This window comes from Aquila chrysaetos, chromosome 5 (genome assembly GCF_900496995.4).
Source record: "Aquila chrysaetos chrysaetos chromosome 5, bAquChr1.4, whole genome shotgun sequence".
Classification (NCBI taxonomy): Eukaryota; Metazoa; Chordata; class Aves; order Accipitriformes; family Accipitridae; genus Aquila; species Aquila chrysaetos.
Genome location: NC_044008.1, coordinates 19,747,404 through 19,891,582, shown reverse-complemented (window position 1 = coordinate 19,891,582; position 144,179 = coordinate 19,747,404). Strand labels below are relative to the sequence as shown.

At 37.4% G+C, this 144,179-nt stretch overlaps 1 long non-coding RNA gene across 1 annotated transcript; it reads right to left on the bottom strand.

Annotated features, from left to right (window-relative positions):
* Nucleotides 1–25,578: 25,578 nt before the first annotated feature.
* LOC115342038 lies at nt 25,579–107,132 on the bottom strand. The gene is made up of 3 exons (XR_003923611.1): nt 107,065–107,132; nt 28,024–28,132; nt 25,579–25,729 (listed from the first exon to the last, which is right to left on the bottom strand). It is a non-coding gene; the product is annotated as an uncharacterized LOC115342038 (long non-coding RNA).
* Nucleotides 107,133–144,179: the final 37,047 nt, after the last annotated feature.

Genomic DNA, 144,179 nt, shown 5'->3' with positions numbered 1-144,179 from the left:
AAAAAAAAATCATAGAAATTATGGCCATATACTGAATGTTTAATATGTTAAGAATTCCTTAAATTTCAAGGATGGGTAAATGCCGAACAAGAGTCCCATATGATAAGACAGTCTAAATTAATTTACATTTCTCAGCTTTACTTTACTTAACTGATATTATTCAGGATAATATCAGTATACCCCAAATTATTCCAAAACATCCTGTGAAACTGAATGAATTCCTTTCACTGAAGGATGAAGCCAAGCTATTTTGACTATACGCAGTTGAACTGGAGCTAGTTCAGTCATCCATATGGAAATCATAGTGAAAAGTATCTATATCATTAAACACTGGAATCATCCCAATTATAGCCATCCAGTTATTTTTTTTTAAAATAAGCTACCCACAAAAAAAACCAAACCCAAACACAGATACAAACAAACAAAAAAATCAAAACAGCAATGGGAAGTTCCTGTTACAGTAACTAGTGTATGAGAGAAGCCGAGCTTTCCTCTACTTTTAACAGAAAGAGATAGGGGAATAGTTTCTCTATCTCCATTTTAATCTCCTTCCACATCTCCCAGCTCATCCCACTCTATATCACCTACCCTCTACTTATTGTGTACATCTGTTTCTATATTTTTCATATGAAGAAAAGTCTGACATTTTTTCAAAAGCTTTGTTTCTAATGCCTGGAAAGACATCACTTCCAAGAATAACTTATAAATGACAAATATTAAATGTTTGGCTGCATAATAACATCTCCAAAATACCACTTTGTGGAAGGTCATCTTGTACGATTGATCTCAGTGATTTGGTACAGTTGTCAGTATGGAGGAATTCTGAAGATATGAAAAACCACCAGGAGCTGGCAAGAATTTCAGTCACCTTTATTATTTCTTCTTCTGTTCATTCATTATTGATGCATGAAGAATAACAGTCCCAAGTAAAAAGGGACATGAGCTATTGCCTCCAAAGAAAACCCTTCTTAAATTCATCCAGTTCTCCTGAATACTCTCTTTGTGCCAGTTTTTATAACAGCCTAAGGGAACTCTTCAGCATTTGCTTCAGCCAACCGAGCCATATTTTGCTTTAATATTTATATTATTTATTTTTCTACAGCAGTACACAGTGTGTCATACTTCAAAGATAACTAGCATACAGAAACAGTCTCCTGAAGATGAAAGCTAGGATAAAAGTAGTCCAAAATCACCTCTTTCCATAAATATACACAATATACTATTTCCAATATCATATAGATTTTCAGTCTTAATTATTTTCTTATTTCTCCCTCAGTTCACCCCTGATCCCATCCTTAATATCCAACCTCCCTGACAGCTGGTCTCCTAATGGTGGAGCTGTTGTGAGCAGATATAAAGTGGTTTCCCTGGAAACAGAAACTATGATATAGTATGTAAAAGATTTTAAAACATTTCTGTTCCCACTTACTTCCAGCCAGCAGTTTTCATATCTTTTCACAAAAATGGAAGAGCTGCCACTTTTTTCTGATTAATAGTAGCACTCTTAAAAATGTTAAAGTACAGCTATTCCTTCTCCCACCCCACCCAACAAGCTGTTTATCACTTCTATTGTTATATGAAGCATAATTTAGTTTATATCAACACACTTTACAAGTATACAAAAGATGTGCTAGCACGTGTTCAGGGTGCACATTTTCTTAATTTTCAGTTAGACTGCTGCTATAGACCAAAGCATCTACTTAGACTTGAACAATAAAACTGCACTAAAAGGAACTTCTAGAGATTGTAATTTACGACCTCCATTAGTATTATTTCACTCACTCTTTAATTCCAGCTAATTACAAACACATCTGTTAAGGCTTTGTAAAAGTTTCATGAAGGAAATTCAGAAGTACGTATTGTTTCACCCTGAACTCACTGCTCAGGAACCAGTAATTACCATGCACATATAACAGAGGCTTTCTCTCTTTTCTCTGTATAGTCACCTGATAGTCTTCCTGAGACAGAAACACTGAATTTCTGGAAGACTCTTGAAACAATTGCTAGCTTAGTTTGTGTAATTATAAACTGAAAATCAGGCTTACTAATTGGAACAAAGTGGTTATTGGATTTGCATATTGATGTACAGTAGGATAAACATAGAAAAATGTTCCAGCTTTCCAAGTAACCCATAATACCCATTTAAAAATAAAGAACATCAGGATCAGAAAAAGGCATCTGACCATATTCATGTCCAGGTAGGTCCTTTAAATCTTTTTCGTCAAAGTAATTTTCTAATCAGACTTCCAAACTGTTCACTGGCACCTACCAATGGGGAGGCACTGCTTTGTCAAACACTGTTTCAGTGTGTATGTATATAATGTAATTTAAATTGGCATACCTAGGCACAAATAATTTTTTTCCTTTGTATATGCTACCATTGCATGCATCACTGGTTATGCAAAACAGTAGCTGAACAAATAATTGTATTCTGAAAATTACACATTCTGCCTTGCATATGCTGACATTATGTTTTGAAAAGTTGGTCTTTAATGTTTGGGTTAAAATAAATTTCTTTCTCTTTAACTGAGCATTTCACTTTTAGATCCTTTCTTCTTTTTCATTTTAGTTAAAGTCTTCCTTTTATCTTTTTTCAATTAAAATCTTTTTTTTTTTTTTTGCATCAGTGACTTTTAATTGATTGGGAGGAGCTAAAGAATGCTTTTTTCCCCTTTTTTTTTCTAGCAGAGCCCAATTTACATTTCTCTTGGTTCATATTACTTTGAATTCATCAAAGATAAAGAAGGAACTCCCAATTTAGCAGCACAGACAGGCTTCTGAAACAGTCATCCTAGAGAAAGTCTTTAATATAAGAATTGTGTTTACTGTACACAGTCTTTTTTTCACTTGATTATTCTAAAGCACTTCCCAAGCAGTCATTCATTATTATATGCAAAGTACAAGTTGATTAGTAGTATTTTCTATATGTAAAGATGAAGAATGTCAGGTCAGAGAAACTAAGTAACATCCGTAACAGAATGTCAGCATCAGAGCTGAGAATCATATGACATGAGTAACAACAAAAGACCTGCTTCTCCAGTCACTCACTGAAGCCCACATTTTTATGTTCATTAATCCCCTTTTCTAACTTTGGTTGTTGGGGTTTTTTTAATAACCAAGACCTGTATATCACATATGTTAGAGTTCTGACTGGATCTTTCTCCAAATTATTAATATGGGCAAGGCAAATTGGCACTGACACATATCTGTATTTCTTTCCAATGTTTGCAGACTCCAAATAGAATCCATTTTTATTAAACGGAATTGTTTTCTAGTCTTTCAAAATTCTTTCTTACTTTTTTGAGCAACCCATTTTATTCACCACTCTTTCTTACAGTACACAGTGTACTTAAGAAACACATCGTGTGTGTGTTTCTAAAGAGAGAGGGCCCAACAGTATTTTTCAATTTCTGGCATTTGCCATCCTAGTGCCTACTGATCAATCCAAGGCATCAATTTCACTTTTTTATTTTGTTTCATTTATTTATCTCTCTAACTATTTATTTATTTAGGGTAAAAAAAAGTGTTAATAGCTTTCCAAAGGCAACTTTCTTCAAACAGTATAGCAAGTCACTTAAGCATCATAATGGCAAGACATTGTCTTGTTTCTCATTACTGAAGGAAAAACTGTGCTTAGTTGTACTGTATCAATTTTCAATCTTGTTCTCAGAAGCATTAGAACTTCCTTACAGAGGCAATATGGATAGTCTGTACACTGAATGGATAGTCAGATCACTCCTATATGTGTGTGATTAATGCTTCTTTACCAGTTGCTACCTGTCAAGCAGTACCTCCAGATCATCTAAAATATTTCTAGAAATGAATAACAAATGCAGAAAGTTCTAAGTCTACTGTGACATCATTTCTGGACAGAAAAAGAAGAAATATCTGAAAAACTAAGGATGCACTGCTAGAGTACTTCTAAGTGTCAACTTACATGCCCGATGTGCTTAAAATACTGTTGCTGAATGAAATCACCAAATGTATCCTGTTTTCAAAACAGGTAAGACTCTTTAAATTTTAGAATGTGCTGTACATAAGCCTACTGCCAAATGCAAATTGTCTATCTTTTGATAAAAAGGTGATGTAAATGGTAGATTTTTTTTTCCAAATGCAGAATTAATTAACTTTTAATTAAAAAGCATCATCAAATAATAGAAATTATTTGTTCTCACAATCACATTTCTTTGACTTCAAGAAAGAATAGCTTTACATAAAATAGCTAGTGTATTTCTGTTATTTCTTCTCTACTTATCAGTGTGTTGGCAGTGCATCTATCCATGCATGACTGCTAAAATAAAGGACACAAATAAGGTCATAGAGATTGGTTTTGGTATGCTTCACCAGAACTCTTGGGCATCCTTTGAAGGATTCTTAAATCATATATTAAAAGTCAATCAGTAACTGATGTGCAGGCTGTAGGTCCCATATAGTCAAACAGATAACAGTCCCTCTCAAAACTAATGAGGAAAATGGTTGTGAAATAAAACCTGAGTGTACTACTGTTGTCCATTTTAGATTGGTTTTGAAATAGAATCCCTTTTGATACGACATACTTAGTGTTGTTAGCTTGTATGAATTGAACTGGTTTTCGATGCTTTAAATCTGTTGCTTTTCTGGGAATTAGATTTTTGAGCTGACATTTGCTTCATCATAGCAAAGACAAAGGATAAGCAAGCAAAAGATCACATTCCAGACCCAGGTGAGAAAACTAACTTTTTTTCTGCAATCTACTATGGTAACTCAAATATCACTTTGCAGTGAAAGTTGGAGCCATCACCTAGACTAAAACCTCCAGAGAAATCTGGTACAGGGAAGCTTTTGGTTTGATTTGGTTTCATTTAGTTTGGTTTGGTTTGTTGTTTTTATGTTAAGTTGCCAATATTTAAAGCAAGACATATAATGGACAGACAAGTAGAGGTGATGTCTGAACTCAGAGAGACAGCAATGATTAGTGAATACTACCTTCCCAGTAATCAGAAGAATTGCCAAGTCTCTACATTAAAAAAAGAGATGAAGTTATGGTAAGACTGCATATACTTTCTTGTCATGGAAACTGGCACCAAAGCTGAGTCAGGGAACCTATAAAGTGAAGAATCAAAACAAAGAAGGAAGGCTAAGGAGGAATATTTGAGTTCTCATTACAAAACAAGAAGCAGGGCAAAAGAATCAAATGAAAAAAATTGGTCTGAAGAAAAGAAGGAATAGGAATTGAAAAGAGATGGAGGGATGGGAGAGGAAACAGAAGGGAATTCCAAAAGAACTTATGTTAAACAGAAAGTATTACAGAAACTAAATTACATTCAACTGTACCAAAAACTAGCACCATCTGCCTTGGAGGAAGACAGGCGTTAGTAAATGACACTGAGGTGGAAAGAACATTAGTTAACTGAAACTAATACCTATGCTTTTTGTCTAATGCCACCCCTAATATAGAAATTAATATCGTCTCCTCCCTATGGAAGGGAAGTGTTTCTGCTTCAGATTCTTTGACAAATGGTAATAACTAAAAGATTTCATTAGAAAGGACTTTGGCTACAATGTTAAAATATAAATATTTCAAAAGCCAATCTCCATTTTTGCTATATTCATTCAAAGATGGAACCATATATTTCTGATATGACAAAAAAAAAAAGAATATGAACAGTAACTGGATTAGTACAGAGTGTTTAGTACCTAAACTATTCTCTCTGCGTATTATCAGAATATAAATTCTCCTTTATAACAGCTTTCAGTGCTGTAAATTCTCATATACGCTCACTTTCTACCTTTGCTTTCAGTTTATTAAATCTTCAAAGGTTGTCTACCGTATTTTTCAGCAACAGCAGGAATTCTTGAAAGTGTGCCATTTTTCAGGGACACGTCCTAGTGTGATGAAGAGAAAAAAAAATCAAGTTACAGATTTCAAACTCATTTGTGTTTTGGACCATGGAAGCTATTATTTGGCATCATAAGTTCTGTATTGATCAATGATTATAGGATGACAAATTACTCTGAGAACACAGTAATTCAGCTTTCATTTGTTTAAACACTCTAGTGGGTATGCCTATAGTGTTTTGCTCAAGGCAATTGGGGCAGTGGAATGGGGAAAAGGGAGACAGACACATAAGGAGAAGAAAATTATTACCTTGTGTAATAATTTAAGCCAAATTGCTGAGATCCTTATTGAAGTTTCAAAAGAAGGTTGGCCAGGAAAGATCCCTAGGCAATAAATTATGGGAAGATAATGCTAATTTCAGCACACAGTAAGTGACAAATATAGTCAAACTCATATTACTATCTATGATCAAACTACATGTCATAAAAAATTAAATTGGCAGCATAAAACTGGAAAGAGAATTAGAGTGATCAGAATTAAATACATGTCAGTAGCAGAACACTTCAGCATGTGTTTTGTGGGCAAATGCATATGTCCAGCATATAATCCCAAAATGGATGTCCATTACGGTAATGAAAACTGTCAACAGAAACATAGAAGAAACACAGGCTAGATGAGAACTGGATTCCTACAAGCCAGAAGGAAATCACTATTGGGAAAGAAATTGAGGCAGAGGGAGATTGTGTCAGATAAAGAGCAATGCTGATGAAGGACTTGGAGCACCTTGAACTGACATTTAATCAGGTTCATATTTTTTTTCTCCTTTCTATGCTGTAACTTCAAGAAATTCAATCAGCCTGCTCTGGCTTGGAAAAGAAATCTTAAGTACAAGCACAGATTTCTTGTAGTTAACTCCAATTTGTTGTGAGTTTCTCCTTCTCTTCTTAGCATACATATATTTCCGTCATCACATCTTAAGCATTAGCATGTACTTAAGTCAGTGTGCTTTGGCTTTAATACAGCAACAAAATCATCAAAGTTCCTAAGTGAAGAAATAGCTTGAAATAAAGCTAAGCAGCTTTCACCTGTGTAAACATAGGCACCTAGTGCTCTTTTAGGCTCTGTTGAATATCTTGCCAGGGCTGCAGCTGCACCTTCAGAAGGGCACAGGTCTCCCATGAAGATTGTTTTGCATATGCCAGCAGATGTCACATGACAGTCTAGATGATTTTGAAATGGCACATCTATGTTCGGACAAGTTAATCCCTTCCTATCTGATTTATAAGTCTAGAAAATCCGGAATAGACAAAACAGTTGTGAAAATCATAATTTGTGTGTGTGTGTGTGATTTATAAAGAGCATAAATATTTTTTTGATAATCAATTGTTTTGTTGAGCACTGCTGAAATCACTAATATCAGCACAAAATAGTAAAGAGCTGATGAGGTGGAGTAACTTGTCCTGTTCTTGGTTTTGTTACGATGCTGAACATGCAGGAGTAAAACCCTTTAACTTCAAACAATCTGCTTTCCCACTTGCTATTGAAAGATGAAAAATGATTCAGTGTTCAGCAAAGATTTATTGAGACACTAACCCCAAAGTCAAATCAACTGTGGAAAGAATTCATACATACATAATGGGGTTAAGATTCTCAGTGCCATGGCCTTACAAATATATTTTATTGCTTATGTTAGGAAACAGTCCCTATAGGGCTCTTGTGCATATTAGAGAAAAAGAGAAGTTAAGAATCTGCTTAAGTGACAGAGAAATAAAGAAAGTGGAAAGCAGAGGGAAGGAGAGAAGGAAAGGTGAGGTCACATAATATTACTCTTTTTTCTCAGAGGAAATTAGCTAGCTCTTGCATAGTAAGGCAAGGATACTTACTGCATGAGAGGAATGAGGATGACTTGAAGGAGAGAAAGTCTTGAAATAAAAGCTAGGATTAAAAACATAAGGATTCAGTGCAGGAAATGAAGTGGGTCATGCATATTCTAGTACATATTCCCCAGAGGGACAGAGAAAGCAGTATTAGTGATGTGACCATGTGGATGAACTCTGAAGTAAGAGAATGGGACAAAGAACCAAGGGTACAGAAGAAAAAAAGCCAGAAGATTCAGTCATCCTCTGTGACAGGTGGTAGAACTGTTTGATTTGTCTACAGTTTACTTTATGGCACTACTCCATGCTGATGGGAGCAGGAGGTCACTTCATTCCTGGAAAACAGCTGTGAATGGTCATCTTTGGAGAAACTTCAGAAGCAACCAGGAAGAGGAGCAAGGAGGGATACTGCAGCATAGGTGCAGAGACTAAAGCATTTTGGTTCTATTGATTAATTGGTTTTAAAAAAGGCAGGCAAAGAGACAAGTTTAACTGTAAAGTCCTAGACAAATTGAGGTCCCATCATACCATATCGTAAGAGGAAAGGGAAAAGAGGTCAAGAACAACGCTGAAAGGGCTGAGCAGAGACATAATTAATGCAGTTAGATTAGAAGTCCACTGAGATTGCTGACAGACCAGCATTTGATTTTGAAGGCAGATGAAGGAAAAAGCAGTGCCAGCTTGGCACTGCAGTGCTTCTGCACTGATTAAGTACTTAGTGAAGGGTTAAGTACTTAAAGCTCCCTGAGAAATTCAGTCTGGGTTAAGCGCACTCAGCATGCGGCTGAGTGAACCTTACGCAGAAAAAAAACAGTTATTGAGGCTATGATCATTCACTGGCAGGTTGTAATCTGCAAACTTGTTAATATATTGCACAAAATATGAGATTTGTGAATGAATTGTACAAATAAGTGGGTTTATTTATTAACATTTGTTCCTTGTATCTTTCTGTGTTCATAATCTGCAATTTGACATTCAAATAAAGATGATTATTTCTCTAGAAAGATATGAAGACTAATAACGAACATTTGGGGCCAGGGAATATTTTATTTTGTTTTCAAAGCACTATTCAGTAGCCAAAAATACAGCTACAGAAAGCATTTTTGCGTCATCAATTCTGAATCCTTTACAGACTATCTATAGCCATGTCAAGGCTCTGACTTTTTATTAAAACATTCTTTGTTTTCTTTTTCCTTCTGTGTGAAGTGTACTATTTTTTCATTGTCATGTGTCCATTGAATACATGTATCTCATTACAGCCACACTCCCACACTAGAATACATAAAATGCCTTTGTTAAACAATGTCCATCTCTTTAGCATCAAAACCAAATAATGCCATATTTGTTTCATATTCACCAACTCTCTTTAAATGTAATATCCTTGCCATAATGGCCCTTGTGCTTTGATTACCATTCACTGGCAGAAGAACTTAGTAATTAGCCTTGAGGTCAAATCTCTCAATTTGACTGATTAATCAGATTTTGAAAAAAAATCAAAGATGACCATGGCCAGAAAAAAATGTTGTTATTATAATGCAGTTATAGATGCTTCTATACCTTGGTCAGTACGTATACCTCTATTGGGTTTACTTGGCAAGGTTTTTGGTGGGGTGGGGGTGACCTCTGTGAGAAGAGGCTGGGGCTGCCTCTGTGACAGACACAGCCAGTTCCAGCCAGCTCCAAAATGGACCCACCTCTGGACAAAGATGAGCCCATCAGCCAAGCTGGAGGTGCCTCTCTGAAAACATATTTAAGAAAGGGTAAAAAACTGCACAATATAAGCTGTGAGAGAGAAGTGAGAATATGTGAGAGAAACAGCCCTGCAGACCCCCAGGTCAGTGAAGAAGGAGGGGGAGGAGGTGCTCCAGGAGCCGGAGCAGAGATTCCCCTGCAGCCCGTGGGGAAGACCATGGTGAGGCAGGCTGTCCCCCTGCAGCTCATGGAGGTCCACGGGGGAGCAGATCTCCACCTGCAGCCCGGGGAGGACCCCACGCCGGAGCAGGGGGATATGCCCTGAAGGAAACTGCAGCCAGTGGACAGTCTATGCAGGAACAAGTTTTCTGGCAGGACCTGTGGCCCCGTGGAGAGAGGAGCCCCCACAGGAACAGGTTTCCTGGCGGGAACTGCAGCACGTGGGGGACCACTCTGGAACAGTCCAGTCCTGAGGGACTGTACCCCCCATGGAAAGGACCCATGCTGGAGCAGCTGTTGAAGAACTGCAGCCAGTTGGAATGACCCACACTGGAGATGTTTGTGAAGGGCTATATCCTGTGGGAGGGAACCCGTGCTGGAGCAGGGGAAAAGTGTGAGGAGGGAGTAGCAGAGACAAAGTGTTACAAACTGACAACAACCCCCATTGCCCATCCCCCTGCACCATTTAGAGGGAGGAGGTAGAGGAGTCAGGAGTAAAGCTGAGCCCGGGAAGAAGGGAGGGGTGGAGGGAAGGTGTTTTTAATTTTGCCTTTGTTTCTCACCATCCTGCTCTATTTTTAATGCGCAATAAATTAAACTAATTTCCCCAAGTTGAGCCTGTTTTGCCTGTGATGGTAATTGGTAAACAACCTCCCTGTCTTTATCTTAACCCACAAGGTCTTTAATCTTATTTTCACCCCCTGTCCTGTTGAGAAGGGGAGTGAGAGAGCGCCTTGGTGGGCATCTGGCAGCCAGCCAAAGATAACTAACCACACTAGCTCTTTATGCTTTAATATAAAAAAAAGCCAATTAAGAGTAAATTGATTATTAACAACAATCAGGGTCATTTCTTGGTGGCAAATCAATCAGAAAAATGCTAATTACATATGCCCTAGTAGGCTTGTATTAATTTATTAGTAATTAAAATGAAGTACAAATCAAACATTGGTCCTAATAGTAGCCAAAAGGCATAACTGCCTTTTTGTTGACTGACAAGACAATGCTATTTAGTTCACTGCATTCACTACTTATAAATTATTTCAGATGCCCAGAGCCCTAATGACACACTAGAAACAGTCTTAACTGAAAATATGTAAGAATATTTTATTTTAGAGACACACAAGGCAAATTTTGTGTTATTCTGTCTTACCTATAAACTGAATAATGCAGATACATATTTTTTAATGATTGTCTATTATGTTTAATGTGTAAGAGCACAGACATTCAGCAGAGACACTAAGACTGAGACACTCCATCTTGGAAACCTTAAAAAAGTAGCATGAAACAATTAATTCTACATGCAATGATGGAGCATAAGTTCATATGTAGATCCATATCAGTATTAAAACTTACTTGTCTAGATTCTTGAGCCAGCAAATAAAATGCCTGTAAAGAAGCTTGTCTCAAAGTCTTCCTCTTGCATGAGCCCAGGCACCTTCATTAAAAGGAGATATGTGTAGTTATGTAGAGTCTGGTAATTAATCTGAACTAACATGGAGTCAATTTGGGGTTTGGGTTATCAACAACTGGTTGACAGAAGTCTTTCCCAAACCTTTCTTAGTCTAGCTTCCAGGAAAGTCTTCCAGCATACAGATGTTGACTCCCCAAACACATTTAGGCAGAAGAGGATTAAAATCTGAGGCTCCCAGCTCTTGAGAAAATGTTCTACACAGTGGGTAGACAATTATATAGAATATAGGTGAGTTTATCCTTTGCAATCTGAGCAAACCAGGGTTGATCAGAAAATGACAAGCACATGGAGCCTCAGGCACAGGGAAATCTGTTCACTGAATCCCAAATACAAAATCACAGATTGCCTTGTGAAAGATATAGGAACCTAGAGGAACAAATTCAGGCTTTTCAATATGATTTCCTCTCTTTCTACGAATAGATATAGTGAAAACTTGCATAGCTTACCCCTTATGTGTTACTTAATAAGATGTCAGGACAATACAAAAGAGTCAGAACTAATTTCAGACATCTGATTTAATTTTTCACCATTAATACAGAACTGATAATATTTTCTTCAGTTTTGTGGAATCTCATTTTAGAAGTCCCATATATGTGGCTTCTGATACACTTTATCGTGAGAAAATTTCTCAGTCAGATAGAGTTTGTTCTTGGAAAGTATTCTGTGATCTCAATAAGGTTTATTTGGCTTGGTTCCATCATACTACTCTTTTTTTAGACAATTATTCTGATGCTTTGGTGTGAGTACCTTTTAGTTATTAATATTCTATTATTTTAATTACTTTGACTTCTTTTATTTTTCAGTCCATCCTTCTAGTTCCTCCATCTTATTAGGTTTGCTATTTAAACTCTCTTCAGTTCGTGAATATCTGTCTAGAAGTTCAGGTATGTCTGTATACGGAAAATTCAGTATTATCTTCCTATTCATTACCAATTCATCGTCATGTCTCATCTTGAAGCCCCACTGGAATCCTGCCTTCAATTTTCCATCACCTTAATCTCAGGCTTGACTTAGCATTGCTAGCTCCCTTATTTCTCCCCTCTTCTCAACACAGAATTTACAAATCTCTTTTCCAGAGGTTTATCACTTTGCCTTATTCCACTCATATGATTAATTTTATATTTTAACTATTGTTTTCATAAACCTACTATTTATTCTTTCTTCCAGATCAGTAGTAAAGCCATGGTATTGCTCTTTAATAAAATAACTGACTTTCTAGACAAAAGAAATGCACTAGATCCACTTTATCTAGGATTCAGTGAAGTGGTTGATATGGTTCACTCAGATGACACAGTTCAACAGCAAGGAATGGAGTTTAATAAAAAGAATTGTAGAACAGATAAAGAACCACCTAAACTAAAAACAGGAAGTACTTCTTAAGGGAGACCTATTATTCTGTAGTGAGATTACTAATGTAGTTCTCTGAGGTCTGTTCTTGGGACTGATTTTATTTAATATTTTCGTTAGCACTCTTGGAAGAAAAAGTAGGCAAGAGATACTGAGATTTGCAGATAACCACACTTAAACACATCATCAGCACAGAGAAACACTGGAATACCATAAAGGGAGAACTGGATGATCTTCAGAGCAGAAATAATAGAAAATCTATGGAATTTAATAGTTGAAAGTGCAAAGTGATGCAGTGAGGGACTCAATGAGATATTCTTGGTTTGTTATAAAAAAGGGGATTCATCGACTGAAAATAGTAGATGAAGGGAAGGCAGTGGATATAGTTTTCTGGATTTTAGTAGGGCTTTTGATACTGTCCCTCACAGCACCCTTCTGGACAAGTTGTCCACCTGTGGGATGAGAGGGTTCATGGTGTGCTCAGTGAAGAACTGGCTGGACGGCAGGGCTCAAAGGCTTGTAGTGAATGGGGCTACATCTGGCTCATGACTGCTCACCAGCAGTGTTCCTCAGGGTTCAATTCTAGGGCCAGTTCTATTCAATATATTTATCAATGATCTGGATGCAGGAGTTGAATGCACCATTAGCAAGTTTGCTCTTCTCCCTGGGATCCAGTGATAGGATGCATGGGAATGGCTCAAAGCTACATCAGGGAAGGTTTAGACTGGACATTAGGAAACATTTCTTTACTGAGAGGGTGGTCAAACACTGGAACAGGCTTCCTAGAGAGTAGTTTGATGCCCCAAGGCAGTTGGACTAGACGATCGCTATAGGTCCCTTCCAACTGAACTATTCCTATTCTATTCTATTCTATTAAAGGAGAGAGAGAGAGATGTGTCCATGAGCCACCATTGTGACGTTGCTGGCTAGAAAACTAGTATGGCTGTGGATGTATAAATTATGGTAGAAATGGGGAGGCATTTTTGCAAATGTACTTGTGAAGCTTTTGGAAGCATTCATATAACCCACCTTTAACTAACAAATATTGACACTTCCTATAAATGAGTCATCAAGAAACTTTCTGTAGTTGATGGAGAACAATACACATTCCCTGAGAATACTTTATCTCACCTAATGAGTGCCAATTGAATTTAATATTGAAAAAATTAGTTAACATGGGGTTTTATTTATGGAGAAATAGTGGATTAAAATACAATCAAAGAAATTTGGGCATAAACAGATTCATTAAAAAAAAAGACTTTTTTTGAAAATTCTGTAAGATGGAAGAGGTTAAAGGGGCCATATTTTATGTGTATGTAGGTTAGCCATTTTGGCATTTCTAAAGAAACTATAGATACTGTACATTAGGCAGTTCACCAGAATAGCATTGTTAGTGTATAATATCAGAACTGAGGATCATTTGTTACTTTATATGTGAAAATTATTAACATAGAAGGCTTCTAGGGAAGTCATAAACAACATATACCTATATTCTGGGTATATATGTACCTGAAGGGTGGGTGTAAAGATGGAGCCAGGCTCTTTTCAGTGGTGTCCAGTGACAGGACAAGAGGCAATGGGGACAAACTGAAACACTGGAGGGACCATCTGAATATCAAGAAACACTTTTTTACTGTGAGGGTGACCGAGCACTGGAACAGGTTTCCTAGGGAGGTTGTGGAGTCTCCATCCTTGGGGGTATTCAGAAATCATCTGAACATGGTCCTGGGCAAGTGGCTCTAGGTGGCTTTGCTTGAGCAGGGGGTTGGACAAGATGAGGTCCCTTCCAAACTCAACCAGTCTGTGATTCTGTGATTCTTAAGTTTGGCTTAAGACTGTCAAGATACAGATTGGATGGGTGGAATGCAAGATGGGTAGGGGATTGGCCAACGGTTTGCACTCAGTGGTGATCAATGGTTTTTACTCAGACTGGCATCACAAGTGATGTCTCCCAGGGATCAATACCAGTCCCCATACTGTTCAACATCTTCATAAATGATCTGGATGATGGGATTGAAAACACTCTCACCGCATTTGCTGATGACAGCAAACTGGGTGATGAGGTGGACACATCAGATGGATGAGCTACTTTACAGAGAGACCTGGACAGGCTGGAAGAGTGGGCTAGCAAGAACAGTATGAAGTTTAACAAAGACAAGTGTAAAGTTCTGCACCTGGTATAAAATAACCAAATAGCCCAGAACAGGCTAGGATCTGTGTGGCTGGGAACAGCCTTGCTGAAAGAAACCTGGGGGTCCTGGTGGACAACAGGCTGGACAGGAGTCAGTAGCATGCCACTGCAGTAATAAAGGCAAATCAAACCTTGGGTCACATCTGCAGGGGCATTACTAGCAGAGATAGAGAGACATGATCATCCCACTCTACTCAGTGCTTGTCAGGCCTCACCCAGTGTACTTGCGTTAATGCATAACGAAGTTTGGCAGAAAATAAACCCCCTTGCATTCCAGCTTACCCTCAGATGTCAGAGGGCCTGGGGGTGCTAGGTTTAATTTCTGAGTGATGTCCAATTCAACGCTGTAAGTCCGGTCACATACAATATGTTGAACTATTATGATGATGGATGCACTTAATAGCGTACTACACTCTTGGCTTAACTGCGTTCAGGATTAACTGCATGAGGATTACCAAATTTAAGGAGTTTGGTTGCATTAACAAACTATCACAGCTAGATCAATGAGCAGCAGTTTATTAAAGCAACAGTACAGGTTCTTTTGGATTGCCAGTGATAAATACACGGTCTGCAAAGCATGTGCAGTTAATAATACAGTTGACTAAAAGAGCTCTAAAGAATTCTAAGTTTCCTGGGGAAGCACTCGGTACAGCCGAGTGTCCAAATCTCACCCAATAAGCATCCCTATGGGATGGAAGAGAGGTTCAGCCCATCGACTGATCCCAAAAGTCAGCCATGTCCTCCCAACTTTTCTATGATCTCCCTAACATTCCTCCTCTCTTAAGGCCTTTTATATTTTCTTGTTTTTCAGGTGGAGCTTGAGTGACTCTAGTCATACATACCTTTACTTTGACGGGTATAAAGTTCTCTTGCTTTGTTTTTAAAGGTATATGTTGGAGAAAATTCAGAGCGCATGCCCAGTGAGGGGTGGTCACACCTTGGAGGCGGGTAGTTCTTGGGATGGAGGTGTGTTTTGGTGTTACAATGAGATTATAAAGAGCAAAGTTCACGCAGAGAACATGTTTTAGCGTGTCACTACTCCAGAACTGGGCACTTATGATAGAAATCAGAAGTAAGACAATAGCATTGACAGAACCCCCATTATTTCACCTCCTTGCTTCAGTGGATTCAATGCAGGGACCTTCCATTCTTGTTCCAATAGTTCCAGTTCTCTATCCCTGCAGTGATATCACAGAACCTGGCCATGGTGTCTCCACTCCGCTCCACCCTCTGTGTTGTTTCTCAGAGTCAGCATACCAAGCTCCCCTGGTGTTGCTAACATCTAAGGTTGCAGGTTATGTTGCTTAGGGAATTATTACGGAACCGATTTCATGTATATCCACTGCATTCCACCCTGGAAGTTTACCTTCCCTTAAGAGGGGGACATATCAATAAGTCATCTCCAGCAATCATTCCACAGCACTGTGTCCAGTTCTGGTCCCCACAATTCAAAAAAGATGCAGACAGACTGGAACGGGTCCAAAGGAGGGCCATGAAGATGATCAAAGGGCTGGAGAACCTGCCCCATGAGGAATGACTCAAGGAGTTAGGTCTTTCCTCCCTGGAGAGGAGAAGGCCTGGGTAGACCTTCTCACAGTATTCTAGGACTTAAAGGGTGGCTATAAAGAGGATGGAGGCTCTCTCTTCACAAGGAGCCACATGGAGAAGATAAGGGTCAATGGATACAAGTTGCAGCAGGAGAGGTTTCATCTCGATATAAAAAAGACATTTTTCACAGTGAGAGCAATCATTCACTGGAACAATCTCCCCAGGGACATGGTAAAGTCCCCATCGCTGGAGGCCTTCAAGATGTCATTGGACAGGGTGCTAGATAATCTCATCTAGGCTCCCTTTCCCATGACAGGTTGGACCAGATGATTTTTTGAGGTCCCTTCCAACCTGGGCTATGCTATGACTCTATCATTCTTAATTTATTATGCATGAATAACAATTGAATTTTATTAATCACTGGATACTTATACATCAGTTTTCTTGTGTAAAGAGTGGATATAAATTTATTGAAATCAATGAAGATACTCAATCAATTCCAGCTCTGTACTGTAAACCAGACATTTAGGCTTGCTTCTGTTTGATACACATTCACAGTCTAAAATTGAGATGTCTAGATTAATCTAGTCTTTAAGAAGTCAGTGCTGCAAGGGCAACATCTCCAGTGTTTGATTCACCATACTACCTGTAGACAGCTTTCATAGAGTGAGAAGGGTTGCCCTCTTTGAGGTGTCTCTTCTTGTCTCTATTTGAATTGCTTCAGAGTTAGTTAGCCTAGATGATGAAAAACTAAATGTATGACATTTAGAAAGCAAAAGGGTGTTTGAATCTTGACGCTTATTTGGAACACTGAAGAGTTATGACTGACTTTGCTGAGGGAAATGGACAATACCTACAAAACAGGCTTTAGAATGGAAAGCCTTGGCCACTGAAGGATGCAAGAATCAAGTGTATTACCACATCAGTATTAAGGGATTATTTCCATTGAGTGCATCTTTACTCTTTGTAATTAAAATATCTAAATTTTACTTTATACAGTCCCCTGCTTCATCCCTTTGTCTCTCTGTATCTCACTTTCCTAGCCTATCCATTCATTGTGTCCCGGGCTGACTCTAGCAGTTATTTACAGTCAGAAAAAAATCAATTTCTCAATTTAGTCACATCCACCTCACAAGTTGTCTCCTGTCATCCATGTGTTTAAACCAGGAAGTCTGCTCACACAACAGAAATATTTCTTACTTTCTGTCTGATTCAGTCTAAACAGTATCTCCACTAAAGTAACAAATTAATACATACTCAATTTGGAGAGTGTATCAGCTCCAGTGTTGCTGTTTTAGTCTACCAGCTGCTTTACACAGTTAACTTCTTACAAAGTCACCAAATTATGTATTTAAGTCATGAAATGATATATTTTTGTATCACTCTTGTTAGTTTATATGAGACACTTCATATTATTATTATTATTATGTATATATATTATATCATATTATTATTCAATAATATTTGGCATCATCTTCTTTTGTGTGATATGTCTATTCATTCATTTAACCTGTGTAAACCATTGTAATCTTGGTCAAATAAAGGTAGAAGGAAAAAACCAACAACTCTGTCACTTCAAAGGCCTTGTTACCCTCTTATAGCTACAGAGCAAAACCAATGCAGAAGCTAGATGAATGATAACTCATGCAAAAGGAAAATACAACTCATCACTAATGTTTAATGTTTACTATGATCAAAGGTTATATGTAATGGATACCAGATGTCTCTTTCTTGGCATTTCTTCAAAGCATTAAAATATAACCCCATAACAGAATTTATTTAAAAAACCACCACTACTACTACTACTACTACTACTACCCACACTATGAAACCATACTGATGAATCTTAATGGGCAGAAATGTAAACTGCAACTAATAACACCATTAAAAATGGCTCCAACTTCTTTAACTTCTTATCCTGATAATTTGAATATTAGAAATGTCTTCTTATCATGAATAAATACTAAACTTGTATGAAATTAAAGGTTTACTTCCTCTTTGTCAACAGAAAGGGGCCAAAAGTCTGGGGGGAAAGAGCCAATAGATGAAATTGTCTCCTTTCTTGACCACGGTACTGTAGAGAAGGTCTCGCATGCAAAAAATGTTCACTGTTTCCTTGATAAGTGTGTGTAGGTTAAGGTGGCTTTGACTTAATAATGGGAAACAGTTATGTCACTTGGCTTTGCCTCTCAATAAAGCCACAGGGAAAGATGAGATTTAGCAGTGACTTGGGTCAACCATCTTTTCTGCATATTGTTACTCTACAGTATCGTATACCTCTGGAATAACATGAAGAAGCAGACACCATTTTCAAGGAGAGAAAATTCTGAAGTTCTGTCATCAGTAAAGAAGAGAGTTCAGAGGAGAGAATATAACATAAAAGATCATCATACTGCAGTACAGAGCAGACACTGTCCTAGTGTGATCTTTTCTGCAAATTTTTTTACACTTTTTTACACAAACAGGCAACTAAATTATTAAGTGGCCAACAAGTTATATATTTTAAAATAATGTAAGAGTTCTAGTACGGTCATTTTCTTTCTCAAGAGGAAAAAGTTGCCATTAGCAGATGTTTTAATCACTGTGCCATTTTGAAAATATTACTGGGTTTCATTTACTTTTTTTTTTTTACTAAGCTATTCTTAGTTCAGTGCAGAGCAGGGAGAAATGGAAAAAAGAGGTGCACTTAAAAAAAAAGAGATGAAGCAAACTTTCTAAACAAATAGGTAATAACTATTGGTATGCAAAATTTCTAAGAGGCTAGAAATGGTTACTTTTAAAATCTGTACAAACTTTCAGTTTACACAGATTTAATATCTTTTAATAATTTTTTTAAGACCTTAATTTTTCATTGAGAAGGAATATATGTGGAAGATTTAAATATTCTTAATCATTAATAAAATATCTTGAAGAGATGTCAATAAGAATTTCCACTTTCCACATTCTTTATACTTCTAAATCTCACAGGCTGAGAATTTGATTCTTATTTTATAGACTGAGGAAGAGTTACATGAGTTTTACTTCTAGTTTTATATGACGAGTGAGATCTAGCAGTGATTTGCTTTCTTTAGTCTCTTTTAACAATTTAAATCCACTATCTCAGATATGTTATTCTACACAGTTATTCATAAAGTTTGTTAAATGATGGTATCCTACAAAGTGACAGAACTTCTTATAAGATAAGGGTTTGTCCTGGTTTCAGCTGGGATAGAGTTAATTTTCTTCCTAGTAGCTGGTATAGTGTGATGCTTTGGGTTCAGTATGAGAAGAATGTTGATAACACACTCATGTTTTCAGTTGTTGCTAAGTAGTGTTTAATCTAAAGTCAAGGATTTTTCAGCTTCTTGTGCCCAGTGCCCAGCTGGCAAGAAGGCTGGAGGGGCACAAGAAGTTGGGAGGGGACACAGCCAGGGCAGCTGACCCAAACTGGGCAAAGGGATATTCCATACCATGTGACGTCATGTCCAGTGTATAAACTGGGGGGAGTTGGCCTGGGGAGGATCGCTGCTTGGGAACTAACTGGGCATCAGTTGGCAAGTGGTGAGCAATTGCATTGTGCATCACTTGTTTTGCATATTCAAATTATTATTATTATTATTATTATTATTATTATTATTCCTTTCTGTCCTATTAAACGGTCTTTATCTGAACCCACGAGTTTTACTTTTTTCCCTGATTCTCTCCCCCATCCCACTGGGTGGGAGTGGGGAGTGAGTGAGTGGCTGAGTGGTGCTTAGTTGCTGGCTGGGGTTAAACCATAACAGGAATTTATCTGGTGAGAGAAGAGTGGTGGAAGTGTGATGGAACAACATACAACCACGGAAGTAGTTACCCTTTCTATAGGGTAAAGGCTATACTTTTTCAATAGATCACATTTTTTGTCATTGCACTGTCTCTCAAAATGTCTCCAACTTTTAAAAAAGAAAAAAAGAATCAACTGTAATAGCACATTGTGATGGGTTGACCCTGGCTGGATGCCAGGTGCCCACCAAAGCTGTTCCATCACTCCCCCTCCTCAGCTGGACAGGGGAGAGAAAATATAACAAAGAGCTTGTGGGTCGACATAAGGACAGGAGAGATCACTCACCAATTATCGTCACAGGCAAAACAGACTCAGCTTGGGGAAAATTAACTCAATTTATTACTAATCAACCAGAGTAGGGTAATGAGAAATAAAACCACATCTCAGAACACCTTCCCTCCACGCCTCCCTTCTTCCCAGGCACAACTTCACTCCCGGATTCTCTACCTACCCCCTGGTCAGAGGCACAGGGGGACGGGGAGTGGGGTTTACGGTCAGTTCATCACACGTTATTTTCTGCCACTTCATCTTCCTCAGGGGGAGGACTCATCACACTCTTCCCCTGCTCCAGCGTGGGGTCCCTCCCATGGGAGACAGTCCTCCACGAACTTCTCCAACGTGGGTCCTTCCCACGGGCTGCAGTTCTTCACAAACTGCTCCAGCATGGGTCCCTTCCACAGCGTGCAGTCCTTCAGGAGCACACTGCTCCAGCGTGGGTCCCCCACGGGGTCACAAGTCCTGCCAGAAAACCTGCTCTGTGGGCTCCTCTCTCCACAGATCCGCAGGTCCTGCCAGGAGCCTGCTCCAGCACGGGCTTCCCACGGGGTCACAGCCTCCTTCAGGCACCCACCTGCTCCGGCGTGGAGTCCTCCACAGGCTGCAGGTGGATATCTGCTCCACCGTGGACCTCCATGGACTGCAGGGGGACAGCCTGCCTCACCATGGTCTTCCCCATGGGCTGCAGGGGAATCTCTGCTCCGGTTCCTGGAGCACCTCCTCCCCCTCTTTCTTCACTGACCTTGGTGTCTGCAGGGTTGTTTCTCTTACATGTTCTCACTCCTCTCTCCAGCTGCCGTTTTCCGTCTGTCCCAACTTTTTTTCCCTTCTTAAAAATGTTCTCCCAGAGGCGTTACCACTATCGCTGACTGGCTCGGCCTTGGCCGGTGGCGGGTCCGTCTTAGAGCCGGCTGGTATTGGCTCTCTCTCTCGAACACAGGGGAAGCTTCCAGCAGCTTCTTACAGAAGCCACCCCTGTAACCCCCCCCGCTACCAAAACCTTGCCACACAAAACCAATACACACATGGAAAAATGTGCCATGTTAACACTCTAAAATATAAGTCACTTTTTGAGATTAGTTTTAAGTCCTAGGGAATACTTTCCTATTTGGAGGGAGAAATTACCTTGTATTTTTTCACAGTTTAAGATTGTCTGTCTAAACATTTTATATTGCTTTCTCTGTAATTATTTTTAAAGTGTTCTCCCTCCATAGTTTAACACAACCAAACTTGCAGGTGGCATAGGGATATAAACCAACTGAAAATGTATTTTGACTTTGAACGTTAACCTTCTTAAGACAAACCCTTCCAGGAAAAGCTCTGATTCCCTTCAGCTAAATTTTATGAGGGAATTTTTATTAATGTCTCATCAATTTCCCTCCATTATATTTATAACTATTTACTTCAAGTAGGGTACAATAACTTCCACTTATAGAATATGTTACGAAAACACTTTAGGCAAAGATTATGACTCTTTGTTCTCCTTTCTCTTCTGGAATATGATAAAAGGTAATTTTTGCAGGCTTGTGAGAAGCATTTCCACATTCCTTGTATTAACTGCTCATGAGCCTGAATCGTAACTGTGTGGTAAATTAGCTTTCATCTTTCTATATTGGTCAACACTCCTGATTTGAAGAATACCAGCTTTGTGAAGTATTTGTATCTTCTTCAAAGAAAACTGTCAGTTTTTTTCTCTCAAGTCCAGACCTAATTACAGACCCCTTAGTAGGGAGAAACTACGAATCATATTGACTAAAGGCAAACACAATTCCAATAGAAAAATGTTTTCAGATTCTACTTATTTATGTCAGTGATAGCCACCACCTGCCAGACTGACTTCCACCTTGTTTATATTGATCCTTAGCCAATTTTCTCATTAGAAAACAAAGCGGTTACAGAATTTCAGTCTTGATGGATTTAAGATAAAAAGCCACATTTTACTACATGGAAAACAAGTGAAAATTCTATAGCAGTTAGAAAAATTTACCTTCTGAGTATATAACAAATATCTTTGAAATTATTTCCTTCTTGCAGAAAAAGTCCTTTTCTACCTGTTATAAAAATTAGGGTTTCTACCCTTTTTTTAAGAAAGAAAGATAAAAAGTGAGGTGAAACAAAAGAGAAAAATATTTTTTATCCTGTTACTTACTGTTAGTGTTCTATCAATCCAATAATCTAGAAGAAAATTAAGACATTCTTTCTGATAATTCCTAAAGTTAATTTTTTTTTTTTCCAAATGAAAACAATAATGAGGGGAGTGAAAGAGAGAGAAAGTCAGAAAAGTCAGGAAATGCTTATCAACATAGCATGGAATGACGATTTGAAGTTTATTTGAAGGATATTTATCCATAAAAATAGTTGACAGACAAAAAGAAATGTTGACTCAAAATGGAAAGTGAAAAACTCTAAGAGGGCCTTAAAACCAAAATATATAGAGACACTTGAATTTTCTCCCTCTTTTTTTTCCAAACAAATACTATCTTGATCAGTAGGTTATCTGTTTCTATTATTTATGATAATATGGTTATCTTTGGTCTTTCAGAGATTTTTTTTTTTGGTGAAAACATTTCTACACTAAAAAATAAATAAATCTCAGCTCTACATATTAATGCTAATGCCAGCAAAATTAAACAGAGGCCTATAATTTTTGCAATAATGACACAGTTATATATATGTAAGTATATAGTCTGCTGCTGGTATATGACAATATAAAATGACAAGTATTATTATTGTATTTTGTTTGAGTTCTTAATGTCTTGAAATTTTCAATGAGGCAATGCATCTTTTTGTGTTCATTCACATAAACTTGTTTTCCTGGAAGAAAGTGTAAGAAAAAGAATTACAGCTTCTGGCAGCCATAAGTGCTTGAGATTTGGAATGTACTTGTACTCCAGCTTTCCTAATTTTTCCCAATAAAACTATGACCTTAAATGTTATCTATTTGGGATTTTGTCTTAAAACCCATATCAGATTTCTCAGAAGCTTAGGAACTCAAGAGCCTGAGCCAGCCTGTCTTGACCTGATATAGTCGTTCTTGTATCTTTTTCTGAGGCAATGGTATTGTTGATCGTGTTCAGAGGTTTAGACAGTAGAAAACTTATTTTGTCAGGCATATCAGCTAAACACAAACACTTACAACCATAGAATTGAACTTTTTCTTTTCAGTGATAACATTAGGTTGGAAATAAGAAAGATGCTGTTTGTTCCTTGACCCAATAATCTTACACTAGCAAGCACACTTGATGAGAATCAACAGCTATTGAACTCCTTTTTTCTCCTTTAGATATTGCTCATTACTGTAGATGGAAGAATTTGTTAAGCACTGATAATGTTTATCACTAGCAAGTCTTTCATTCAGTCTGCTTGAGAAGTTAAAGCTAGCAGTGAGTTAGAATGTCATTAATGAGGCTAGCAGAAACACCAAAGCATCATCTTAGAGTCAAGTAAAGGTACTTAAAATTCCAATCTAACAACAATGATCATCTCATAACAGCCAGATTCATGCCATGTAACTGTAGGTAACTAAAAGCTAACTGTCTAATTTAAGATCACCATCTAAGCTCTGCTTTTACTCACAGATAACATCTTTGAAAGATCTACTGTGGTGACTTATCCTTGACTGGCTGCCAGATGACCACCAAGCTCCTTTCTCACTCCCCACCTCAACAGAATGGTGGAGAAAAAAGGGTGAAAAAAGCTCATGGGTTGAGATAAAAACAGGGTGATTACTTACCAGTTACCACCACAGGCAAAACAAGCTCAACTTGAGGAAGAGTAATTTAATTTTTTGTCAATTAAAAATAGACTAGGATGATGAGAAACAAAGACAAAACTAAAAACACCTCCTCTCCACCTCCCCCTTCTTCCCAGGTTCAACTACACTCACAAGTCTCCTACCTCTTCCCACCACAGGTAGTGCAGGGGTATGTATGAGGAATGGGGGCTCCAGCCAGTTCATAACACTTCCCCTCTGCCACTCCTTCCTCTTCACACTTTTCCCCTGCTCTGGCATGGGTCCCCTCCCATGAGATACAGCCCTTCACAAACTTCTCCAACATCGGTCCTTCCAATGGGCTGCAGTTCTTCAAGAACTGCTCCAGCATGGGTCCTCTCCGTGGGGTGCAGTCCTTCAGGAACAGACTGCTCCAGCATGGTTCCCCCACAGGCCGCAGTTCCTGCCAGGAACCTGCTCCAGTGTGGGCGCTCCGTGGGGTGCAGCTTCCTTCAGGGAATCTCCATCTGCTCCGGCGTGGGGTCCTTCACAGCCTGCAGGTGGATATCTGCTCCACCGTAGTCCTCCATGGGCTTCAGGGGCACAATCTGCTTCACCGTGGTCTTCTCCACAGGCTGCAGAGGAACCTCAGCTCCAGCACCTGGAGCAGCTCCCTCCCTCCTTCCTCACTGACCTTGGAGTCCGCGGCGTTGTTTCTCTCACATTTTTCTCACTCCCCTATCTCACAGCTGCTGCGCAGCATTTTTTTACCCTTTCTTAAATATATTTTCACAGATGCACCACCAGCTCAGCTGATGGGCTCAGCTGTGCCCTTCAGTGGGTCTGTTTGAACTGGCTGGAACTGTCTGTGTCCAGAATAGGGCAGCCCTGGTGTCTTTTCACAGAGGCCACCCCTGCAGCTTCCTTGCTACCAAAACCTTGCCACATAAACCCAATACATCTAGACATGTCTAGAGAGAGATTTATGCCATTCCAGCATAAGTCTCAGTGACATTTTTAAGAAGTGTCTCAGGACTGAGTTGAACAAAGAGGAGTAGTTAACCAGAGCAGTTTACCTCAGCGTGATCTGGTGTTAAATGACAGCACCTTGTTTCTGAATTAATCTCAGGAGTGTTTGAGCCTCATGAAACTGATAGCTCCATGGATAATTCGAACACCACAATAAAAAGTAATCTTGAAGTGACTGGGTTTTGGCTAAACATGATTAGGGAACACTTGCATTTTTTCATAGTTTTCCAGCAAATCAAGTTTTTCACTTAGTTCTGCTTTACCTTACTTATTGTTCCTAAATCCAAAATACAAAGTAAAACTCAAGAAGATTTGATTCCCACATGTATAGGATTATAATTAAAAAATGCTTTCAGAAGCCTCTATAAAGCAAACTCACCAACTTCATAGTTTCATCGAGTTATGGTTTAAAGAAAGTTTTAGAATGTGTTTCGTCTTCAGAAAATCTACAAAGTGACTGATGGTGTTTCAGCACTTTGGTAAGCAGCATATCAGTCACAATGAAAGACTACTATCACAAATAGTACATTGTCAAATTAGGGAATTACAGCCCTAGTGGAGTTATACAGAAACTTTCACACATACCTGATCAAAAAAGACCTTTCTCTACTTTTTTCCCCAGTTACTTTTAAATTGCAAGTTTTTTAGCAATTGATGGGTGAGTCTTTATAAATGTTCTCCTGGCCTTTGTTCAGAAGTTCAAACCAGTCTGGGAGTTAGGAGAGACATTTGATGAAACCTTAAGACCTTGAAAATAAAAGGAGTATTTTCTCAAAGTTTTATAAAAGGTGCTAGGCTCTGTCAAGTATTACAATTATTATAAGGTTTTAAAGATAGGCATAGAGGTTATATTATATTTTGCTTAAAAAAAAATATGCAGCTAGAAAAACAGAAGATTCAAGCCATCACCTTACATAATAGCAAGTTCAAGATTTTTAGGGGAATGCTGCCTTTTGGAGGAGCTTCTGCTGAAACTTATCAAATGCTGAGAGAATGAGAAGAATTTATTCAACCATAAGGAAACTGGTCATTAAAAAGGACCTGGAGATTAGGTTCAAAATGTTATTTACTGCCAAATGCACTGTTAAACTCACTGAATGATATTTATGAGCACCACTGTATTCCTGGTTTTACAGTATTTTTGTATGTTGTAAAATTTGAGAATAAAAACTTCAGTTTACATATGAAAAGTATTCCCTGAGTAAATGTCATACAGAGATCAAAGTGTATTCTAAAAATACAGTAGGACCTATGTTTCTTATCATTCTCCTGGTAATACTGGCATATTATGTTCTTATCATCACAGTTATATTGGTCTTGGAATTTTTGACTAATTCTACTGTTACGATTTTGTTATCCTTTTCTGTTAACATAACTGCATTTTCATTTGGGGAAAAAAAAAAATCAGAACACATTTTGTGATAAGCCACTGGGGCCACAAGGCATCTTGTAACTTGTAAATCAGAATGTGGTGGTGATGGTATTATATGAAATCAATTATAATATGTTTAAAAAAAAAAACACCAAAAAACAAAAACCCTGCTGAAATGTCCCTTTATGACATCTGTCCATGTTCATAAAATGTTCTACAGTTTAATGCTCTTCGTGTAGCTGTTTCAGTGCTTATTCACTGCTACTTTTCAAGGGCCATGTCAGAGAGACCTTGACAGGTAATTTTGCATAGAAATACCCAGAGACTTCACGTGACGTCAAATGATGTATAGGAGGAAATGTTTCAAAATGACTAACCTCCTTTTACTACTTTTTTTTTTTTCAATAAGACAATCTATTCTTTAATCCTGACAGACTTTTGTAATTCACCCTTTCCTTAACTTAAGACAAAAAGGCGACACTGACAGCCCTGATGATTCAGCATCATATCTTCTAACAACGTCTTTTATGCATCTCGTTTCACAGACTGAATGTTGCTTCATCATTTCTCTGCTTTTTCTACTAGTATATAGCAGTTTTACAGCAAAGACATGAATACTAATAGCTGAAACGTCAGTCTTGTTAACCTTGATAAAATTCTCATTGACTTCAGTGTGGTAAAATTCCTCTCATAGCTGGCTTGCTTAGAAACATTTTGAGACACAGATTGACCTTTTTCCTCCTTCTTTTCCTACAAAAACTTGAGCATTATTTCTTTAATCTTTTAGTTCATATCTTCAAAATTTTCCAGTAAATTTTGTAATCAAATAGTCCATTGACAGAGACAGAGACTTGGATGAAATAGGAACCGATTGATTGATTATTCTTTATAAACATATAACGATTAAGAGTATTTTTGTTCACACCCAGTGAAAGACAAAGCATTCTAATACTCCTTTCTTTGTAACTGAACCTTTAAAGAGTAGATTTTAATAAACATAAACATACATAAACATAAACCTAAAGCAGGTTCCAAAAGTAAAATCCCTCTTTCACTATCAAAATAATTAAACTGAAAAGTATGGTTATTTCTCCTGCTCTAATGAAAAATAGCAAATGCAGTCATAGTGGGTTAAATTTATGATGTGTAAACTGAGCTCTTATTTTCAGCAAACAAAAAATATTGGTGATACATATGTTATCTTACACTCAGCGTTACTTCAGATGGAAAGAAACTGGTGTAGAAGAAGATCACGAAGGGAAAAAAATGCAATAAAACATACGATTGTCTTCCATGAAAATAAATGAGATCACTACTTCAAACCATACTGATGGGTTATAAGCTGATGATTTAGACAAAAACTAAGAACAAAAAACTATTCATAGAGAATTCATAGATACTGTCAATATGTTTTTTGATGTTGACACCACATAAAAATGTTTTGCTACAGAACCTGACAATCACACAAGAGGAATAAGTCTAATGTATTGTATTCAGGAGTCTAAAACCACCTTTCACTATGACCTTGAAACTCTACAACAGAAGATGACCAAAAAAAGCTGTGTGTTACTTGGAAATATTTGTTTCAACAGTCAAAAGCAGTTGTAGTACAAAACATGATCTAGATGAACATGTAACATTTCATCAGCTCTTATTGTCCTCTACTCACTCAGCTTCCTCTTGTTTCAGATTGGATTTCTGTGCCTTCTGGAGTGGTACAATTTCTGTATATATTTGTTCAGGAAACATCAGTTCTTCAGGAGGGCCTTCTTAATTTCCTGAAAGAGAACATAATTAATAAGAACATCTTTACTACATACAATGAAATACAGATAGTTGACACAAAATAATGCATCATGTTTGAGAAGTATTAAATCCTTATTCCACTAATGTAGAAAGAATAAGATTATATAACAGAAATCAACTTTTGTTAACAGATTGTAAAGTTACAATTCTGAAAGTCTCCGTACTGAACTTTAATCCTTAACTATTTGGAGGCATCTAGAGTTATCTCTGGTTTTTCTTTATAATAATTTTTTTTATTACATACATTGTTTCTGTGTTTCAGAATGGCTTGATGTTGCACTACTTTGATTTTTGAGATAATGATTACATTTTTTACCTATGAAACACATTAACAATTTACCTTTCTATCTTGCTTTACACACACTTAATAACTTGCTTGTATGTGGCCAGGGAAAGAGCAATGCTTTTGTTTAAGCTCTTCCTGCTATCTACAGTGAGCCACAGATGTGCTAAACAAGGCCATATTGCTTTATCAGTCTCCTTTTGTTGCTTGTAAATACGTAGCTGAAAATAAAGTATGCTTCTTCATACTCTGATATGTTGACTGGGAACTAGCCCTCCACATGCTCTGATAACATGAAACAGCTTGAATATTTCTTAGTCAACAGAATTTCTCAAAACACTTCAAAAATAAATCATCAAACAGTATTTTGGGCTCCATTAAGGGGAAAAAAAAAAGAAAAAATTTTCTTTCAATATGTGAAGTGATACTCACAGGTTATTTCCAAAATTGACTCTATTTTCCTTTTTAAGCAATCCAGTTCATTTTAAAAGCCAGCTACACAGTGATGGAAATAGAGGAAAATTGCAGCCATTAAGCGCAGACAGGAAATGTGTGCGCCAGCTTTAGCTCAACATGAAAATTAAATCCAAACTGCTACAAACTAGGTCTGGGTTTTAATGTTAATTGTTCACATGCCCTCAATACAAATTATTCACACTAATGTACTGCATTAGCCAAGCCTGTCACTTCTACAATTATTTGTTGTTGTTGTTGTTGTTTTGTAAATGCCATCTCATTTTGTGTCCATTGTGGGAATTTAGGTAAGCTGCTTTAGTTGTAAGAAAGTTCTGAGCATAACATTTAAGGCTGCTGCAGCAGTTTCATGGATCATTAACAATTTGCTAATATTGTTTTAGCTTGCAAATTAGTGCAGCTTAGTGACTAAGGAAAGGTTCCATAGCTGTCATCAATCAGACTAAAATTCTTCATGCATGAGATGAAAAACGATTTTTAGCCTTTGAGACTCAGACAGCAATTACTGTAACAAAAAAAAAAAAAAAAAAAAAAAAAAAGTGGGGGGTGAGGGGAGGATTGTGAAGGGGAGAAAGAAAGCTGTATATAATGCTGTTAGCAATTCTATTAAATTTATTTCTTGTTGCACTAGAAAAGAACCAACACATGCTGTGTAACCATGCCTTAGCTTCCTGCTGTATTAATGAAATGACAAACTTTAGAGGGAAAAAAGAGAACCTTTCCTAGGAAATGACAAGAGATTAGTGAATAAAGAAAGAGAAAAGAAAAAAAAAAAGAAAACCAAAACAAACCCAAATCCCAAATGTGGGAGTTTAGAAATATATTTCCTTCAGCCATCCACCCACTCCTTTCGTATTTGCTCTTGAACATTTGAGTGACTGAGTTTTACTCACACGGATGCTCACAGAAGCCAAATCCTTAGCTTCCATGCTCTAGTACTCACACAGACAGCAAATTTTAAACACCATGTACACACATCTTCATGGAAGAGGAAAATGTCAGTCTTCTCAGATTCTCTTGGCAGAGACCTACAGCAGTAGAGTTAAGAAGCCAACAAACAGTTCCTGGGGATCACTCAATAACTAAGTTGTTATCACTGAATTTCTTCAGAGCAAATAGCAGTTTGAGTCCATGCAGTGTGAATGTACAGCTCACAATGGGGTTTCTTTGCCTGCCTCTCCAGCAGAGCAGAGGGCAAGGACAGATGCATTATAAAGAGTGGCAAGGCAGAAACTCTAGTGAGTTTTGCTACTCCCTTGTAGCATAAGCTAGTACATGATCAGTGTCTCCAGCTTCACTTACACCAGCAAAAAAAGTAGATTTCTCATCAGGTTGTTTTTCATTTTGTTTTTAACCAAGCCCTCTCACTCCAAAATATTTTTCTCTCATCCATCATCTTTAAATTCATTCATACTCTTTTTTCCCATTGCCTTCTCTGCACACCTCCTTGCAGCCTTTCCCAGTTTCGCACTTTCACAAAACTTCCCATCAAATCTTCCCCTTTCCCGTTGCTCTACTCTGTCCCTTCTGGTATCTGTCTTGATCTCATCTACCTTATTGTAGCTCTACAGTCCTATCTTTCAAATATTTCTCTTCTTTATGGAAGCTCATAAAGTCTATCCATCTACATACAAACTGCATTAAAAAAAAAGAGAAAGTACAATACAAAGTGACAACAATATCATTGTGATAATACCTTTTGTCTTCTTCAAACTAAATACTTCTCTTTGTATCAGGGATTGTACAGGTTGTTTCTCATTTGTCAATCAGAAATGTGGACAGAAAAGGGCATGTGTCTGTACAGCAGCCACTGAAGTTCTCACCTGTGTTTAGCTTAAAACCCTGATGCCTCTGGTAGAGAGGTGGGGCATTAATCTGAGAACAGCCATCATTGTAGTGCCATCATATTTTGTAAAGTTCTGTCAAGGCCACTGGAAAGAAAGGCCTAAATTTTCAAATTCATCAAAATGCTTTTCAGGATAAGAGTCTATGCTCTTTATGTTTAGGGAGAGATGGAACTTAAATGTCAGACATATCCATAAGACTCCATAAACAATCCATAACTCAGTATTAGTAATCAAGATCATGCATAAACACGGGAAACATATTGAGACAGAACACTATTTTATCAGTGTACCACAAGCTAGAATCTTAAGATGATCAATATTTTCTAAAAAAAAGAGACCAGTGTAACCAAAAATAAGGAAGTTTTAAAATAACCTTCTTTAATGTTTCTTTTTGGGCCTATGTTTACAAGACATTGACTCATTCCACTTTTTCCTGCCTTCTAAAATATTTTAATTCTGTCTGTTTTACAAGTGTCTCAGATGGGTTATCCTTCTGAGGAACAGAAATCATATCATGTAATTTATGTGATGAACCAAAACTCAAAACAATTCTTTTTTCTTGGACAACTGCAAAATTGTTACAGTCAATAAACACAGTAAGAAGCCAGAGACAAAGAAATGGACAAACAGGTTTTGTGAACAAGAAATAAAAGTTTTGATAAGTTATTTGATAGAAATTATTTGCTTAGCTTTCTTTTAAGATATTAGTTAATTTAATAAGGAAGTAATTAGATTTATCAGAAAATTTTGATTAACCATTATTATAACAAGACTTTTAGTCAGTGTCATTTTTTTAAAAGATGCTTTTTAAAGTGGTAAAAAAAATTACCAGGTCTGTTTTCAAATTCAGCTTAACTTAATGTGAAAGGAATGATCTTATAATTAAGTAGTGCCATCAAAGTGCATAGTTATCTGTATTACATCTATGTCAAATAATGCTGGTTAGTACACGGAGTTACAATCTTATGCTTAAGTTTTATGCTAAAGACTACTCCCAGCTGACTTGATGGTACACAAAATAATCATGGCTATCATGTCACAACTGGCAGATGTGAAACTGGATAGGTCTCCATCTTTGTACCAAAAGTTTGCAATACCAAGAATTTTAGTGAGCTTGTTAATTAAAATAAGGGTCATAATTTCAAGTATTTTTTTAAGTTTCTCTAAAACTGTTGAATTTTGAATTTGGGAACAATAAAAAAAAATACTGGCACTTACTGAGCCGGTGAGAAGCAATATATAAAATAATGTTTCAATAAAGATTTAAACTGCTTTTTAAATATAGTTATATGCAAAAGAGCCTGTGAAATCAGGTGATTGCATCTTAACATTTCACCTTGATTGCAATAAAAAATTTCAATATAAACAAGAATCTTAATATGCCAAGAAGTTTAGTTAATCACATTCTACATTTCAGAAAGTCTTAAACTGTACATAGATAACATATATTTTCTTGGTATGTTAAGTGTTAATCATACTTCTGGTAGTGTAAGCCCTATATATATTTCTAATTATGACATTTATAATCAAATTATCCAACAGAACAGTTATTACAGTTAGATTTATTTTAGACCCCTACTGTATCTGAACAACATAATGCAATCCATCAATCAAAAAAGTAATAATTTATTGCTGTTTCTTCCCATTTATAAGGACATTTTTTATCAGCTTGACAAAATGAGTTATGAGTCCTTTTTTTCAGACTTCACTTTCCTTTAAAAGTTAATTTAGTAACATCAGATACCTAAAATTAAAAATAAAAAATAATAATAATTTAAAAAAAAAGGACAGAGAGAAAGAAAGCACCTCTTTTTAAAAATTTCCAAAACAGTGCCTTTTACTTGTTGTATTTACTAATATAATAAGTCTGGTGTTCTGTTTTACCTAACAAGAACATGGTGTACGTTCTAGTAAAATAATTTATTTTGTAGTTAACTTATCTATTATGGGGTGCAAATCTTTGCTCTCAATAAATAAATAACCAATATTTATGCATTTAGTGCAAGAAAAAAAATAATATTAAGTTCTTTACACATATTACAGATTTCCCAGTTAACATTTCAGAAAATTATTAGTGAAACATTTCATTCAACAAGTGGTGGTGAAAACATCTAAAATGGTAATCAGTAGAGGTCTTTTAATTTTATCTCTGGGTTGTACAATTTGTCTTTCCCTATTGCCAGACACAGAGTATTTATTTATTCCTTTTTACGTGTTTATTTAGTTAAAAAGATTCCATTCCCATCTAAATTATTACACAACTCTAAACTTCCAGCGTAGCAGCCATGGTGAGCACTGATGAATTAAAAAATAAAAAACCCCCTCCACTTATGGTAAGTTAACTTTTCTCCATGCCACACAGAATGGAAACAGAATAGAAAACAATGTTTCTAATACATTATCTCCTTATGGGTAAGCAATTAAGGATGACTCTCATGGAGCAGGCTAAATAAACTGTCTAATATTTATATGGTACAGACGCTTCATAAATAATCTTTAAGTATTATTCTGGTGCATTTAGGTCTTCTAAAGAAGTATAATGATAAAATTAATTAAAGAAGATAACATTATTGGCTTTCTTGAAAATACTATTGCAAAGACAGAGTTTTCTATGAGGAATTTGTGCTGTTTATAAACCAACTCTTATTTGAATTTTTCACTATTAATGGAAAAATCTGCCTGTTCTCAGGGCTGCATGAATTAGGCATAAACATTAGTAGCCTGACTGTACCAGTCAAAATGGTGACCTAATCAGTATCTTAAGGCAAGGAAATCCTTGCCATCACACCCATCCAAAACTCTTCTGGCTTTTTAACTGTGCTAGAACTGAATTCTTTCTACTTTCAGCTGGCAAATACCAAAAAGCAAACACCAAGTATTGTATTATACTAATAAAAAATATTTCATTAAATTACTCAAATCGTCCAAAACTCACTATGCTCCCTGAAGCTCTGTAGCAACAATATTCACTAGATCATAATTTACTTTAAAATAATTCACGAAACACAATACACTCACCAAAAGAATACTACCAACTGTAAGGAGTGTAGACAATGTCTTTGCTGGATGTACTACTCTTTTTCCAAAAAGCTGGAATAATTTGTAGTTAATTCCTCATTATTCTTTTCTATATGGAAACTATATTGCCTATTGACTAGGAATTTTACTATTTTTAGCATTGGATAAACTCAGTCTGTATATTGACAAAGGACATATAAATCTCATTAAAGACTGTAAACAAGTAAAAATGGTGACCAAAGCAAAATAAACTGTCAAATGCAACTGTCATATGTTTAAAGTTTCTTTTTCCACAAAACCTTCACGCATATTTTGACAGCAAACATAGTCAGTAAAATACTATTCTAAAAATTCAATATAAAAGTATCATCATTAGTTAATAAATAATCCTACACTTAATGTCACATGTCTTATAGTACCCAACAACACATTGTAAATGTACATTGCTCAAACTATGTTTACAACACTATTGTGGGCAGAATTACAACAGAGCATTAACACCTTCCAGCACTCAAAATTTGTTAATGTTCTTAACAGCACGCCATAACAACAACAACAAAAAAATTCTGTAAAACAACCACCAATTAAAAATATTATTTTATTTAATCATTGTTAATTGTTTATTATAAATGTTTTTGTAAAAGTAACTGACAGAGAATCTAGTCTCCATCTCTAATCAATATCTTAACTGGACTAAAACTCTCTTCAGAACGTGTTTTCAAAAATTGATAAACTACATGTCTAAAAGCAGACTAAGAGATGAAGAACAAGTTCATTCATTGCTTCCTGGGCAGGAAGAAGGAGGATGCAAATTAGTATCATTAAAAATCTCTTTCTACAGTCATTCTGAAACTGGAAGGAAATCACACTTTCCAGATACTTGCTCTGTGTCTCCACCTATAAAGAAATTTTGAGGGATACAGAGGCGTTCTGTGGAATGATAAAAAGCCTCAAAGAACTAAAAGTTAGTCGTTTAACATAGTAAAAAATTCAGGAGTACTTTTTTCCTCATAAGAGGACTAAACATGGATGATGGTTTAGAAAAACAGTCTTATGAAGACCATTAGTGACCTAGAAAAGAGATCAGTTACTGACAAATATGGCGTGTATATATATATATATATATGTGTGTGTGTGTCATACACAAGTGTGTGTGTGTATGTGTGTATAGATATATATATATCAGTGTATGTGATATATATTTATATCAGTTGTCAAGTTTGAGACTACTGTGAGACGAGTGTTTAGAAGACTGAAAAATCAGGCAAGTTAAAACTAAAATTCATTAACACTTTGTACTAATGTTTAATTAACAAAAAAAATATATTACATGCATGCACTTACACTACAGAGCTGAAGTTGCATAGCTAGTGCTGATAGGTACAGTCCTTGGAGGTACTTGGTCGCTAAAGTTGTGGTGAGCAAGCTTCAAAACTCTTTGGTGAGAGAAGCTGGAACTGACGTGGGCTTGCCTTCTTTATTTTCTGTCTAGCTTCTTCGTGCTTGATGGTTTTTTTCTTATTTCAGCCCTTCCCAAAATGGGACTTCATCTGCTACCAGCACCACTTCTTTTGTTTTTAGTTTTGCCTACCATTCTTCTGTATTCAGCTGGATGCCCTGTCTACTTGCAGAAACTTTTATCATTTGTGTGTCTTCTGGGGCAAACTGCTACTTTGGAGCTCACATACTTATGTACACATTGTGACGGGAATGCCATCACGTTCTTAACAAGTACTTGTATACTGCTGTTGGTCACACTACATTCATACCATTTTGGTGTGTTCATATTTGTAAGCAAATTAATATTTATATATTTTGTAAGTAAAGCAATATTAACTATATCCAGATTTATACAATTATAATTAATAGGTGTCACAGGCCTCTGCTTTGACAACAAAAGGAGAGACAAATGAACATGTATTTTATACAATGTTATTCTTTCTTTTCCATATAAGTAAACCAAAAGACTTTTCTGTTTCACTGTGGGAGCAATCAAATACAGTATATATCAAAACTTGCACATTTATTTGAGTCAGCTTTTATCTCTAATCTTAATAAACTTACCATTCATGGCCATTGCTTGGATAACTTCATGCAAATTCTCCATGAGACATTCCCAGGATATTGAAACTTTCTCAAAATAATACCACAGAAGAATGAGGATACAGCCCAAAAGTCACAGAAGTCAGAGGAAGCACAGATGAAACAAGCAAACAAACCAGAGCTGAAAATATTACTGGTTGCTTTAATACACTGGCTGAAATGCTGTGATGCCTCCAAATGCCAAGACGCTGGGAAGTTTGTGTGTGATCTGGATTCCATAGAACCACATCAAGTTTAATCAAAGAAGACTATCAGGCAGGTCTAGGTGAATATTCCCACTCTTCAGGTTCAATCTTAAAGGTTAGATTCACTTCATCTACCTGTTCTCTGTAAATAAGTTTAATTTGCTTCATTTCCAGCCTACATTTCTGTAAAAATTCTGAAGTCAAGAAAGCCAAGTTTAACTTTTGGATGAACATTTAGGCCACTGAATATCTATGCTATGCTAAAGGCTCTTTGTAACCCCTAATTATTTCAGCTAATTTGATTGCTACTATACATTATGTTATTTTTGTTTTCTAAACTCTTAACCTGACACACACCTTCAGATTTTGCGAATCTGCGTGTGAGGTGATTTTGCCTACCTAGGGCTAGGTACAAGGTGGTTCTCACATCTAATAAACATATTTTATAATAAAAAATAAAACTATTTTAAACATCATGTTCTTCACTGAAAAAACCCAACCAACCCTCCCCCAAAAAAAAAGATATTTTAAAACCTTCAAAAATAATGAGACAGAAACAAAAGGAGGCATCAAAAATAAGGAATAGGCTAAGAGATCTTTGGTAATTTTGTGTGGGGAAAGGCAAAATTTCAAGTCCCCAACCTGATAGACGACAGTTTGGCAAATATGACAGTCTCATTTAATCTCTCCTTTGGAGCTGTTCTTTACATAAATAAAGGAATACACCCTGGATTAGCCAAGTTTTTCATACCCTACATGAGGAAAATGTTATTTAACTCTGGGATCAGTCTTACATTGGCCAAATAAATATTTAGTTGTACATACACATAAACTGCCAGCAGGATGAAATACTGAGAAAAGAGATTCATGATGAATTAGGGCACAAAGCTGGAATGGAAAACAGAACCTGTGAGGAAGGTACCCTGTGGTCACCAGATAGGTTTGCAGCCAGGACTCTCCTGCATAATTCTTTTCTTATGTTCTTTAGTTTCAACTAAAACTTTGCTATAAGTGTCTTAAATAATTTGCTAAAGAAAATCCTGTCTACACCATTTACTAAGAGCTCTTAATGTCTTTTATTCTGACGGAGAAAAAATGGTTTGTTGTCAATTTTCTGATGACCTGTATATAAGAATGGGAATAAACACAATATGTTACAGAATAAAAACACTGATTTAAACCTAACTCTGGCTCCCAAGCTTCTCCTATATTTGCTGTCTCAGAGGGAAATATCTGTGAAATCAGATATGTATTCCCTTAAGCTAGGCAAGCATGATATATATGAAGCACTATTGATTTTGCTTCCAAATGAACACAATAGAAAAGGTGGAATATATTAAGACATGATGTAACAAAGATCTCCCAGGATTGGAGGTGTACTTGGGAAAATTTGCCAGCTATTTTGACATATAGGAACTTTCAGTATGCAATGTAGGTCATTTCTGTGTCAGTCCCAGGAACAAAAAAAGAAAAGAAAAGGAGAACATAATTTCATACCCAGTTTTAAATTAAATTCAGTGTTCTACAAAGTCATTGATCCAGCAAATGAGCTTTCTGCTGACAGGGAACGACAAGCCTATGCTGCTCTGCATGGAAAGGCGAGCCAGGAACTGGAAATCACACCAGGCAGGCAGGGCAGCAGCTCTACCACCAAGGGACACCATTACAGAGTATGCATGCAAGAAGAGAAGAGGATTGGTGGCAGTGACCAGGGTCAGCCAACAGCCTTGTGATTGCCAGCCACATCCTTAGTGACAATGCCAGACCAGGAAACCAAGTCAGTGATGCCAGGTCAGGGACAGCAAGGTGCAATACCGGGGAGAGGCACAGCTGCAACAAAACTCACACAAGGACCTAGGGCAAGGACTTGAAGTTAAATACAGCTTCCACACAAAGGGGACAGAGATCCCAGAAGAGGCTCCCACAGCTCATTCTCACAGTTTATGTGTTTTCACTGCCGTTTCATCCCAGGTTACACAGCTGAGCCAAATCAGAGCTGATTTTGAACACAGATAGCCAAATCCATAGGCATTGGGGGAAGAGGCTGCAGAGCCTGTTAGTTCCCTCAGCATCTTGATACCTGCATCAGTCAATTTTTTTTCCCAGTCAACAGGAGTTTAAATGCTGTGAGAGTTTAAATCCTCAGCCTTTGGAGAGGACAGGACATTTGACAGAAGTGTAGTATTGCCTCAAGATTTCCAACAGTTTTTCCTTTGATTTGGCTAAGGTCAGTACTGTACAACCATTTCAGTTTTGGCAGGTACTCAGGTTGGAAGACATAAAAAAATACAGAAATAACAAAACAAATCTACCAATTAGCCTTACACACACACACACAAAAAAAAAAAAGGTAGGGTTTTTTAATACAGTTTTGAAGAATCCCACTTTAACTTGCTTTGCAAATATGAAGAGTTAGGAAATAGAAATGTAAGAGTTCCATTTATGTAATTGATTTGCCATCTTTTAGCCAGAAGAAAGCACTCTTCCAACTGTTTCAGTAGCACTTTCAAGATACTGTAATGCATTTAAACTGTTTCAATGAAATTTGATTATAATTGCTTGTTTAACAGTTCTACCAAATTGTGAACCCTTTATCTCAAAGCTTATAAACAAAATTCATGAAAAAAATTAATACAGATTCTTCACTGTGTTTTTTACACTGAAGAATCTTTTACTTTAGAGATGGGTAGATGTTAAAGTGTGTTATAGGAAACCTCTTTATTGCCATATTCCTTCACCACTTTAAATAAGAATCTTCATTAAGCTGAAGTTTAGGAAGGAATGATTTGTAAGGTTTGGGAGCTGGGAAGTGGCCACAAAATTTCTACAGCACATAGAAAAATGTTTCCTGAAATGTCTACTGGTTCATGTGGAGTATGACTAATGTAAGGTGTCAGACTCCTTTTCATCTGAGAGGGATTTTTTCTTTCTGCTAGGTTGACTTGGACACTATGATGTTTTGTTCCCTCCTTATCACAGAACACAGATCTTGTTTGTCATCTGGACTGTAAATTTCATTGATCATACTACATAGCTTTCTACCCTAAGGTTATTGAGTTTCAGCACTAGCATCATGCATCTCAAATCTGCATATTGTAAACTTTATTTGCAGTATGTATTTTATCGATCAGCCAAGAGGTGATGCTCTAGTGTTTCTTCCCCTCCACAGTAATCCACAGACAAGTTTATTGAAGTCTTTCAAAAACAGAAGGGATTAAATACAGCCAAAGCATTTAAAAATAATAAATCCTTAAAAATTAAAGTCTGCAACACTGTTTCAGAGCATTGCTTCAATTACTGTGAAACTGTGATTTCTGGTTGTGGTTAATGATGTGGAAAGAGTATGTGATGAGGTCTAATGTCAGACCACTACCAGGTGCTACGAATTATGGAAGGAAGAGTTACCTACTTTGAGTCATTTATTGTTAAATAATACCCAGCCTGCTTCCACTGTATTCCTAACAGCCTCATTTTTACTTACGACACCTAACAGGATAAGGAATAAAGCCATTGAAGTCAATACATTTGAGTTAACACTACTCAAAGTAAATGAAAAGAAACACTTTTTTTTTTCCACTTAAAAAAAACCCCAACATGGTAAACATAGGTCAAAGTATAATGAAATTGGTTTAGAGAGCCACATTTGTTCCATTCCAGGACTAGCTCCACTTCAGGGGTATGAAAACTATTTTGGTAGAAATTCAGGTCCATATTACATTTCTACAGAGTAAATCAGAATCATACTGTTATATTCATGACCAAAAGACAAAACCGTCTCTGATATTCTACTCCTGTAATCACATCTGTAAAAGCAGATTAGGGACATTTTGCTTTTGCAAATTAAATGCAAATGAGCTAGCTGCAGAAGGAACAATGCATTAGAGAATCAGACCTATTGTCCACAGAAGGGATCTTCAGTAACTGCCCAACATTACAGAATTCCATCAAGGAAGGAAGAAGTGGTTTACAAATTACTAGGGACATTTTCCTCCATTTAAAACTACCTAAATCACATCATTTATGATAAAACTTCTTATATATAGAAGTAATCTTCATTCTTTGGCAGGTTGCTGACCATTTAGGAGATCATTAGAAGTAGTCATAGTAATTTGGCTATTTAAGTTGAATCTGTCTCTGCTAAGTTAAATACCCCCATTAACATAATCAATTTAGAGTAACTCCCTTGAATTTCAAAATTATGTAACCTTATCCTTAGTTTTATGTTCAGTGATGTAGCTACAAGCTTGAAGACTATATAAGAATTTCAGATACTGTATTTGTGAGCTTCTCATGTTCCCAGTTTCTGGGAACACGAGATGCTTTGCCAGAGCTACTCTAACACCTTTTCCGGTAGAAACCAAAGATGTTGTAATCACAGCTAAACTGCTTCTGATATATCTCCTTTTCTTATCTGAACTAGTTCCTAGTTTTCACTAATCTACTTGTTTTATGGTGAAAGATTCACCATGCCTGCAGGTTTGGGATTGATGATGTGGGTGGGATCAGGACTGAGATTTGTATTAGTCACCACCAAAGAAAATGACACTTGGCAGCCTCCAGTGTTGTCTCCTGCCCTTGGCCCAGGACCCCTTTACATCCCCCCGGGGCTGTCAGTCCCTGCCCCAGCAATGCTGCAGCAGGGCCACAGGACCAATCCTGGCCAGCCTCGGCCTGTCTCCAGCCCCATGGAGATGCCCAATGTCCCCAGCTGACCCCTGGCCTGCTCTGTGCCCTGGCTGGGGGAAGGCAGAGCAGGGACTCCCAGCCAGAGCCTGTCCCACTGTCTTTGGCTTTTGGTGGTGAGACTGGCCCTGGCCGCGAAGCCCTGCCTTGACTCCCCATGGGGAGTCCCTTGGCTCCCGGCACCTGGCCCAGGAGAGTCTCCAACCCTCACAGTGCCCTCACACAAGACAGAAAGCTTTAACTTTTAATGTTCTGACCAGAGGGGACCGATATTTGAGTTCCTTATGCATATTGTTTGGTGACTAAAGGTACATCATAGCCTTTATATTATGATGTAAACAACTGCTTGTAATATATACCTTTCTCATGTACAATATTTTGTCACTGCTTTCAACATGGAGTTAAACAAATCCCTTTAGATTTTCAGGATCTCACTGAGGTTTCTTTGGCTGGGCTGTGCCTAACAAGTGTTAGGCACCTCCTCAAGCAGGTCTTTCAAGGGATGTTAGGCTGGCACCAAAAAATGCCAAAACAGTTGGTTGGTTATATTTTATTTTATCACCTCATAGACATGTGGCACCATTCATGGGTTAGCCATCTTGCATCCTGAATTAGGTCAGAACTGGAATTAGTCAGATTATTGAAAGTCAGTATTCATATGATTCAACGGTGCTGGTTTTATTCATTTTCTTTTTTTTAGACAAAGTAATCTATTTGAAATACCTATTTTAGGATTACTGGCTCAGTCACACATGCACACACATACAAATGAAGACAGGAGCAATAAATTCCACCAGGCATGTCACAGTATAGATAGTATCCTATTCTCAGTTATTACCTCAGACTTTTCTGATCAAAGATATGTCGGCGGAAGTCATACCTTTTGGGTTAGCTTTCTTACGATCACAGGTAGGAGGCAGAGTCCTACAGCATGACTTTGATATGAGTGCTCTACAAAGACACAGAAGAAACCAATTTTATCTTTAAGATTCAGAATTTCCTTAGGGAAATTGCCAATATGAGGTATTTTTTCCCTCTATACACTCTCTCACTGGTTGCCTAGGTAGTTCAAACCTGACTCTGTCCCAGTTCTGGACAACACACCACAGGGATCCCTGAACCTGAGCATAAACCTCATTTGGGTCAGAGGAAGTATGCAGCCTGAATTTGAGATTCTGAGTTTGAGATTCTGAGTCCTGGTGGCTAGGGGTAAAATCATAGTAGTCTTTTTCCTTAAAGATAAGGGCTTTCATACTGAGACTGCATTTTCACCTAGGCACTCTTCTGATGAGAAGTCTGCTTTAATTAGCTGCAACAGAGTCTAATTCCTAACAGTTTAAGAGAAACAAAAAAAACCCCAAAATAAATCTTGCTGAAAAGGATACAATATCAGCACATGAATTCTTACCTTAATGCAATGGTTCGCTTTAATCCCATCTTAATAAAAACTGATACAGCTTCCTTATTTATAAAACTGTAAGAAAATATAAGTGGGAAAGACATTCAAATTCATGGACTGAAACTTTTAAAGCTGATTAGTCATTTCATACCAACACCTATTAATTTCAAAGAAAAATGTTTCCTAATTGATTAGACTGTTTTGAAATTGTTAGTCAACATGCCTAGAACCCTGTGGTGTTGTTATGACAGCCACTTTAAAGCCAAGGAAAGATTTATTTGCTATATGCTTGAAAAGGTCAGAGAGAAAAGTACTTACACAAGGACAATGCACACAGTTTTATATAAACACAACAAGGTAGTAAGTTCAAATATTTGCCCAAATAGAAATAACTCTTGCCTGTCATTTTTAAAATGACCTTCCGATTAAAAGAGCATACCAAAGTATTTGCGATGAATTTGAAGAGGCAGTAATTCAGTTTTTCACATAGACCAGTGAGACTGGGCATGTTTCACTCAGATTGGTTTGTTAAATATTTTATAGATCAGTTTTCTGCTTCTATTGAATTGAAGTGTAATCAAGACGTAATATTTTCTTTACTGTCAAGGAACATGTCAAGAAGCTTTTTATATTTGATTATTTATTTCTAGGGTAGATAATTTATTCATCAGCATTACTTGGTTACTGTACCTGTCTTCAAGAGCAATTTTAGTTGATGTAATCTGACAGAATTGTTATGATGAATCAACAAACCTGGCAATCTGAATAGAATAATCCTTAATGTTGGCTAGTAGAATGTATCAATTGCTTCTTGTCTTTCATAGAACAAAACAAAACCAAACCAAACCAAAAAAATCCTCATACAAAAAAACCCAACCTGTCACTGATTTAATTGCTGATAGTAATACACGAAGTTGTTTATTACAAAAGATATTTTCAGCATATTATGATTATACTGGGTCTGGCTGGAATGGAGTTAACTTTCTTCATAGCTTTGGATTTGTGACTAAACCAGTGGTGATAACACACCAACATTTTGGCTATTGCTGAACAGTGCTTGAGACGATGACAAGGCTTTCTCTTTTTCTCACTCTGCTCATCCTCCCCTTCAACAAGTAGGCTGGGGGTGGTCAAGAATTTGGGAGGGGATACAGCTGGGACAGCTAACCTGAACTGACCAAAGGGATGATCCATACCATATGACATCCTGCTCAGCAATAAAGACTGCAGGGGAGGGTGTCTTCCAGGGTAGCTGTTGCTCAGAGATTGGCTGGGCATCCATCTGCCATTGGAGGTGGTGAGCAATTACCTTTGCATCTTCTTTTTTCTCCTTTCATTCCTTCACTTGTTAAACTGTCCTTATCTTGGTTCATGAGCTTTCTTGCTTTTGCTCTTCCTACTCTCTTCCCCAGTCCTGATGAGGGTGGGGGTGGGAGTGAGGGAGCAGCTGTGTGGGTGCTTTGTTGCTGGCCAGAATCAACCCACCACAATGATATATATACATACAGGTATTAAATACCTAAGCTAATGTTGTAAATCATATTTTGATTATTCTGTACTTTGGTTACACAACCACATACAAACCTGTCTTAATAAATTGTTTCAGCCAGGTATATCTGCAAGGCCTGTTGAGCTGGTGATTTTGATATATGCCTGCTCACTGATTAACAAGACACAAGAAGATGATCTATCTACCATTGTATCTATCCAGCTCTGCCTTTAGGAGTATCCAGGTATTCACACGTCAGGTGAGTCTAGGTCAACTGGCATCTCAGCTGAGCAAACTCACATCCATAGACCATCCCAAAGCCACCCTATCATACATACCTCTTTGATATTAAGGTAGTACTAGAGTCCATAAATCATTCAAAACAGTATCTAGATTACTTTGGCTTCTAGTATGTTCTAAACCACAATCCACAGAGCTGCCAACTGCAACCCTTCACAAACTATGTGCTAGACCCTGAAAATCACTAGGATGTCTCACAAATGACAAAAATGGGCTGCTAAAAATTACATTTGGTACATTGACCTTTTTATTCTGAATATATCATGTCCACAGTTTCATGCTCTGCCCTCATGGGACACACAAATCTAATTTAAAAAGTAAAAACTAAAATCTTTACAAAAAAAAAAAAAAAGGACAGTAAGTGAAATTTTAAACTGGAAATTAAACAGAACAAAACTTCAAATAAAATCACAAAATTGATGCCACTGTGCTTATACATGACTTAGTCCAAAAAACATTCAAATTAAATTCCCACATAAACTGATGTTTAGCAAAGACTAGAAAAACTGAAAAAAAGAACTTGGATATTAGATAGAGTTTTTAGGGCATTCTTTTAAGGAATTTAAAATCATTCCTTTTAAGGAATATCTATAGTTTCACATTTTTGTACATTTCTAGTTTTAAATATTTGAATACAATATATCTCAAAACGGTAAGGTTTAGAAACCATTTGACTGTTAAGGATGTCAGATTTTTAAATCTCTCTGAAGAAAATAATACATGGTTTTTGCACGAGCATAATTCTCCTGTGCCTCTCCTTATATGCTTGTAACATTTGTGCAAAATTAATGAAGAGTGGTGATATAAAACAACCTCTCGTATACTGCTTATATTTTTTCCAATTGTACCAGCACACTAATTTGCAAGTCAAGAGATATCCTTATATAAAGTTTCACACAATCATTTTCAGTGTCCATAGCTCTCCAATTATGATGAAGAATTTGCTTATTTCTAATTGGTTTTCATGCATATGACAGCCTACTTTGTATTTATGGCCAGTTACCTCTGAAGACCATGCATTTTTGTTCAGAAAACGTGGCTGCAGAAGTATCAAACATATTCTTTAATAGGATTTGAACATATTTCTCTTCTAAAAGAAATCAAAGTTATTCTTCTGGTTACACTTCTGATTATGATTTACCTTCAATCATATAAGTTATATAGGTGATTATATAAAACTAATATTTTATTCTGTGTAAAACATTTTTTAAATCTTGATCTTTGAATTTGTTCACTTAATCTTTTCTAGACTGACTTACTCCTCCTGTAACATAAAACTGTGGCCTCTCTCTAGATCATGATTCAACTGAGCTGGAGAAGAGCCATCTCCAAAATGGATGCCAGCATAAATTGTCATATTGGGGTATGCTGCCCTCATTTAACCTTCCAGCTTCCGTCCAGGTACTATGAAACTATGCAACAGGACCAGTGAAAACTCAGATATAGTTACCTCAGCTTGACTCACAGCCATTTCAGCTCACCGTTACTACATGAAAGGAGCACAGTGGGGCAGCGTTCCTCTGGCAAACAAACTGCACTTCCAGAGACTGATACATGATTCTTAACTGAAAACTGTAATGCAAACTTTTGCAAAATGCCTGTGTGGACATATCATGGTAGATCGTAACCTTTAAGTGTTTACTGTAAGCCTGTAACTGTATTTCTTTTACATGCCAAGAGACATAGGTGGAATCATGTTTCCAACAACAAAGGTAATTTTTGCATTTTTGTTATTTCGTCACAATTTCTCCAATTCATGATTTCTCCAATCTTTCTAGAATTCACTACTTGTACACGTGCTTTAAGGTGCGCATTACCTTTTCCTCTGACCAAGAGAAAAAAAAAATAAAGAAGAAAAGAAAAAACTTCTGCAAGGGCTACAGTTCAACAGTGCCCTATGTTATGTTTTGTAATTGAAACAGCACAGGTCAAGACTGCATCTGGCTGAGAAAATCAGCTTCTCCAACTGAGCTATGGTCCCCCTTTTTTCAGACAAAGGTTAAAGAACAAGAGAGTTTTCTCCTTTCCCTAAACAGGGCACTGGGGAAAGGGGCCATAGGGGAGAACCATTTCCTGGTTTTCTGCAGGGGATGTCCTCACTATAAGTCTTATTGCAGTTTACTCAAGCACCCAACTCTTTGGTGGATAATTACTTTTTCTATCAGGAAAATTTGAACCTTTATCTGTTGTGGGGAAGGCAAACACAATCTTCCTCTTCAGGCGAGGGAAGATTTTTCTGTCAGTGCCCCAAATTATATTGATAATGTCCACATCCCCCAAAATATTCTGAGTTAAGGGGAAGATGATACTTGGAATAAGGGAGTTGTTGGGAGTCTCTGCTACATGCAGATGTGTTCATGGTTTCTCAGAGAAGTTGTTAGTTTGCCCACCATTTCAAAGAATCTCTCTTTCTCCAAACACTTATAAGGGATCCTTATAGGAATTGTTTTGCTTTTCCCTGTCAGTTCACATTAAATCCATCCATCTTTTGTGAAGGTCTCATTTTATTTTTGAGAAGCAAACAGAAATTAATTCCATTTTCACCCTATGTTGAGAACAGACCTATACATACATTTCATTAAGTTTGAAAACAACAATCAGAAGTGAATCATCCATTTGTATCTCAGAGAACTTTTGAACAGGATCTCAGCAGTTGGAAGTATATTACCTGTCTATCTGTTACCTTCCTGCACAGGGAAGGAACAGCAATGTTTGTAGCAATTATTGTGAGTCAGGCACAGTCAGTACAGACTGTAAAAACCTTATCTGACTTTTTGCTCTCATAGAAGTAGGTAAAATATGATCAGCCAGCTGTCCCAAACAAAAGAATAGTTTTGGTGTGCTCAAGAAAATAAAAAAATTAAATGATGCAAACAGTATTTTGATCATTAACAAGGCAAATGTGTCCAGATGTGTCTGGAACAGATTGAGTGCCAAAAATGGCAACAGCAAATAAGAAAATGAAAGTACAATTTGAATGGGCTAATCACTACTGAGGTTTTCTCTATCCAACCCTGTAAGTCACAAAAATTAAGAGTGTTGGGAGTACTCAGAGTACCTGAAAGACTCTGAGGGTGGGAGGGAGACAACATGACCCTGTACCAGGAGCCAAGACCATCTCTGCAACCTCTAGAGAAAGCAGGGAACAGAAGAGAGCCCAGGGGACCCCATGACCCTACCCAGGACTATTCACAGCACACTGACTCATCCTGCTTCTCTCAGGGACCATGGCATCTCTCCCACAAAATAGGCAAGTCATGTAATTTGTAAAATTGCATAAATCTGTGATTAAAGTGGTTTAGTATCCAAATGCCTTTAAACTTCAAATTGTCTTTAGGTCTTAATCTGCGACAATGTGCCTAGCTATTGCTGTCATGAAGCAATATGTTTTCCAGTAAAACATCTGCTTTTCAGTTAGAAATGTGAAAGTTTGCATAATTAAACCACTTGCTTAATAAGTTAATAAAATCACTTCATATGATGTTAAAAAAAGCCTGGCAAACTGTCCCACTAAATACTTCACTAATGAAAATGTGTAAGTCTTTAGTTTTAAAGAAGTATTCACATTCACACACAAATCAAGGCCTGGATTACAGTGAAGGGAACAAATAATGTTCCAGAATGTACAGAATAAACAATTCCTTAATTTGACTTAGTGAAGCATCTTGTTAATTCAGTTGAGTATACCTTTAAATTTTCATGTGTTGGTATATTTGCCCTAGGGACACAGCATGACTTTTTCATTATTTCATTCTCTACTTTTGTTCATATGTATACGAGACCTATCACTGATGACCCAACAAAGTGGCTGTAGATGGCATCTAGTCATCTGAAATACGTTTGAGCCAGATATAGAGAAGGTTTAAATCAGTGTAGCTCTTGCAGCCGGCTGCCTGATGGGATTGTGCATCCACATAGGATCTGCCTTCTGTTATCTGATGGGTGCATTTTCATTGAAAGCTACCGAATCTGTTTCAGATGAGTACACATTTCACACAAACATATCATTACTATGGATGAAAGTAGTAGTTAATAAAACTGCATTGTCACTGAGGGCATCTTCCAAACAGATGACCCATATTGGATAATGAATAATAATAATAACCACACAAATCAAAACAAAATCAGGGATCTATTGTACATCAGGATTTTGCATTTCCAAAGGGGGTGTGTGGGAGGAAATAGAGCTTTTTTAGTTCTGATATCTGGTTTCTTATGTGAATCCCATTTTCTCTCTTCCACCTTTGTATATAGAAAGAAGCAATATATAAAAGATTTTTTTTTTTCTTTCCAAGTTTCTTACTTTTCAGTCATTTCAAGACCATTACAGCTAGACCTTTGGTTTTAGTTAACCAACTAAGTATAACTAATTACAAAGTTTTTATTCTCCCTTTAATGTGTTAGGTGAATTCAAGAGAGAGGTCTCTAATTATTTTTAAGATGAGGGGTAGGGAAAAAGGTCTCATTTTATACATGCATACTTGAAGAAAAATTAAATAGACTGTGGTATAAGTTAAGGCTAGATTAGAAAAAAGAACAATTTATTTGTCATGTTAGTTCATCATTATTTAATTAGGTACTGATGAACCAATCCCTAAGGGTTTGAAATCCTCATTTAAGTCTTCTAAGTGAAATTTTGTCCATAAAAAAAAGTTTCATGAAACCTTAAATAAGGGATCTTAGAATTCCAGGTGAAAAAAAGAATGGGTTCATAAATATTTAAGAACAGTAGAGGTCAAAAAATGTGTTCTGAAGTAGAAGATGTAATTTTGGTACCTTTTATATTCTGCAATAAACAAATACAGTTATGATTTCTTTTTCTTCATGTTAAGTGGAGGAAATATTTAGTCAAGTAGAAATCTTAAGAATCAAAGCTTTGCAATGGAAAACATTAAAATTTGGTTTGAACTAATAAAGCCTTTGTAGTAAAATACAGTAATACTTCTTGTGTTTATCTTAAGCTGATTTTTTAATGAGATACGTATCAGTGTTTGGAATGTGATACAATTATACAAGTCAAGTGAAGGCAACCTCTAGAGTTGATGTGAAAGATCAAGGAGAAAGCAAGGAAAAATGATGAAATTAGTATGATGTATATTTATATACCAGTGAATGAGGAAGAGGAAGAAACGTCTGAAGCCATGAATTTAAGAATGTGCCTTTTAAAGCAAGTATAGTTTAAAATATGGTTTGGTTATGGACTAGATTCTATGATGGCACATTCATCACACAACTGAACTGATTATTCACACACAATTAGATTTAGTTAGGATAGGGACTCTTATGGACACTTTAATCATTTGCTTCATGAATTGAAAAGGGGCATGCATTTGATTTACTGTCATCTGAGTGGGTGATAAAGATCAGCTAGCTGATAAATGTTGCAAATGAATTTGCTGATCGAAGCTATCCTTTCATTTGTTTTGCACAATAATTAAAGATTAATTAAATCAGACATGCTTCTAATGAAAGACTCTTACCTGCAGTTCCCTTCATCCAACTGGAAAATACAAAACAGACCAAGATGAAAATTCTTCGAAGAATGAGGGCTTAGATAAACAAAAAAAGGGAATGTTTGTATTGTTCTGCAACTATTGATGCAAGCAATGTACAACATTTACACTCTGCCTATTTAGAACAATAATTACTTTTGGACCTAACATTGGTAACATTCAAAAATGAGCATGCAATCAATATAAAACTTGTAAAGGGTTTTTGTTTTGTTTTGTTTTACTTTGTTTTTTTTTAAGGGGAAATGAATTATATGTTTTACAGAGGTAAGCATAGACTTTAAACTGAACAACTTCTAAATCTACTAATGGTGCAGAATGAGAACTCTTCTGATTAGTGAATAGAAAGTAGTTGTTTATTAAAGGCAGTCTTTTGCAATCTTATATTTTTTCTGGTTCAAGTGCTTCACAGCAGTCAAGAAGTCATGTTTGTTTGTCATGATCAATGCCCTAAATTAATCCTCAAAAAAAAAAATATTCTTAGTAATGATTAACCAGGTTTGCTCAAATGTATGACTCTGTACTTAGGAACTTTCAGTTAACATGAGATCTTTTTGTGCGTGTGTGTGTGTGTATGTGTTGGATGCTGCTGGCTGTAGCACCTCTAATATGCTCATGTGTTTTTGTGTATTGCTGTGCCAGAAGCTATCTGCTATACTCCATGGTAGCTTCACCATCACAATACATGGTGTCAGAGTTCAATTTCTTAACTCACGATTTAAACTCTTATGTTGTAAAGTACAAAATTAACAAAAACAAAAGTAGAGAAAACAAAAAATTTGAAAGGCCATATCAGTTTTTCAGGATGATTTAGTGGAAAATGGATTGGCACACCAAGAAGATTACTCATTTAAAAACACTTATTTCAGGGACTTTTCAGGAAGATGCAGTAAAAAATCAACCTGAAATTCAGTGATGTGGAAAGTAAAAGAGACATGTGAGCTAAAATATGGAAAACTGAATAGTTATCTACAGTGTATTTTAGACACCTATTTTCAGTTGGGTTGAATTGCCTCTATAGGTGATGGTCAGTGTGAGAGAAAACATAGTTAATTTGAAGCCTAACCTTTAGATGGTTAAAACTGTCATATGACTTCAGTCCTAGTGGTTTTGCTGAAAACAGAAAATGATGAGAGAGAGGGAATATTTCTTTATAAAATTAATATAGATAGAAGCCAAATTTTTATGTAGCACTGAAATGTACTCTCATAAGAAGATGGAAGGGACTATGTAAACTTTCCTTCTTATTTTATGCTGCATTTAATTTTTAAAAGCACCTGGTGGTTGACAAGGTACCTAGCTAAAACTCTTAGCTGCCAGTAACTATAGATTTTGTTCATTAATTATATCCTCCTCTTTAAGCAATAAGAAAGCTACTGTATTAAATAAATAGTTACACAGGTTACAAGCAATACAAGCTATACAACAGTTCTGATTGATTTTAATAATTAGAACACTAATCTCACAATAAGTCTGTTTATTCATGAATTATGATAATAATGAGTCTCCACAATAGTTTTTAATTACATCTGAATTAAAAGTAATCACATGCTTTCCCAGGGTACCTCTCTAGTTTTATATTTCTTGGGCCATTTTATGTTTCCACAAGCCACCAGAGAATTGACAGAATTTAGGATGAACATCTTCTAAACATAAGCAGTACAAATGGACAGAGCTGTCTTTGCAAAGATGCTAGGATATAGAGTATACTGGTCAGGGAAGCTGTCAAATTTTAAAATCATATCTGGCATTCTCCCAGAACAGCCTGTTGTAGTTTAAGCCCAGCCGGCAACAAAGCACTATGAAGCCGCTTGCTCATTCCTCCCTCCGGCCCCGGTGGGATGAGGAGGAAGAAAATAGAAAGAAAAGCTCGTGGGTCAAGACAAGGACAGGGAGGGATCACTCAGTTATGGTCATAGGCAAAAGACTGACTCAACTTGGGGGGGGAGGAACAACACAAAAATGACTTTAATTTACAACAAATCAAAACAAGGATAATGAGAAGTAAACCCAAATCTTAAAACACCTTCCCCCCAGCCCTCCCTCCTTCTCGGCTCAACTCCACTCCCGGTTCTCTCTACCTCCTCCCTCCAGTGGCGCAGGGGGACAGGGAATGGGGGTTGGGGACAGTTCCTCACACCTTGTCTCTGCCGCTCCTTCCTCCTCAGGGGGAGGACTCCTCACTCCTCCCCTGCTCCAGCGCGGGGTCCCTCCCGTGGGAGACAGTCCTTCACGAACTTCTCCAACGTGAGTCCTTTCCGCGGGCCGATCTTCAGTCACAGACCCCAGCGTGGGCTTTCCCACGGAGTCGCGGCCATCTTGGGGGGCATCCATCCGCCTGCTCCGGCGTGGGCTCCTCTCTCCCTGGGCTGCAGGTGGGCATCTGCTCCCCCGCTCCCCTCCGTGGGCTGGGGGGGACAGCCTGCCGCCTCACCGCGGGCTGCGGGGGCATCAGCCTCCTCCCCCACTCCTCCTGCCCTCCTTCCTCACTGACCTGGTGTCTGCAGAGGGGTTCCTCTCCCATCCCAATCCCCTCTCTGCTGCAGGTTCCCCCTCTTAACTCTGTTCTCCCAGAGGCGATACCGCCGTCGCTGACGGGCTCGGCCTGGGCCAGAGGTGGGTCCCACTCGGAGCCGGGGAAGCTTCGAGCAGCTTCTCACAGGAGCCGGCCCTGCGGCCTCTCCCCACTACCAAAACCCCGCCACACTAACCCAAAACAGAGCCATACTGGCATATATCAGGGTTTGGACCAGAGCTGCACTTCATGCTACAGATAGAATGTGGAGCAATGCAAGTTGCTGGTAGCTTTTTTTAACCTTCCGTATCCTGAAAACTTTAGTCATGCTATGGTTGTGTGCCATGCTGCTATATTTGTCGATATAAAGGCAGCCACATCTGGCCTGTTATGTGATGGTTTTGGCTGAAAATGTGACATTGAATAGAAAGACGAGAGGAAGAAAGAAAATGTAAAGGCTCTTAGGAAAAACATTTCTAACCATCACTAAAATGTCATCTCTCTTAAAGATGAACAAAAATTGTAACTGCACACAGCATGTTTTGCCTAACATAATACATCAGGTCATATCTTTTGCAGCCATAAATCTGAATACTTTCAGAAATGCCAGTGGAACTATGGTAGTGATAAATTTCACAAGATGAGAATCTACCTTAAGACAAAATCAGGACTGGAACTCAATGGGTTTTCATCTCCAGATCTATGCTTAGTTTGTTCTTCCAGACCTGCAATTTCTAATAGCTTGATAAGTAAGCCTTCTAGCATATTACTAACGAAGACTGATCTTGAAACTTAACTTGAAAAAGAAATATGTATAGAGTGAGACATTGCCCCTCTGCCCACCAGAAAAACTATAACCTGAATTTGTGTTAGTGGAAAATATACCTCATGGCTCCCATATTCTGTCAGTTGATTTTGTATTGTTCTGATATTAGGATACCCTTGGTACTGAAGTTCATGTTTCAAGTATTTGCCTTTGATGTCTCTGATGTCTCTGGGACATTGATTGACTCATTTGGTGACAGAAACCCTTTCACATGCTTACTAACTCTTTGGATATAAAACATTGCTTTCACTTTTGTGTTGAATAGTTGGGTTTAAGGATGGTTTTTTCCTCTTCCATATGCCTGCTTTTCTCTTTGGCATGTCTGCTTAAAACTTCTGAAGTGAAATGTTCCACAGACTAGAGTGGGTACAACTTGAAAATTACAACTTGCCTTCAAATAATTTCAAAACTCACAATTTATTGGAATTAAGACCTCATACTGATTTTAATATTTATAAAGATATAAAGTCTCAATACTGGATATCAAAGTAACATTTAGTCAGAGAATTTCAAAGTTAAGCCATGAAAGAAAAAACATTGATTTGAAATTAGAGTTCTTTTGTAAATTTTGTTCTGAGAGATTTGTTTAGAAGCTTTGAAAATATCCTTCAATTTTTAATCAAAGTTGGGATGTGAGAGAAGAACGGTGCAACTCATAAATTCTGTCAGTTTTACTGACACCTCAAGAGATTATGGCTGTTTACCTGCCTCCAACAATTGTCACATCTTTGTGTCATAGTAAAATGATAAATCAAAGACATCAGAAGTCTCTCAAAGAGCTTTATATTTTTGCAATGTGAAATGTTTATGTTTTCCAAATATGAAGGTCACTGTGCTTGTACTTCACCCATTTTTTTTTTTTAGGTTTGGCAGATCAGTTCTAGTTATATTTAAAAGCCTGGTAGTTCTCCTAAAACTGTGAACAATAATGCCTGTGTTACTTTCCATGGCAGTAAGACTTACTGCCCTGGCCTTACTCTCTCATTATGTCTTAGTCTGATATGGACTTCCTAAAAGTTACATTAGCTGACTATGAGAAAACAAGACATTGCAGTCGCAGTGCCCAAATGGAATTAATTCACAGAATCTACTTAATTCATCTTTAACCAATCAATATTTAATATACACAAGATTTTTTTTCTCCTCACAGGCTAAGTCACTCATTCTACAAGTTTTGTGTTTACAATATTTCCCTACTTTGAGTTAGAAAAGTCTGAAGACACATCTTGTTCATCAAAATTTAGCTTATTAGAACATCTCGCACAGTACTGAAGTTGTCACTTATAGAATGGCTTAACAGAAAGATGACCTTTTAAGTCCGCGTCTTCTTCTTAACAGGTTTCTATTACCCAATGAACTGAAGTCAAAAGAGGAAAAAAATGGACTGTTTAAAATTATATTTAGGAAGTCAGATAATTTGAATTTGTCAAAATATGACATTTAATTATTTGTGCATGTGAACTTTTTACATGAGCCAATTATTGTTTCATGATCCTTTCTAGCCTCTTTCACACTTTCTCCAGCAGAAAAAATATAATCTTGAGAACACTGAAAAGCTTTAACCTAAACAGATGCCCAGAGGCCAGTGGTTATCTTAACATGAGGGAAACAAGGATATTTTGTAAGTGAAGAAAGCACAAGGACAGAAAGACCAAAACTCCTCTTGTAATTATGTGACTGTCTTTCCTAATATTGTGGTTACTTTGTAGTTCAATGTCAAAATCTGACATACTGTTATCACATATTTATGCAGCGTATTAAAGGAAGAATAAGAGATCAGCATAACATTTCAGTTATTATACTGATACAGCAGAGCCTATAAATATGATTTTTGCTGTTCCTTGTGAAAAGTCTTGGACTCTGCCGTGAGCTGCGAGCGCAGGTCTCGGGGCCGGCCCCTGGGCTCACCGTGGCCGGCGCTGGGCTGGGCTGGTTCCAGCTCCTGCCTCGGGGCCAAGTGCCTGTTGCCTCCCCTGCCTGAGCCTGAGCTCTGCCAGTGCCTCCCTGGGAAGGGGCCGCCAAACCCAGGGGGTCGCTGCTCAACACATGAGATCACCTGGTGGAGGAGCTGGTCCTGGGGACACTGTGGGGCCATGCTCACCTCTCAACTGGGAACAGCCAGAAGGCAGCAGCCCAGGATGGCACATTAAAATGAACCCAAGCTGATTCCAGGACAGAAGGGCTCCAAATCATACTGTTCCTGGCAAAGAACTCAGGATGATGGTGATTTATCATAAAATCCTCCTCTGTTCTTTGAGGAAGCTGGCACCATCACCTTCAAACCTCAAGAGACATTGGAATGGTAAGCACAGCACCAAGTGAACAGGGATACATATGAAGGGGTTTTATGAGATAATAATTTCAACTGTACTAGGCTTTTCTATATCAAATAATTTGAACTGTTAGACTCTTAAAACATTAATTGGATTAACACTAAATTTTTAGCTCCATCTATACTTCTGTTTCCTTTTCCCAGAACAAGTTCTGGAGTGTAGCATGGCTGGTGGTGCTTTCTGAATACCTGGCAGAACCTCTCTGCTTGTAGAGTAAAAGAGTTCTTATGATGCATTAGGAATGACATGAAACATCAGTAGCTAGAGATATTTTTGGAGTCCTAAAGATGAAACATTCCCAGTAGGGTTTCAGCATCAAGAATAAACCAGTACTAGTTTACTGGTAATCCCAACACCTCAGTAGAAAATATCAAGGGAAGCTACTCAAACAAACAGGGAAAAAAACCCAAAGAAACAAACAAACTCAACCTGCCTCTTTTCATGTTTTGGAATAGGTCCTACCTGGAGGGTAAAGTCTTTTCTATCCATGGTTGTAACAGATAGAGTAACCTTGGCTTTCTCGTCTTTGACTTAGGTTAACCAAGCAATATGACCATAATCATTTTGTCATACAAGCTGATCTACTGCCATAAGTGTCTTTAACTCTTCTTTATACCAATAAAGTAAGAAAGAAGTCAGCCATTGCAAAAGAGCATGTTTCTGAAAGGACAAAGGTAAATAATACAGTGTAAAAGCTTATTAGAGAAAGAGGAGGAGAGAACAAAAAGATATTTTTAAAAAATATACTTTTCTCACTGAAGATTGACATTTTTCCAGGAAAAAAAAAAGAAAAAGAGCCCCCCAAAATTTTGACATAGTAATTATGATAGACACAGTAACACAGCTGAAAGATTGATACAGCTTTGCTGATTCATAAAGCATGTTCATGACCTGTTAACATCAATTTTTGCTCAATTTTTCAATTAAAAATGATGAAATTAATTCAAGTCATTTTATATTGAGTACTTTGTCCTACATTTTCATCTGTTAAGGACTATGTTCATGGTGAAATTTATCCCATTCAAACCACTGATTTAGGAATTGCACTTTTACACAAGTTAGTGTCATCAAGCACATTTATTTATTTAGATACTTTAGGAGCAGTTGAAAAATAATTTTTATTGCCCTTCCATGATACTAAACTGTGAGCATTAGCTACTCATCAGATATTAATACTTGGTAGTCGTTACTCACATAAAATGTGAATACAGAAATGTTAATAAAGACAAAAGGACAACTAATTTTGGCTTCAGAAGGCATTGGATCAAGTACATGGAAAGGATTTTCTCTAGTGACTAGGAGTGAAGTATTCTTCTTCCTATTATGTTACAATAAAAATTAATCCAAAATAAGCCAGAAACCCGTTAATGGGATCAACAGTAGAGGAGCAGATATAAGGAAAAAGAAAAAGATATAATACCCAAAAGGAAATCATATGCACTATTCAGAAATAAAGTAAAACATTCATAGAGAACATCAAAGAAATACGGGCATCAAAACTTATTAATAAAACCCAAACGTTTGATAATAAATAATAATATAATTAAGATTACAGTTAGTCCCATTTTTTGTAAGGATTTTTTTAAATAGATAAGAAAGTCGGTTATTGTTCCACACAGGATATGTTATTTCCAACATACATTTTCAGCTGTACTAAAGGATTGTGAAAATTTTTCCTAGTTTTTTCTTACCACTTTTAAATGTTTATTACCAGTTTTTATTTTTTTTATTTTTAAAAATAAAATTAATTATCCTAATGAAGTGAAAAATTAATTGAATTTGCTTAATTGAGGTCTATTTCCACTAGGAGGGGAAATTAAATACATACAAACCAAATAAGCAAAACAAAACTTGTTTTGCTGAAGAGCATAGGGATCAAACAGAAAACAATGTCTGCTGAAAGACTCAAAGCTTTGACCTAGCCATACTATTTTTTTCCTGAACTACTCTACTAGTACTTGTACAGGATATTTGCAAAACTCCCATATACTTCCCTTAAATCAGAGCTATGCTTATTAAAAGGAGGTTGAAAAAGCAAACTTTGATTATATAAATGTATAGCACTCAGGACAACAGACATAAAAATTCCACTGCTATGTAAAAGTGCTTATATTGACTGAGTTTTAATGAATGAGAAGAAATAGTTGGGAAGTGAAATCACACTGAAATATGTGAAATCACACTGAAAAATATGTCCTTAACACCCCAAGACAGAAACTTATTTTTCTGAAGCAAGAAATTTCTGTTAGAAACAGTAGACAGACAATCAGATGCTTGATGTCTTCAAATCTTTTGTACTGGTAACATGTACAGAGCTTTATTTAGCTCTACATGATAGATAATGATTTGAAAAATTATGAAAATTTAGATATCAGAAATGCTCATAAGTTGTTATTCTCACCTTTCTTCTTCAACTAACCTCAAATCTCCAATACCTTTTCTATGAACTTGGCAGAGATATTTATATTAAAAAAAAAGTGCACTTAAAGGCAGATTCAGAGTTAGAGAAAGCTGAGGAGGATATTCTGCAAAAATAAAAAGGATATTGTGCAAAATGTAGGATATTGTTAAAGAAATGTTAATGATGTCAAGTATCACCAATATATGATCAAATTTTTATGTCCCTGAACACAATCACACATGCTGCAAACTTGCTGTAGAAAAGTAGTTCTTGTGAGGACATCACAATGTAGCTAGTATGTTTCTAAAAGGATAGAGCAAAGCACTTTCATCTTGACACTGTAGGCTACCTTGAGAACAGGTTACAAGGCAAGCACTATCAATGGTATGAATCAATAGAAAGAAAAATCAATAGGGAACAAGAGACATTGCCCTTGCATTATAAGCCTCCATTTCTTGTGTCCTGAATACACATTAATTGATCCAGCACTACCTATTTATGAACACCAATTTTCACCATCTGTAGAAAAAACATTATCCTTGCTTTCTGAGGTTTAAAAACCACAGAACTGTAGTTCATAGCATAAGGAACTGCAGTGTGTGCTGGCTCGTAGCAGAAAAATGCAACTCACTTTTGAAAATATCAGTATTGTGCTATTGTATCTTGCAGCTATTCTGAATTAGAAGTCTCATTGTATGAAATAAGGCTCACAGGTGACCCAGAAGAATAAGTAGATAGATATCTTTTGCCATAAGACTACATAATGTATTACCCATGCTATTATTCTACATGATAAAAATTTTGATTGGAATCCTTTGCAATGCTGTTTACATTGAAAGATCTTTAATAAAATTAGAAATATAATCCAATTCTAACTACAGAATTAAAAAACATAACAAAAGAAATAATAAACAAAACAAAACTGTGTCTAGAGTACATTGTGAAGCAGTGAACAGCTGCCAATGCCATGAGACCTGGAATTTGCACTGACAGTGATACCAGGATGATTGGTCATCTACAAGGTGTTTTCTCACAGTCCAGGGAAGCCCATCACCCCACTCCCAACCCTGTCCTCCTGAGAGTAGGAGATTTGACTCATGTGGCATGTTTATAACAATGTATTTGGTTTATTATCCTGCTCCAGCTATGATGATCAATCACAGGGTTGCCCCACAGGTATCCCCAGACAACCCTGCTCACACATTATGTACCTTATTACTCTTTTTCATGTTTCTTGCCCCTCCTTTTTGTCATCCTTCTAACACCCTTTTGTCATCTCAGTGTTGTCCCTGCCCTAATAAGCAACTTGCCTTAATTACTTTTTGCCCATTCAGTCCCAGTTTTGCTAAACCCATATTGAAATCCAGTCTTTCTACATTACTTAGGTAATCCTGGCTCTATATAATACAACTGATGTTGTTACCTAGGTACTCTTGGCCTTACAAGATTGTACTCCCCAAAAGACCCCCAATGCTCCCATCCAAGTATCTCTGCAGTTTTGCAATCTCGCACATCACTCCTACTCAGTCATCAGTGAAATCCAGCCATGCCTCACTGAGCTACCTGTAAGGGTCATCAGCTTCACATTCTGTTATTTAAGTTCAGAAATTTCTCATATCATATCCAGTAGTTTTCCTCTTCATTTAGCTTAACTTCAAGCCAAAATCTAGTCATTGGCCAGTCATTTGCTTGCAACAGCATCCTTTAAATAATTCACATGTAAAATACCCTAGTCTAGAAAAATAAATGCTGTGTGAAAGTTGTGGCTTTGAAAATAGATTTGGGGAAACAGGAAAATATTTACATTATTTCTAAAAAATAATGTACTTACGTGTTTACCTTGTCTGAATACCTAGTCTGAGAAAAAGAGTAATTGCTAAAGAAAATAGTAAAGAAAGACAGGCAGTGGACTGAATGAAGAGCATCTGATTAAATACAGTGATGATGAAGGACCAGCCCCTCAGTTTTCATATGCTGTTTGGTCAAAAATAGGAAATTCATATAAGACTGGTGTTTAAGAAGAAAAAAAAATAAAACAAGGAAAAAAAAAAAAAAGGTTGCCAATTACTCTAGGGTGACCCAGACTAAGAGCTAGGAGTTTCAGCAAGCAAGAGACCAAGTTGTTTGCCATAGTATGGTGACTAAAACCCAAAGTCTATTACAGGAAAAGAATGTATGGAAGATCATGAGGTTGTCTCTCAACATGGTTTGTTGAATTTTCATGAATGTTATTATAACTAAAATGAAACGCAAGGAAATGTGTCATTTCAGACACTTCCTGTTACTACATTATTCCAAGGAATCCCTAATACTGCATGCACCTTCTGAGAGGGTAACCGAAACTACCTTACAGACATTAAGAGTCTAAATCTTAAATCTTGCATAAGTTGCACCTAACTCATGATCTGAAGGTAGAACACCCTCTTTGATTTTTCTCAGTAATTCACTGAGTAATTCACAGCATAGATCACACAATCACACACCAACTTACATTACACCAAGTTAATTCTAGAAGTTGGAATTTTCAAGAATTCTTTACTATCTTCAGCTGAACTGGAATAGCCTTTACTGAGCAATGCATATTTTTAGCTACATTCATGCCTTTGGACACATAATCTTGGTCCTGAATACTCTGGCATTTTGTCAACATCTTGTGATTCTTCTGGACTAAATCAGCCATAAATCACCAGTTAGGGTTGTCTGATGGCCCTTTAATCATCACCAGAGCACCTAAACAAAACTGCATTGGATTTCATCCACATTTAGGATGTGGATGCTATGGACGGCATTAAGAAATTACCCCAAATGTTCTTGGTGGATAACAGATCGATGATGCATAAACATGATGGCAATAAAAAGACCTCATAACCTGTAAAACAATAGCTTAGAAAGTGAGACAATAAAATAATAAGATTTTCTTGTATAAGAAACTTGAAAGTTTGAACCGAAAACTCATTTACATAGACAAGTGTATTGGGTTTATGCTGTAAGGTTTTGGTAGAGGGGGAGGGGGTCGGTGGGCTGTAGGGGTGGCCTCAGCAAGAAGACAGAAGTCTGACATAAGCTGCCCTCATGTCAGACAGAGCCAGTGCTGGTTGGCTCTAAAACAGACCCACTGCTGGACAAAGTTGAGCCCATCAGTGAAAATGATGGAGCCTCTGTGATAACATGTTTAAGAAAGGGTAAAAAAATGCTGTGCAGCAACTGGGAGAGAGAAGAGTGAGAAAAACGTGAGTAAAAAAAAACACATGCAGACACCAAGATCGGAGAAGAAGGAGGGAGAGGAGCTGTTCCAGGTGCCAGAGCAGAGATTCCCCTGCCGCCCGTGGAGAAGACACGGTGAAGCAGGTTGTGCCCCTGCAGCCCATGGAGGACTACGGTGGAGCAGATATTCACCTGCAGGCTGTGAAGGACCCCACGCCGGAGCAGATGGAGATTCCCTGAAGGAAGCTGCACCCCACAGAGCGCCCACACTGGAGCAGGTTCCTGGCAGGAACTGTGGCCTGTGGGGGAACCATGCTGGAGCAGTTCTTGAAGAACTGCAGCCCATTGGAAGGACCGATGTTGGAGAAGTTTGTGAAGGGCTGTATCTCATGGGAGGGGACCCATGCCAGAGCAGGGGAAAAGTGTGAAGAGGAAGGAGTGGCAGAGGGGAAGTGTTATGAACTGGCTGGAGCCCCCATTCCTCATACATACCCCTGCACTACCTGTGGTGGGAAGAGGTAGGAGACTTGTGAGTGTAGTTGAACCTGGGAAGAAGGGGGAGGTGGAGAGGAGGTGTTTTTAGTTTTGTCTTTGTTTCTCATCATCCTAGTCTATTTTTAATTGACAAAAAATTAAATTTGTCGCGGCAACCCCATGCAGCGCTACAGGCTTGGGGAAGAGTGGCTGGAAAGCTGCCCGGCAGAGAAAGGCCTGGGTGTGCTGGTTCACAGCCGGCTGAATATGAGCCAGCAGTGTGCCCATGTGGCCAAGAAGGCCAACGGCATCCTGGATTGTATCAGAAATAGTGTGGCCAGCAGGAGCAGGGAGGTGATTGTTCCCCTGTACTCGGCACTGGTGAGGCCGCACCTCGAGTACTGGGTTCAGTTTTGGGCCCCTCACTACAAGAAAGACATTGAGGTGCTGGAGCGTGTCCAGAGAAGGGCAACAAAGCTGGTGAAGGGTCTAGAGCACAAGTCCTCTGAGGAGCTGCTGAGGGAAGTGGGGTTGTTTAGCCGGAGAAAAGGAGGCTGAGGGGAGACCTTACTACTCTCTACAACTACCTGAAGGGGGGTTGTAGTGAGGTGGGTGCTGGTCTCTTCTATCAAGTAACTAGTGATAGAATGAGAGGAAATGGCCTCAAGTTGTGGCAAGGGAGATTTAGGTTAGATATTAGGAAAAATTTTTTGTACTGAGAGGGTTGTCAGACATTGGAATAGGCTGCCCAGGGAAGTGGTTGAGTCACCATCCCTGGAGGTATTCAAAAAGTGAGTAGGTGGGGTACTTCAGGACATGGTTTAGTGGGCATGGTTGATGGTTGGACTCGATGATCTTGAAGGTCTTTTCCAACCTAAATGATTCTATGATTCTATGATTCTATGATTACTCTTCTCAAGTTGAGCTTGTTTTGCCTGTGGTGGTAAGTAATCACCCTGTTTTTATCTCAACCCATGAGCTTTTTTCACCCTTTTTTCTCCACCATTCTGTTGAGGTAGGGAGTGAGAAAGGAGCTTGGTGGTCATCTGGCAGCCAATGTTAACAGACCACAAAGAGTTAAATATCACCTCCCAGTGATGTCACTTTATCCATCATGAAGAAGCAGGATTCTATGGGGAACTAACATAAGGTCAAAATACAAATCTTAGGGAAGAATAAACACTCTTCAGATGAGGAACTGATATGGTCTTTCATCATTGCTATGTTAAGTCCTGCATTTTTCAAAGAAGGTTTACTAATGTAAGATATTAAAATGGCTTAGTTGTGGCCTAAATTTTTTATTTTATCATATGCAGGATCTGATTTTCTGAAACGCTTAGTATCACTGGGTTCGTACAACAGAAGGACCATCTTTTAGCACATCTCTAAATCTACATTTTAAATGACAGTATTCACTGCATAAAGCAAAACTTGGGCACCACAGAGAGAATGACTTAACATATCTTCCCCAGGTTCATGTCTCATTACATATGAATCTTCAGAGTTACTCTGATGGTAATATATATTATTCTGCCTTAATGACATGATTCACTTGACATCATTCAGCAGCTCTCGAGTAGTATGAAACATGAATAAGAAGCATGTAGCACGTTCACTCCAGGAAATATTTTATGCCCTGCACAACTACAGATGTTCTTGTCTAATCTTACAACATAATTTAGCCAGTTACTACTGCTGTTCTCAGAAATTTTTCTGTTGTGTTTAAGATGACTCTATGCATGGAAGCTCAGAGATTTTTCAAACAATAGCTTGCTTTTAGTCAAACTATCATCATGGCTCTTGTGATAATTTTAAGGACAGAAATTTTTGTGCCTTCATAAAAGTACCAGTAACCTAAATTAAAGAATAAAGAGCATAATGAAAAACATAAGACAAAGTTGAAAGGAAAGCAACAAGCCCATTTGTGGTTTCTCAAAATATTAAATGCAATTAAAGAAAATGTTGAAGACAAATACAAATCCAAGCAAATAACTTAACCATTGGCATTAGACACTTTCTAAGGGATAGTTCATAACAACAAAAAAATACTGAAATACTGGTATACAGTGAATATTAAAAAAAAAAGTTAAAGATAATATCTTCAATGTCATGAAAATTCTTTTTTTAAAATGTCTTCGTCACTTGATTTTCAGGGAAAGTTATCCTTGAAAATTAGGTTTCACCTAGTATCACAAGTATCACCAAGACTTATTTACTTTTAGAAATAAGACTCAAGTCCTTTAACATTTTGCTACTGAGCAGCGTCACATGGAAATGACTAAGAAAACTCCATGCTTAACAGTCTGAAGTATATGGAGTTTTTTTAACAAACATTTAAAAAAGCCCCCTCTCTCTAACTGCTGCTTAACATACTTATCCATATATGCACAAACTAACCTCCTAGCTCCTATTAATATAAACCTGTCTGAAAACTAGTTCATTGGTTACCCTTAGACAGTGGGTTTTTTTCCAAAGGGGAGTTTGTTTTGTGTGTTTTTACCTCTTCTATCACTCCCTTAGCTTTAGGTGGGGGTGATATGGGAGGACCATACATCCCATGTCGGAGATATGTAGGTCCTCCCTTCATTGGAGGACCTGCATAGTTCTCATTAAATAAAATAGTCCTCTTGCCGCTCTTACATATGCCTGTAACTGGCCAGCAGATCCATGTTTTGTGATCAGGAGTATGAAAGGGAAATGTGAAAGCACCTTCACATAATCTATTTTTGACCTGCACTATTATTAGAGAGAACAATATCAGTCATACATTTACGATTTTCTTTTCATTTAGAGAAGTAGATATAATCTGGGAGTGGGGGAAACACCTAGAACTGACTGATGTGTTTCTGAGATCATTAACAGATGAGACTGACAGCTAAAAGGAAGAAAATCCAGGAACTGCTCTTGATTGTTAATGAAAGTAATAGCACATTTTCCAGTCAAAAGAAAATCTGATCCTAAAACTGAATATGACATGAGACTATTGTAGCATGTGCCTAAAATTAAATGGATTGGACAAAGACATGATCTTGGTTAAATTACATAAATAATCAATTTTTAGAATATACATGTAAAAATTGTTAAAATATATTAATTTTATTCCTAAACTTTAATTTTATATACTGCTTTAATTCTTTAAATAATTGAAAATAACAATCAGGAAGTCTAAAAGCTGCTATGTAACTGTAGCTCTAAATATTTGCACACCCTTAAAGCAAAGGAATCACAATATAACTCAGTATCATATTATAATTCAGGCTGGAAGGGAGCTCAGGATAACTCTAGTCTAGAGTTCTTTCTGTTAAGAGCAGGGTCAGCTCTAATGTCAGACCTCAGCTCAGAGCTTTATCCAGCTGGGTCTTGAAAGCCTCCAAGGATAGGTAGAGATTGGAGCAGCCTGTTACAGTGCCCGATTGTCCACACAGGGAAGAATTCTTCTCCTTATATCCAGTCTGTATCTCTCTTCTATCAGTCTAGGTTAATTTTTTCTTGTTCTGCCACTATGCATCACTGTGAAGAGGCTACCTCTGATTTCTCAATATCCTCCCCATAGGCTTTTGGGGGCAGATGGTCAGGTCTCCTGAAGCTGTCTCTTCTCCAGGCTGGACAAGCTCAGCTCACTCACCCTCCCCTCATAGAGCAAGTGCTCCAGTAGCACATTATGATGGCCCTCCACCAAAGTTGCTCCAGTTTATCAATGTCTGCCTAGTATTGGGAGCGCCCCCCCCCCCCCCCAAAATTGCTCATATTATATTACTCATACTATACTCACTATGCCTGTGAGCAGGGAAATATATGACTTTTCATGACTGTCTCACAATGTATCTTGCTAGAATCACAAGAGTAGTCCAAACAGCAGAGCTAGAACAATCTCTGTTTATTATATCACTTATTATACGTACTTTTGCTGCTTGATATACAAAACTTTCTACAGAATGGGCCTTAGCTACCTCAGAAGAGATCCACTTTGTGTATTAAATATCAATAATGGTTATGTCTTCTGTTCTTGAATTCAAAATTTTATGAAACTTAGTGATGTCATCTTTGACTTAAAATATGCAAAGTTCAGTTCAGGATCATTGACCTTGAATACTTCCAAAGCAGTTTTGAGTAAACTCATGGATAGTGCTCACTTTTACATCTAAATCATAGAATCAGAGAACCATTTTGGTTGGAAAAGACCTTTAAGATAACCCAAGTCCACCACTAAACCATGTCCCTAAGCACCACATCTACATATCTTTTAAATACCTCCAGGGATGGTGACTCAACCACTTCCCTGGGCAGCCTATTCCAATGTCTGACAACCCTCTCAGTAAAAAAAATTTTTCCTAATATCTAACCTAAATCTCCCTTGCCACAACTTGAGGCCATTTCCTCTCATTCTATCACTAGTTACTTGATAGAAGAGACCAGCACCCACCTCACTACAACCCCCCTTCAGGTAGTTGTAGAGAGTAGTAAGGTCTCCCCTCAGCCTCCTTTTCTCCGGCTAAACAACCCCACTTCCCTCAGCAGCTCCTCAGAGGACTTGTGCTCTAGACCCTTCACCAGCTTTGTTGCCCTTCTCTGGACACGCTCCAGCACCTCAATGTCTTTCTTGTAGTGAGGGGCCCAAAACTGAACCCAGTACTCGAGGTGCGGCCTCACCAGTGCTGAGTACAGGGGGACAATCACCTCCCTGCTCCTGCTGGCCACACTATTTCTGATACAGGCCAGGATGCCATTGGCCTTCTTGGTCACCTGGGCACACTGCTGGCTCATATTCACACTGTTGGCTGTTGACCAACAGCCCCCAGACCCTTTTCCGACGGGCATCTTTCCAGTCACTCTTCCCCCAGCCTGTAACGTTGCACGGGGTTGTTGTGACCCAAGTGCAGGACCCAGCACTTGGCCTTGCTGAACCTCATACAGCTGGCCTCAGCCCATTGATCCAGCCTGTCCTGATCCCTCTGTAGAGCCTTCCTACCCTCGAGCAGATCAACGGTCCCGCCCAGCTTGGTGTCATCTGCAAACTTACTAAGGGTGCGCTTGATCCCCTCGCCCAGATCACTGATAAAGACATTAAATAGAACTGGCCTCAATACTGAGCCCTGGGGAACACCACTTGTGACCAGCTGCCAACTAGATTTAAATCCATTCACCACAACTCTTTGGGCCCAGCCATCCAGGCAGTTTTTTACCCAGCAAGGAGTACACCCATCCAAGCCGAGAGCAGCCAGTTTCTCCAGGAGAATACTGTGGGAAATGGTCTCAAAGGCTCTACTAAAGTCTAGGTAGGCAACATCCACAGCCTTTCCTTTATCCACTAAGTGGGTCACCTTGTCCTAGAAGGAGATCAGGCTAGTCAAGCAGGACCTGCCTTTCAAAAACCCATGCTGGCTGCGCCTGATCACCTGGTTGTCCTGTACGTGCTGCGAGATGGCACTTGAGATGATCTGCTCCATAACCTTCCCTGGCACTGAGGACAGACTGGCAGGCCTGTAGTTCCCTGGATCATCCTTCCGGTCCTTCTTGTAGATAGGCATCACATTTGCTAACCTCCAGTCAACTGGGCCCTCCTTGGTTGGCCAGGACTGCTGACAAATGATGGAAAGTGGCTCAGTGAAGACTTCTGCCAGCTCCCTCAGTACCCTTGGGTGGAACCCATCTAGGACCTCGGTGACACCTCCATGCTGGATGAACCAATGTCCTCGTTACTGTTCAGTTCCACTTGCAGAGCCTCATACCTATTATGCAAGGGCACCTGGGAAGCTGGGGCAGTCACAGAGGAGACACACCTGCTGCGCCAGGCAGGAACTTGTGGCCATTGCCCCCTATCCCTTAAGTCCCTGTGTTGAGCCAGGTGGAGAGAGGATAAGGAATCCTCCATATCATGTGTCCTGTATGACTGTTGGGCCTGTCCCAGGGAAGGTAGCGTGCAATTCCAGTACCCTGGATTCCTGATACTCCTCAACCTACTCACCTCCTCCCAGAGCTCTGTCACTAAGTGGAGGAGTTCCTCTACCTGGTCACACCTCCCACAGGCGTGCTCATTACTGCCGTCAGATACTGGTGTAAGAGCAGGGCACGCCATGCAGCCTGACACCTGGGTGGCAGCACATTCCCACTGGAGCTCTGTCTGGGCAGCTCTGTCAGCCATGGTGGGTGCACAGGTTAGAGAGGCCATGGCTTCCTTCTGCCACCTGGATACCATTGCTCCCTGGTTGAGCTAGCAGGGCTTCAGTGCCCTTCCTGCATGCCTTTCTGTGTGACCTGCCACGCAAACTGCTGCATCGTGCTCTTGCTGACGTGCCACGTGCTGCTTGCCTGCCCTGTTGGCAGCACTCCTTGTCGCTGGTGCTCCCCCAGGGCTTCTTGTATACATGGGGGGCACTTGGCTGCCATTGCTCCTGGCCCCACTCAGGTCTCGTCAGCCACTGTCGTGCGAGCTGCGGGCTCCTGCTAGCTCTCTCGGCTCCCCCTGAGGTCTCCCCTCAAGCAGGGAAATATTGTTATTTCAGTGAAATCACCCAAATAATTCACACTCCTCTATAACATAAGGAGCTTATTGTACAATTAAAAAAATATAGTTTCTTTTCAGTTAACAGGTAAGTCAGTGAGTGTGCACAGAATTTTGTGACAGAAACTTCATGTAACTCTTACTATATGTAAAGTGTGGCCTTCAAAGTGATTGAAATGTAATGTAGTGACAGAATACACCGAATAGTTTATTTTAAGGTTATCATTAAATTAGAAGACGTGTTCAAACTCTTGTCCTTAAGGGACTCACTCAACTTTGTACCTAGTTTTCCCCACTTATTCAGCTGAATACTGGAACTGTGGAATAATCAAGGAATGCTTCAGTCATATTTGTATATGTGTTATATGCCCCACCCCAGAAGTGTTCAAGGCCAGGTTGGATGGAACTTTGAGCAACCTGGTCTAGTGGAAGGTGTCCCTGCCCATGGCAGGGGAGTTGGAACTAGGTGATCTTTAAGGTCCCTTCCAACCCAATCCATTCTATAATTCTACATTTTTATGTGTTTTTATATATTGATACATATAAATAAAAAGAGGAAGAAACCAGATGATATTCTAAGAATAGTTATCTAGCTTGAAATTCAAAAGATAAATCATAAATATTTTATTTTCATCTGTATTACTGTGTTTGACTTCTGAATAGAATTCTTATTCTCAGCATATGGTGTAACCTTCTCTGTTATTTTCATGTTAATTGATTTCCAAGCTTAAATGCCCAACAGAACTATTTTGCACTGAATGTTTTACTGTGCTTAATATTTCTGCTATGTCCTGTTCAAAGAACCATTTGATTTAACAGCCCAGTTTTACAGTGTTGAACAATAGTGTTAAGAAATGTAAAATATAGAATTTTAGGATATACTCATCAGGAAAATTACAGTTTTCCTGAGGTATCCAGAACTGGTCTGTCACTTTGGCCAAGCAGTGGAAACATCTAGAAAGGATATATAAAACAGTCATGTTTTTTCCCCACTAAAATTAACTGAAGAGGGGGGCATGAGGTCAGAACACAATGTTTCTGTATCATAAGAATATTTTAAAAAATCATAGAAAAGCATTTCTAAAGGGCTCAGAGAGAATAAAACACAGACTATTAACACTAGAAGTTTTTCCACGTATAAACAAGTCTTAAGTGAGACTGTGCAGCAGAAAGGGCGATAAAAAAGCTCAGCAAAGACAGAGCTGAATAACATAAGAAAGAGTTCGCTGTAAAAGTGCGCCACATTTTCAAATAATATAAACTAACATAGTACCAATGATTTTGATGTGCCAGTATTTGTTGATTTATTCTATCTGAGAAAGCAATCCAGAAAGAGAATTGCTGTATAAGCAGTGTTGCATTTTCTTTTTACTTAGAGGAACAGGTAGATTGTCATTTATTGCCAGCCAGGGAACAAGTAGAACATGCAGACTTGAAAAAACCAAATGTATTTCTCCTCTTAGTCCTTTAAAACAAACAAAATCCCCCACCTCTCTTAGTGTAGAACACTATAAAAGTATATTATGATGTGTGACCAGTAAAAGAAGTTAAGAATTAATTTTATGGGAAAAAACCTGTCTGCTTGATTAAACCATGGCTTTATGTTAGTAACCCATCAGCAGCATTGCAAATTGTCAGGTTCTGACTCTTCTGTTCCCACACTTGCTTATTCCCCAGGAAAGATTACCACCCCTGTTCAATTCTATTTCTGTGTCACCTTACTATAACCTACATTTCCTGAAATGATCCACTGAAATAAATGAAAAGATGTAGTGTGTTTTACTCTTAAAATGGCTTGTCTCACTCTTCTGGTTTAGAACAAGGCCACACAGCTGAATCAGCACACCTGAGGGTGTCATAAAATCTTGCAAAGGATGGGGAGCAAAATATCTTAAATCAGATCCTCCTCCAGTGGAACAGTTACGGAGAATGGAAGCCACAAACAGAAAGAAATTGGACCATGTCACAAATTCCATGTCTTTTACAGCTGTAAGAAAGCAATCAAATTCCTCTGCACGTATCACCTTCCTAGCTGAGTCAGCCCATATATCTTGGAGGTAGAAAGCAATATAAGGAAGCAGAATCTTCACTGCTTTTGATATGAATTGTTTCATAGGATCACCAATCTTGAGTATAACCTGGGGTCTCAGTTTTTAGAGTGATCATACAGCTCCTGTTCAGGCTTTATTCCCAGATCACAGAAATATATTTCTGACGCAATGTAGCAGTAAAGTTTTCCTATTTAGAAGCAGCCATAGATTTTCAAAATCATACCAAACCCACTGGAAAGATTGTGTGGAATTGCACATACTGTATAGGTTTGTCAGCGTCCCTGTCATGTACCTAATGGCAGCAGTCAGACTTTTTTGAAAGACTGAACTACTACTACTCAATGTTAGTGGAAGGAGAAATTGTGTAATCTATGCATTTAATCAGTAATACAGCTGACATATCTCTATGTATATAATGTGCTTCAGGCAATACTTAAGTATCTTCTTCAGTCACTTCCTACAATAGAGTTATCACAGTGAAAATATATTACCTGTGGCGTATAAAAATCTTTGGACATTGCACTCATTCTTTCAAGATAAAGAGGGAGGATAGCTCTTAACAGCTTAAAACAGCTTGCCAAAATATCACCTAAAGCAGTGGGATTCAAATCTAATTATACAATTGACAGGCTTTAGAAACAAATGGAAATTGTCCCAAGCATGTTGACAAGTACAAGATAAGAAAGGAGAGCTGTCCTTAAATGGTTAGTAGCCAGACTCATGAATTTCTTTCAGAAGAGTAGATATCAGCTTGGAAAATGCTCACACCATATTTTTAAGCCATTTAGACAACCCCGAAAATGAATTTTTGAAACTAAAATAAGACACAGTTTCATAAAATGCATGTCATGACTTTTTCAAATGATCATGTGTTAAAGCAAATCTTACAGACATACAGTTCTGCATTATGCCCTGAGCTTGCATTTGAGAACCACTGGCACCACTGTCAGAGGACTTTAATATTCATCTGGTACATAAACAGCAAAACTGCAACTGAGGCTTTTCAGAGGAGAAAAGTTCTATCAGCCAATAGTTTAGCTAGCTTACCATGCTATTTAGTGATTCTTAGAAGGCCTTATAGTTCATCTGCTGTAAAGAAAAATCTGAGTCACTTAAAAAAAATTGATCTCAGCGTTCATTCATCAGTCATCACAGAATTACAGACTGGTTGAGGTTGGAAGAGACCTCTGGAAGTCATCTGGTCCAACCCTCCTCCTCAAGCAGGGCCACTCAGAGCCACTTGCCAAGGGTGGAGACTCCACAACCTCCCTTGGAAATCTGTGCAAGCACTCAGTCACCTTCACAGTGAAAAAGTGTTACCCGATTTTCAGCTGGACCCTCCTGTGTTTCAGCTTGTGCTCATTGCTTCTTGTCCTGTCACTGGGCACCACTGAAAAGAGTCTAGTTCCATCTTCTTTGCACTCACCCCTCATTTACATACATTGATGAGATCCATCCTGAGCCTTCTCTTCTCCAGGCTAAACAGTCTCAGCTCTCTCAGCCTTTCCTCATAGGAGAGATGCTCCAGTCCCTTCATCATCCTAGTGGCCCTTTGCTGCACTCTCTCCAGTATGTTTATGTCTTTCTTGCCCTAGGGAGCCCAGAACTGGACACAGTACTCCAGTTGTGGCCTCACCAGTGCTGAGTAGTGGGCAAGGATCACCTCCCTCGACCTGCTGGCGACACTGTGCCTAATGCAGCCCAGGATACTACTTACCTTTGCCACAAGGGTACTTTGCTGACTGTCATGGTTTAACCCCAGCCAGCAACTAAGCATCACGCAGCCACTCACTCACTCTTCCCCACCCAGTGCAATGGGGAAGGAAATCGGGAAAAGAAGTAAAACTCGTGGGTTGAGATAAGAATGGTTTAATAGAATAGAAAAGAAGAAACTAATAATGATAATGATAACACTAATAAAATGACAGCAGTAATAATAAAAGGATTGGAATATACAAATGATGTACAATGCAATTGCTCACCATCCACCAACTGACGCCCAGTTAGTGCCCAAGTGGCAATCCCCCCCCAGTCCCACTCCGCCCAGTTTATACACTGGGCAATATGTCACATGGTATGGAATATCCCTTTGCCAGTTTGGGTCAGCTGCCCGTGCTGTGTCCCCTCCCAACTTCTTGTGCCCCTCCAGCCTTCTTGCTGGCTGGGCATGAGAAGCTGAAAAATCCTTGACTTTAGACTAAACACTACTTAGCAACAACTGAAAACATCAGTGTGTTATCAACATTCTTCTCACACTGAACCCAAAACATAGCACTACACCAGCTACTAGGAAGACAATTAACTCTATCCCAGCTGAAACCAGGACACTGACTTATGTTTAACCTGGTGTCCAGTAGGGTCCCCAGGTCCTTCTCCATCAAGCTGCTTTCCATCTGGGTGGCCCCCAGCATGTACTGGTGCATGGGGTTGTTCCTCCCCAGGTGCAGGACTTTGTACTTCTACTTGTTGAACTTCATGAAGTTCTTTTCAGCCCATTTCTCCAGCCTGTTGAAGTCCCTCTGGAAGGCAGCATGTCCCCCTGGTGTTATCAGCCACTTCTCCCAGTTTTGTGTCATCAGCAAACTTACTGATGCTACACTCTGCCCTGTGATCCAGATCATTAATGAAGATGTTAAACAGGACTGGACTCACTTTTGGCCCTTGGAGTACACCACTAGTCACTAGCTTCCAACTAGAGTTTGTGCCACTGATCACCACCCTCTGGGCCTAACCATTCAGGTTTTGGTCCACCTCATGGCCTGCTCATCCAGCTCATACATCAACAACTTCTCTATGAGGATCTTATAGGAGACAGTGTTGAAGGTCTTATCAAAATCTAAGTAGACAATATCCATTGCTCTCTGTCTACTAAGCCAGTCAGTTTATCACAGAAGTTTATCAAATTGGTCAAGCATGACTTCCTCCTTTGGGAATCCATACTGACTAATCCTGATGATTTTCTTGTCTTTCATGTGCCTTGGAATGTTTTCCAGGATTAGCTGTTCTATCACTTTCCCAGAGATCAAGGTGAGACTGATTGACCTGTAGTTTCCTAAGTCCTCCTTCTTGCCCTTCCTGAAGACAGGAGTGACATTTGTTTTCCTCCAATCTTCAGGTACTTCTCTCAGACACCATGATTGATCAAGGATTATTGAGAGCGGCTTCACAATAACATCTGCCAGATCCCTCAGCACTTGTGGGTGCATTCCATCAGGGCCCATGGATTTATGTATGTCCAGTTTTCTGAAATATTCCCTGACCTGATCGTCTTCCATTAAGGGTACATCTTCCTTGTTCCAGTCTTTCCCCCTGGTCTCTGGGATGCGGAATTCCTGAAACCTAATCTTGCTAGTAAAGACTGAGGCAAAGAAGGCATTCAGTACTTCATAATTTAGTACTTCATAATTCAGGACTTCCTGGCCATAACCAGGAACAGATAAATGGTGACTTTGGGTCACCTTAAAATAAAAACTAAAAAAAAAAAAAAAAAAAATTAGAGCCTTCAAATAGGTGGAGAGAAGTGGTTGAGGACATATAAAATTAACCAAACCCAAAATAATTATACATAGAAAAAGCCTGAGTGAATTTTTTAGCTATTTTTTACTGACCAGTCATTCATAAGGAACAAGTTTTCCTTCTCTATTTTCATGGTTCCTACAAACCCTTTTTGTAAGCATTATTTTAAATCATATCAAACAAACAAAAGTAGTTTTCTATGTTTCTCTAGAACACAATTTTCCCTTCTGAAATAATAGTTTTTTGTTTTGGTAACTTACACAATTTAAGAATCTGGCTGGCTATATTCAGGTTTGAAGGACCATGGCTTTCAAACCTTTACTGGAGGGTCTCTTCAAGCCCTTGCTTCCATTTCTACATGCTTATCTAATCTTTTCTCTCCAGAAGATTATGTCTTTGCAGCTTTGTCCTGAAGTCATCTCACCTCGTCTGCCTGAGTTTGCTATAGTCACTGTTAAGAAGAATGGTATGCTCCATAAACCATTTAAGAGCCTGTAGTTCTATATGTACATCAACACAAGAACAGTGCGGAAGAACCAGATCTTCCTTTCACACTTCACACCTGTAAGGCAGAATCAAGTTCTCTGACAGCCTGAGAGGAAAATTCAATGAAAAGATTTTTGAGAGATGCTCAATTAAATAACATGTAACTTTCATTATTTTTCTTCCCATACACATTAAAAGGTTCCTAGAAAGTCTATTGAGGTCAATAAATAGTTTCTGTTACTGTTTGTTTGTAAAGCTGATTCCACGAAGAGAAGAAATTACTTATACGAGCCTAGCAGGTTCTCTTTAATCTTATTTAAAAAAAAAAAAAAAAAAGGGTAGAGTTGCAAACACTTTTTCTTTTGAATGCAGTATAAACAAATAATCATAGGCAGTTTCTTTCCTCAGAGATTCTTAACTGCGTTAGTCTGGAAATCCACATTTTCATAAATTTCTCTCTGTTTCCTTTTAAGATTAGAGCCATGGCTGCCGAATACTTCAGCTTTATGTCAGCATTAATTTGTCTTTGGCTGATGATTACAGGACTGAAGTACCATTCTGTTAACATTACAACTCAGAGAGTCACATCATGCTTTACATTGATTTGTCATTTTCTCCAAAGAACAAATTATGTCAATTCATTCCTCTCCTATATCCCTTGCTTTCTGATCCTGGAGATTTTATCTTCAGTCCAAAATGTTCTTATCCATAAACTGAGGAAATTATGAAGTAAATACAAAATGTAACTTCAAAATCATCACCCATAATTCTGTCTTCCTTCTCTTCCTTTTTTTTCCTTTTTTTCAGTGGTGTTGATGAAACCCAGAAAGTCTGTTTTTTACCATCTAGCACTAATACCATAAAAGTTCATGAAAAACTGCTTCTTTTTACAGCACCCAGGATTTCCAGATTACTTCCTGGTAAGTACTGGTCAGAGTCAGGATTAATGCCCTTTTGTAATAACAGAGTGTGTATTCAGCCCAGAATGCCCAAGAAGAAATATCTATTTCAGAAAACCAAGCATGGCAGCCATTCTTATGTCCGTCTTTATAGGTGTATTACAAGTTTTTCAAATGGTATCAAGGTTTATGAAGTTATCAGTTCAATTAATACAGACAGTGAGAAAATTATCACTTCCTTGACGAAATTTTCATTCAGAACCGAAATCTTGAAAGTCACAGAAAATATTCCAGTGGTCAGTGTAAGAGGGTGATATGACAACTCAGCAGTGGGAAAATACGAAAAAATCTGCCTTTCATACAGGTCTTGTTCTGGTCTCTGGTAGCTAGATTCTGGATGAGGTACACATATCCTTTCTACATTTTTAAAGATATTTTAATACCTTTGAGAACCATCTAATTCACTGTTCAATCCTCCTAGATCCAAGCAAGAAAATAAACTATATTTCAATTAATAATTCATGTATCATTTTGGAAATAGTATGTTCTGTAGTCTAAATAAAGGCCCTAGAGCCCAGTATACTTGTATTATAGTCAGTCTGGTATATCCACTGTGGTTGCATTTAGTCTATTTGGAGATCAGTCTGCAGAGAAGCTGAGAAAACTCAGAAAGCTTAAAAAGTGAGTCAGCATTCAGATCATGTGTCTCTGATTGTTTATATTGTAGGCTGAGAAGAGTAATTAGGACTGAGCCCTATGTGAGTAATGTGTGTTGATTACTGTTAGCTGACCAGTGAGATGTGAAGGACAACCTAGAAGCTGGCAACTATGATTAAAACTGATAAGTTTGATTCCTGCAAAGAATAAGAACAGACTAGTTTGCTGTCTTCAGACAGATTAGTACTGAAACTGATGTATAAGCATATGGGTTTGCACGAATAAATAAGTGGAAAGCATGGTGACCATAATTATGGTTCAGTTATTACTTGATTGACTATATATATCCGTCGCACATACACAGACACTCACACTGAGTACTCTTTCTGCTTGTTTCCTAAACTATTGACAGCATTTCTGAACGTGCCTTTATTAAAATCATCACTTCGAGGAAATTATAAATAGTCATGCTTTTGTTTCTTGTCAGGCAACAAATGCAGTGAGAGAATTGACTGGTTTTAGAACTTTTTCTTAGTAAAAATACTATTTTTCGTAGATTATACATGGTTTTGGGGGCCTCAAAAAAACATAGAAAGACATTTTGTCCACGGGAAAGATGCAGTCAATGAAAAAGAGAAATTCCTAGTTTATCTGTTGGAGTTTGTAACCTGAGAACATGTGATATTTTGACTTAAGTAAGGAATATTTGTAGCTGCTTTCCTTCATGCATGTATTGAAATAACTAAAGGAAAAAAAATGGGGGAAATAAGGATACACAGATATTACTGTAGACTTTGTAGACGAATGTGGAGAATGATGGGAAAATTGGCTTAGGGGATTTAAAATACTTAGTGGTCTGTTAAAGGAGGTAAACTGGTCAGACTGTACTTTGGGTTCAGAATTTTAAATAGTTTCGATGCTTTTTGGAGTATGTGGGTGAAAGCTTTATAATTATAAAAAGCAAATTAATTTATTCATAAATAAAAAAAGACTGGACACTGCTATGGTCTAATGAAGAACAACCTAGAAGAATCTTATCTGTAGTAAAATTAATAGTTCTAAATAATTCAGAAGAACAGAAAATCAAAAGAAAAACCAAATATATCTTTTCTATAAAACTTTTAGTAGCCAACAGCACTTACCTCAGATGATAATTTCTTTTCCTGCTGATTGAAGCTGCACTTTAAGAAAGGCAAGCAATGGATGCTTGGTTTCTACTTTTAAAAACAGTTCATTTGACTTGCATTTTAAAAAAGAAATGTCATTTTCCAGATACTAAGCTCCTGAATTTGACATCTAATAACCAAATCTCTCTGAGTTCTGAGAAAAAATGAAGAAATAATGTGAGATGTACGTGCTTATTACTACCAGAATAAGACCTACACCCACACTTAAAAATAATGTGCATTTTGTAGATGAAAGCAGAATAGCAAAGAAGAGGTAGCTGGTAATTTTAATCTGCTTTGAGGTGATGATTACATCCAGTAATGACTCAACAAGAATTGTGCAAACTAACAACTGGAGAGTGAAGCTCAAAAGGTATGTCCAGATTGTCAGTGCAATGACAAGTTCATCATAAACCATGCAAACAGCCAACCAGACAGCAGAAAAAATCATGAATCTGAGCATTTCTACGTTTCTTCTGGCAAGGAACCACTTTTGATTAAAAAGATAAGTCACATTCTCTCACTTTTATCTTTCTCTAGAGAATATCAGAAGGCACTAGCTTAATAGAGAGAAAATTCCAGGATGCTTAAGGACTGCTTATTTATTGTCTACATGGGATCAGGTTATTAGTTTATACCAATGTCCTTGATACAGATGTACAAGCACTGATAACAGGAAACAGAAATAGTATGCTTGGTAAAGATTTATCTTCTAGAATGAATTGAGATTAACAAATCAGAGGATTTAAGACTAATTTATAAGTGGTTAATTTGCAGAGAGTAAGTATGAATCATATAATCCACTCAAAGTAGGTATCTATAGCTCTGTGCAGTTAAAGAATATGTCTCTTTCTACATTTGAAGTACTGGTGACGTGTCTTACAGTATGTCTGAGTATATCTACATCACTGTTTATCTCAGTCTTTTCTATGGTATCTCCCACTAAAGAGGAAGAAAGTTTGAAATAAGCTTATGATTTGCTATTTCAGAATAATTCTCAGACTCTGAATATTGCCTGTTATTCCTAAGCAACATGCAAAATTCCTATGTTTGATCTTTAACACTGGATTTCGATGTAGGAACTATTCTTAAATAGATACTATTTTCCTTGTTGTAAACTGAGTATTTTGTAACACATACCTTTTTTGTCTCATAATAGAGCAGAAACAAGCATTTTCAAATATTCCTAACTGGTTTTGGAATTAAAGTTGCATTTTCTAAAAAAACCCACAACATTTAGAAAATATGTCCCTTCAATCGTTTCAAAAGAGCAAGTAAGCCCTTTTCAAACCAAACCACCAACCTCCTGGTTTTAGGGGTTTTTTTTTGTTTGTTTTTGTTTTTTGAGGCAGGGGGAGAGGCAGGGTGGTAGTGTTGTAATTTTTTTTTTTTTATTTTATGTATTCAACCCTTTATTCCTTTCATTTTTTTTCTTCTGGATTACCTTCTGCAGCACATCTCTTGTTTCATACCATCACCTGTTACTAATAACGTAAATAAAAGAATAACACTAACAGCTGTATCAGCTGGCCACAGATGCAATATTCGGGACCTCTTTTCTAAATAAATGCATTTTCTTTTGTGCATTGGGTCAATTCATAGTTCAAGGCAAATGGTTCTGTTACTAAATCTTTTTCTCCTGAGATCTGCCCAGTGGTATGTGCCTACACTGAACCCTATTACTTGTGCTTTTTTGATTGTTAAATGGTATTTGTATTAATTACTTTATATAAAAAATGTAAGGAATAAATAGAGCTGACTCTCATTTGATCTGGACAAAAACAAGTTTTTAATTTTTGCATGACGTGAAAATCACAAATTTTGATTGCCTAGGGTAACAACCTTTAATTCATAAGAAGAACACAAGTATTTCTTTTTCAACTCTAGCTCCACATTTCTGAGACAGTAATCAGAGTGGTCATTCAATTTAATTTTTTATGTAAGATTCTTTAAGGGTCAAAGCAGAGGTCAGAAATTGTTATACTCTATATCTTTATTTCAAAGAGTAATACCTGGTCAGATATGCCTTATTTGAGTCAGGTGGTCATAATTTCTAAAGATTAAATAGTAGTTGTTTCATATATAATTAACATATATTTTAGACATCTATTCTAAGTCAGACTGATATAATATTGATGAGTAAAGAAAAATATTTTTCTCACAGTTCAGGTATTATTGTAGTTACTGTTAAAATACATTAACCAAGGAATTTGGATTTTATCTATTCTGTGAGGAAAGTACTTTTTTTCATAATTTCACATTCCTCTCACTAAAATACAGACTCATGAAGAACAAAGTTACTTCTGGTAAAAGATGTAATCTTAAAATTCATGACAGTCAGTATGATGAATCATACTTTAAACTTCTCAGAATAAGGATATTTCTACACTAAAAAATTGATTCTATATTTCTTGGTGTTTAATATAAAAATATGCACTAATATGGTTTCACTTTAATAAGCAAGGCATTAAGTGCTTACTGTAGTTATAAAATGGTTCACCTATAAAATCAGTTACTGAAGAGTATATAAAATGGAAATCATAACAAGTTATGTTTGTTATAAATCCAGCAATTAATTTTCCTGCTGTGCTGATTTGTAGACATGATATCATTGATGAACTTGATTAAAATACTGATTATGCATCAATAATAAAAAGAAAAATTCATTATAAACTAATAATCTAACATCAAATATTAAATTTCATTATAATATTGATCAGAACATCCTTTATGTTATTTAAAGAAGTCTGCTCTCCCTCAGAATAAAAAGTTACAAGAGATAACACAGCTGGATGTTCTCTTACAGGGATAGTTCTTTTGACTTAGGAACATACTAAATTTTCTGAGTTATAATAGTAAGTTTTCTGTAAATGATAGCTTTCTGTATGCTTTCCATATTTTCATTCAAAATACACTGTATGAAAATTGCAGATCACAGTGTCAGATAATTACTTACAGAGACACTGGTGACATTCTGAATTACAGATTTCTGTGGATAAAAAGCATCCAGGGTAAATAGAACAATAGAAAAAGATTATATAGCAGGTCTAGCATGGTGAATTGTAGTTTCACTTCGTCAGCTGTAGAAATAGAATGAGAAGAACTTTATTTGGTTTTAATCCTAGTTTTCACATTAAGTATGCTATAAAATCTTTAAAAACTATAAGATCCTGTATCTATCTAAAAGGTTGAATTAAATCAAAAGATGTGTGTGGTTCAGTATCCTCTTTCTGTCAGTAGCAGATGCTTAAAAAAGGACGAGAAAAAAGTGGACATCTCTAAAGAGAGCCGACTTCATTAATATCTGCTGCTTTTAAGCTACTAGTGACTTAAGGACTTCCAAAGTCAGAGTTAAATCCAAACTACTGCACTCCCTAGTCACCATCCTCCATGACATTTGAAATCTATTTATATTTTTTGCCTTCTTTACCCACCCTTCAGAAATATTTTCTGTTTCTGCATTGCCTTAAAAAGCCCTCCTTTTTTTTAGTCTTAAAACTTTTTTTTAATAATTTGTCTGTGTAGCCCTCACAACACTTAAGATGTGGGCTTATCATGAATTTATGCAGTGTTATATATCTTTTATTTATTCCAAATGTCTTTCCTCAAAGTAACAAGCATTGTCTTTTTGACTGCATCTGAACAAAAACATAATGTTGGGTTTTTTTTTTAAATCTAAGTAGAATTCTTCCAGAAAAAGAAGTTATAGGTATTTAAACTCTGTTATTGTGTATTTTGTGCAACATTTACATTCGTATATAAATTTGTGTTAAACAATATCATATTTTGTATGTCATCTTATAATCTGATTACTCAATATCATGAGACCCTGATGAAGTTTTTCAGTCATGTTATAGTACTAGTCTTTTTTATTCCACATTGAATACTTCTGTACCATCAGAATGCATTGTTGCCTCACTACTTAAATACATTTCCAGAACATTTATGACTGTACTGACTGGTGTCGTATTTGGGATCCTTACTGGTAGCCTAGATTTACTGTGAAAACTGACCTTTTTTGCCATCTCTTCTTTGCTATCTTAAACCAGTAAGTAATCCAAGGAAAGATTTTCTCATATCCAGTTACAGCTTAGTTCCCAACAATATGACTTTCATAAAGCTTTTCTAAATCCAAATGCATTATATCTGCATGCATGGCTCTCTCAAAGAGTACTAGAAAATTCGTGATTTATGATTTCTCTCCAGAATGCCGTGTTGCCTCTACCCCTATGCAAAGTACTTATCTGCGTCTGCTGATTGTCTTACTTCGTATTGGTTCTGTCAATTTCTTAGAATGCAGCCTATTAACTGTGATTTTTGCCTTTACTAGTAAAGGGTCACAGGCTCTGCACTGACCTGATAGGACAGGTCCTTGCCCAGCGCTGGGCTGGGCTGGTTCCAGCTCCTGCCTCGGGGCCAAGTGCCTGTTGCCTCCCCTGCCTGAGCCTGAGCTCTGCCAGTGCCTCCCTGGGAAGGGGCCGCCAAACCCAGGGGGTCGCTGCCCAACAGACAAGAGCCCCTGGAGGGGCTGAGCCCGGGCAGGCTGTGGGGACACGCTCACGCTCCGCTGGGCGCAGCCAGAAGGCAGCAGGCTGGGGTAAGGAAACATATAAAATGAATTCAAGTAAAGCCCAGGACAGAGGAGGAAGCCTTCTCCCCCACCCCACCAAACTTCCTACTCATCCTGCCAAAGACCTCCGGATGGTGGTAGCATGTCTCTCATACTTCTCTGGTCGTCCTGCCAGGAGCTGAGCCTGTCAACTTCAAGACCCCCAGGGACATTCAAGGTATGAGCACAGTACCATGGAAAAGAGGTAGATGTCAGGCAGGGGCAAAGGGATTGCATAACAGGTTTAACTCTGTTATTAATGAGGCTTTTATCTGTATTAATTACATAATTTGTATTACTAAAGTGTTAAAACATTAACTGGACTGCCAATAAATTCCTAGTTCCATATATACAGTAAGTTTCTTTTTGCTTATAACAAGATTTTCAATGTAACAAGTACAGAGATCAGACCTGTGACCTTTTTAAAAACTGACATTGCATATCAAATGTTTAATTTCTCTAATACCTAGCCCGTTTAAAGAAATAGCTCTGCTTCACAGTAAGCAGCTAAGCAATTTCATATTTGAGTTTGCCTGAAATTTGATAAATGATACAGTGTTAGAACAGATCTTAATCCTTCAGATACTTTTCTTCTAGGCTAAATAATTGAAAATAAAATTGTAGAGTCAGTGTTCAGATGACTTTAATCTTTCACAATAGTCCTAGAGGAAGTGGTAGCGTTTCAAACCTACATATAAAGATGCAGCATAGGTCAGAAAATGAAAAAAGAAGTTTGCAGAGACTTAAAAGTTGCCATTACACCTTGGTCAGACTTATTCTACACCGGACTGTCTTCTGCTGCTCTTCTGAAGCATGTGTTTTCAAACACATTTCATTTAAGCCTTCTTTTAGAATGAAGAGATCTTAGAGCTGGGGGTGGGGTGGAAGAAAATTAAAAACACATGATGAGGAGAGGTGGCACAGTGGTAGGGCCTAATTAATATGATCTGTTCATAGCGTAGCACTTTAGGAACAATGTATATAGACAGTTTCAGTGGAACCTATAGAAAGTCCTGAGGTAGGTAGATGGATGGAGGGATGAATAAAAACTGTCCAGAGGCAGTACTTACAGTATTCTTATTGGGTATTTATTGTTTTATAAACTTGATCAAGGAAAAAGACTAAAGTGTGTTTAATTTGAGATTAAAAGACATGAGTAATTCCACTGAAATCAATAGAATCTATCATATGTCTGAAGTTCTATGTGCGTTTCCTTCATGGTATAGGGATCAAAAGAGTAATTCATAATCTCATTTTTGTTATCCTTTTGAGTGAAATACTTCTTTTATTGTATTATTTATTTATTTATTTAAACTTGGCTAATGATGCTGGAACTTCAGGGTTACTTTTGTTGCTGAATACAACAGGTTTTTTCTCTTTAAAAAATCAGATTTGGTAGCTGAAGGCTTAAAAACATAGTAATAGCTGTAACACAGATTAGATACAAACAAAGGGTGTTTGTCAAATAGCAGCAACACTACCAGAGCTCAGCACTTTATTGAACAGAGATGTAAGGCTGATGTCCAGAGACCTTTTAAATTCAAAAGAAGTAATGAAAACATGGATCTATTATTAGATTATGATTATCTATACTGATTCACAGACATCTGTGGGGTTTTGGTGGGGTTTGGTTGGTTGGTTGGTTTGGTATTTTAATTATTATTATTTTAATATTTTTTTTAAATATTAAGAAATAGAAATATTTCTGTGTACTCTTTGTTTCCCAAGATTACATCAACAGACTGTTTCTAAAGAAGGGACAAACACCTATAAACAGATGGAGGTGAAAGCTCCAAAACTGCCTTCTCTTCACCTCAGCTTTCTGTGATCCTTCCATCCACTGCCCTCCATTATCCCCGTTACTGTGACTGTTCCACTCAAGCTGCAGCTCTGAGGACAGACACATTGCAATATCCTGCTGATACAAATGGTAGTATTCCTACTCCATTCACTTCACAACAGAACAACAGAGCGAATTGCTAGATACAAGGGCAAACTGTCATTTCCCAAAGTTTTAAGTATATCTTTTATATAGTGCATAGTTGTATAAGACATTTTGAACAGCGCTTCAATGTATGGAGCAAAGCTGTTTTAAAGACCAATACAACTCACAACACTTGTGGGTTATGAGAAGTGTTGCCATATGTTCTTTTACATAAGTCTGCCTATCAAGATTGCACAAACATCAGGTTTATTAATTAGTAGCTGTACATGCACAAAGATTGCTATTTCGCTCATAAAGAAGAAAATAAAGTTTAAATTAGTGGAGCATATCAATCAGGCTGTGTTATCACTGTATCAGGATTTTGCTAATGCTCATGACATATTTCTATGTATTCACTACTTCTTTAATAAGTAATACAGAGATTAAATGGCAGCTGAGTAGCCTGTTGAGAACAATTAACTCAAAGCAGATGGCACTACAAATACAACTTTTAAAGGCTCTTTTCTTGTTTGGGATTTTCGCCTTCCTTGTTGATTTTGCCCCCTGGGTGAATTAAGGTCTTTATCGATAGATTTAAGATGTCCCTGACATTTGATTAAGCAAACTTCATACTGAGATTGTATTAAATTTTAATATCTGTCAGAACTGAACAGCAGTTTCTATCGGATGTTTTCTCACCATGTCTAGTGTTTAGTATCATATAAAGTGACTGATTGCTCAGCAACTACAAACCCTAAGAAAGCAGTACAAGCACAAAGACCTGAACTAATAACAGCTTTGAAACATTAACCCTAAGGGCCAATGGTGTCATCTCCAAACAGGATGGTTAATTTTCAACGACATCAAGAAATATGGGAAGTAATTTCACTGAGCTGTATATAGAATACATTAATATATTGTTTTAAGTACTTGAATCATCTAAGTGCTGATTTTTCAAGAAGCACTGTGCTTTAATGGAGGCTGATAGACTTCTTTGACATATTGCATATGTGTGGACATCTGCCCATCAAGATTTCAATGCAAATTTGAGGCCTTGTGTGTGTGTAAAGATAGCAGCAAAGCGTCTCACATTGTAACTGAGGCCTGAGAGACAAATCAATGTCGAAGATGTGTCCATCAGGTAAGTTCTACACTAAAGGGAACACAATTGTCCCCAAGCTGTTTGCAGTTTTAATTCAGCCATCCATTCCAGTGTTAAGCAATGATTTTTGCTGCTCCTTTAGAGAATGCTCAAAGCAGATTTCATCAGAGGTATACATATGGACTTTTTAAGTATCCATTCACATACAGAGTATTTTAGAGGTGCAGAATGGTTGACAGGAAGATTTGCATAGTTATTAAGTACAGTCCTAGGGCTGAAAATCTAACCATGGTCTTTTTTTTTTTGTAAGCAATAAATATTCCTTCTAGTTTATAATAAATATTTCTGCCAAGTAAAAATATAGAAGCTTGAAATACAGTTTATTGTATTAATGTTTTACAAAAAAGAAAAACTGGAAGAAAGCTGCTGACACTGCTCTGAAAAAAACAGCAAATAATAGACAGTGCTGTATCAAAATTTAATAACAAACAATTTTAGTGCTGCTTCCTTGAAAGAGTTGTTTTGTTGTGGGGTTTTTTTCTGATCATTTCACTGCAGTTTTCTGTGCCCTTCAGAACCTGAATAACTAAAATTTCAGGTTTTTGCAGCTACCTCTTTTGAGTTGGCATCAGCCATACTGATCACCACCTAATCTTAATTAAACCGATTTTGAAGCAGTTGCACACAACCCACTAGCAAACTTCTGCTAAATACTAGTTTGAATATTTTGGACGGTAGCTTGTCAAATTCTTAATCAAATGTGTCAGAGTGCAACTTCATATAAGTGCAAAAATTCAAGGCATCACCTCTTTTTTAAACTTACCATCAGACATAATAAAAATACAAACATGGTAATTTAAAGGCACAGAGTATTTTCAGGTGAAAGGAAGGAAATGAAAATCATAAATAAAATAATCTTCTCAGCCATATATATATGGTAGAGCCATACTGCCCTAAGGTCCTTAATAGCTGTTTTACTCTCCAGATGACGTATGTGTCTCAGTCTTAGCACTATTTTACCACAGAAGTTTTGACTCTGTTGCAGAAAACGGGAGGCTATCGTGCCTCAATGATAGTAGTTTTGCTGTGACATTTTTTAGCTTTATAATCCACATTATCAACAAAATTTAGGGTGCAGATTTCATTTTTGTCTTTATTATCTAAGCTATAGCACCCCCATAAATATAATACAAATTTGAAAACACATCAATAATTGCAAGAGACAGAAAACTGTATGCAGAACAAGGGAAAATAGGAGCAGATCAAATTAACTTTAGGTTCTGCATATCTTATTTGCTTATTGCTGCAAATATAAAGAAAAAAGCTTCATTTATTACTTTTGACCCCCATTAATGTCATAGACGTGTTTATATAGTTATTGTCCCTTCTTGGGATAGAACAGATTTATAAATTTTACACTTAGATTTTGTTCATGTCCAGGGAACAACTTTCTTTCTTTCTTTCTTTCTTTTTTAAATAGGTAAACAAGGCTTTAATTCTGCAGATTTTGATGAATCTCAGATAAAATGTGACACCTTTTCCCATACCCTTTCACTGGGCTTCACTCATGCTGTTAAATGTATGGCATGAATCAGCATTTGGGGATTTGGGAGTACAAAGATCTTTGGAGACAAAACAGTAAGATGAAGTCCTCCAGCTGTTACTCACTTTTAAAGAAGGCAGAGCCATTATCAATTATCAAGCTACGTTAGAAGAAAAATTTCCTTCTCATGTGCTTTGACCCAGTGGTTATTTCAAATGCTAAGGCCAAATTTGGGGTACAAAATTTCCTTGTTTTATTGTTTCAATCACCTGTGACTTCAGTAATTTCGAATTTTATGTGTAAAATCTGGAAATCTTAATTTGTTCATATGAAGACACTGATTGATCAAAAGCTGTCAAAAAGGTATTATAGAAATAGTAATAATTATCATATAAATATCACAAGGATTTTATTTTGTTTCAAAAATCCTCCAATGGTATAGCAATACCCAAAACACAGTGCCTGGTGATCCTGATCCCAGATAATCCAATCCTCAGTAAATCCCATTGCTTCTCCATCTTCTGAAGTAAGTTAAGGATGATCAACTACATTTTTATCATCCATATTTGGAAGCAGTTTCCAATTAAACTATGTCTTGCTTTGCTCCATAAGCTTTACTTATACCTACCATGACAAGAAAGTATTATCTGCCAGATTATTTAGAAAGGATTAAGACAGAAGATGTTTAAAAAATAGAATTCCCAAGTCAAAAAACAGGAATTGGAAAATGGAAAAAGTCACTTACACTCTTCAAGATAGAATTTTTTCTCTACAATGTACTTTTCTAGTGATTTATGTTGCCCAATAGGAAACTTTCCACAGTCTAATGACATACAACGTATTACAGGAGTTTGGGGATCTTTCCCTGCCCCTGAGGTTCAATATGTTTCCGTCTGTTTTGTTTGTGTCTACTGCATTCAGTGATGCCCCCTGGACTATCCTAAATAACAAGTCATCATTAATTGAAGAGTCCATTAAGGCAGACCAGCAGGATAATAAAGTTATGAGATAAGCAAATATGAGCACATTAGAAAAGATAAGTTTTATTACACTGAAATAATCTCTTTTAAACAAAGCTATTGAATTTTACCCTTTGGATATCTAAAGTCTAATTCTGATCTACAGTGAAAGATGGTATTTTGTTTTGATGGTTGATTACTTTCCACACAAAGTACTTATTACCACCAAATAGACCAATTTTGTTATTCTTAGAGAAAAATGGTTTTTATTTTTAAAAAGTTGTGATGATTTTTAAATGTTTATAGTGAAAAACAACAATTGCTTGCATAGGTCTTCTGGAGATCGGTGGCCATAAACATGCCAATAAACTTTTATAGCTCTTTTAAAATGAACACTTAAAAAAATCTTCAGAAATGCATTAGAAACCAGCTGTAAAGAAGAATGGGTCACTTTTCTATCAGGGTTTTTAAGGCTTTAAAGTTTATTGTTATTGATTAAACACATTCAAAAAGTTAAACCCATTTTGTTCTCAGTGAAAAAATAAGATAAACAGAACTTGGTCCAAAATTCTCATTCATTTATATGTATGTAAACGAGAGTTTCAGATAAACATATACAAGTTGTATCATAATTTACATAGAAGAGAGGAGTAATGTGGCTTTACAAAACACCTGGAGGCAAGACGTCTTTGTATGTGGGACAACCACATGAGCAGTTGTCTGCTACCTGACCTTGGAGGAGTAGCTTCCTATCTCTAGGGCTCTCTTTTTGCATCCTTCTTTTGATGATTCTGTCTAAACTATAAAATCTGCAATAAATACTGTCTCTAATATAACAGTTCAGCCTTGCCTTTTGACTCCTGTTTAAAGCAAAAGCACCTCCTATTGCATTCAGTGAAGAGTGCAACACTTGGCAGAATATATTGGGTGTGCGCGTCTACCAAATCAGCTATTGATCCTAAAGGGTAATAGCTCTGAAAAAGAGTTGTGGGTAATACTAATTAACCACTTAAACATAGTTATCACTGCAAAGCTATAGCTAAGAATGCTAAGAAGTGGTCTTTGGATATATAAATATCTTGGGAATACCAAGTAGTGATAGAGCATGTAGCTTATAGATATTTCTTAAGGGAGAAAAAGGTCAGATGATGATTTTTACTTCTTTTTAGCACTTCAATTTTACATATATTTGTTATAACAGAATGGAATAAAACTTTTTTTTTTTAATGATGCTTAGGGAAATAAAAGGTTTATAATTTCAACACTGTTCTTGAATTTTCCTTAGTAGGATAGCAAGTGAGATATCAATCATACTACCACTGTATGAAAAGAAAATATCCAAATTTAATTATTCTAGGCAGACCTAGTATATCCCACTTTTTATAATGAAACAATTCAGTGACATTACAAAAATATATCTGATTATACGATAACAAAAATAATCCCCAGACCAAACTATTTTGCATTCCTGAAGATTTTTGAAACAGATCTATGAAGACTAAGTTTCAATATTTGCATTTTTTGTGCGGTTTTGTATGTATATATTTTTCCACATGTATATATAGTATATATATTTTTTTATTCAATCAATATATTTTACTAATTTAATACATGTACTATTACATTTAAATTTTATATAAATGTTAATATTTTATTAAAAATTATATAAAATCCATATATTTTTCTAAATACCAATAGAAATCTAAACCCACACAAAAATCTCAAATAATTCACACTAAATTTTCACCAGTCTTCAGTTTCAGCACATCTTTCAATGTGTTCATTTCCTTTAGAGCTCCTGTTGCTATTTAAAAACAGTGTTCATTGATTCATTTATTTTTTAGGAAGCTATTCATTCAGCTTTCATGATACTTAAGACCTTATATTGCAATTCATCTTTGGATGTATTAAAGTACATTATCAATTTAAAAAAATGGAATCTTTGTTATTCACTAAAAATGCACTTTGCCAGTTCTTCAGTTTTTACACATCTTGATTACATGGCAAAGTTAATACAGTATTTACTTATTCTACCACCAATCCTTGTCTAGATGACATCAAAGCTTTACAATCCTGCCTAGATGATACAGGATATAATTTTTTCAACATAAGTATTATTCTTTTAAATTTTCCATTGATTCCACAGTCTATAGACAAAAAAAAGATAATTTTTGTGCTTGTTTTAGCATATATAAATACATATATATATAAATGCATATATATATATAATATATATTTATATATCTATATATACACAATTTTTTGTAGCACTGGTCACTTTTTAAAATCCTTGACATAGATCTATCTGTTAGGTAATTGCTTTCTGGTCAGATCTCTGCTAATACCAGCTAAGCAAATGACATATTTGAATTAACTCAGAACAGTTCCTAAAAAAAGGCTGGATATTTGACTAAAATGCTATGTCTCACTGAATCGTCACTTCTGAAAGTATTTCTGGATTCAGACTAATCTAGCTGACCACTTTACAAAATGCAGGATGCTTCTCTCTCAAATTGAAGGATACTATCATATCTTTATCAGTTATTTTGCCCCTTGGTTATGGGGAAATTTTCTGTAGTAGTACTCAAACTCAATTTGTGAATTGCCTTCAAATGCCAATTAAATGACCCTCATAAAAGAAGAGTTACTTATCATAATAACAAATTATTACTATTTTAAGAACTTCATATGCTTGCCTTCAATGACTTCTGTAATGTGTATTTCTCATTCTATTTAGCTTGTCTTAAGAAAATAAAGGAAAAATTACCAAATTAATTCTATAAATATTAAATTACAAATGCCATTAGGTGAAGTCCATAATAACAGCAAAATATTTGAGGGAAAGAAAGGAGAAGATGAAATATAGATACAAGATTACATTTAAAGAATAAGAGCATTAACCATTTTGAAATAGCTGATCTTTAAGAATAGCAAGTTTACCTTTAGTACTCGTAGTCACTATATGGACTCTTTGTAAAAAAGAGATGAAAGGGGTTAATTGCAATGATTGTAACACCTTAGTTCTGAAGCCTGTGAACTTTCGTTAGGCACTTATTGAAACAATAGTCCAAGGTAGCTGCTACTGTTTCAGTGTTAAAAAAAACAAACAAATCATAAATGGATTCAGGTGCTAAACCAGAATGCTTGTAAGACTTGATGTTGTATAGTAGTTATTTAGTTTTTAGGCAAATACAGAAGTCACCATACAGTTTTTACAAGCAGATGGAGATATAATAATAATTTAGTCTACAAGATGTGAAGAGACAGCTTGCTGGAATATATCCACTGCTGAATTGCCATCAAACACTCTTGAAGTGCAGAAATAGGATTTGTCAAGGAATTATCAGCCTAAAGTAGCAATAAATCTGTATGTTGTCTGCATAACAATGATATTTAAAGCCATTTTAGGTATTAATGTCAATCAGTGTAACCGTAGATAGAAAGAAAGAATCTTAGAAGTAAAATTTTAAGGTGGGTGTTAGGAGGAATTCACACAAATCCTGTTAGTCATAATAAGCAGGATTTGTGTACTTATCTCCTGTGCTTTATATACCGGGCTAATTTGTTTTGTAGTACATAGAGATTTGCAGAGTGGAGACGTACCAACAGTTTCAGACCTACTGCATAGGCACAGATGATATTTACAGAAACTAGTTACAATCTGGGCCTAGAGCATCTATGCAATACAGTTAATCTATATAGGCGGGGTGTATCCTACACATCTGAAGTATTTGCAGTGGCTTTGCATACATATGTAGGGAGTTCAACACATCTGTACAGTCATTTTATTTAGACCATGCACATTGGTCACTCATTCTGAAATTTAATACATCTACTGCAGAAGAAAAATAAATATTCAACCTGATGAAACAGAATTACCTTCCTGGTAATGTCTGGAATGTGCTGGAATGACAACAGCACATTCTTGAGAACTTTGTGATCCTGTTGATTATTCAATTACTGCAGATAAAATAAAACATTTTTGGCAATGAGGACACGATTTCTTGGGAAACTTCAAGCAACCTCCAATTTTATTCAGGGAATAAATTCATAAAAGTCCTGTACAGATTACTTCATATTTGCTACAAGAGTAACTCACTGGTTAGGATTTCTAACATTTGCACCCAAAACCAGGCTACATTTAAAAGAAAAAAAAATAGAGGAAGTTTTGGGTAATATTTCTGACTGATGCTTTCAATAACATACTACTCTAGTTAATGGGTCTCATCTCTAACATATTGTTACATCACTTTTTTTTTTTTCAATGAGAATACATGGATATTCCAGAACCTATAATATAATTAACTTGCACTTGAGGACTGGACCGACTCATATGATAATATATCATATGTGCCTTATGTTCTTTCTCATCTAAGTCAAATCAGATTTTCAGGTTTCAGAAGAATGTCCTTTAGTTTCTTGCAATTTTTGACAGTCAAGATTAGCTGTAAACTATTAAAATTATGTTATTTTAGTACTTAATAGAAGCAGGTTTTTTGGGTTTTTGCAGGGTTTGGGTTTTTTTTCAGTAAAACACTATTGTCTTAATGAATACATTCTTTATTTCAAATAAGGAAAACCATTAGAACCAGTAGAACTATTCAGACTAGTGGAAAAGAAGAATTTTTTGTTCTCTACACAAGAAGCTTCCAATATTCATCATGTTCATCAAATCTAAAATACATATCTCAGCTAACTGCAACATCACTCAGAAATATGTCTAAATTCATGATGACATTGTGTGGTGGTTTGACCTTGGCTAGCCGCCAGATGCCCACCAAGCCACTCTATCACTCCACCTCCTCAACAGGGCAGGGGAGAGAAAATATAACGAAAGGCTCATGGGTTGAGATAAGGACAGGGAGATCACTCAGCAATCACCGTCACGGGCAAAACAGACTCCACTTGGTGAAATTAATTTAATTTATTGCCAATTAAACAGAGTAGGATAATGAGAAATAAGAACAAATCTAAAAAACACCTTCTGCCCACCCCTCCCTTCTTCCAGGACTCAATTTTACTCCCCACTTTTCTATCTCCTCCCCCTGAGTGGCGCAGTGGGATGGGGAATGGGGGTTGCGGTCAGTTCGTAACACTTCAGCTCTGCCACTCCTTCCTCCTCACACTCTTCCCCTCCAGCGTGGGGTCCCTTCCACGGGATACAGTCCTTCATGATGTTTTCCAAGGTGAGCCCTTCCCATGGGCTTCAGTTCTTCAAGAACTGCTCCAGCATTGGTCCTTTCCACAGTGTGCAGTCCTTCAGGAACAGACGACTCCAGCGTGGGTCTCCCACAAGGCCACAAGTCCTGCCAGAGATTCTGCTCCAGCATGGGCGGCCCACGGGCTGCAGGTGGACATCTGCTCCACCATGGACCTCCATGGGCTGCAGGGGGAAAACCTGTATCACCATGGTCTTCTCCATGGGCTGCAGGGGAATCTCTGCTCCAGCGCCTGGAGCATCTCCTCCCCCTCCTTCTTTACTGACCTTGGTGTCTGCAGTGCTGTTTCTCTGACATTTTTCTCACTCCTCTGTCTCACAGTTGCTATTGTGCAGCGTTTTTTACCCTTTCTTAAATAAGTGCACTATTTTCTTAAATAAGAGGCACTACCAACTCACTGATGGGCTCAGCTTTGGCCAGCAGAAGGTCCACCTTGGAGCTGTCTGGAACTGGCTCTGTCTAACATGAGGGCAGCTTCTGGTGTCTTCTCACAGTAGCCACCCCTGCACTGCCCCCCCCCCCCCCCCCCACTACCAAAACGTTGCCAGGTAAACCCAATACACACTGTTAATGTATTTCTTTGCTCCAGAAAGTTGAACACATAAATAGGGAAAAAGGATAAAAGAGGTGAGTTAGAAAATGATTGTTCCACATTTAATGATAGGCATGAGGGGGAAAGAGAGATCCTCTCTTAGCAGTTAAGAGTGTCAAAAAGAGAACAGGAGTTGCTGATCTTCCCATAACAGCAAATAACAGTATTTTCTACTTTTTTTTCTCTTATCAGGCTACTACATGGAATATTGTCCCTTCACCAGAGTGAAACGGTTTTATGGATTAAGTTGAGAAGTGGACAGAACTTCAATAACAAATCATTTCCAAACAGTAATTTCTCTTTTTCATTATCAGTGGCATACACTTGATTGACGGCATCCATCTCAACACATGTTCTCCGAGTTTTTGCACTGTTCTCAGTACAATTCATGCACACAACCTCTGAAGAGTGAGACAATGTGAGGACAGGAGTCTTATTTGGTTTCCTTATTTTATTGAGCAGTTTTTCTGCCATAACGTAAGCTTTGCATCAGGATCATTCACAGTCTTGCCTGTCAAACATCTCCAGGTGTAAATAATACACCTCTTGCTTCCTTCAGCATTAGCTGTTAATTCACTTCACTGCTACGTTCTAAGCCTAACAAATATGTTCTTTCTTTTTTTTTTGTTTAGAGAGTGCTTGCTAGTACTAATTTACAGCTATTAAAATTTAGCTATTATTAGGATTATTTAGTATTATTAGTTAAGTTGACTGATAATTGACCTGCGCTGATCTCATGTTGTTTTCAATGTCATGCACAAATATACACGTTTGTTCAGGGTGGGGTGTAAACAAATCATAAAAGAGAATTAAATCTCTACTCAGAGACACATCCGTGAGAAAACACTTATGGTCTCTAAAGCTGCATTGCTTGTTCCTGGCAGAATTCAAGCCTGGCAAAGTTCAGTAATAATCTATGTTTCTTGCTCTTTTATTTTTCTATGTTTAAGAATAACGTCTTTTTACATGTGTCACAACCTAAAGGGTTACCCAGCCTGCTAGTGATAGAGATCGCCACTGTGAGTTCATAGGATTCCATAAGGCACAAGGACACAGAAGCTTTATCCTCTGAATTTCCCTACTTAACTAGAGATTATCACAAATACAAATACAAAAAAAAAAATCACCACTGGCAAGTATACCTATGATTAATAAAGCAAACATATATATATTCAGCTATTACAAATTATTATCAGCAATGAATAGTATTGCAGCAATCATTAACAGTCAATAACAGCAGCAATCAATAGCACTGCAGCAATTAATAATAGCAGAACTAAATAAAAACAGTAACAAGTATATATAATATTACAGGTTACTACAAACTTTTCACTAGTAAAGCAACTTATCAATAATATAACAGCAGATATACTTATGACAGATTACTTATTTGAATATATACAATACCAAGTGAGTCAAACAAATTTCAGAAGGGAGCCAGACCATCCCAGAGGGGACCTAACTGTCCCAGAAGTGGGAGGACTAACTGAACCAACCCCAGAGGTAGTCCCAGAGAGGAAACAATCCACATCACAGAGTCTGGAGTCAGCCAGGTGTCCCCAGCAAGGGCTCAAGATCTCATAGAAACTTCACACAGATCTTTTTAGGAAAGGGAAAAGTATGTGCAGCAGAGGAAGTTCTCACAGAGAGAAGCTCCACTTTGGATAAAAATTAAGTCATTTTTACTTTGTAAAGACATAAGAGGGCATAGGACACTACCAATTCAAGCAGCCAATAGATGCTGTTAATTTCTATTTTTTCACCTGGAACCCAATAGATGATGATGTTTTCTGTTCTACCAGACCAATTTTTTATTTTTCCAGACTGTTTTCCTGTTCTTGCAATTAATATAGCCAGTGGCAGTTACTGACTCTTACTTTCTCATGATGTTTTCCCCTTTTTCCAGACTATTTTTCACCTTTTCAGACTATATGTCGTTGTTACAATTCTCTGGTTTTTGGCTTATTGATGATATCTCAGGATGTCTCTGCTTTCTATGTACCTAATTGTACTTCAAAAATGCCAGCTGCACTTCTAAAGGATGCTTCTGATTCATAGGCCTAGTTCCCAGGCTAACAGTTCCCAGGCTGGCATGCATTTTCTCTGTCAGTACATCAGCAAACATATTCTCAGTATTTCTCCCTTATAACCAGGTCTCCTTTATGACTGCTCGCATCAACATGAAATAAAGTTTAAAAAAAAGGGAAAAAAAGAAAAGAAACATGCAATGATTTATGTACCCTTTCTTGTGCTGAACCAAGAACTTCATAGAAAGTGTTTTGTTCTTACATTATCTGTTACCTATGGAAGAAAACAGTGCTAATAGAACCTTCACTCTGCCCTCGTCTTTAAGGTATGATGTACTCTTTTCCCAGATGGTCAGAGACCATTCCTCATTTCAGGTAATATTTCAGCCTAGGCAACATTTTTTCCAGAATGGCCAACAGAGTTTTCTTGTTCACAATCAGTTTATATACTAATTTTGAATAATTAGATGATGGTAAATGTTGCCTTACATTACTGATCTCTGAAAGGCATCATGAAGAAATGGAAAATATCCCCAAAGCTAGTCCAATATGGACTATGGCCAATATGTCCAACCTAGTGAAAGAATTGAGAACTGCCTTAAGACAATGATCTATTTCAATAATTTACAGGGTTTTTTTTTTCAATTAGAGTCTCAAAAGGGAGAAAAAAAAGAGATGTGACTGTCATCAGTAGACAGCCTGAAAATACAATGATGCTTTTCAGTCATTATGCTACAGAAAAGATGGGTATTTATTAACAATTTTTCACAGATGTCTTTGGTGTTCACACAGAGTCTGTAATACTCTTTAAGAAAATAAGAGATCTGGAATCCATTCAAGCTCATTCTAAGAATAAATGTTGGCAAGCACCCCTCAGAAATTTGTTTGTGGAGTGCCTCAGAAACACTTCTTTTATTAGATATTGGTGGATCTCAACCCAGAATGAAAGAGAATTCTTTTGAAAAGACAATTTTAGAAGGTAATGTTGAAGAATTGTATTTTTTTTCTTGTCATTAGACATGAAATGTTACACCAGAAGAATGTATCAGCTTAATGAACGTTAGAAGAGATTTTTGGAAAAAAAGTCATCATATACTTTCCCTGTTTGTTTATTCATTGACAACTATTACTGGCCACTGTCAGACAAAAGATAATATGTTAGAGAGATCTTTTTTAAGATACAGTATGATCATTTCAGTTCAACAGAAAGCTGCTTTAAATCCAGTAGTATTTGACTTTTCAATTAATGACATATATTATTACTTTAAATTTGAAGATTATCTTAAGTAGGGTAGGGCTAAAAGCACATCACGGCATAAAGTTAGCATTTCAAACTATATTTAATATTCTGAAAAAAACCTGAACTAATTCCATAAAGACAAGGTCTTTCACATACATAAGCAGAATTCATTGAAGAAATACATGATAGGAATGACTGGCTAAATAGGTTTACAAAACTGCAGAATATGGTGCGTGACAATTTGAAGAGGGGTTGACCATGCTCAAAGCAGTTTATCTTTGCAATTGAAAAAAACATAAATATCATAGTAAGCTGTAGAAATAAAGACACGTGGAGTAGTTATTAATCTATGAGTAGTAATACTCCCTCACCTGAAATACTTTGCCTACTTTGAGCATATCTCTTCAAGAAAGAAGTGCACTGGAGAATATCAAGACAAGAGCAATGAAAATGACTAAGGATCAATCTGGAAAACATAGTCAACATGAAACACTGGAAGATGTGGGTTTGTTGAGTTTAAAGATGACTGATACAATTGTCTTCAAATACATAAATAATAAGCATAAAAGGAAGGAATCAGAAGTTCTTCAAGGAAGACAGAGAAAATGAGGATGATATATAATAAACACATTTGTTCATGTAAAACATAGACCACTTTGAAAGTATAAGCAACAACAGAACTATGTATATGGGAGTATATGCCATCATTAAACATTTTGTTCTTGAGCTCTTTACCTTCTGAGGTTTCTGTACTCTGGGCACAGTATTTCACAGGTACGTCCTTGCCTTCCCAAGTGATAAAAGTGATAAAATGGCTAGGTCAACGTTCCAACCTTTCTTGAACAGTTTGGGGACAATCAGAAGCAATATGGTGTGAAAAGATGGAGCATTATGTTTTCTGTTTCTGTTTCTTAATCTACTTAGTCTCATGAGAATTCTTAAAACATTCAGACTAAACCACCCCAGCTTCATAATATCAATCAAAATAATAAACGTGTTTTCAGAATTCAGCATAGAAGAAACCAATTCTCTTTCAGAGACTGCCATAAAGTGTTAAGTCTTACACAGTACTAACCCCACTGGATTCAGACTGGTTTTGGTTATTAAGAGGTTGCAAGTCTTAGACCAATTATTCTGTAGTAGGTATTCTTAAATTATGTTTTAACATTTAATTCCTGAAGAGGTAGGGAAAAATTTCCTTGCACATTTCTAGATCATATTCACTTGAGATCAAAGGGTGTAGAGCATTGTTATGTACTTAACACGTCTCTTAACACACCTTTGTGAAGACATAACTAGTGAGAGAAAATTTTGTGGTAAGTTCCTTAGCCCTGCTCAACTGGAAAAGTAAATATATGCCTGTGAGAAAATATACACTTCCATCCACTTACTCTTCTACCAGTCATAACAAAATGACTACGAATTCAGAACAGGATTTTGAAAGAAAAAAGATCCCTAATCTCTTTAACATTTCTGTGGATTTTTACTTTAGCATTGAGTAAAAGTTAAATATATGCTTAAGTAACATGTTAGCTTAAGGAATAAAAGAGGAACCCTGAGGAATTTTAGTGATGCCTCTTAGTTCATGCTATTCTTGACTCTATCATTTTCACTGTATTTTCACTGTAAACTGCATTTTCACTACAAGCTACTTCACTATTTTCAGTGTAAGCAAAACAAGAACTTTAAGCAGGAAAAGATTCTATAAAAGCGAAAAGAAAAACATGGAAGCAAAAATGATTGGCAGCTGCAAATTAAACTCAATTTATAAAACCAAACATGCAAGACTAGCTGTCCTGGTTTCATCTGGGATAAAGTTAACTGTCTTCCTAGTAACTGGTACAGTGCTATGTTTTGGATTCAGTATGGGAAGAATGTTGATAACACACTGATGTTTTCAGTTGTTGCTAAGTAGTGTTTAGTCTAAAGTCAAGGATTTTTTGGCTTCTCATGCCCAGCCAGCAAGAAGGCCGGAGGGGCACAAGAAGTTGGGATGGGACACAGCCAGGGCAGCTGACCCAAACTGGCCAAAGGGGTATTCCATACCATGTGACGTCATGCCCAGTATACATACTGGGCGGAGTGGGACTGGGGGGGGATTGCTGCTAGGGAACTGACTTGGCATCAGTCGGCAGGTGGTAAGCAACTGCACTGTGCATCACTTGTTTTGTATATTCCAATCCTTTTATTATTGTTATTGTCATTTTATTATTGTTATTATTATCATTATTAGTTTCTTCCTTTCTGTTCTACTAAACTGTTCTTATCTCAACCCACAAGTTTTACTTTTCCCCCCCCACCCCGATTTTCTCCTCCATCCCACTGGTGGGGGGGGGCAGTGAGTGAGTGAGCAGCTGTGTGGTGCTTAGCTGCTGGCTGGGGTTAAAGCACAAGACTAGCTCAGAGGAAGTGCACATCCATGCAAGGTTTGAAAAGTTTATTACTTAGCTGAAATATTTTAACTACATATTACAGCCTTCAAGAACATTAAAACACCAGAATAAGTATACTGCCCATAAAAAGATACATGCTTTTCAATGTACTGACATAAAGGTGGCTGTGCAAAAGAGTATAATGTACCTTAACTCTATATTCAGCATTTAGGATGTGTTAAGTCAAAAAACCAATACAGCATTATTGACAAGCATTCTATGATCTAAATTTAGTGGCTAACTGATTTTTAAATTAACTAGATGAACTGTATAAAGCAAGGGATCTCATAACTCATGATAGATGTGTTTAATTCCTTTTAGATATGAAAATTAGATATGAAAAGGTCACAGAAATGCTTAAACATAGTATAATCACGTAATTAAGTCAGATAATTCAGATCATCGAGTGATTAAAATTCATGCTAGTGACACCTGATTAAAATAAATATTTTTTGATCTCTACATAATTGCCTGTTATGGTGAAACAACTAGCTCAGTGAATGAGGGGAGAGCTGCGGATATGATCTGCCTTGATTTTTAGCAAAGCATTTAATCTGGTCTTTCACACAGTTTCCTTGATAATGAGCTGGTAAGATAGGGACTGGACAAACGAATAGCAAAATTGATGGAAAACTGACTAAACTTCTGAGCTCAAAGTGTGGTGGTAGTTAGTGGCTCAAAATCAGACAAGTGGAGTTCCTTGGGGTCAGTACTGTCTCCAATATGGTTAAATATCTTTATCATCAATCTGGATGCATGATTGACACACTCAACAAGTCTGTAGGTGACATCAAATTGAGAAGCGTAGGTAAAGGCTGGGGAGAGGAGTCACCACTCAGAGTGATCTAAGCAGGCTGGAAGATAGACTAGCAAGAATTGCATAAGGTTTAACAGGTGTGAAGTCCTGCATCTGAGACAGAATAATTATAAACTCCGTAACTATAGGCTACAGACTGATGGCTGAGAAGCAGCTCTGATAAAAAGGCCCTGGGATTCCTGGGGGACAGTAAGCTCAACATGAGCCAGCAGCGTGCCCTGGCAGCAAGGAAGGGCAACGGCTTCAGAAAGTGTGTACCAGCAAACTGTGGGATATGATTATTCAACACTACTTGGCACGTGGTACGCTACGCCTGGAGAAGTAAACTGTTCTGATCCTCCTAGTTTAAGAGACATTGATAAATACATAGGGTGTAGCAGAGGACTACCAAGATGATGAGATGGCTTGGGAACTTATGATGAAAAAAGCTGAAGGAACTGCGTCTGTTCAGCCTTAAGAACAGAAGATTCAGGACTGGTGGGGTGGGGGGAACCAGTCACAATCTTTCATTAAGTAAAAGGTAGTTACAGAGAAGATGGATGAGTATCTTCACAAGGATACACAGTGACAGGACAAGAAGCAACTGGCACAAGTTGCCTTAGGGGAAATTCTGGATAATTTGTAATAAATGCTTCACTGTGAGAACAATTAATCATTGGCATATGTTGCTTGGAGAAGCAATGGAACCTCTCTCACCAGAAACACTCAAGACTCAGCCTGACAAGGTGCTGGAACAGGGCCCTGGAAAACCTAACCTGAGGCCTTCCATTCAACAGAAGGTTGGACCGGATAAGCTCTGGAAGTCTATTCCAGCCTAGATTTTTCTATGGTTCTATGATGCTACAATGAATTATATCCACAAATACCTGTTTTCAGGTGGTGTTGGTTTAAACATTCTCAGGGAAGTACTTTTTCTTTTTTTTTTTTTTTTTTCCCCTTATAAAAGCGAAGGTACTTTGTCAAATCCCTTGTAGGATATTGATAGACATATTAAATAGACTTATCTTAGCTTAAAATGCACTAAATACATTCAATACTTGAAATATTATGAGGTAGAATATATAAATTTCCATTAATATATCCCTCAGTGTCTTATGAAAAGGCCAATTTTATTAAAAAAAAGCAAAACCCAACCAATCTGTTCTATTTGTCACATAAAATTTATGACATTACATTAAGTTCTACCTGATGAATAAGTCGTTTCCAATGGTTTCTACCCTTCTCTATACACAAACATGATTATTTGTCTGATACATACAACCACACTGATCTAGAAGTTAACACAAATTATTTTGGCCCTTAGCGCTAAGTGGAATTTAAAATTGTCTACTATGAATTACAAGGTTCAATAATTTAGCCAAAACTTATCTTATTATCAAAGTTCTAAGATACAAAACAATAACTTTCGCTTTGCAAGGACTGTGTCTAAGTTATTGCAAATGTAATCTAATAACAGATCTATCTCATATAGCCTGGAAAATAGCTTTTGAATGCAATTTCATAACAGAGTCACAGATTTAATTTTGTAGGAAACTCTGGAGATCATCTAGTTTAAACTCTTACTTAAAGTATGACCTGGTTGCCTAGGTCAGGTTGCTCAGGTCCAGTCAATATTTAAGTATCTCCAAGGATGGGATTCCACACCTTTGCTTGGCAATCTGTTCCAGTGTTTGACCACCCTCATTGTGATTTCTTTTTCTTTATCTATAGTTGGAATTTCCCTTTTTGCAGCTTGTGCTTTTGCATCTTTTCCTGTCATTGCATCTCCAAGAAAAGTCTGGTTAAGTGTTTGAAGACAGGGAAAATATTTTTTTATTACCTCCATCAAAACATCCAGCAGTCAGTACATGTGAATCAATCACTTTAAAAAATGTGTATGTTTAATGCCTGATTAAGATTTCTGTATTGGGTGCCCCTGTGCAGGTGTTCACAGTGAGGGGGATGCAGGGGTGGTCTCTCTGAGAGGAGGCCAGGGGCTGCCCCATGCCAGACACAGTCAGTTCCAGCTGGCTCCAAAGATACCCACCACAGGACACAGATAAGCCTGTCAGCCAAGTTGGTGGCCTCTCTGCGATAATGTATTTATAAAGGGTAAAAAACACTGCACAGCAGATGTGAGAGAACAAGAAAAGTGTCAGAGAAGCAGCCCTGCAGACACCAAGGTCAGTGAAGAAGGAGGGGGAGGAGGTGCTCCAGGCACCGGAGCAGAGATTCCCCTGCAGCCCGTGGGGAAGACCATGGTGAGGCAGGCTGTCCCCCTGCAGCCCAGGGAGGTCCACTGTGGAGCAGATATCCACCTGCAGCTCGTGGAAGACCCCACACTGCAGCAGGTAGAAAAGCCCTGAAAGAAGCTGCACCTCACGGAGTTCCCACGCAGGAGCAGTTTCCTGGCAGGATCTGCAGCCTATGGGGGAACCATGCTGGAGCTGTCCATTACTGAAGGACTGTACCTCATGGCAAGGACACATGCTAGAGCAGTTTGTGAAGGACTGTATCCTACGGGAGGGACTCCATGCTGGAGCAGGTCAACACTGTGAGGAGGAAAGAGCACAGAGATGAAGTATTATGAACTGACCACAAAGCCCATCTTCCATCCACCTTGCACCACTCTGGGAGTGGGAAGAAGAATCAGGAATGAAGGAGTGAAGTTGAGCCTCAGAATCTAAGGGTTGGGATAGGTGTATTTTTAATTTTGCCTTTGTTCCTTACCATCCTGCTTTATTTTTAATTGGCAAGAAATGAAAGTAATCTTCCCCAAGTTTAGTCTGTGACAGTAACTGGTAAGTGATCTTTATGTCAACCCAAGAGTTTTCCATCTTATTTTCTCCCCCTGTGCTGTTGAAGAAGAGGAATGAGAGAGTGGCTGTGTGGCAGTCTAGCAACCAGCCAATGTTAACTCACCACAATTTCTTAGCTAGCTTTCTTCTTTATAAAACCAAATAATAAATTACTGATGCGTGAGGTTTTTTTTTTTAATTTTACTGTTCATTGCATGTGCATTACTATAAATTATTCCACCACCACCTTAAGGTCAAAACACTTAAAAGTAGAATAGTCACATTAACAATACCTGTAAATTAATTTGGGGGCTGTGGGGTTCTTTTTTTCTAGCATGCTATGCAATCATACAAGGGTACACTTAGGAAACTTTTTTGTGTTGATAACCACCATTGGTTTGCAACTGAGAAAAAGTTCAATTTATCAACAGCCTTCATAAATAAATTATTTTTAAGCTGGTTGTGGCCTTGGAAAGTATCAACACCAGCTTCTTCTGTCTTTTCATAACCTCACAGCTAATAGAAGTCCAGCTGGGGATACACTTTAATTTGGTATATCAGCTCCAAAACACACCGAGTCACATAATTTTGTTGTAAGACACAGGTTCCTTAAAAAGGTAACCTGCAGGAACTGTTTTAAGTGTACTTAAATATTTAAGAAAAGGGTGGTGGGCCAAAACTGTCAGTTTTGCTTGTTTTCTATTTTAGCATCAGATTAGCTTAAGGTTGAAAAATTAGATATTTTTTTTTTTTGCAAATTGGAGATTTGAGTTATTGATTATAAAGCAGGGAACAAATTGGGGAAGGTATAAAATGGTAAACAAACTAGAAACTGACAATCTATCTAGCAATTACCTTACGTTTGTGAAGTTACCCTGGAAAGATGCTTTTCAATTCACACTCTTTCATTTCTTCAACATTGACACTGTCTTATTTCTATTCATTTATATCCTTGTTTGCCAGTTTTTTTCTTTCCAGTAGGAATTCAGTTTCAATGATTTACATATCTTATCCCAAATATATCTACTCTGATTCACTTTGTTGTTTCGACCTCCCCTCTCTGTCTTTTCTTTATCTCTTGTGTTGATCTTTTTCCCAAACCTTTTTAATGTAAATGAAACATTCAGTACTTGGCCTTAGGGCTGATTCACTGTAAATTAAGCATTCTGTTTTATCAGGGGATGAGGGAGGAATGATATACTGTTTTCAAGACTGTTACAGTATTTTAAAAATCCTGTATCATAGGAAGTATTTACTTTACATAGATATTCTGCAATTCAGAGTCTCCATAACACATTCACTTTTCCACTGAGATTTTATACTATCTATTAATAACATGCATGACAAATACTAGTTTCAGAAGACTCTTTCTAAACACTCTCTCCTGTTTCTGCTTCCTTTTTGGTCCTTTTCCTGTGTACGAGTTTTACCACCCCCCAAAAAAATCCCAACTAACTAACAAACAAAAAGTCATCAAAATTAAATATTCCCTGATGTCTTTCTGAAGCAGAATTTCCCCCTTTACATTATTCCCCCACTCATATAATTGAGTTATAGGAAGGGCATTGTTATAGTAGCTTAAACAGAATCCATTGTATAGTCACTTCCTAGCTCAAATGAAATCCATTGTATAGCACTAAAAGTAAGACTTGCTAAAGCCTTAGGCCACAAGCAGTGAATTTATGCTGAACTTATACTTAGTTACATGAAGGGAGGCCCCAAGAAGGTGCATCCTGTGAAAAATAAGGTAGCCACATCTGTCAGCAGAAGCTGCATCCCTGAGATAATAAACAGAACATCCTGCCTGGAGGCAGAGAAAGGATCCAATGAGGAACTAGAAGACCCCAGACCCAAATATTACTATTGGATTGAACCACTGTGTGAGGGGAGTGCAACTTGGATTGTAAGGGTATAATTGCCCAGAGATTTCTTTGTTTGGGGTCCCTCTCTGGAGGCACTCAGCTCGAGCTGTCCTATACCACTGTACCACCAAAATAAATTCATCTGATGTATGTCATGTTGGAGACTCTGCTTTAGGAAAGCTAGGGTCGAGCCTCAGGGAAGAGGAAGCACCAGAGGGTGAGCATGTGTGTGGCTCCTTGAATGGTGTGTGAATGCTTTGGCAGTGCCCTCTCCCTTAGCAGTCATGATCTTAAAACACTGAAACACAACTCTAAGTAATAGAGGCAAACATAGGTAAGATAGTCCTAAGTATTCGACCAATTTCCGTTTTTAACTCATTTACTTTTCACAGACTTTAGTCCTTGACTTGACTATCACCAGCCCCACTCAACCTTAAGACCAATGACTGGGAAGTGCTTTGTTGCAGGTATGCTGCTAGTTCTGAGAAAGAGGTACTTGTATGGTTTTTACTGGAAACATCTGCACCTAATTTAGTTATTTAGCTTTATTTGACTCTGATCGTGTAATATTGCCTATAAGTAAAACCAACAATACTATTTCATCCTCCCCACAAAACTTTTTGGAAAGGTCTTCCTACCTCTATCTTTTCAGAGAGACAGTATATTATGTTTTGCCACAAAACATAAGATGAGAAAACCTTTCAAAAGAAAATATTACTTCTCTGGTTTTTTTCTACATCATGTAATAAATTCTCCTCCCTGAAGTCACTATCTGTACACTAACAAGACTTGAGTCAGTTGGCTAAACACAAGCACTGGAGAAACTGACATGCCCTAGGATACCCAAGGGCACCTGATCAGGGCTGGCAAAAATGGGGTTTACACAAAACCCACACTTTTCTGGATGGCAGAAAAGGACAAACCAGATAGGCTATTCTTGGGCAAGCCCATATGGCAGTAGACATCTACGTTTAGGCAAGTCAGTCTGCTCCTTATTGTCACCTCTCACTGAAGTCGAAAGTTAAATGTGGAATTTATCCTATGCATCTTACAGAATTCTTACCCCTTCACAGAAAAAAAAGAATGAAGAACTAAGCATGTAGTCAGAATAATTTTTATGTCTATGTAAAATTAAAAACAATTAAAACTTTTTTCTTTTTTTAAGACAAGCTCAAAAAATACTATAATCACAATGCAATTTCATTCTTCTTCTCCAACATTTCATTCATCTATTTTCCACCTACATCAAAAGTCAATAGTGTGAAATCAGTGAAAAAGTTTAGATTTGGTATGAAGAGACAATAAAGAAGTGTGACTTAGAGGTTCAAATACATTTTTAAAGAAAATTTAATTTAAGTCATTCTTTCCTTTGACTCTAAGCCTTGAATTTTAAGATCTTGCCTTCTTAAATTCCAGTTACTTTCACAGACCTACATATGTCTTTATCCATTTTCCAGCAATTTTCAAGAGGCTTTTTTGGGTTCTTTTTGGGGCACAATCTAAAGTTCACTGAAACAAAAGTGTGCCTTAAATTTTTTTGAGATAGCGAATACTGCAGAAAAAAAAAATCCAGTTCAGTTTATGTTTGCTTTAGTGTCTTGCACACATTTTTTTCTGTAATTCAAAATCAGTCAGATGCACAGTAAAAATTTATCCTTTTCCTGTATCTATATTGGTATTTCACCTGAGATACACTTAGTCCAAGATCAAGACTGACTTCATGTACATTCTTCTTTGTTCCTTGAAGAGAAAGTTCTCTGCATGCACCTCTATTCCTCCTGTAGCTCTAGAAACTCTTGAAAGTCCCATCTTGATAGATGTAGAATGCGTTATTCTTATGAACATCATAACCAGTTCTTAGGTCTGTTCTCTTTATCTGGCCAACATTTTCTCCATACATTTTAACATGTCAATAGTATCAATAAAAATATTTCTAGTGTATCAGTACTGGGTCTAAATGTATCTGTTTCAAGCCATACAGAATAACTTCACAATAACTCTGATCTCAGAAAGCACTGGAAGCATTTTTTTTACTTTAACTTCAGCCAAACTGCTTATCAGAAATTTGTCTAGATAGAAATATCTTTGCAATCAGGGATTTTGGCTCCATTCCATGTAAAATTGTCTCTTCAGTCCTTTTCTTTAATTCTTACTGTTTTGCTACATAATATGTTATATCTCCATGGCTTCGAGGGATATTAAAAAAAAAGGGGAGGGGAAACAACAGAGAAAAAAAAAAACACAAAAGACCACAAGAAAATTGAAGGAGTACAATATAGGATGACCTACAGCAGAAACCTCTGATTGTTAGTTTGGTATGGATAGAATCTACCCATCATTGTAAAGATAGCTTCATAGGAAAACATCTTTTTTTCACTTTGATAGTGTGGTTAGAGGAACAGGACCTACATTTAACCTTTTTTTAAAAGAAAGAATTAGGCATTTATCTGGCTGAGAGACTGTGTTAAATTGCACAGGTTCTGACTTACTTACACAAACAACACACCAACCCCTCAAAACCAGAAATTTAAAAACAATTACAGCCTAATATGTACAATGTCCTCATCTACTTGCTGGCTAAAAAGTGGTGGATCCCAGCGGTGTGTGGGTTATTTAATTATATTCAAAGTATTTCTATATAATCAAAATACAAGATAGAATCTTTGTGTGAAAACAGCAAAGGAAATTGTTTTGAACTCAGCAGCTTAATGACCCCGGTTTATAATTGCTCTTTCACCTCTCCAAAATATTTCTTTTAGCTAAGCCTTTTTTTTTGCCTTTTTTTTCCCCTCCCCACTTAAAGACAACACAAATTAAACCAAAAAGTGGAGAAGCTATTTCTTAAAGCTCAAAATTATTTCATGGTAAAATATACTAATGTGCGGTATATTTCCCTCACTTTTTGGATATGCATTGCATGATGAAGGAATTTGTTCCTTGAGAACATTAAGAGTCTAAAACATTTGCTCGACAAGAAACATTATTTTTTAATATTTTTATTTACATTACCTTTACTAAGCCAGGTTTCACATTTCATGCCTTAGTGGTTTTGAAGTTGTTTATTGCTCTATTTTTCTTATCACTAGGGAACATGTTGAGAATTCCCATCCCTTATCTGTCTTCAAGGACTTGTGTACTGGACTTGTGTAAGTTTTTTACAGAGGATAAAATGCCTTTGTTTTACGCCACCAGAGAGCACTGTTGGATCATTAAGATTTGGCGCTTTTTTCCTAGACATTAGCTAAAGTAATGAGAACCAGAAAGACAAATAAAACTTTGCTAAATATTCTTTCTTGCTTACCACATGACAAATGTCACCAGCACATAAGGCATAATAAATCAATTGGTTTTTTTGCGTCTATAGTTCTGCATTCTTTCAACATTCTTCTCCTTCAAATAAATGAAAAGACCAGTGTTCCCAAGGTTGCAATTAGTGATACAGCTTGTACCATCTACTTTCATAAATTTTATTTTACTCACCAGTCCAGTGGCACAGCTGTGAGCTATATCACAGGACAACTGTGAAGACCACTTCCGGTTCCTCGTTCTGGGAAACAGAAAAAGCAGCCCTTAATGCCTCAGTAAATAACATGACAAGAAGTTGAAGACCATGCTGCAAAAATACCTTGCCACTGTGCCAATCAACACACTCTAGCAGAAGCCATCTATTCTTTCAACTCTACAGGTGATTAATGCAATAATCGTGGCAAAGATAAAGGAAATTGCATTCAGCTAGAAAAAAAAAAAAATGGCACCTTCAATGAATGAGGAAGAGGGTGGTAGCTTGGTCTTCTCACTTAACTTTCCACCAAAACCAAGAACTACAATGAAGAACCCACATCTTTGGTAGGTTAGAAAGTCATTCTGCATGTAGGTATATGCATGTGTGCCTATATGTGTACTATATACACATGTATATAGCCTTGCATAAAATGCACATATGTATAACATGCTAATTTCTTTAAAATTCTCTTAATTTTGCAAGGAAACTAAGCACCTCTCTCTATGCAGGTGTTTAAATGAAGCTTTACACTAAATTGACCAAGCATAGGTTTGAGGCTTTTTTCGTAATTCAAAAAGTAACCATTAAATGAAACACTAAAACTATTTAACCACTTAGTACTTCACAGTTTTAGGATTTAGGTTTTAAAGACATTTTAAGGTACTGTTTAGGATTTTTTAAAGACAGGGGAATCTAAGATTATTTAAGGTCCTAACTTCTACTTAGATTCCTAACTTCCCATTTAAATCTAGGTGTCTACATGCATTTTTATTTTGAAGCTTGGTGATGAAAAAATGTTGGACAATTTGAAATGAACTTGCTTTGATTAACTAATTATGAGATTTCTAGTCTAAGTATATAAAAAATAAAAATTTATAGAAAAACTTCTAGAAAATTAAATGTGTTCTAGAAAAAAAAATGTCCTTTGGAAAGATACATCTCATAATTTTCTTGCACCTAAACTTAATAACATGTTTATTGTATTGAGGACTATTTTGTGAGATTTCTACTTTCTTATGGCACTAAGAGAAGACAGTTAATCTAAAATGAACAGTAACTAATGTCTTTATTCCACCCTTGATTATATCTTATTTTTCCTAGCTTTCATTTTAATATAAGGAAATTATTCTGAAATTATGATGTAATGATGCAGTGTTAACTAGAATTTTCTCATCACACTGAGGCCTGGATATTAAAATGCATAACTATCAGTTTTACTGATTATTTCTAAATACAATGCAAAAACATCTTTCAGTGTTTCTGAAATGCAGGGTTAAACTGTCTTTTCCTTTTGATGCATCTGCAAAGTAAGCATTTTTCCTTCCTATCATTATAAAAATCTACCCTATAATGATCTTTCTCCCGTTATCCACAACTAAGTTGATACAGACTATACTGAACTTACCTGAGATTTTCCATTGGCTCAGAGATGATGACAGAAAATGCTTGTTTCCACAATATTAATTCTTGTCCTTCTCCTCCAGGCTTTACTCAGATAAAATGTGCACTGAAATTTTTGCTTCGGTAAGGACTTCAAAATATCTATGTATTCAAATGAGAAACAGGACAAATGTGATAATCTCCTTTACCTGTTTTCTTGATTATTGCATTCTTCTGCTATTGCAGTTTTTTCATATCTGTATCATACATTATTTATATGTAAAGTTTATTCTCATGCTTTAAAAATAAATAAAACTCACAATATTGAAAAATATTGTCTGTAAATAACACTTCGGTATCATGTAATTTTTTCATAACTTTAACACTTTTATGAAGATATTTTAATGGGAACAATTGAGAACTTGGAACAGGGGTAAAAGGAATAAAAATTGTGGGGGGAAAGTTCTTTTTTTTCCTTAAATAATTTGATCCTCTGCTTATTCATTAACCACTTTTAGAGCCTCTATATGTCATAACTGTATTGCTTCATGATATTAGTTCAATGTCAGGGTTGATGTTGTGATTTCATGCAATTTATAGGTAACCGAGAAACTTAGTCCAAAATAGTCTTGACTGTTAGTGTCTATATGTAATCCAACTTGAGAAACATTTGCTGTAAATCAAAGATCAAAAAATGACTGAATTATCAACTAGAGAACGAAAGAAGAAGCAAGCAGAAAATCTTGTTTTGTGACTCAGGGACTAATTTGAATCTTGAAAAGCTTGTGTGCAGTCACTGATTACAATACAAATTTCTAGGATGACCTTGAACTAATTATTTAGGGTCAGATTTTTAAAAGGACTTTATATAACAACAACAACTTGGAATTTTTTAAAACTATGTAGGAGATCATTTTGCAGAATGGACAAATGGAAAGACTACAGCAGACATAGTTTGGTGTCCAGTAATAAATGAAAGCAAATAAACTTGCACTTACAGCAAGTTAGTTGCAGAAGACTAATGAAAGAATGAAAAAAAAAAAAATGTTAACCAGAAGTTTGTTTATGTTTCATGGTTCATTTTAATTCAAATTGGGAGTCAGCATACTTTTTCTAACTGTGAAGGTGACTAAGCACTGGAATCATGTACCCAAGGAAGGTGTGGATTCTTTATTGTTTGACCTCTTATAAAGGAGACTGAATACCTCTCAAGAAGACATATTTTAATTCAAATGCAGGGGGTTTTATGTCTATACTGCTTTATTTGCTCGGTATTATTGTCGTGGTTTAAGCCCAGATGACAACAAAGCACCACGAAGCTGCTCGCTCACTCCTCCTGCCCCCGGTGGGATGAGGAGAAAATATAAAGAAAAGCTCGTGGGTCAAGACAAGGACAGGGAGGGATCACTCAGTTATGGTCGTAGGCAAAAGACTGACTCAACTTGGAGGGGGGGGGGGGGGGGGGGAACAACACAAAAATGACTTTAATTTACAACAAATCAAAACAAGGATAATGAGAAGTAAACCCAAATCTTAAAACACCTTCCCCCCAGCCCTCCCTCCTTCTCGGCTCAACTCCACTCCCGGTTCTCTCTACCTCCTCCCTCCAGTGGCGCAGGGGGACAGGGAATGGGGGTTGGGGACAGTTCCTCACACCTTGTCTCTGCCGCTCCTTCCTCCTCAGGGGGAGGACTCCTCACTCCTCCCCTGCTACAGCGCGGGGTCCCTCCCGTGGGAGACAGTCCTTCACGAACTTCTCCAACGTGAGTCCTTTCCGCGGGCCGATCTTCAGTCACAGAGCCCAGCGTGGGCTTTCCCACGGAGTCGCGGCCATCTTGGGGGGCATCCATCCGCCTGCTCCGGCGTGGGCTCCTCTCTCCCTGGGCTGCAGGTGGGCATCTGCTCCCCCGCTCCCCTCCGTGGGCTGGGGGGGACAGCCTGCCGCCTCACCGCGGGCTGCGGGGGCATCAGCCTCCTCCCCCGCTCCTCCTGCCCTCCTTCCTCACTGACCTGGTGTCTGCAGAGGGGTTCCTCTCCCATCCCAATCCCCTCTCTGCTGCAGGTTCCCCCTCTTAACTCTGTTCTCCCAGAGGCGATACCGCCGTCGCTGACGGGCTCGGCCTGGGCCAGAGGCGGGTCCCACTCGGAGCCGGGGAAGCTTCGAGCAGCTTCTCACAGGAGCCGGCCCTGCGGCCTCTCCCCACTACCAAAACCCCGCCACACTAACCCAAAATAATTATACACATTATCTAATATGACAAAGTTTAACCCAGATAATCTCAGGATTTTTTAACCTTAAAATCTCTGTCACTGCCGTAGGGTAACAGGTGAAGTAGCAGCAATATAAATGTTACAACTTTGATTATAACTGTTGTTCAATAGATTCCACTGTCCACCTCTTTCCAGATTAATTGTAAAAGTATAAACAGAGAGTTTGAGGTTAATAGGAATTTTGGTCAAAGTTTGAAGGACACCATTTATTTTTGTGACGTAAGAAAAAAAAATAAATGCTTGCTTCATGACATTTCTTCAGAAACCACACCCAACTGTGTTCAGTAGAACTTCAAATCAGTAGTCCTATTTCATTTAAACAACATCACCTCCTACACCACAGCTGCCACAACTCTTAAGTCTAGTAAGCCATTTTCACTAGATGACAGTAGTCTTTACAAGTATGTCCCACTGCTGTGAAGCTAATTCTAAAGACAACTCAAATCCTCTGACAAGAATTATTGTCTGTTAAATTAATGGGCTATGTTTTAAAAGAGTTCAAATCTAAGAACCAAGGACCTTCTGCCATAGGCTATTCTACCTTCTCCTTTTTCCCATGTGTGATTACACCACCTCTCATGTTAGTAACTCATGTTTTAATATCCTCCCCTAGTAACTAATGACTTGTTCCAGTAAGGTTCCAACCCTGTACTGTTACAGTAGCCTGTGGGATTCAAAAGTTTCTGTTATAACTTTTCCCATTCTGAAAATCCTTTTTCGTAATGGCATTGACATGAAAATTTCCTCCACATCACTTGTGAAAATCAAGTATTAAAAAGAATCTTAGTAAGTGCAATCATATTTTAATCCAAAACCATTCTTAGTAAAGCTCTTTAATCAAAACTTTCACAATGCTGGCAAAAATAGGACTAGATTTATGAACTTATTTAAATGACTTGACAGCAAAAATAGGTCAGTGGGATGCAAAAATCCTACATTTGTTATACAGCCTTTTGTTTCCAAGTAACTTTGTCTTTTGCTTTGAAACTTTGCATTCATTGGACACTTGCAAAGTCTTTAAATTAGCTTTTACTCAGTAAGCCACTTATACACTCTTAGGTAAAGACCATCATCCTGATTGCAAAATCTGCTAGCTTTAAGCAATTATAAGGATAAAGTCATTGCATTTTGAAAGAATAAGGGCATGTGTAATTTGCATTTGATGTAAAAGTTAAAACAGACAGCCTTTCTAAGAAAGCAACCACACTGACCCTGTTCTGATAGCAAAGTCATGCTGAAGTCATTTTTGTGAGTGTGTGGAGAAGTCCACGATCCTCTGAAACACTAAACCACACTATCCACTCCCTACTTGTCTATTCTGCTGCTTTGCTTGCCATCTCTATTTCTGCTAATATCTATGCAAGAACAAAGCTTGTTACCTTGGCCATTTTAGAAATCTGGTAAGTGAATTCATATGGAAGGATAGTGAATCATGAAGTGTAGAGAAGCATGGACCCACTGTGAATAGAACTTTTAGAGCATGCAAAAGTTTAAAAGATAGTTATAAAATAAAAAAAATGTAAACATGCTAACAATTCTTTCTGTTTCTGCAGGAAGGAAGAAAACATTTATTACAATAGCTACTTAATTTCTTTTAATTTTATACAGTGGATAATCTAGTTACAGAAATGCAGAAAATTTCCCATGACAAAAAAAATCATTTTCTACAAATACTGAGTAAATGAACTCTAGTAAAGCAATGAAACAGTCCCATTCCTTAAACTTCTCTTTTAGGCTGAAAAGCTTTTGCCTTCTCCAGAATTTAAGGACACCACATTCTTGTTCAAAGCTCCCTTTCCTAGTGCAATGCTTGCTTCTGTAAGTTGTTATAAATATTTTGTAAGATGCTGAGCAGCAGAGAAAAGCCTAAAGGAAGCTCGGTAACCTAAAGTCTGCCTTCATGAAAGAAAAAATTCATCTTACAGATTAAAGTATTTTAGAATGCATAGCTAAACAGTTTATAAATCCAGTTCTATAGATGGTCGTGCACAAATTCCTTTTGACACCAGTTGAGGTCCACTGCAGAAATGTAGTACTCTACACAGCTAGAACTGAGCACGTATCTCCAATAACTCTTCATGGACTATATAAGGAATACATCTGTGATTTGTCTTAAACTTTTAATGAATTAGAGACTTATTTCCTACTTTGCATGGACTGTGCCAGCAATTTATGTGCATTGTTGTGCCCTGGTCACAGGATTAGTTCAAGGCCTCCTTTAAACAAAATATTTTGTAAAAAACATCCACAATACTATAATTACTACTTAAGGGACTTGAATAAAAAGTACCATTTCAGGTAAGTATCTCAGAAGCAACATTTTTCATGATTACCACTGATTACAACTGTAATTTTTTTAACCTCCGACTGGTTGACTGACAGTAGCTGAAGACAGTATCATTAAAATTGCTATATGAAGGCCCGTGATTTCCCAGTGAGACCTTTAACTCAAACCAAACTCTTACAATCATGATGGCACTACTTTCACCACCACTCTGCTTCTTACCTCTTGTGCTGTTCCCATTAACTCCTCAAACATCTTCTGAGGGAAGAAGATAGGCTGGCTACCTAAACATGGCTCAGAATACAGCTCTCAGAGGCAGCTATCTACTCAGAAAAGACAATTCTGGCTACCTATGTAAGGAGAACATGAGCCATCCAGGAAACTTTTAGGCTTAACCGTCTTATCCAATGGTCCAGAAAACCCTATAACCACTCAAAGAGGGTTGCTGTCTCATACCCAAGTATGAGACACTCACTGCTAATGAGACTTCGGTGGCAAAAATTTCTTCCTTGTTTTTTAAAAGTTTGTGTTTATAACAGTGTTGTTGTTATTTTAGAAAATATGTGTTTTTAATATTTTTAAGATAGCACATGTTCTGGATTCTAGCCTTGGGTTGAAAAGTCAACTAACTCAGTTTGCACATATCTACCTTTTTTTTACAATGAAAAATATCTCAGTGTATATGCATTTTTCCATCTTTCACTGTTTTAAAAGAGCTGATGTATTCTTTTTTCATTTTATTCATTTTTTTATCATCAGCAGATGATACAAAGTAAAGTTAATATTTACATTCCCTTATGACTCACCAAGATTCTTTTGTATCACTGTTTTTGCCCAACAAAATGAAGTAGTTGTATCAGGCAGTTTTGATAGGTATAGCAGATACTGCAGGTGATATATATGTATGGATAAATATATGAGAAATAGACCAAAAGTGTGTAGTTATTGTATAATAAGAGCTCCACGTTTAGGATAGAGGAATTTGTTGTTTAATAAAGACAGCTTAGCATGCTGAACTTTATTAGGTACAATGCTTACTAAGACAGAGATGCTATGTACACTTACATTCTTTCATACTTTTATGTTTATTGGATGTCCCAAATAATTCATTAGTTGTCACTTTTGCCTGAATGAAGCAAATGAGTGTGTTGCCTATTGGCTTTATACCAAGGACACTTCACCCACTATATATGAACTTGCAGCTCTTAGTACCTGAACTATGCAGTTTCTAGAACTGTTATATCCCTACTAGAAAGGTTGCACTCAATCTAAAGCAGAAATCATAATCACTTTGTAGGTATTCTGATACCTAACAAGTTAAAAGAGTTATTTCAGGAAGACACTGATGTAAAAATCTGCAGGACAGTTAACAAAACTATAGAACAGATCTCCCCTTTACTAACTTCTAGGGAGTTTTAAAGCAACATCAATAAAATCATATAATGATTCCATCAAATCCTGTCATTGCATCTGCATTAAACTCTGTACCATTGTGTAATAATAAAAATACACAGGAGTACCTGAAATTCTCATTACATGTTGAACTCAAACCTCTGAGTAACCATAAAAGAACAATTAGCACCTTGGAAGCTGAGTTGATCTTGAATTTGCTACTCAAGAAAAACAGTCATTGTGATGGGAAACTCTTGGTACAGATAAACATGCATTTTTCAAAAGAAGTTGAAAAAGCTACTTGCAAAATCTGTAGAAGATTTAGGTCTCTTTCCTGATTGACTACGTATGCATTTGTACATTTAGTATTAAGCAGTCACTAGAGATTAATAAAGTATTTCTGAGAGCCTGGACTAGCTCCTCTCACCTGAGTGCCCTAGCAGTAAGCATCCAAACCATACCGTTTTCACCTCCCCTGCTCCTGTCCTGGTTTAAGCTCAGACGGCAACAAAGCACAACGAAGCCGCTTGCTCCACTCCCCGCCGCCAGCCCCCGGTGGGCTGAGGAGGAGAAAATATAAAGAAGTGTTCATGGGTGGAGACAAGGACAGGGAGGGATCAGTCACCAGCTATGGTCACGGTCAAAAAACAGACTCAACTTGGGGAAGAAACAAAATCAATTTCGTTTACTACCAATCAAATCAAAACGAGGATATTAGGAAGCAAAGCCAAACCTGAGAACACCTTCCCCCCACCCCTCCCTCCTTCCCACCTCAACTCCACTCCCGCAGCGCAGGGGGACAGGGAATGGGGGTTGGGGTCAGTTCCTCACACCTTGTCTCTGCCGCTCCTTCCTCCTCAGGGGGAGGACTCCTCACTCCTCCCCTGCTCCAGCGTGGGGTCCCTCCCGTGGGAGACAGTCCTTCACGAACTTCTCCAACGTGAGTTCTTGGGGCATCAACCAGGGGCATCAGCCTCCTCCCCCGCTCCTCCTGCCCTCCTTCCTCACTGACCTGGTGTCTGCAGAGGGGTTCCTCTCCCATCCCAATCCCCTCTCTGCTGCAGGTTCCCCCTCTTAACTCTGTTCTCCCAGAGGCGATACCGCCGTCGCTGACGGGCTCGGCCTGGGCCAGAGGCGGGTCCCACTCGGAGCCGGGGAAGCTTCGAGCAGCTTCTCACAGGAGCCGGCCCTGCGGCCTCTCCCCACTACCAAAACCCCACCACACAAACACAAAACACCTCCTAGTGTTAGGACTTTTGCATTCTTATGCAGTTTTACATACACAACTTGTCTTTAATACCACAGAGAAAATGGAATAATCTGCAGCCAGCAAACAATCTTCTTTTGGAATATGGAAGGCATGGACTCAAACCTTGCAGACCAAGCTGGAGCAAGAACTCAGGTAGCCAATGCCAATTTTTAACCTCTTGTGAAAAACTTTGACACTAGTATGTTCTCTTTGTGTGGCTGTGGGAGAAGCAAAACCTGGGAGCTAACCAGATGCATCCGAGTGTGTGACTTAAACCTCTACATGAAGTAAATGACTGCAGCCTTTGGACCTTATTTCCTAAAGATGCTTTTGTCCATCCATGTGTTAGTGCCAAAATCCATTTGAGTATACATTCTATCATAAACATTTTGGGTTTCAACTGCTGTGAATGTCAGTGTTAGAAAAGTAGATCTCACCATTCATTGCAACTTACCAGTATTATGAATCCTTCTTCCCAAGCCAAGACTTTTGATAGCACAGCATTGTGCTTCACAATGCCAAAGTCATTGTTTGGGTTCAGTACACAGTGTACAGTTGGATTTTGACCATGTAAAGAGATTTCATCAGTGTTCCCAACAGACGTATTGATAGAACAAAAGAGTTATCTCCCAGAATAGGCACAACAGTGAAACATCTCTATTGGTGAGGTTTAAGTGTTCGGGCATTTTTTGTTGGTGGTGGGTTTGGTTTTGATTTTGTTTCTGTTTATTTAAAAAAAATATACATATATATAGTTACTGTATTATTGTTGCAGCCTTATCCATCACCTCAAAAAAGTAATTATTCAAAAATTGAGTCCATAATGTCTTTATCCTTTTAGTTTGCGCACAGTGTATTGCATTGTACTATAGCCTGAAGCTTATACCTCCTGCAAGTCACATTATTCTGTTGTTAAAAAGGCACTACAATACAGTGGAATATTATTATTAAAATATCTAGGTGCATTTTCTTAAGTTTGTGGATGAAAAATTCAGTTATGTGAGTATGGAAAAAAATGAACATTTTCTCTTACTTTAATGAGGCACAATTTAACTAAAAGATCTGTAAGATAATTAATTCAAACGTATTCTGCAGGTATAGTAAAATGACAGAAATTATTTTTGGAAATCAAAATATATGGCAGGGATTTCATTTATTGCTATGCTGCAGTAAACAGAATCTCTTCTTTTTATGTCTGTACATCTGAGCCTGTTTCAACTGTACCCAGATCCACACAAATGTATAACATCATTAGGCTGTAGTTTTTAAAAGGCAGAGTTACCACTGGTTTTCAGTGGTAAATGAATATTAATGTCCTTTTAAAATTTCACCTTTAAATATACTAATCCTATGCTATGCAAGTATTTATGCATATGATGTTTGGGAAGGGGCTATTTTGCGAAAGATAGATTAGCTTTGTTCTTGAACTGGTTGGCTTTTTTTTTCATTTCAAAACAAAAACAAATGAACAAATATACATGCATACACTTTTGAGACAAATTAAATCATTCATTTTGTTTTCAGAGGTGCTATGGGCTGTTAAAAAATACACTGTATCTCATCAGGAGTTGGCACTCTGTAGTAATGTAAGTCATGCTACCAAAGCTATTTGCTCACTTGCATGACTGGATGTGCATTCATCAACTGGTCAAATGCATTCCTTTTAATTTGATAGGCACATGTCCCTTCACATGATAGAACACACAAGTTGTCTCTGTTTACATCATCCCATAGATAAACTCTTGTTACATGAGCAAATGTGTATCTACTGCATGACAGAAACCCCTTCTTCATAAGGTGCTGACATGGTAGGTGTACACTCAGTAGCTTCTTTCTCCAAAAATCTGTGGCTTCTTTCCTAAGAATGTAATAATAAGTTCTGGACAGGATTGTTAGCAGTTTTGCAGAACAATCTGGTTGAGAATTTGTGAATTAATGGGGAAAAAAAGCTGAATTCTGTTTTCTATTAGCTTCCCAGAAGGCAGAGAACACCGTGAGTATGCATCAGGATGAAACTTAGTTTGTGATAATTTTTAAAGTTTGTGGTGTTTGGTTTTGTTTTGTTTTTTTAAATATAATAAGTAAGTAAGTAAATAACACATTTTAAACTGTGACAGAAGCTGTGCAAGGCAATCCCAAAGTCTTCTAAAAAAAGACAATTTTTAAACTAATACAAAGTCCTGACAAAATAATAAGATGCTACCAGTAGCACAGTGCTGAATAGGAAAATTTCTGGTCGTTAGAGAATGCCAAACCCACCATTATTCTGAGCTGTTTCTATTTGTCTTGAACCTCTATATCATTACAAAAACACAAAGAAATTAGCTATTTCTTCTGCTTGTGATAAGTTGGTAGAGAATGCTTTGATATACATGTGCAAAGCATACAGAAGAAGTTATGTATGAATAGTGGTAAAAATAGATCCAACAATTGGAATTATAAACTAGAAGAGGTTTACATTTCCAGTGTATCTATCTCTTTTGGGGATATTTCTATATATACAAGAATGACTTCATGGCTTTAGCCAGAACTGAGAAATACAAAAGAGCCTTTGATATTCTGTTCTGGGTCACCTTGTTTTCTGCATTTTTTTCTTGATCTCCACTGGCTTTACTAACTAACATCTGAGTCTTGTTTTAAGCTTGCTGATTGCATTGAGTTTGTATTTGCTATGCAATAAGCTGGCACTAAGAAGGATTTTGATCTTTAATCTGGTTCAAGGGATTCTAAGCAGCTCTGATTGCAGCCATAGGCAATACATGTACTAAATGAGATTGAAGGACAAATTAAAATAAATAATGTTTGAGTAAATCACTTTGTCCTGGTTAAATGCATTTAACAATTTCATTTTCCCTTGCAAAGCAGGTTTTAAAGAAAATAACAAGTGCTTTATTTTTTTGATGTAAGTATAATGAATCTTTTTCCACGCAGAAAAACTAATGTCATTAAAGATGTGTCTCTCCTCCATGTATTACAATAGCTTCAAAGCTTTTGGGTAGAAAACTGAGGAGAAGTCATGAGATCTGCAAAATGTATTGCTGCATTTATTGCCAAAGGCAAAGCATGGGAAATTGGTTAAGGCTTTCTTAACAATCATAGTTCACTTGAGTAATGATGTTTTAGGCCTTTTGACTAACTAGCTCCTGTAGCCAGACAATAGCAACTTTATATAGTTTGCATTACTCTAAGAAATAAAGTCTAGTAATGAACTAGCTAGAGAAAGAACAGTGAAAAGCAGGTTTATTTGATCCAGTTATTTTAGTAATCTTCTAACTGCCCATATTTACATTCCTTAGAGTAACATTTTTGTGATGTGTTGCTATATTTGGAGAAGAGAAAACTAAACAATATACTAAAAAAGTTGAGTGACACTGTAATAAGGGGAAAAATTAGAAAAGATAATATATATGATTTAAAAAAAAATTACTCTGAGAAGCAAATTAGTAGAATAACTAAGATTTTTCAGCAGATTATCTACATTAGGCAGGTAAAAATACCTGATAATCTGATAGACTAAACCCTGTTTGGCCACAAGTCCAAACAGAAAAAAAAAATATTGTAGACATGACAGCACTTTGGGACCTATGATTTTATGTTCATCAGTTACTTCTCTGTATGTGAATATGCTTGTATAATCTAATGTCTATAAATATGAAATGTCAAAGGAGCGTATGCACCAGTTCAGAAAGGAAGAATGGTTGCAGAATAATGTCTTAGTGATCTTTGCGGACTTCTACTTTTTTGGGGTTTTTTTTGTTTTTTTTTTTTATTATTTAAATGTGTAGTTCTGGGGGAAAATCCATGTTGTTTTCAGTACAAATTGGTGCCCTTAGACAATTCAGGAATAACGTCCTGGCCAATTCTGCATTGCTAAAATTTCTGTTGATTTCAGCAAGATAAATATTTAATCTGTGTTGGATCAGGAAGTATTCAACTCGGTTATTTCATCTAGCATTATTTTTCTATGCTTCAGTATTCCCCTTCCACTCTACGTAAAATTTCTGGTGTGCTACAGAGCACATGAATGACTCACTTTTTATATAAGTTCCCTCACACTTAATACTGGAGCACCTTAACAGAATTTGACTCTGTACTACCAGTGCTTAGAGAACTCTAGTAGGTAGGATGTTAATTATCTGCTAATATTTCAAAGTCTTTTTCTAAACACAGGCTTATACTGCTGTTTATGTACCTTCTCCCTCTCCCCCTCATCCCCTAGCTCTAAAAGGGAAATATGAAAAAACTTTTATTTGTAAATGAAAAGAAGTCTTTGGGCTCATTGAAGTTGAACTTTTCTTCAATTGTGCCCTGTGTGGGACACAGTGCATTCCCACACTGCTGTTTTGGAAAGGAATAGGATTAAAACTAGATAAATTCTTCCATTATGGAATCCAGTACAGAATTTTCTACATACTTGTATCATAAATTCAACTGGTAACTATAATACTATCATGATGACCTTATGCTTATTTTGTCTCTTAAAATACCCAAAGCACAAATAAGATTATAAAGGTAGCATTTCTCCAGCTGCTGCTAGCGGCTTTTCTGTCCCTTCTCTGTGCATTGATACTTCACTCTGTATTGTTGGTCCAGGTCGTTCTGTATTCTAGTCTATGGTAGTACTCTGTGATTCTGAAGGACCCCTATGCATTGGTTTTGAGGAAAAGATCTAGCTTTAAAAGCTAATTTTTGCTGTATAAATCAAGTAAAAATGCAGTTTGACTCATTTTGGAGAAAAGTTCTGATGCTGTATTTAAAAGCTGCTGGGGAAAGAGTTCATTTTCTCTAAAAGAATTCCCAGTAGCATGAGAAATAGTTAATACTGGTTTATAGCTTACTTCCCTCAAGATGATTAAAAACTGTGCTTTCCAGTAGCATATTTGAATCACCGAACTATACTGTACTCCAGCGCAGTAAGTGTTAAACAGGTCTTAAGAGAGCTGTAAAGGTGGAGAGCACCTACAGAGAAAACAACAGGGTTTTGGGACAGAGATGCCCAGAGGATATGGCCTTTTAGCACAGCTTTTGATCAGAGGAGGAGACTACATAGAAAAGAGATGTAAAATAATTCTGTTTCCTCTGAGGAATGGGCAATGTTGGCACAATGCCTCCAGCTCACTTAAAGGAAAACAGCAGTTGTTGTTCAAGGAAAGCGTAAATATTTTGCAATGTTCCATGTGATTGCAAATAAAAATAAAAAAAAAGAAAGACAGAAACAACTTGACATTCCCTTCCCCAACAAAAAAAAAAAAAAAAAAAAGAAAAAAAAAGGGGGGGGGGGGGGGGGGAGAAAGAGATAACATATGGGAGACCAGTGCTTAATTCCCTGCAGTAGTATATCAGCCAGATGAATAATATAGAGTCGGTTCACCCACATCACCAAGCTAGCAGGACATACCAAAGCACAGAACTCCTTGAAATGGCTGTTAAGAATGCAGATTCCTAGAGTTCATGTCCAAAGCTTGATACCATGTCGGCATGCTAACAAAGTATTGAAACTATCAAGGAGTATGGGTATAATCCCTGATTAATATTAACAATCCCATTCATAGGATTCTGAGAAAGAAAATAAGAGACCTTCACTGGATGCTTATAGAACACATGGAATATTGTAAAATTAAATTATTGATGGAAGAGTTTTGCATTTGGTGCAGTTCTGCATGTTTTTAATCAAATACTGTGCCATTTTATGTGAACAATAGTATTCAATGACTATCTTTTGGAATTATTCAATTGGATTTAGCAAAAAAGTGCAATAGGTCCCCTGGAACCTCTTACTTAATCCAGAAAATATTTAGTGGTCTATTCAGGATTTTGCTTGACATTTGGAAAGCGTATTAGAAGATCACTTGCTGGTAAATGCAACTAGTACTTTATCTTGTTTGATAGCATCTACATTATTTGATAGCCTATGACATCTTTGCATTATGAAGCAGCACTGTGAGCCACTCTGCATTTAATTAAAAACAAACAAACAAATGTTTGTGGCTGGTCTTTCAGTAATGCACCAAAACTGCATAAGGTTCAAATTTATATAACACAATATCTATTTACCGTTAACATAAATAGAACATTTTTCCTATACAAGGATAGACTATACAGTCTATCAGACTACAGTTCTGGGCCCCTCAATTTAAGAAGGATGTGAAGGACCTTGAATGCATCCAGAGGAGGGCAACAAAGCTGGTGAAAGGGCTGGAAGGCATGTCCAATGAGGAGTGGCTAAGGACTTTGGGCTTGTTTAGTTTGGAAAAAAGGAGGCTGAAGGGCAACCTCATTGCTGTCTACAGCTTCTTGAGGAGGGGAGGTGGAGAGGGAAGTGCTGAGTGCTTCTCCCTGGGATCCTGGGATCCAGTGATAGGACACGTGGGAATGGCTCAAAGCTGCATCAGGGGAGGTTTAGACTGGACATTGGGAAGCAATTCTTTACTGAGAGGGTAGTCAAACACTGGAACAGGCTTCCTAGAGAGGAGGTTGATGCCCCAAGCCTGTCAGTGTTTAAGAGTCATTTGGACAATGTCCTTAATAACATGCTTTAACTCTTGGTCAGAGCTGAATTGGTCAGGCAGTTGGACTGGATAGTCAATGTAGGTCCCTTCCAACTCAAATATTCAATTCCATTCTGTTCTATACTTTTAACCAAGTATTTCATGAACATTTTGTCTGCAATCTCTGTCAGAAGACAGGGGAATGACTTTTTTTTATACTAAAGGTTGTTGTATCCTTCTGTCAAAAAATCATCAGTGGTCCCAACAGATTCTTCTTGCCCCCTTTAAATATTACATAACATGATTTCCTCCTGTTTCTCTGATCTTGTTACTAGGTTGATTTGCCTAGAAATGGCATGCAACAGGGATCTATTGATTATGTGTATCTAAAAGTGGAGTTACAAAATCCTCTTTCAAGGCAAATTCATACTCTTCCTTCAGATTTATCTCTTGATGGATTTTGACCTTGACATTGACTTTTCTAAGAATACCGAAGTGTTCTTAGTTACAGTGGCTTATACCAAAAAGAGACTGTATTTTTATCAAGATGTGCTTTTTACTAAAGATCTATGCTGCATATGAATATTTTCTTGAAATCAAATGGTAATCTGGGCATGGAATAGTTGTCAAGTAAAACTCTTCAAATCCATGAAGGATTTTTCTAGAAGTCAAATTACAGAAGTCAATGGGTTAAAAGTGGTGTAAATTCCACAAAAGTGTAAAGAGACTTGAAATGGTGTTCAAGCCAAATGATCACAGGTGATAGCACAGACATTTTTATGTTTTCTAAGTCTTTCCTGATTTTACATATAAAATTTATTATCAGAGAAGCTCAGAGATAACTGAAGGCTTAACATTAAGATAGGCTGAGTAGTTCTGATAATTATAAAAACAAAAAGTTATGACTGGTGATCTTTTGTATTAGCAACTTCATAGTATAATATAATCTTTATGTACCAATACCAGAGTTAAAATATTTTCTTGGCCACAAAATGCAGCATGGATAGCAGGAAGCATTTACATATGGAACACTAATCTTAAGCCCTTGGGTGAAGTAAATTTTTTAGTGAGGTCTTTCTGCTATACCCTTTTTGGTTCATTTTATTGCCTTTCACTGTAATTCATGCATCCTGGTAGCTCCAAAACACATTCAGTTCAACCAGTTCATCAAACTGCATATTTTTCATTATTTTTTAAAATTGACATTGATTAGGTGAAATTTGTAAATTGTTAGAATACACAAAAAAGTTACAATGGGTAGATTAGATTATGCAGTTATGACATGCTGAAAGCATTAAATATAGACAAGTTACAACACTCAGTAGTCTAGGGACCCTAAAAATTTAATAACCTTTAGCTGCTAGCAAGAATCTAGCAGCTGCAGGGACAGAGGAGGAGGAAGGTCTAATCTATTGGTGGCATGTGTTTTGTTGGCAAAAGCAATGTATCATCATAACCCGTCTTTCTGTTTTATTACTGAAAGTTCCTACAGGTTGTTGTCTAGTGCGTATATCTATGCAATTACTTATTGCTCTTTTTACATATTTTGTAAAAGTAGTAGGCAAAAACTCATACTCCAAAAAATCTTATTTCAGTATTTTAGAAATACTTAGGCTCTGCATATTTATTCTTTTATATTCTGAACATAGTCCTCTTCCCAGTAAACCTTTTAGGACCATGAGGTTGATCTTCCTGAACAGGATATCTTCGTTGATAAACATCCTGTAGGAAGAAGCTATTTTCAGGATATAGATATTGAAACAGTATGCTGTTAAAAGAAAATGATCAGTTCAGTCTTATAGTAGTCATGTTTAACAGTCAATGCATAAACAAAAGTCACAACATAGCGTTGTTATTTAGCTATTTATTCAGATCTACTCTCCAACTTTATTCTCCAATTCTGCTGCAGAAGGAGTGGTATTAGAGCACATATACTGAAGACTAATACACTTACAGCACATGGGTTTTCTTTCCTACTATAGCAGAGATTTCTGGAGTTGCCGGCCACAAAAATGGTGTTCTTCATGTTTCCAGGCAACCTGGAACCTACTTCACTGAATCTGAAAGAGTCTGAGTCTTTGTTACTAAATAGAGTTCTGAAAAAGAGCTGTGGCATATCTTATCACTATTGCATTATGTTGTTGTGATGCCAGGATTTAGGTCACGCACTGTGAGTGAAGTATTCAGCTTCAAAAGATACTAGAAAAATCCCATTTTAGGAGTCACTCGTTCTAGAAATACTTCACTCATATGTGAGGTTAACAGACTTCCCCTCCCCATTTAAATGCTCTCTAGAGGTATAGCTTTTTCTTGTTTATCTAAAACTCTATTTTGGCTAGAGAACACCTGTGTCTAGAGACACAAAGGAACAAAAAAAAAAGCCAAAACAAAGCAAAAAAGCCTTTTATATTATTTTCTTATTTGGGGGAACAGTCTCAACACATTCTCTTAATTGTACCTTTTCATTTGCAAACATAGAGCTGAATTTCAAACACACTATTACGTAACTGTGAGAGACTGAAAGAGTTCATATCCCAAACATTGTGGTGGGGCAAGTTCTGCATAACGACAAACTCTGCATAACAAGGAAGTCTGCCTAGCAAGAAACCCCAGGTGAAAAGAAGCCGATCAACACCCATCAGCAACAGGAGGGGGAGGGTGCGCAGCTCCCGGTTCCGGTAACGCTGTTCTGATGTGCTGAGCAGGGCAGTTCACCATGCGTGGCCAAAGATCAAACAATGGTCACGTCTGCAGGGAAGGAGAAGTTACTCCCCAAATGACCCCCAAACCCACCGACCCATTTCCCAAAGGTTCTGAAAGCACAAACCCCGCATGACACCTAATTAGCCTAATGAGTTCAAGTGCCCGCCTGAAGGAGCGGCGAGGAGATGAGAAAAGGACACAAACTGAAGCCCCGCACGCTCTCTCGAACCGGACCCCTCGGCTGGCTGGACCAACGCTGGACCCAAGACTGCCGGCGTCTTTCTCTTTTCCTTTTTCTCTCTCTGTCTTGTTCCCTTTCTCTCTCCTTTTTCATAATCCCTACACTTCATCCCTTTGGCATAAACCCTTGACCAAGTCTGGGATGAGGAGCAGATCCAGCCACCCCCGGGCTCCTCTCTGAGGAGGAGTCTAGAAAGCAAGGGGGTCTGCTCTGAACCTCATGACCCAACGGGAGGGATCTCCTTATTCCCCGAATTGATGCATAGGGTTACCGCGAGTTACCCGGTTTACTGAGGTAGTTTCATGCCAATTCCTGTTGTAAGAAACCCCGCCACCTACTGTTATACCTTCCAAGTTCAGTTTGCTTCTGCCATGAATAAAATGTTTAACGGATCGTTTGGTGTCGTTTCATCTTAATTTAGCCCGAGGAAATTCCGAATTCACGAAGTCCTCTCCCTGGTCTGTACAGCCCGGGTCGTGACAATAACTGTACATATTTTTTCTTAGTCCTGGATCAAGTGACATGCACTTTAAATTCGATGGAAAGCAATGGTAAGATTAAGTAGTCTATATGGAAACCTCTCAGTTCAGAGGTGAAATGCAGCAACTTTAACATTATACACTGCTATGTCCCAGGTAGAAAATACTATTTTTTAAATGTGTAGTGTGCTGACACCAGCCAAGACCCATCCAGCCTTTCACTCACTTCCCTCTCCACAGGACAGGAAGAAAATAAAAGGAAGATGAGAAGACTTGTGGATCAACATAATGACAGTTTAATAAGGAAAGCAAAAGCTGTGTGTGCAAACAAAGCAAAAAAACGGGGAATTCGTTCACTACTTCCCATCAGCAGCTAGATTTCCAGCTGCTTCCTGGAAAGCAGGGCCATGTATAACAACTGCTTGGGAAGACAAATGCCATTATCAGTAACATCTCCCTTTCCTCTTTTTTTCCTGAGCATTTATTCCTGAGCACATCATCATATGGTATGGAACATCTTTTTTGTCCATTTGGGTCAGCTGTCCTGGCTATGATCCTTCCAACCTCTTGCCTACCCTCAGCCTACTCACTGCCGGTGTGGGCAGGGGGAAAGAAGAGGAAGGAGCGGGGAGAGAAAAACTTGACACTCTTCAAGTACTGTTCAGCAATAGCCAAAACACTAGTGTGTTATCAACAGTGTTTTAGCCATACATGCAAAGCACAGCACAATAAGAGCTGCTAAGAAGAAAGGTAACTCCATCCTAGCCAGACCCAGTACGAAATTATATTTTCCAAAAATTATCAAGGCAAGTTGGCATTCATAGAGATATTTTGCTTGGGTTTTTCATTAGTTACCACTAGTGTTAGTGCTACAATTTTAAGAACAATTTTATTTAGAACTATTTAAGAGACAATTTTAAAAATTCAATGTTTGAGGCTAAAAGCCCTTCTTAAAATCAAACCTTTAAAGATGTTTACAGCTGAGTAAACAAATATGAGATACATAAAAATATTCATAATTTTTTGGCATAAACACATGCACTGGTGAATATATTGCATCTGGGGTTTACACAGAGCAAGTATCCACATTGTCTCTTATGCGGTACTTTATGTAGTTAGGTTAACAATTATAAAATAGCTCATTAAAATTCATAAATGTATTTACAAATGAAGAACAGGTTTTTGATCTTCCAACCATTGCAAATATCTACAAAAGAAGCTTAAACAGCAGACCTACAAGGAAATTCAAAATAGGCAAAAGTTTTATCAGAAAATACAGACAGTATCTTTCCTGCAGCTGTCAAATCCGTAAAGTAAAATTACAGCAATTTTCAAAATAAATGAAAATCCTTACTTTTTGCTTAGGCTCATGCTAGGAGGGCACTAGAGAGAAAATATACTGTAATAGTTTTTACACAGCTGGGATGAAGAAAAGCATAGTCAATGTGAGGTTGACTTGGTTAAAGTATAAGATGAAATATTACTTCTAAGCTATCAGTCTAACCCCAAGTTCATACTCACACAGAAAACTATCCTTCCAGACTACAGGTGCATAAAGCTAATATTTATATTTCAATATATTTTTTATGAGATTCATCACCAACTATATAGCACTCGTTATCTATGGGTACTATAATCAATCTATGAATACTTCCTGTTGGGAAATTTCACCTAAACAGAAAAAAACCACTTGCTACCTTATAAAAGTCAGTCAAAAGACTGACCAAACAGACTTTATAGCACAGGATAGATCTGCTGCAAGAGGTAAAATTATTAATCTCTTTCATAGAGAGGGAGTACTACGTCACTCCTGAGCTCATGGAGAGGGACAGTGGAAGGGCAATACCTTACTCACCAGATAGAAAGATGTACAAGCACCAGAGAACAAGGGTTTGCCCTTTCCTGCTAGGTCTATTCCCAAACTCTCCTGCTTCACTAGCACTGTTCAGAAAGTCACCAAATTTGAAGTAAAATGGATTTCCAGTACAGTAAGTCCTAGAGATCTGATTTCTCCACTGTAGCTGCCTTTTGGTTGATTGTTTAGAACACATGGACAACAGATGCAATGATCCATCAGATGTAAATTCTATGGTGCTACAAAAAATTACAAAAAGTGACATTTCCAATAGCAGAATCCTAACTTTCGTTAGACTTAATGGCTCACAACAAATGATAGAGCATCAAATGTAAATCACATTAAATTTGACTAATAGAAAAATGTTACCTTTTTAGATTAAGTTCATATTTCAACAAAAAAGTTTAAATTTGAAAACATCTAGGAAAAGCTTATAGATGTAATGTGAGTCATTTCTAGCTCAGTCAAAGAAATAATCCAGGAAAAATGTCAGGATAAGAAAATCCATCAGTACAGACTGGATATGTACATAATCAGAAAAGTAGCTTTCAATTTGAATATGACATATTAAAAGTGAATTTAGACAGACAATACAGGCTCACACATTTTATCACTGGGAAGAGAGCACTCCAAAATCAGGCCATGCACTAGCATAATAATATTCCTTTTCTTTGTATTTTAGCAAGTTTTGAACTGAGTGCATATTAAGGAAAAAAGACTAATTAAAACTGTGTTTGTAACAGCATTCAGTCTATCCATGATCATAGAAGAAGGGCTAATCATCACAGTATGATTTAACAGTAGATGGTATTGATCAAAAGCATTATTGGCATCACTGACTACGCTGAGGTGCAAATTACAGTTTTTCTTTATTCCTGTCCCCAGATAGTGAGTGAAGACCCTCTTAAAATATCTGGGAGATTATGTATCTATCAGTTTCCTATTGTCAAAGGTTTTTCTTAAGCATCCTCTCTCCTGTTCTTTGTTACAGCTTCACTTTCTTACCATCAGAAAGAGGTGTTTTCAAGGAAGAATCACAGGACAGAGTGTAAAAGTCACTTTGATCCAACTACCACCTAGGATTAGATTTGCTGTTTTAGAAAGGTTGTTAGTGGTAGTTTTACCTTCACTCTCTTCACAGTTTCATGGGACATTTTTGTGACCGTCAGTGTTGCTCCATTTCACCCTTTGTTGTTTGGTACTGATCCTCCACTGGAAAATGAATATTGCAGGAAACATTCCTGCATTTTAGTCTTACAGTGGGACAACAGCGCAACCTAAGAATGACAGTATTGAAGAATTATGTATCTCTCTATCTGATAAACAGGAAGAGTAATAAACACTCCTCTAAGAATGAACTTGACATATCTTCAGAAATGAATGAAGTATGCCTTTCCAAAATGTCTAAAGAATAATTTTCCACATATGGCCTGTATTAATTTAATGTCTTGTATTCAGGTAACAGCTGCTATAATAAACTTCTTTAAAAAAAACACCTGCACCTATGGTTATCTGTTGTGATAACATACCAAAATGTGGGTGAAAAATACGGCAATTAGTCTTAAAATCATGATGCAAGACAAGTCCATATGAAACAAAATTTTCTCTGTTGGATGTAACAAAGAGTTTTTAAATGAATGAGTGAAATTTATGTGAATGTATCAGCTTCTACAATACCCAAATGCTGTATGACTCATTGGGAAGTTGTCACAGTAAAAATTCTGCTGTCTGCCTTTTCTAGGAAATGGCAGGAAGCATATCACTTTGTTTTGTGAGGATTCATAATGCTTCTAGTTTCTTTATCGCAAAATATTTCCATGCTCCAGGTGTAATTTGTAGGAAAGATTCTGGAAAATGAACTTCTTTGAGTATCAGTACAAGTATTTGGAAGCCATTTTACAATGGAAGTCTTTTCATGGATGACTTGAAAAAGGTGGTATTTAGTTTCTCACAAGTATTTTTTTCTTTTGCACAATATGATGATACAACAAAGTATTTGTGAACCACTTCTGAACAGCATATTTTCAGATTTTAAGAGAATTAAGTTAATATCAGGTGATTTAAGTAATGAATTGGACAGCAGCAGGAGTAAATGATGAATAAAGAAAACTTTAGGCAGCCATTGAATGAAGTCATGAGTTAGCAGACATACTTCAAAATTAGTTTGTACGAGTCATTTTTAAAGTGGTTATCTGTAAGAGTTACATCATTTATTTAATTATTTATTTATTAGATTGCAAAGATAGATACACATTTATTAAATAAATGGTTATATCTAAAATAACTTACCCTTATCTCCCATACAAAGTGTAGAGACATAATAGCATTCCTGAGAACAGTTCTCCAGCTAATCTTGATTCATTGTGCCACTTTATGCATGGGTAGTAGAACTGGGACCATTTTATCTTTTCCTAAATGTCTTTTGAAGTTTATGGTCATTGAAAAATCCATGCAAATAAATTGGTGAAGTAAATGATATATGCAGGTCTCATACAGAGTATCAAAGCATTATGGTGGCTCAAATCCCTCTAGAAGCAGCGAGACAGGGTGAAAGAGTTTGCTAACAAATGTCTAAGGTATTTTTTTCCCATTCAGATGAATGAGTTCTTAAAAACAGAAAAGAATGTTATAAGATCAATTTATAGTAGCTCTAATACTTTATGTTAAGGGATGTTAGGAGCAAGGCTGCCTCCAGCAGTGCCAGTCCAGGACTTCCTCCTGCCAGCCACTGAAGCCGAGCCCGGTTGGCCCAGGGACCCGAGGTCTCTGCCCAGGCTGAGGGATGCAGCTGCCACTTTCCTGTTTGCAGGTTCAACCAGTAGTGAAGCTCAGCACGTATCCCAGAGACAGACAGGCACACACATGCAGGACACTGACACAACTGGTCACACAGGCTGCCACAGACAAGGTGCTGCCTTCAGGAGCACTTGCATACAGGACTCACATAAAACACAAACACAGACAGCCAAGTCCCCTGCTCCTCTTGGGCTTGCAGAGACGGGAGGTCACTAGTTCAGGCACACATACAACACTCTCCAGGTTCACAAGCACACGCATTTGTGGATCCCCTCAGCACCGGCACAGCCTGCCCCTCTGTGTGTCTGGCATCCCGCCCGAATCCTGGCCCCCTTAACTCACCTCATGGGTCCCCTACTCACCCACCGTTCCAGCTCGGTTCTCGCTGTGCACATGCAGCACTCGCACACTTGTCCCACAGGCACCCCACAGTCGTGGGTCCCCTGGATACCAGCGTGGATCCTCCACCCACCTGATACCTCTGCCCCAACCTGAGGCCCCCCTACTCGCTTACTGGTCCAGCTTGAGGTTTGCTAGTGAATGCACACGCATACCCCATGCACACCAGGACTGGGGAAGATAAAGATGCTCAGAGACCCAGCAGTCGGCACTCAGCACACGGGCTGTATTCTGAGGTCCCGCTCCAGCTGCCAGCACTGAGCTCCTCAATTACACCAGTTCCCCCAGTAGCTGTTTTTTGGGACACACACCATTCCCACCTCATGGCTGGAGGTTTGTGGTGGGTTGACCCTGGCTGGGTGCCAGGTGCCCCCCAAAGCCACTCTATCACTCCCCCTTCTCAGCTGGACAGGGGGGAGAAAATATAACAAAAGGCTCGTGGGTCAAGATAAAGACAGTTTAATAAAGTGAAAGCAAAGGTCGCGTGCGACAGCAAAGAAAAACAAATGATGTTATTCTCTACTTCCCATCAGCAGGCGATGTCTGGCCACTTCCTGGGAAGCAGGGCTTCAGTACGCGTAGTGGTTGCTCTGGAAGACAAAAATGCCCCCCTTCCGTCTCCCTTTACTTAGCTTTTATATCTGAGCTGACGTCATATGGTATGGAATATCTGTTTGGTTAGTTTAGGTCAGCTGTCCTGGTTATGTCCCCTCCCAAGATCTTGCCCTGCCCCAGCCTGCCATTGGGAGCGGGGGGGGGCAAAAATGTTGGAGAGACAGCCTTGATGCTGTGCCAGCACGGCTCAGCAGTAGGCAAAACACTGGTATGTTGTCAACACCTTTCTAGCTACTTATGCAGAGCACAGCGCTACGAGGGCTGCTATGGGGAGTATTAACTCCATTTCAGCCAGACCCAATACGAGGTTAAAAACCTCCACTTACTCCAGTAAGTGTCGCTGAGACCCCACTCACTCCTGTAGCTGACACTACAGGCCAGGGGCACCCACACCCCCAGTCTGACTCCAGTAGCTGGCACCAATTTTCACTCACACACACACAGAGACCTCACCAGTAGCTGGCACTGAGTCCTTGCAGTACACACACACACAGAGGACGGAGTGAGATTACGCAGGGAGACATTTAAGAAGAAGGTAGAAGAAGATAGGATAGACTGGTGATCAGACACAGGGCTCAGCCAGGCAAGTGTACTGACTGGCCCCGTTTTACGTGCAATTGGACCCTTTTATAACCCCTTCTGTGTGTTACCCCCTTCGCTCCCTGATTTGCTTCCCCTGCATGTTCCCTCATCTCAGTCCCACTGATCCCTCTCAAACATCCTGGTCCCTCAGGTTTGCATCCTTACCATTTGCAAAGTCCTGGTTTGCCTGCAGTTTTGTGATAGCCCATTAATTAGTGCAACCAACCAGGTGTGTTTCTTGCCTTTGCCTCCATATTGGCTGTCAGGTTTGTGTCTGTATATTTTGCCTATGGCTTCCCCCTTTTCCTTAGTATCCCAATTGTCCTCAATCAGATAATCTTACTGAAATAAGTATTTCTATGTTCCACCTACTCTTGCTAGCTAATGTTTCTGACCATGTTTGATTCGCATTATTGCCTGGTCAGGTTTATGTTTCTGTGCGATCTTGCATATGGCTTTCCCCTTTTCTTATTATCTCTTTTTGCACTGTAAAGGCCCCTGAACAGACACCCTTAAAGGAGCTGCTGCTGTCACCTTCCACATACCCTTCTTATACTTTAATACTGCTACAGTGTTTGACTTATCTCCTGTTAGACAGCATATTTTGGCCTAATGCTCTTTCTGCATGTATAGTTCAAACGTAACAAATTAATATTTTTTTTTACAATTATTTTCTCACCTTCAGATAATTTTTGGAGTATGAATAATGACAGCGTAATTAAAATTTGATTACTTTTTTTAAGTAACCATTTATTTCTTTCTTTTTAGTAAATGCATTACTTCATACATTCCTGCCATCCTTCCTTCTGCAATTTGAATGAATTTTATTCACTAGAAATTTGTTCCAGTTTCAACCTTGGATAGAAATGGGTCAAAGGGCTTGACATGCCACTTAACTAAAAATCTCTTCCAGTTTAGCTGTGGACTATGCAGTACTCAATTTTTACTTCCCTCTGAGAAATGAATTTTAAAAATGTTTCCATGCCAAATCAATGATAGTTACCACAATTATTGGTTACACTTTATATTCTGTGCCATCCTAAATTAGATACAGTAGATAAAAATATTAACACTAAAGTTAAATACAAGATTCATTCTTCTACTTGCATTTCTAATTTAATATACAAGTTGCCTTCACTGGCTTGTCGTTACATTTGGGCATAAGTATGTTGCTTCACTGGTCAGCCACTGTATTTTACCTGTGAAGGTCTCTACAGGATGTGGCATTAGATTCCCAAGCTGAAAAACTTCAGACTTCAAGAAAAGGAGACAGGAGTTTCATAAATTAAGATGTCACATATTTTTATTTTACATTGTTACAGTGACATTGTATGTTTTCTGGAGGGAAAAAAAACCAAACCAACCCCACAACCAAACAAAATTCTAACATTTTCCTCTTACTATTTGATTAATCTTTCTGGGTGAATTTTATCTTATTAGTTTCTCATTAAAACTAAAGGAATGAATTGAAATGTTCTCAGTTAAGTATTTAGTAAGGATGCCAACAACTCACAGTGAAGTTGGGGTGGGAAAGAGGAACCTTTTCTCTTTTTGGAACTCAGCAATTCTTCAAGTAATACAAATATTAGTCAAAGAAATGGTTTTCCATAGAAATAAAAATAAATGTAGCCTGAAGTATTAAGAAGACTTCCTACCCTTAGGAATTTGGGAAAGTAACTCAGAAAAAACAAGTCTCTTGTCAAGATGCTTAAACTCACAGGGCAGAATCCCTTCTTCTGCTATAATACTGAATTAGTTGAAAAACTGAAAATGTTTAAAATTACCATTCTAGACTAAGGTGTCTGCTCCCATTCCTATATGAACACAAAAATAGTCATATGTGTATACTTCTATGGAAAATATTCACTGAGAAGCCAAAAAGTATCTGTCCCAATAGAAAAAAAATGCTCTCTGCTTCCATCTCCTGGTGGAGAGACACAGAAGTTTCATTTGCATAAAATTTTTATTCATAATTCCTTCAGTGGCACATGGGAGTGATCATCACTATACACAAACTCATAATTAGTTGAGAATTGGAATTGCATGGAGAGAGGTGACAAGGGATTTCTTTCATGTAGCTAAAAGAACATCTGTGAGGTAAGGACTCACAGATGTTCAAGCGTCCTACAAGTTATTACTTGTCAGGACCTGCAGACTGTGTGCTATTGAGAGGTGAAATATAGGTTCTCCTTAAATGAATCTACAGAGGGCAGAAGAATTGCTAAGTGAAATCCAGTGATTATTTTCCTAACAGAAAAATAAAGATGCATTTCACAGGTTCAGGTCTTGCTCATTCATTAACAGCAGAGGAAGCATGGAGCTTAGGTGATCAGGAAAGGTGATGTTCCTTTGGTTGTGTTTTTTTTACAATCTAACAGAAATTCCATCCTGGATCAAAAAACTTGTCCTAGTGAGGTTTTCTTTAGAATACTTCATTTTAAATGAGAAAATTAGTAATTCAGAATTTCAGAAAATTTGAATAGAAGCTCCTCTTGCTATGAGTTTTAATATAGTATTAGCTTGAACTTAAGTAGCTGTCAGCATTTTATGGAAGAATCACAGACTGTGAATCTGTATTATGAAATCACTTCACTGCTTTGTTCCAGTGCTCTAGTCTCCTGATCATACCTGCAAAGATGTGAGTGTGCTCCTGGGCTCTGTTCAAGGAGGAATCAAGCTGTTTACTTGGCAGGGAAGCAGACCAGCCATACACACCCATATCTACACCCAACAGACAGGATGGATAATTTGTTTCTCCTGCTTGAAATAGTCTTCAAGTAGCAGACTTACTTTTCTCCACTCAATGCCGTTCTTCACATCAGCAAATTGCATGCTTTCACGCTACTTCCCACAATATACATGTCCCAGTTTCAGCACAGCGTTGTAAGAAAACAATCTGGAGAGTTGGAAAAACCTTCTCATAATTCATTTTTCTGTCTCAGGTATCAGCACACAAAAGCTGTATGAGATCGCCTACCTGTAGGGACCTTGTGTTGTCTCAAAGCTTTGTTGTCAGGAGGATTCCCAACAGTATTACAAGGAGGTCACTTGCCATATCTGCCATATGGTCAACACGCTGCAGATGGTTACTGTTACTCTCAAAATCTTGTTATGAGCACAGGGGAACACATGCCGTACGCAGAGCCAAGAATTTATTGTTAGTAAAATTAATGTTTTAATGGTGTAATCAAAATACAGCAAACAGTTCTTATTAGTCCAGTTACAATAATACTAACACTCATAGTCCAAATTATCTAATCAGTACAGAAAATTCTCCTTGATAATGCAGTTAAAACTGTTATTGTCTAAAAATATTTAGCTAGTATCTACCTTTTCTTGGGTACTGTGCTCACCTTCCCAATGTTCCTCTAGTCCTAGGTTGATGGTGCTACCTAGTCTTCCTCAAAAAGACTTCTTCAAAAAGAGTGTGGGGAGTTATGACAAATAACTTACTTCTTCCCCTAGGAAGAGTATGATGTTCACAGTGGAAAGCATCTTCCTCCTCAGAATTGAATCTGCTTTAAGTTGGTTTTGAATATTTTCTAACATAATCTGCTCCGTTGCTCTTTCTTCATTGGTTACCAACTCCACAATGTATTTGTACTTTTCTCTTTTTTAGCCCTAACAGCAGATTCACCTGACTCACACGGTTACACTTGTTTAATGACCACTAATTAATCACTATGATAAGTTTTCACAATTTCTAGCACCATTCTTTATCTGTAGTCTTCTACATCACATTTTTATTCTAGGGTCATAAACAGGCTATTCCACACAGAATACATACTTTTTATTACTACTTATTAAATACTACTTATTAATTAACATCAGATCTTACATCACACAACTGCACAAACCTAAACTCATACTAAAACAGATTTAAAGCAATAGTTACCTGACTTCTAGGCAATTGCTATCACAGCTAAAACAAGCTAAGGCCAAAACAAGCCCAAACAAGTCCTATGTCCATGCCATGCCCTTTTACTAATAATGGCAAAATCATATTTACTTGGCAACATTACGAGCAAATGGCCAGGTGACATTTAAAAAATTAACAGTACCGTTTGGATGTCCTGGAAATTCAACATCTCTGCATTAATAGGTACTAAGAAGTGACTACTAACTAAAAATTAAGGGAGGAATTCCCTACATGGAATTTGCCTATTTTTTCATTAAGTTGTACAAGAAACAAACATGGTGTAAGCTAGAAAGGCCAAATGCAAAAGGATTTAAAATGATTTCAAGTGTGTGCTGATATGCAGTACAGATTTGATCTGTCAATGTGCAGAAGCTATAAATGAGCCCTCATCTGTGATACAGAAAACTGAGCCCAGTCCCTGGGACGTGCAACAATGACAGCACAGGCATTGTCAATGAGTACTCAAAACCAGAGCTGGACTGAACCTCATGGGTGCCTGGACAGGAGGCCACTTTGATATCCTTTCTCTAATTATTCACTGAAACTGGAACCTCATGTAATATATTCCACAAGGCCTCATGAACAGCTAAGGAGAATCACAATGTTAAAATGACATCCTTAAAATTAGTCTAATACGATTTAACGTTTCTAGGCAGAAAGGATGATCTACATTTGAAAGACTATAGACTTCAGGACTTGTTAATCTTCAGAATCTTCCCAGTCAACTGCAAAGCAAACTAATGACAAGAAGGAGGCATTCTCCTTACCACTTCAGCATTAGGCTTTACTTTATAGCCATCCATTTACTAGAATTCTTTTTGGAGTTCAAAAAATCCCCACAGAAATACAAGTTTAAAAAATCTAGAAAATCATAGAAACAGACCATCAATGTCTAAATTTGAAAGCAGAATACATGCAAAGAACAGTGAAGTAGAAACAGAAGTGTAGAAGAACCTTGGTAGACCAGAAAAAAAGCTTAGAAAAACCTAAAACCCACAACAGGCAATATGATACTTATTGAACAGATAGCAGCAGCTTATATCTGTTGAAATGAGTGAAAACTGAGGTGTTCTTTTTTTTCTTTTCAGAACTGAGGTAGTGTGTTATTAGATATCTTAATAAAAAAATCCCTCAGATAGGAAGTCACCACCTTTTCACTTCCCTTTTGATACGGTTACAACATTTTGGCAACAACAGAGAAAGTCAAATCCAAGGATCTGTAGATGTTCCACATGGATTTCAGTCAATGGTGGTGTGAGGAAATTACTTCCAGGCACGGTCCCTACAGTTCTTTCACTCCACAGGGATGAAAGTGTCCTGACAGCAGCAGGCTTCTCCCACCATCCAGTGCATGAAGAGAGCAATCACAGAAGGTGCCCTAAATATTCATAGTGTCTCAGGCAACACTTGGGGTATGAAGTACTTCATATTACTCCATACTAATGAAGCAATAATGCCTTCTGAAAGACACTTTTAGAAAACTAATGTGAAGATCATGTGATGCCCAGAAATGTAAAGAGAGAGATACACTAATGAATTAAGATAATCTAGGAACTTTGGTGTATAATGCATGTTTGCCTGGCTTCAGAAAAGCCCACTCTGTGGGCCAGTGCTTTGGCCTCATTGCTACTACAGAGAGTACCTTCACGGCACTGAAAGAGGCCATCTGTTGAGTTGGATAGTCTGCAAAAAATGTGGTTTAGGCATAAAAGCTTCCCTTCCAAGGTATTCTCACAGTAACAGAACTGTGATGCAACCCACAGAAACTTACTTTCCCTCTACTTTCAGCTTTGAAAAGTGAGACTTTCCATATGTTTTAAATCAACTATATCAGGTTCACTGATACTCAAGAAGATAACGGTGTCGTACACATACCTGGCTGATGTTTCAAAATAGTTCTTCTTTTTCAATAAAACAGGAAATCTTTTTAAGCTTATATATTTATTTTTTTATTTTTGTAAATGAAGAACAAAACTTAGATGTCATTATGCTAATTCCAGGAGTTAAAATTTACTAAACATTTGCCCACATTGCAGCATGGTCTTGGTTAAAGAAAGATTACACCAAGGGTAACTTCCATGCTGTAGACTTCAGTGTGTTGCCAGAACATTTGAGACAAGTGTAAATGAACAAACTCATATAGTGAAAGCATTCTAGCCAGTCTAACCACACAGCCAGAGAGCTCCATGTGGCTTAATTTACCCAGGCAACCAGTCCCTGCTGCAGTGGTTAACATGCTTCCAGTACTCAAGTTAGCTCATAAAAATCTTGCTCAGCATTTGTAAACTACATTGCAATCTGCAAAATGCATATAACTTGAGAAGAAATGGCCACTATAGATGCTAATAGGTTTTTATTTTTCAGGGGATTTTTAGTTGCCTTAGCTACTTGTTAGAGAATTTTTTTCAGATTTAATAGATAAAGCGATGAGAGCAGCATGGGTTTCTTTGTGGACGTGAGTAGAAAGGATTCACTAGCAGGTGTATACCATAAACCATCAGTTGGTAGGGAGAAATCTTTTTGCTCTTCTTATCCACTGCTTCCTACTTCTCTTTTGTCGTCAGACTAATTGTCATGACACATGGTGCACAAAGAAGGTTTTGTTCGTGTGATACTACCCATGTAAGGAAATATTTTTTTTCTAGGTCACCCTGTAGATTTTTTGTCACCTACAAAGATCAGTAGAGAAGCTGCTGTTTAGCAGCCATTGTAAGTGAACTATTGTAAATCACAAAAGAGAGCTCAACTCTTTATTTTTTTAGGCAAAAGTCATTGACTCTTCTTAATCATCTCTTCTTCAAATCTATTTGGATAATGATAATCTGTATGACAATAAAAGAATGAAAATATCTTGCTTTAGTTCAGCCCCTTATTATCTGTTTTAATACACTTAAAGAGAGTTTAAAATGTAGCCTCTAAATGACAGCTAGTTATACAAAGATTTTCAGAAACAAGATAATACAGCACCTTCAATATACTTTACAAGTGTTTTTTTCCTCCCCTAGATTTAACATTCAGTCTCTTACAACAGGATTACAGTTATAATCACTGAAACATTTCATTCCTTCTTAATTTTGTGTTTACATGCATTGTTAGCCCAACTTTAAAATTCACAGCATGGATCTCCGTCATATGAATAAAAAACATATTCACAGAAAATTTATTGCCCACTCTCTATGATTTCACTTATTTTTGTTATCATTTCTACATCCACAATTGTATATTAAGCCACCATGACATGGGAATTAAAAATGAATCACTGCAAAGTGCTGCAACTGTTCATTTTAAATGGAATTAAATGAACCTCTATGATTAAGCATTCCTTCTCTGCCATGCTATGTGAACTTAAAATAAATACATAATAACATATTCTAATTCTGAACTTTAAAGTTGTCCCAAAGTGATTGATACAAAGCCAAAAAGATATCGGTTGTTGCTGGTAACGTAAAAATATTAGAACACTTCAAACAAAGGGTATTTGGTGTCAGAATAAGATTTTTATGATTAATTGGCTTTTCAGAAAAAATAATTAAGGTTTATAAATGCCTTAGAATTTGTTGTGATTTGCAATTTTTTTGTCTACAGAAAAAGTTATTCATAATAGTAGATGTACAGATTTTTTTGTCCCAAGTATTGCTGATCTTTTAATATGTAACATACAGGATATTACAAGAAAAAAATCCCTTTAATATAATGAATGCGTAAAAACTCATGTTGCTGGTGATTATACGCTAATAAGAATAAAATGCATAGCCCTGTAAATGTAATTTTTCCCATTCCTAGTAAAAAGCTGCGGGAAGGACCCAGTGGACCCAGGTAGTCGCTGCCCAACAAACAAAAGCGCCCGGTGGGGCTGAGCCTGGGAAGGCTGTGGGGATGCGCTCACACTCAGCTGGGAGCAGCCAGAAGGTAGCAGCCCATGGTGAGGAAACATACAAAAATGAACCCAAGCAGATCCCAATATTGAGGAGTAGGGGACCCCCATCATGAACATCATATTTGTCTCAGGAAAGACCTCAAGATGCTGTTGACTCACCATAGCCCTCCTTCTTGAGGAAGATTCCAGTGCCACCTTCAGGACACCAAAAGACATTGGAAGGGTGAGATCCAGGAAAGGCTTTTTGATATAACAATTTGTACTACATTTTTATTGAGGCTTTTCTGATTTGGACTGTTAGGTTATGAATGCATAATTGACAGAAATATTAAATTCTTAGCTCTATATATATATGATGTGTTTTGTTGAGCTCATAAAAAAAGATTTTGAGAGTTACAATGTGTAGGATAGCCACAATCTTTCAAATTTGAACTCACTGGTGGAGTTAAACTAATTTTTAATGTTCAGATACACCAAACCAGAATGAATTATGCAATATGTATCCAATAAATGTCTGGTTTCCCTTGGTCATGAAATCTGTTCACCAAGTCATTTTTAGATGGTACTGCCTGTGTTGGAAGCAGCATGAGTGGGGCTGTCGCACACCCGTCAAGTGGGTGAGCAGAGACAGGGGTGGCGGCAGAAGGACCCGTCCCCAGTCCAGCCATAACTGAGCAGCAGCAATGCACTTCTGGCCTGAGCTTAGTCCAGAAAGGTGGAAGAACAGTTTTGGACCAGTGGAAGACAGGCTGGAAGCAGGCAGCAACAGCAAGGCTTGGTGAGGCCCAGGGCCAAGCCAAACTGGGGCTCCTGGCTGAGGTGGGTCAGGGCAGTTATAGCCCGGGGGTGCTCACTGACAGGCTGTTAACCTAACCCCAAGGTTAAGCAAATTAAATAATTAAATGAAAAAATCCATGCTATTTCATTCAGGCATATACAGTGTTACACTTTGACACTTAATAACACCTCTATCTGATTGGGTTGATTTGAGGAATAAAAAGTTTCTTTGCTCGATGTGTGGTAGCATCTGCCACATGTTTCTAGGAAGCAAACACAAAAATTCCTGTTTTGGTACATGTTGGTCATTACAGTGAATTCATTTGTTTCTGGTTCTCACAATTATTTATTTTCAGAAAAATAGGCTTTGAATCCTTAGGTTATTTTAATACCATTGTATGGTTGAGTATAACTGATGAAGGCAGTGGAGCTACCACTATAACAGGTAATTACTCCATGAACATTTCGTTCTTCCTCATAAACATTGTTATATCTTTGTTACCAGGTTTAGGCATCTTCGAGCATGAGCTTCAGAACTTGACTTTTGATTTATATTTTTGCTCAAAATATTCAGTTAGTCTTATTTTCTTAAATTAGCTTCCCTGTTGCTAAAACTAAACACAGATATACACTTCTTTTGAATGTCTATGCTCTTCAGAGTATATTAAAACAGTTCAGTTTATGCATGTCATATATATTTTTTCTGTCTTGATAAAGTTGGCAAGTGAGAAAAATTATTAAATATAATCTAATAAAAACATGTATGTGTGGGAGTTCACTCACCTAAAACCTCTCACCCACATACGTCTTGTAATAAAGATCCACTCCATCAGTTGTCTAGGACATTTTAACCCTGGTCATCCACATTCGCTATTGAGCTCCTCAACATGAAAGACTTGTGAGTCATTTTTGAGTGCTAAGAAGTGTCTTTCCAGAAAGATACGTGCCCAGTGCTTGTAGAGCCCTGTGGCAATCCAAACTCAAATTTGTCAGTTCCCCAGAAAAGCTTAATATGCTATGGTTCAGGACTAAGAGCTTTACTGGTGCTGCTGAAACTCAATTTTGCATAATAATCTAGAGGATGTAGTGCTTACCTAAGACATGGGCAACATGGATTCTAGGCACTGTTTCTGCAGATGAAATCTTCACTGTCTCAGTCACACACAGCACTGAGAATCCCGAGTGGAAAAACAGGGGCAAGTATTTTCTAGTGGTTTGCTGCGCCCTTAATGGAGAAGAAAAAATATCTAACTTAGAAAAGAGAATTTCCCTCTGCAGATATTGGAGGTGTCTTCCTCTACTGACTATATGAAACATTTAGTCATTTTAGGGGAATAAGCTTATCCTCCAGGGCTAGACACCTAAAATTTAGTGGGAAAAGTGCAGAGATTAAAGTTTGAGTATAATACACTGGGTTCTTCCACTTGTTATCTGCCAAAATATTGTCAAACTCAACATATTCCTATATGATATTTCAGTTTTCACAGACCAACATTTTCTCACAGCTTATTCTAGGAGAAAATTGCTAGCCATGTTTAAAAACCAAAGTGTAAATTAATACTAATAACATGATAATATTAATAAAATAAAGCAAGAATGCCCACTGAAGAAGCAAGTTCTGCAGTAACACAAGCAGAGAAAAAATTCAGCTTACTTATTGTTATGAAAATACAAGAAAAATTAAAATAATGATGGTCTGGGAGCCAAACAGCAATCATGCCTTTAGTATGTACCATATAAAACACAAATACAAACCATTAAGGGTTAAGTATGAGTCATCTGAGCAATTTTATTATAAAAGGAACCACTGCTTTTGCAACCCAAGGGGATGAAAATTTGCTTTTTTTCCCTTATCTTAGATCTTCTGGGAGCCTTGCCAATATCAAAAGGTCTCTATGGATAAAACACATCATACTACAATGCTTAAAGTGTATTTCCATTCTAAAATACAATTCTCTGCAAATTATATTGTGTTAATACCATGTTTATACTACCCTTGGTGGAATTCCTATTAGCCAAGGCAACATTTGCTCAGATTCAGTTGAAAGACAATTCTTCCAGTTAATAGCCTTGCAAAGTCACCCTGGAATTCAAGAGTTAATGTATGTGTGTTCATGTCCAATATAAAAAGTGAAAATAAGGCCAGAATTTGTTGCTGAAATTAAAACTTAATGAACAATTCTGTAGATGATGTACAAGCTACAATAGAATTTAACTTGCACTTTCAGATTTCCATCAAGTCTTGAAAGATAATATGATGTAGGGGTTTTTTTTCCCCCACAAAAAAATAAGCTGCTATGTCTACAAAACGCATATATGAAGCATATCCTTTTAGTGAGAAACCAACCCATACAAGTAATTGCTTCGTTAAACAACACTTCACGTATTAACACTGCCTGGCTGCCTCTACCCATCATTCCCAAATATTAAAATGAATTCCTTTAAATGGTACTCAAAAAAAATGAAATGCAGTCTTAAATGGGGTGTCTGCCTTAAAGCAATTCATTAAATAAAGTTACTGGCTCCTTGAGTAATGTAAACCTATAACTCTAATATTTGGACAACTGATTAATTGACATGATTTTGTTTTTACCTTGCCATTTCAATTAGGTGGTTAACACTGTACCATAACTTAACAAAAATTGTTCAAAAGCAATGAAGGAAGAAAATGTATCACTTTTATTTGCATAATGTTATCAGTGGGTAACTTAACAGATACTGCCAAAATCAGACTCTGACAGAAGAAAGTAGGTTCATCACAATTGTGTACATTATTCCATCACACAAATGGCCTTCACTTGTTTGACAGTTTGAGAAAGGAAGTGAATAAATTAAAATGAAAATCAATTTCTAGCTCCTTGATCACAATTTGATGGTCATTTATACTTAAATGTGTTGTAAGCAATTTATTTTAAAGAGTATGAAGGACTTGAATCATTGCCATTTTCTGGAAGTGAGGGTTTTACACTAATTTCATTTATACCAATGAAGTTACAATCATGTCTTGAAAGATGGATATAAATTATAACAATTTCCCAAGATTCAGAGGTCTGACTCTCACTTCAATCTTTTGAATACATTATGAGAACTACACTTCAGCCGTGACTGTTGAATTCACTTCACAAATGAGTTCATTTGTGACCATACGTATTTGAGAAAAAGAAATCTACCAGCCAATGTTCAAAAAAGTGAAAACTAAAGCCTTCGAAGTCTGCATTTTAGTAACCAGCTAAATATGCGAAATGCCAACTACCTTTTCTTTCAATGGCAGCTGTTAGAAGCAATTCAGGAAGATGCATGCTCAGAGAGATTCAATGAACCATGAAAAAAATTACTCCTGGCTTTAATAGGCACTAGGTTCAGGTTCTCACAAAGCATTTCACAGATTTATTTTGAACATGCATAATAAAATGAAGAACAGAACAGATAATACAATAATAATCCTTTACTGATTTAGCTCCTGTGCTTTTCATGATGGTTAACTTTCTCTTTTCTTTCCTTTTTCAACAGTGTAAATATTTGTTATTAAGTTTTCTAACTATGTGATGATTGATTAAATGATAATTGATAAATTACATGTGCAATTAATTTCTATTATGCCTGTCACTGATTGTCTTAGAATAATATCTATAATCGTATCGTATCACAATAAATAATGGATGATTCATTTTTTGTTGCTAGTATAAAAATTTCAAAATTATTTTTAATTTTTTTCTCTGAAGATGTGCCCAAGATCTCTAAGTGAAATACCCTATTTTGAAGCTCAACCTATTATACATGATGTCT